Raw genomic sequence first — 144,179 nt, 5'->3', positions numbered from 1 at the left:
GTGCTGCAGGCACCTGCAGGAGCCACCAAAAGGCTTCTCCTGGTTTAATTCTATGAGTAGTGATGGGCGAGCTGAAATATCGTGGATGCAACAAATGCCATCTCCCAGCACAACTGTTGCTCTAATGTGCTGCGATTCTTCCTGATTGCATTCATTGTGCAAAGTAGACATTATACTTTTTTCTTTCTGCCTTCAGCTGTAATATAGACCATGATGTATATCTTGTATATATATAAAATATATCCTTCCAGAGCCCTTTGGGCAACTGCATTCAGCCTGGAGGCAGGGAAGTCCATGGTGCTGATGACCTTAGCATTAAGTGAGCAGCTCTGCGGAGAGAGCGAAGAGGGGAAAATTTGCACGCCCATCACTACAGCCATCCACAGCAGTGTAAGTTATACACAAATCAGTGCCAGGATCTCCTCTGCCACAGCACCCCCTCAGCATCAGATTCCCTATAGCCTATTTTACCCTTTGGTGTCTTTGTGCAAATTACGTAGTATTGATTTCAGAAGAGCGGTGTTTTGGAAGGGGCATGTGTAATCCTAAATGTGTAGAGGCACCTCGTGTAACTGATTGGTGCTGCCTCCCCCCCCACAGGCATGCCAACATGCCATTGACTTTAGCAAATTACATTTGTGTCAGGGTTGAATTCATCTGACTTCAACTCCTACCCACCGGCTCCTGTTATGCTCTTGTCTGCAACTTTATTTAGACTTATACTTTATAAAGAATACATGAAAGCATATATATGGATATGCCTCATATGTATGTTTAGGAACATCACCTCTCAGCTTCCTTCTTGGTTGAAAAACCAGTCGGCGTGCCTGTAGTCACACCTGGAAAGGCTCAGCCCCCAGCCAAGGCTCACTGACTGTCCTCCTGCAGACCATCCTCGATGCTTGCTCTCCCTCCCCAGTCTGCTTGTCCCTCTCCAGAAGTGGCCTTGCAGATGCTGAACAGAGGCAGGATGGCACGTTGCTCCTGTGTGAAGCACCTCTTCTATGCAGCTGGGGCTTTCCGCAGCCTTCCCTTGGGAAGTCATGTCGAGAAGGTTATTCATGACAGCTCTGACAGCCTTTCTCCTGGCCTTGTAGGTACTCCTTATATTTTCTAAGCCACAGTCTGCCTCTATTTTGGAAATATTTAAACCTGTTTTGAATGGTTATTATTTAATCAGACGTTATTCTTTCTCAGTAGTCTATCATTATCATCACAGTTTCGTCCACTGACTTTCCCACAGCACATTTAATTTTGCAGTATGGTTGAATGTAACATCCTACGATTTAAATATTCGATGAAAATTTCTGAGTAAACTTCCTGATTTTTATTTCACAGGCCTTCTTGGCAGGAATTAAACTTGAGTATTCTCTTCTTCAAATCCTTTTCTGGTGATGGCTTAGACTGGTAATGGCTGTGATTATGATGCTCCTGGCTCTTGTACTGTAAGCGACTGCTGATATCCCCAACAAAGGTGAATCCCAGCAGCTTATTTAGAAGAAATGCAGCTTCTAAAGTTAAAGTTTAACTACCAAAATATTTCAACATTTACTGGGTTAATTAGGACCAGCAAAATCTCATTCAGATGTAGTGGTTTCCTTATTTCCATTTAGACTTAGATCTATTTGGGCTTCAGTGGATTCCACTATGAAACCAAGTCAGCAAAAGTGCTGGCAGCCTTTTTTCTCCCCCTTCCCTTCCCTTCCCTTCCCTTCCCTTCCCTTCCCTTCCCTTCCCTTCCCTTCCCTTCCCTTCCCTTCCCTTCCCTTCCCTTCCCTTCCCTTCCCTTCCCTTCCCTTCCCTTCCCTTCCCTTCCCTTCCCTTCTCTCTCTCACTTGCTTCATTTTTTTCTCTTTTTCAATTTTTGTCAGTGTTGATTACACAGTGGTACTCTGCTTCACTCTAAATGCATAGTCTTATTTGAAACTCACTGAAGCTGATGAAAGCCCTTCCACAGGTCTCAGAAGGCATTACTTGATGCTCATATTCTATGCATTACCTCACTGTAAGCATCTGAGCTATGTAAAGAATATAATCTCTTTCTATCATGTCTTCTTTTTGTTCCTATTTTTTAAACATGCAATACAAGCTGTTAATGGAACAAATGACATGGAAACATAATCTGTACTCTTGCAGGTTTTGTGACTGTGCTTGCTGCTTATTTCTTATCACCAAAGTGATAAAGCCCTGTTGGTGATACCATAATTGAGTTTAGTGGAAGTGATTTATCAGATTGCTAACAAAGAATGAAAATATCAGGGAGGGGGAACAAGCAGCAGGAGAATATGAACCTTTCAGAAACAAGAGCCTTAGTTTTTATGTAAATGGCTGTGTTAACGAAAACCAAGTGGGAAAAGAAAATAGTCACAACAATTTTGCTTACAGAGCAGATAGCTTATCTAAGGAAACAGGATTTCAAAGTTCTTCCTGAAATGTCATGTAGGTTTCACTGTCTCTCTGATAACATCTAGTGTGTAGAATCTGTGCTTTACCCCTTGCTGTTAGCTCATTAGTAATAAATCTATAAATCTTCATTACGCAGAGAAAACATGAAAGAGGCCCTACTGTCTGAACACAGCACCAAAAAACACACTTTTAATTTTTCTTTCATGACAAAGTATAATTTTTCCAAAGAGCCAAACTGAAGTCCTCAAAAGAAAGCCCCACTGATTTCAACAGAGTTTGGACTGAGATTTGGTTAGTGTATTTTCCTATTCTTACTTTTAGGAATTATTATCCAATATTTGTGCTCTAGCAGCACTCAAAAGCCCCCAGCTCAGAATCTCACTGTGCTGAACTCAGGATAAATACACATGAAGCCATCAGGTTTTGTAAGCACATGTGTACCTACTGGCTGCTGGAAACTGACAGACATCAGGCATAGGGCTCTTCGCCAGCCGTGTATGGCTGTCCTGGTTGGCAAAGACTCACAGAGTCACAGAATGACAGACTAATCCTGATTTGGAAGGGACCTACAAAGACCACTGAGTCCAGCTCCCAGCTCCACACAGCATCGCTCAAAATTCAAGCCATGCCACTGCCCTATGGTGCTTTACTTCTGAGAACACCTTCCTTGCCATTAACAAAATAAATTCACTAACACAACAGTTTCAATCTTATTTGGCTGAGGAGTCATCTTTTTAGAGAAATTCTTTTCTTTTTTTTTTCTTAATTCATTTTTTTATTTTCCTCTCTACAGGTACAAGAAATGTGAAACAGCCCCATCAAAAACTTCTAATTTTGATAAATTAATCGTCTCCCTGTAGGGTGACCGATTACAGGAGATGCTGTGAAGCACACTTGCTCATTTCAGAATGCCCCAAATTCATTAGCTATTCCACTTGAGTTATGAGTTAGTGAGCCACACGAAGAAAATGTGTTTGGAATAACTCTTTGCAGCTCTAGTTTTTTAAATAGGCAACTAACAATGTACCATTCCCTCCTATTCAGTTGTTTGTTTTATTTTTCATGTGAAAAGAGAATGTAATCAGCTTTTCTATTATAGAAAAAGATGAGGATAAAGTGCCCATTGTTAAACCATGTCTGCTGGCATCTCCTTATTTTCACATAACAATGGTTATTTTCTAAATCTTCTATTTCCCGTTAACCTGTGTGTGTTTGGTTACTGCTTTTTCTATCATGATTTCTCTAAGGTAGCTCCCTAAAAGCACTGTGACAGCATTTGCTGTGTATATTCTTCTCTTGTTTTGTAGGCAGGGGTGGCTTTCTTGCTTGTAAATTATTCAAGAAGCTGAGCAGGGCTCTTACTATGGGACCAGAATGGATCTGTCTATCTCCCTTATATCTTCTATGGAAATTGTCTACTGTGAGAAGCTTGCACCACAGTTCCCTGTGCTTTCAGTGTCAGAAATGCTACAAGAACACATAGAGACACTGCAGTAGGTGAGTCTGCTCTACAGTGGTCAATGTTGCACTCAGCCCTTGTAGAGCATTGCGGATCCTGAGTACCTCTGCCTCAGCCCTGGCCTGTACCCAGATATTTTTGTTCCAGTTCCCATGCCAAGATAGAGACAGAGGTTAGACAGAATATTCTAGATTCTCCTACAGGCTCAGCCTCAGCAACTAGCATCAGTAAAGCAACTGGAAGAAGCCTGCTAAGTCAATAAACCCAGACTTTGGCAGTCACACCAACTACAGAACGGAAGGATCCACTCCTCTTTTGTCCTTTGACATAGAACATTCCATTAATCCAAGACAAACTTAAACTCTTTGGCGCAAAAATAAAACCTGCAACAGCCAATTTAGAGCAACACAGAAAGGTAGGAGGAGAGAGGGAAAGAAAGAGTCCTAGGACCATGCCAGAATAAGGAATCTGTCAGGGGAAAAAAAACCCAAGCATATGATCTTCAAAGGTGGATTACACCCTGTATTGCCTTTGGAAGCAACAGCCCCATTGGTTCCTCATTTGATTCTAATTTTCAAGGCCAGGTTGGATGAGGCCCTGGGCAGCCTGAGCTGGTGGGGGGCAGCCCTGCCCACAGCAGGGGATGGGGCTGGGTGGGCTTTGAGTTTCCTTCCAACTCAAACCATTCTGTCATTGTATGATTCTACGATTCTAAATATGTGATCATCTCAGTTCTTAGTCTGAAGGCCAAATAGATCACCCTGTAGAGAGGCTGCTTGCTACTGCATTGAGAATGTTTGGCTTTTGTCCACCTCATCCTCTCCTGTTGTAGCCAATCTCCGACCTCCAGAAAGAAAGGAAACATGGAACATGGCCTCTTGTCCAAAACTTTCCTATTCCCACCAGCTAAAATGAGCATCAAGGGAAGACACAAAGGACCAGCAGGAGCTGTGAATTAATTAATCTTTATTCCAACCTGGCAGGAGCCACATTCAAAGAAGAATTTTATCAGGGAATCTGTTCCTGAGGATCTACTTATGTTTGCATGGTTAATTTTGGTATGGAAGTTTAAGTCATGAGTTATTTCTGACCATTTCATACTGAACCATTGAAGTTTTGGGAAGTTAAACATGCCAGCAAGGGACGTGATAGCTAGCAGGCCTATTGGTCACCAAATTATCTTATTCAGGGAAAAACAGTTTACATCAAAACCTAAAATCAGGGCACCTTTGAAAGTTCTTCAGCTCTTGCTGCTATTTTCCTGACTGATGTAATATTCTTCTATTTTTGAGTTGACAAACATTCTCACAACAAAGATTTTGATGTCACAAACAGAAAATAATGATTCTAGGGGGAGAGAGAGAGAGATGAAGCAGGAGCAAATTCTCTTTAAAATTAATATAATGATAATAATAATATTTTCCAGTAAACATCTCTGATAAGAAAAAGTCTGAAGAAAAGTAGAGAAAGGAAGAGATACACAAGTCCCAGAACTGTCACTGAGCACTCTGTTTTAAAGCCTCCAAACAAGACATAAGTGGGTCTCTTACCCTGCAGCTATGGCTGCCCCAAAAAAACTCCAAGCCAAATCAATGAATGCTCCTCTTTCTTCTGCGGAGTTCTGTCCAGAACATGGTCTTAAATACTATATCAGTGCAATTGCCACAGAAGACAAGTTCAAGTTCTGACCCTTCGCTTTATTTTTAAATACACTTATATTATTTATTTATTTATTTATTTATTTATTTATTTATGGCATTTGCACATGTAAGAAGCAGTAGTTTAAAAGGGAAAAACAAGTCCAAATGCTTGATGAAATGGCAGCAGGGAATCAATTCTCTCTACTTCATCTTGATGCATTTTATGGCACAGAATCACAGAATGGCCAGGGTTGGAAAGGACCTCAAGGACCATGAGGGCCCACCCTCCCTGCCACAGGCAGGGCCACCAACCTCCCCATTTAATACTAGACCAGGCTGCCCAGGGCCACATCCAAGCTGGCCTTGAACACCTCCAGGGACGGGGCATCCACAACCTCTCTGGGCAGCTGTTCCAGCACCTCACCAATCTCTGTAAAGAACTTTCCTCTGACATCCAACCTAAATCTTCCCTCCCTCAACTTAAAACCATTTCCCCTTGTCCTGCTGTTATCTACCCTTTCAAAGAGTTGATTCCCCTCCTGTTTGTAGGCTCCCTTCAGGTACTGAAAAGCTGCAATGAGGTCACCCCACAGCCTTCTTTTCTCCAGGCTGAACAAGCCCAGCTCCCTCAGCCTGTCTTCGTAGGGGAGGTGCTCCAGCCCCTGATCATCTTTGTGGCTCTCCTCTGGACCTTCTGCAACAGCTCCCTGTCTTCTTTGTACTGGGGGCTCCAGATCTGGACACTGTACTCCAGATGGGGCCTCACAAGGGCAAAGTAGAGAGGGACAATCAGCTCCCTGTCCCTGCTGGCCACCCCTCTTCTGATGGAGTCCAGCCCATGTCCTTACTGTATCAGTGAGATACACTAGAGTTTGCTTTCAGAGGGCTGATTACACCAAGTATTTCATTAGTGTGAATATCTCAGAAAATGGCAGAATTGAAAGAAAAGAGAAAAGAACGCAAACTATGAAATTAGGACAGATTTATGACCTGCCTCTAGTCAAGAGAATACATAAGATAAATTAGGGAGAATAGAAAGATGCTATTTGTGGTTCTGAAGGTGGGCAAAAGAAGACATTCATTGAAGTGCCTTGATAGAAAAGGAGATTTTACAAAGAAAAGCTTCTTAAACATCAAAAGATAAAGGGCACAAATAAGGCTTAGCAAGCAAGTCTTTGAAATAGTACCAACCTCCAAGTCAGCAAAATATGCATAGATATAACAGCACAGTGTTCACTCATACTTCTGAAAAGTTACTTTCACAGATGAGACTGCATGCCACAATTAACAATTCTTTTTTTTCTTTTTTTTTTTTTCAGTGTGTGTTTTTAAAAATAAAGTATTAAAGCAGAAAATCCTAATTTTGAGAGAAAGCAATAGGACTGCCTCAAACACCTATCAAGAATCCAAGGTCAAAGATATCCGCTTGTTACATATATTGGTGCACACCCAGTCGCTGCAGATGACACTCTGATTCCAGCATGTAATTGAACGCATGTGCTATTTAGATGATTGATTCTCAGAAGTGGGTACTGTATGGAACTGTGCTGAGTGTATCAACCTGCAGCCTAGGTGAACTGTATGAGGCCAAAGTCAGGCCACCTTCCTTTCAGTGCCTGACAGGAGGGTGTGTCAGTGCTAGAAAGCAGAGCCTGACTAGACAGTAGGGGGAGGAGAGCTGCAGGGCAGGTTGTCTTGCTCAGCTGCTTTGGGAGCAAATGGCAACCAAAGAGGTAATACTTTTGAAACCACCACACCCAGCCAAGTGCATATAAATCTGCATCACTGGCTTCCAGGAGACAACAGGAGAGAAAGAAAAAACAGATTCATTTCCATCTTGCAAGGGACTTTGAGAACAGGTAGGCTTGGTGAAGTGATGAAGCGTGTTTTCCAGAGTGATCATAGAATCACAGAATCACAGCATGGTTTGGAAGGGACCTCAAAGCCCATCCAACCCCACCCCGTGCTGTGGGCAGGGCTGCCCCCCAGCAGCTCAGGCTGCCCAGGGCCCCATCCAGCCTGGCCTTGAGCGCCTCCAGGGATGGGGCACCACAGCTTCTCTGGGCAGCTGTGCCAGCGCCTCACCGCCCTCTGCATGGAAAATTTCCCTGACATCTAACCTAAATCTGCCCTCTTTTAGTTTAAAACTATTTCCCCTTCCTATCACTATGAGTGTAAGAAGTTGTTCACCACTCAAGCAGAACCCTGGGGTGGGAAGAGCACAGCCTCCTTTAAGGGTTCATGGAAACCTCCACAAACCCGAGGGGCTGGAGAGGGAGACTCATCGTCTTTCCTGTTTTAAAAAGAAAAAGTTATTATAATTCTTTTTTTGCTCCCTCTAATGAAGTCTGCATAAGAGAGGGACAGAAGGAAGATATTTGCCTATTAAAAATAAATGATTCAGATGTGAATTTTTGAGTCTTGCAACATATGGCTGGAAAACTTCTCAAGGAAAAAAATACCCTCCTGAGACCAGATTTCCTTTTGATAGGAATATAAGCAAGGGTGTGCTCACTGGGGGCCTCTTACACAGCCTTTGTCAAAACAGATGCCCAGCTGCCCACCATCAGCAGGGACAGCTGACTCTTCCTTTTATCATTGATTAGGTTTGGGCATTCAGGGTTGGGCAGGGAGAGCCTCTGCCTTCCAGTGGCATATTAGGGAACACGCAGCACACTGTGCAGAGGGTCCCTTTTAGAGCATCCTTTGGCTTGCTGAGGAAAGCACCAAGGTTTGAATCAGATTCATAGCACCCTTAATGATGCAGCCAAGTTCAGAATTAAAACTTCTGGATACCAAAAGAGATGAACTGAAAGGCTTGGGCATGGAGGGTTGCAGCAGGACACACCTGGAAGGACCAAAGCCTTAGTATGGATTTTGGCTTGGATGTTGGCCTGCCATTCTATCAGCTCTTAGTGGAAGTGGGGGAAGGTGGCAGCAGGACTCACCTGGGGAAGCAGATGCAGCCCTGCATTTCAGCAATGCAGGAGGGGATATGTGTTACCCCAGCAGCTGTAACAAGTTAATTATTTTCCAAACACAGCAAAGCACAGGGTAAGGAAGGGTGGCATAAAGCCCTCTGGCTGTATGAGCTAGTTACACGCTATTCTTTGAAAAGAAAAGATAGATGAGAGGTCTCATGCTGGGTCAAATTGCCCTAACGTGCTCTCTCAGGGATGACAATTAATCTGTTATTGGCACACATGCACAGACAAGAAAGTGAAAAAGGAAAAGAAAAATAAAAGGAAAAAGAATCAGGACACAGGGAGGAGGAAGATGGGAGGGGACCAAAGGCAGTTCTGTGCCACACTCCTCTGCTGTGTGATGCCCAGATGTGCTGGATGACAAGTAGTCCTACAATGGTTATGGGGATGTTTCAGTCCCAGGGATGCAGGGATGGAGGTCTGCTTGGTGTGAACAGAGTACAGATCCCAAGCAACTCTTTGTGCTGCAGAATCCATAACAAGGACATTTCTACTGACCCCTGCTATTACACCTGAACTTATGGACTATGCCGACCTATCACTGCTTTGTTTGTGCCAGCTCTCTCTTGTGTGAGCTTTCTGCCACAGCAGCCAAACCCTGAATTCCCACCCATGTCCTTGGGCATTCAGGTTTTCAGTAGGGGTATCTAGAAGCCAGAATCTCAATAGGAAACCCTTCTTCTCTGAGGCATCTGGTAAACATTATCAGCTAGAGGTCTCCAGGCTTTGATTCAGGTCAGCTGGCATTAAAGGGGAATCAGGAGTGTTTGCTTTCCATTCCAGTGCTGAACAAAATAATCTGTTTTAAAGCTCCAGCCTTCGCTTGCCCTTGATCAGAGGTCATTTCTCACAGGAGGAAACACAACAGAGAAGGAAAGTTGTGCTGAACAAAAGCTTCTGCTTTGTTCTAGTGTGTTATGGCTGGCACCAGTGGGCCTCCAGAAGAGGGAGTGACCACACCACCACTTGTTTAAATATTTTGAATAATAAAGATGTTAGCTCAATAAATCTCTGGCAGCAAGAGTAGCACGGGTTCAGCATCTTCCCCTTTGAACTTTGAGTGGCTGCGACTAATGGTTAGTGATCTCAGAGGGAGAGCAAGGGCAGATCAGCACCAAGGCTGAGCTTTTGTGAGAGGTTTGCTTTGGTTTGGCTTTTGCGTGTAACAGCCAATGCTGCCAGTTGTTTCCCAGCTGCTCCCTCCTCAAACCCAGGGTGGAGGCATGCTAAGATGAAAAATGGTTCATTCCCGATGCTGTCCCATCTCTACCTCTGTTTTAGCCCAAGCATTTACCTTCCCAATTAGGTAATTCTGCATCTCTGGGGAAATACATTCAGCCCTGTGCAAGGGCTGCGGAGCACAGTGACACTTTTCTGTAGCTTAGATGAAGGCAGCAAAACAAAAGGTGTGAGTGAGCTGGGACCATTCAGCCTGACAAGAGAAGGCTCTGGGAAGACCTCAGAGCTGCCTTTCAATATCTAAAGGGGAAGTATAAGAAGGAAGCAGACAGACTCTTAAGCAGGGTCTGTAGCAATAGGATAAGGAGAAATGGTTTCTAACTAAAGGAGGGGAGATTTAGATTGGACATGAGAAAGAAGTTTATTACAGTAAGGGTGGTGAGGCACTGGAATAGGTTGCCCATAGAGGTGGTGGATGCCTCATGCCTGGAGACATCCAAGGTCAGGCTGGACAGTGCCCCACCCCTTGGAGCAACCTGATGGAGCTGTAGGCGTCCTTGTTCATTGCAGGGGAGTTGGACTAGATGACATATAAGGGTTCCCTTCTAACTCAAACGATTCTGTGATCCTATGATAAGGTGTACCTTACATACTAGGTGAGCTTCCCTCATCACTTTATGAGCTTCCCAGCAACACAGCAGGACAACAGGACGCATAGGACCTCTGGACGTAAGCTGATTTCTGCACTGAGAATGGGCATGCTGTTTGCTGTGGGTATATAATCCATTAAATTCAGCTTCTTTCCTGTCCTATACAGAATGTTTCTCAGCTGATTTCATCCTGTGAGGAGGTTGTGATCTTTTGTGAACATTTGGGAATGCTGTTAACCAAAATGCATCACACCAACTATATAGAGGCTGTTACTCCTATTGCTGCTCTCTCCCCTGTGTGAACACTTACTCAGGTTTGTCAAGATCGTGAGCTTAGTGGCAATGCCAGCTGAGGCTTCCATCCCAGCACAGCCCCGTTCCCAGCAGTGGGGTCAGCACCACTGCAGAAATCAGTGCTTCACCAGGTTCTTGTTAATTTACTTATATCGCACACAGAAGTGCTTTGGCTGTGGTGAAAGGATCAGGAGTAAAAAATACATCTTGCTCCAAAGTGTTACTTCTATTAAAATGCAGTACATTTCAGGATGCGACCATTTGATGAATAACTCTTTCGTCATCGACCTAGCAAGCAAATGGAACAGCCGGCTGCAAGCTGGGGCTGAAGATTTACTGCTTTCCAATACCACACCAACTGCTTTATTCCATCACACGTTACTCTGCTCAGGGCCTTTCCTATCCTTGTCTCTCACAGCCAGCCCTCCAGAACCTCCAGCCTCTTCACATCCTCCACTGCACCCTACTCCTTTCCCACAGCATGGTAAACTGCACAACAGCCCAGTGGTGGGCATGGCTTTGGTGTGCTGACTTGATAATCCTCATGGATCCCTCTAACTCAGGATATTCCATGATTCTATGGTTCTATTTTACTGCCTTTGTCCCCTGCTGCTGCATGTGGATCGACATATCTCTCTGGTTTTCAGCTCCAAGGAGCTGGAAAGATAAAAATGCAGTGAAACAATAATTGCCTTTTCTCTTTTAAACTGAGACACATGGATTGTTTTGGTTTGCTTTTTTTGTTTCAGTGATTCATTACTTTTGGGTAGACATGCTGGTGTCATGGCAGCTGTGCAAGCCTTTGTGTGGTCGTAGCTATTTTGGTTTGGAGTCGTTCCTGTCCATGTATCTTTCTCTGCTAAGCACATGGGAATTAGGTCCAATCAGTGCAACTGCATCCATGCCAAGGGCTGTCCTGGCTTAATTAGAACAGTTGTATTTAAAGCACTACCCAAAACCATTTAGATAAGCCCCCCATGTGTCAAGTGAGAGCAAAGCAGGGCTGTCCCACTGAATGAGGATGCTCTCTTGTACTCTACTAATTTCCACCCCACAATAGCCCATGAGTGAGACCTGGCAGTTACTATTCATCAGCACCTGACCTGGTATTTTCCTACAGGAATCCTTAAAGCAGCAGTTTTCTTTCATGTCAGTGAATTCCTCCATTCTATGTCCATCTTTCAGATTCTTTTTCCCTTCCTATCTTCACACCCTTGATTGCACTCACTGTAGGCTTATCATGACCTCCATAGCATTGGCCTACATTCAGTTCTACAGCTTTGTGTAGTGATTAGAGACTCAGAGACTTAAACACAGCTCAAGAACCAAGTTTTGTTGTTCTGCTAAGGAGGTAAGAAGCTGTAGGAGATAATTTTCATTGAGTTATCTGAAATAATAATCAGCATAGGGCACATGAACAGAGCAAGTAGTTGTTCCATTCTCCAGGCGTGCTGCATTTGTTTTCCTGATATGAAATATTTCTCTTAATGCTTGCTTTCACCTTCTGACTACCAAACACTTTCTCCTTTATTCCCTTTTTTTGTTTGTTTGTTTGTTTTCAGAAAAATATGCATCTCACAGCCCTGGAATTTGATCCTGGGAACAGAAGACATGGCTTGCAGAAGTACATAAGATTTTGTGATTTTCTTGCAAGGGAGAGAAGATCTCTCTGGTTATGGTGGACGGACAGAAAGCAGCAGTCTCATTAGGTGACAGGGATCACAACTCAGAATTTGCCAACCAGAATGCTCCATCTCAAAAGGGACCAGGGACTTTTTCATAGCCCTGTTACTGACTGGCAGAATGGAGATTTTAGTATTTATTTGTCCCAGTCTTCCTGTGTGGCTAAGGTAGTTACCATCCCAAGGGCAAGTGGGGGCTGAGGTTTCAGTACAAGATATTGGGGTAGATGCCTCAGCTTTTCCAGTGTTAAAGCTCAATGGAGAAAATTGTGAGCTTAATCTAGAGGATCCCAGTTGGACTCCTGTGCCTTGAATGTGGAACATGTTGTCCCAGGAGCTACAAAAAGTAATTATCTCCAAATATGGGAACCTTCTTATTTTGTTATTATTATTTCCAGTGTGGGCACGCAGAGTTGAAGAGGGGAAAGGGAAACTGCTTTCAGGATATAGATGGCTGGGATCCATGGTTTGCTCCAGCTGATGAGTGGGAGACACTGTGCGTAAACAAATACACTGCCTTCCCTTTGGCTCTACCAATGGGAACAGCAAGTGCCAATGCAAAAGTACAGGCTGACAAGACTGTAGTTCACCAGATCATCCTTATGACACTTCCTGTAGGTGGGAATCACACTGACAAGTCTCCAATCCTCTCCAGTTGACCAGGAACTCTGATAGATGGTGGAAACTGGCTGGGCTATCACCTCCACCAGCTCCCTCAGGTGGATCCCACCTAGCCCCATGGACTTGTGGCATTCCAGGTAGAGTAGCAGGTCTCTAATGGTCTCTACCTGAAGTTGGCTGTACTTAGTCAATGCTAACAGCATTTCAGAGGAGGAAAACATCATTGATGTGAGGTAAATGCCATAAATAACATCATGGGTCTGACAGTTCTTGGCTACTCAAACCAGTGGATAGAGGCTACAAGCAGATTCTGGTCACAGCTTCAGTTGCAACCTCGGTTAGTTCATCAGTGTAAATTTCAACAAGTAAGTCCCACCTTGGACATAGCAAATTCAACAGTCTGTTGCCACAACAAACTCTTTTGTGCGAGGTCATATGTGTAAGACATTCGTTCAAACAGGCCACAGTATACTTGCTTGGGCAGGTCTTCTGGCCTCACATTGTTCTCTTTCATTGGAATGGCTCAATAGCCCTAAAACCTGAACAATATCTACTGCCAGTGTTCAAGGAGGGAGTGGAAGGAAGTAAAATAATTAATGGTGTGCTCTTACAGGCTGGTTCTGCCAAGAAGGTGGTGAGGAGGGGCAGGGCTCACTTTGAGGAGGTGTAGTTTGAGTATGGAAGAAATCCAGTTGAAGCTAAATAAATCCTCCCTGTCAGGAAAAAAAAAAAAAAAGAAAAAAGGATTAAGGAGAAATGAAAGAGCAGTAGGAAGGGTGAAATTATTAGGAAATTGGTAGTGGTGAAAGAAAAGGCCAAGGGCTTTTGTTTAGGAGAAGGATCAGTGATTAGAGTGCATATAGGACAGAGAAGACCCCTCAGAGTCACTGCTGCTTCTCACTGCATCTGCAGCAGGAAAAGGGATGAACAACAATGCTCTCAAGCTCATGGTGAAGAAGTGAGGAGCATGAGCAGGGAAGGATGCTCGTGTACTGGGATGCATGTCTGGCACTTACCGGGGAGGGATAGAGGCAGATTTGATTTCTCACATGGGTTTGAAGGTATTTAAGCCACTGGGAAACAACTGTGCAACATTTCCATGACAGACAACAGGTCTATGACTTCTTTATCTTGCATGCTCCAAGTATTTAAAATGCTGAGCACAACCACAGTTAAATGCATTCATGACCACGTAACTTCCTTTATCTTCACTATGCCACTGCAGTATGTCACATACTCACCTACATAAAGGCAGTAATGAGAAATAATGTGATTCATAGGAAATCCTGTGAAAATATACTCACCCTTCCCTGGCATTTCAAGGATGACACTTGTCAAGTCACCTCCATCCGTACCTGCCACTGGCAACCTCTACCATGTGGATCACTGATGGTGCAAGTGTCTCAAGTAGCCCTACATTATCAGCCAAACTGTGCTTGGGCAGCTGCAGCTGTGGGGCACTGAAATACAGGAATGGGCTTCTCTTATCATTTAGGAAAACTGCTCTCATAGATAAAGCTGAAGCGTCATGGGTAATTCCCAATCACTATAAGCATCTTCAGAGGTCAAAGAGAGCACTACAGGGACTTGCACCTTAAATTGGTGTTTCCTGGTTGGCCACAGGATGCTCACAGCCCAGCAATAATAGAGGCTGGGGTTGGCAGGGGCAGATGTGCGCAGGGGTTGTTTTGTAATTTCTTCTTCATTGAAAGTACGGCTTAACACACAGTAAGATATGCTGGAAGTATTTCCTTCTTGTGCTTGCACCTGTGAGCACTTAAACAGTTTGTTGGATGGAGGTTGCAAGGAAAATATTTACTGGGATGAAAGAGGAGAAGGAGTAAGAGCAGGTGATCAAAGCATGGCTTCAAGCAAGGGTTTGCATCAAGCATTTGTTCTGCAGCCAGGCTTTTCTAAAGAGTATACTGAAGGGGTGGAGCACTGCAGCCAGGCACAGCCTGCCCTGGGTTGTGCTGCAGCCACCTCAGCCACCTCACAGGCACCAAACAGAGCAGTGGGGCTGAGAAGCTTGAGTACAAAGCTAATGCAAGCTGAAGGCACGTCAGCTATGCCCTCACTCAAGATCACCACATGAAAATCCTATTCAGAGTTAACCCCATAATAATCAGGAAAATTTAATAGCTCATGTCAAAATTGGTCTCACTTCAGGAAAACTCCTGCCTTTGTAAACACAGCTGAGTCTCCTCTTTTCTCCTTCCTATTGGCAACATACTCTTCTTGCTATATGAAAAAAAAAAAGAAAAAAGATATCCAAACAATCTCTCTTTGTGCAATCATTTTTCTACTTTTCCCTTTGGTTTGTTTCAGTCACACTCCATTCAGCACACCACAAAGCAGTGTTCAGAGCATGCGTTAAAAGCACAGGGATTTTTGTTCAAGACACTTACAGGAAATACAAAATAGCATGCAATCTGGGGTAAGAGAAAGCCCCTCTTCCATCATGATCACAAAGAGATAAAATTCTGATACTATTTCCATGGCAAAAACCTCAACTTTCTAGATGAAACTGATGGCACAAATTCATTTTAACATAAAGTATTGCATTTGGAATCTTGCATAAAATATTGCATTGAACATCTTAAAACCATCATTGCTTGAAAAACTGTAGTTACTTCCACAACACAAAAACATTACCACTGAAGAAAGCTGAAGTCCCAAAAGCTGGGGACCAGAGATGCCCACGCTTGCAGAGAACTAGAACTTCCACTGCACACCGGGATAAGGTGGACATATGAGAAACTGTGGATGCCCCATCCCTGTGAAGGGGCTCAAGGCCAGGCTGACTGTGGCCCCAGGCAGCCTGATCCAACAACCCTGCCCACAGTAGGGGTTGGGGACTGGGTGGGCTTTGGAGTCCCCTCCAATCCAAACCACTCTGATTGACAGTGAAATTTGTTTTTGCCTTCCCTTGGGACCCTCTAGAACTAACTTCCATTCACCCTCACACCCAGAGGGGATCAGTCCCTGTCAGAAGCATCTACCCGAGGACAACTGAAGATGGACAGCTTTCTGCATCCCAATCTTCCAGGCTTTATATCAGTGAACAGAAATCCCTGTTCAGTTGACTACAGCTGACTTGAACAGGTTTTTGGATTAGGCCTTCACAGAGGACAATCCAGAAGCAAGTACTCAAAACGTTTCCACCCAGAAGCCTCTCTGAGGCAACATTGTCACATTTACCAGTGGCCAAGAGTCAACAGCAAGCTTCTGCTGACCTCCCACAAATGAGGAACAGAGCATCTGCTACTGTGTCACGTGAGAAATCCCCACTTCTAACAGTCAATGCAGCTTCTCCAAGGAACTGAGATGTCACATAAGCGCAGGCTCTATTCTGAGGTTTTGGAATGCCTCCATAATTCATACATGGAGGTGCTGGGATTTCAGAGGGCAGCTGAGGGGGCCAGTGCTACACATTTCTATTCATTGGAATGTTTTGCACTCAGTCTTTGCGTTTTAGCAGACTGAGGGGATGACACCTCTTGTATTTCCCTAGGCAGAATTGCATTTGGCATAGGTTCTTGGTACATCCAGCCTGAATTTCTCCCAGAGGCAGATCCTAAAAAGCAACAGCAGCAGTATTATCTTCAGTGGGTAGATGAGCTAGATTAGACTCTCGAACCAATCCAGCTTTAGTCTAGTAATTTCCCATGTGTTAGGCCAACCCCAGCTTTTTCCTAATTATCATCGCCAGATGAATAGAAACCTCTGTAAAACTAATTGTCATGCTGCCGGCATAACCCTGTCCCTATTAAAACAAAAAGGAGATGATGATGACATGGCACACACATTGCTAGGTCAAGGGACAAAAACTGTGTGCTTACCAAGGGTATTACCTGAACAGCAACGTGGGCTCTGAGAATGATATGTGACATTTTAGGCACGTGTGAGTCCCTGCATGCTACAGGGAAACAACAGATCCTCTGAGACTTGGGGAAAGGGATTTACTTGCCTCACCATGCTTCAGCTTACAATAGCACACCATTAATTCAGTTTTGAATGACTTTGAAGACAGCACACAGTTACTGCCCAATTTGATCAAGCACATTCTCTGGTTAAAAGAGCTGTAGTCATTCCCACTTGGGAGCAACGATGGGCATGGGGAGCAGCTAACCACCCTCAGGCTGTGGGGCTGAGACTGTACTGCTCTGTTCCAGCTGCCAGATTTCCTTAAAGGAGGTATTTTTTTCCCTTCTCTGGTTTAGACTGAGATTTGGCTCCTGTGCATGCATCCCAGTGCAGAAGCAGCCCTCCAGCCCCACACCTTGGTAAGACACGGAAGAGGGAGGAAGATAGCTGTGCAAGGAGGAACATCAATTTTTTCATCATGCTCAATTTCAAAAGAACAGTGGAAGGAATTTTTTCCCCCATGGGAAGATAAAAAGAGCCTAGAAATAAGTACTGATTATTGGCTCTATTTGCACTCATTGCTGGAAATAATTCTGAATTATAAACGTACTTAGAGCAGATTGTGCACGAATAGAAGCAGCACAGTCCGGGAAGGATTCTAAAGGAAAAGGTTTGGTTTGGCTTCCACATTACACTCACAGCTTAAATAGCCTCTCTGTTGGGATTCAACTTTTCTTTTTTTTCCTTTTTTTCTTTTTCTTTTTTAAATGCTAGCAACAAGAAAATGCATAAAATTCATGAGGCTTAAGAATTAAGACAGGTTTTTTCATAGTAAACGTTACTGAAGCCAGTCCAGAGAGCTGGAGAACAGCTCTGAGGAAGGGTTAAGGAGAGGTTTTTGTAGCCAGACGTAAGGACAGAGGTGGGACGAGAGCAATGCTGCCATTTAGTTCACTGCAGTCAGCTGCAACACTTGGCTTCATGGACATCCATGCTCACACTGAAAGCACAACTGCTAACATTCGTTGCTGACGTGCAGTTTTCTTTGGATCAGGGCAGAGGTGCTCAAGTGAAATTAAGCTGGCAGTTTAATTCTGCTGCTGTACCATGCCTGTGTTACAAGCCGACATGGTCTGGAACTGTCAATATGAAAACTTTAATTTACTTCAGAGCCAAAAGGAAAAAAAATGTATAAAAGAAAAAAATAACACAGCAGGAGGGGTGTAGAATAGCACACTGCAATGCCTTGCATTACAAGCACATATCTGCAAAATTTTAATAAGAATGCCTCACTCTCAATGCTGATTTTAAACAAAAGTAGAATGGCTCTAGAAATAAAAGAGAACCACGTGTGCTATTTTTCTGTCTCCCTTAGCTGCATTAGACATGCAAACTACATGCAAAATGTATCTGCTGTTTCACGCAAACACAGAGTAGACAACAAAGCAATCCTGCCTGCAGCAGAGACTGGGTGCTGATTTGAAACATTCCTGAGGCAGGAAGGAGAAGGACCCAGACTTCCCGCAGCACATGAGACACAAGACTGAGGAAAACAGAGGCAGCCACTCAAAAAACACCATACAGCATCTTTGCCAGCCAGTTCCAGGTAACACTGCTGCTGGTGTGCTCACCCATGGCTCGTGTTCACAAAATCACAGAATGGCCAGGGTTAGGAGGGACCTCAAGGATCATGAATCTCCAACCCCCCTGCCACATGCAGGGCCACCAACCTCCACACTGGAGGTTGGACTAGATGATTTTAAAGATCTTTTGCAGCACTAATGATTCTGTGACTCTGTGTTAGCTGACTGCTGGCATGATCTGGCTCTAGGGGGCTTCGCTGCTGTGTTGTACATCTTAAATTACACATACAGTGCTCTGCAACAGGAGAGGAGCGATCAAAGTGAGTTATTTCTGGGTGAGCAGAAAGCGTCCCTTTTGTCTCAGTGCAGTACTTACCACAGGCCACATTCCCCATCATCCTTAGGGAAGTAAGAAACGACCAGAATAGGGACCATTTGTGAGTAAAGTATTTCTCAACAAGTATGAGGATGTAGGTTTTCAGCCCACATCTTTAATTATTTTAATGCATCTTTAATCAAAATGCATAGCTACAGTGCCTTTCTCTTTGCTGATAGCTGCTCTCTTAGATACACAGAAAAGCAATTAATTAGTGCAAATTTTAGAACAGAAATAGTTACGCAGATATCTGAGAAGATGCTAAAAACGTCAGGAGAAAAGTAAGATAAATGTCAATGCTATTAAAAACAAATGTCTACTTAACGCAACATTTACCTAAATGCTGGCTGGGAAAACATTAAATGCAGAATGGTAAGTCCTGCTGCAGCACAATTACAGGCTCAAAGGGCAAACCCCACCCCTGCACTGAGAGGCAGACCAAGATGAAAATCTCACTCAAAACCTAGATGTTATCTGTGTTAGTCTGCTTCACAAAGATGGATCTTATCCAACAAACCATGGTTCTGCAAACAACCCATTTCCCTTCACCGGGGCTGAATTTAACTTTCTGATGGTCCTCTCCATATCTACAGCCGTGCTTCACCAAATCTTATGTGTTGGTGAAGTGTTGGGTTTGTGCTCCCTTCTCCGTCTGCCGGATCTCCCATTCACTCTTCCATGAGAACCAGCCCCCACAGACCTGCTGCCTTAATCTCTAAATATGAACCTGATGCTGGGCAGCAATAAATGAGCATTTCCCACATTCTCACAGTTTATCAGATAATCCAGATGGCTCCTCGGGTGAGCTGACTTACTCATTGCCTCAGCAGTCTCCAGTCTGTATGCACACCTGCAAGCATTATCAGTAATGATTTTATCTTTTCTAGCAAGCTATTGGTGCAAGCGTTTAACAGCAAAAAGGCAGCAAATGATCCCCAAGGAGTCCTGCTAAGCACTCTACCTCAGACAGGATTCCCTCAATCCACCTCCATGTGGAGATCCATCAGTGTCAAAGCCACTTTCTGTTGGATATTGCTCATTTCATCTCTTGATCAGGACATGAAGGGATTGCACTCAAATGACTACTGCATCTTTTATAGGCCAGGCTTATAATCTCAGTAAAGCACGTCAAGCCGTTTTGACAAGATCTATTCTCCTTAAGCTCAGGTAGATGGACCTGAGTCCATCTTAGGTTAACAAAGTGGCAGTCCTTTAATTCTTTATTAAAGAGTCTTATTTAAGTTGTTCCATTATTTAACTTTGGATCAATGTCAAGACTTGTGTTTAGCACCATCACTCCATCTTCACAACATGTTAACAACAAGCTTTCTTCCACTCACTAGCTAAAACATAAGACATAGAGGTCAAAAGAGCTTGCCCCCCCAGCTCTTTTATACACATTTATTGGATTTGATTCTAAAATGTCACTCTGCAGCTGTCATGCAACTTCTGGTTGCTCTGACAAAGGAAAATACCTCACTTTCTTCTTCTGTGATATATCTCCCATTTGCTAGAATATCACAGAATCATAGAATGGCCCGGGTTGAAAAGGACCACAATGATCATCTAGTTTCAACCCCCTGCTATGTGCAGGGTCACCAACCACCAGACCACGCTGCCCAGAGCCACATCCAGCCTGGCCTTGAATGCCTCCAGGGATGGGGCATCCACAGCCTCCTTGGGCAACCTGTTCCAGTGCGTCACCACCCCCTGTGTGAAAAACTTCCTCCTAATATCTAACCTAAACCTTCCTTCTTAGTTTAAAACCATTATGCAGTACAGAAGAGCATTATCTAGCATGCAAAATTCTGTGTTTAATGTGGGCTTGAATGCCAATCTCAAGAGAATCCAACATGGGTGAATCAGCTGACAGATCCAACACTCAGCATTTCCACCTGAGAAGTTGCTGGGAGATGGTTCCAGCACTGCCCAACCTCAGGAATAATGTCTGCTTTAGAACATCTGAAAGCATTTCTGGCTGAGCTTCTTTGACATTTGCATGATGGAGTAAAAAGGAGCCTGAAGGGCTTCATGCCTTTTTTCAATTACAATAATAGTTAAAAAAAAAAAGCTTTGCTTTTCTCAGTTTGAGTTACAAACAAGACCTGAGATCACTGATCGCTCCCTGATTTGAGCTGGCTGATTTACTCACCCAAAAAGCTGTGCTGGCAGGGATCACTGTGACACCAGATCATGCACATGACACCTGCTTCACACACATGGTGAGGAATCTGGCAGAAAGCAATGAGTGTCCCCACATGCACCAGCAGCTCTCCTAAGATCACAGTGGTTCTATACTCTGGCAGGACCCCGGCGCTGCTCACACTAATGAGCACATGCATGACTGATGTGAAGAGTAATTGCCATCTGCATTACTCACCTCTGCCATGTAAAAACAGTGGCAGCCCAATGATTCTGGAATAACAATAGAGGAAATTCAAGATGCTGATAAGTGCTGACCCCTGGGGGGTCAGGGTGCACAGCTCATTCTGGTTTTTCAACCCGACCCCTCTGTTGAACCCAACGCAACTTCTGACAAGGTAATGCAGCAACCTGATTATCTGTGAAGCAAGAAGTAAAACCTCATGTTCCTTATGGAGAGCAGGAGGAAATATTCATGCAGTGTAAAGGCTGCATTTGCGTAGCCAAGATATGATCAACTAATACCGAAACAGAATGCCTTCCCTTGGTATCCCAGCACCATCTAACCCGCCCTGATTTCCTGTTGTTCCTTGCAGCAGGCTGCAGCCAGCACCAAGCACACCCTTCAGTGCCTGGAAGAACTCCTGCCTTTCTCATTGTGCCTGATACGTGAACATAAAAATGTTCAGAAAGAGCTGAGGGAAAAGCGTGGTTCTGCTGAAGTTTGTGTGCTGAAGATAGGGCTGGCAAGGCACCCTCCTTCCCCCCCGGCATTTAGAACCCAGCGCAGGCTTTACTGGAACCACTCTCACTGTGACGGAAATCATGCTGTCAGTATAAAAGATGAAACTGCAATTTCACAACAAATGAATGCCTGCTTCTGTGCAAAAACACAATCCTAGAAAGCTACAAAAACACACTCTGAAACAAGAGCCCTTTCATTTGGCTGTGCTGCGGCCTGCTGCTCTGTCCCACTGCTCTGTCCTGCTAACAGCCCTGTGCCAGCAGAGAAGGGCTGAGGGAGGCAGCTCCCAGGAAGGCTTCTTGCAGGCTGATGCTGAGGTGTTTGCTCAGCACATTCCAGTGGCTCTGGGACATGGCCAGCAGCCCCGAGCCTCCTGAGAGCCCAGCAGATGAAGTCATGCTGGCCGGATGCTCCAGCAGGAAAATGGATGGCGTGCATGGGGGGGTGGGGAGGTTGGACACGTTCAGCATTACCGCATAGAAAAGGAGGGGAAAGATACTCAATTTTCAGCAATTCCGCACACGAACACCATAGCTGCTGTTGCCCATGATAGCATTTGAAGGGCCGAGCCATATCACATGAGGAGAATGTGGGCTCTCAGATCAGTGCAGCAGAGTCTCAGCAGCAAGACTTCAAAAGCAGGCCAGGGTGAGCTATCGATAACCGCACAGCAATCATGAAAGAGGCCAGGATTTTAAGACTCTTGGGTTTGGGAGCTCAGCTACTTACAGGAAATAGATTTGCAGCCCTTTCTAGAAAAACCTGCACCAGTCATCTGGTAACTGCAATCTTTGCATTGACCTGCCCCTGACCTCCCGTGCCATCCTTCTGCATTCGTCTCTGCTCTCCAGGGAGGGACCTGGGCCTGGCAGTGCCTCATGGTTCTGGGGCTCACATTGCAATTAGTGCAATGGACAGCTTTCTTCTCAGGCTGCGGGTGAAATCCCTTTCCATTCGCATGTGTTTTTAATCAGTTTCTTTACACACACGTCCTTCTCAAAAATACATCATTCCCCTGCCGACAGCACAGCAGATAGCACAGCTGGATGGGTACAGCTCATTTCTTTCTTCGAAGTTTCTTTTCCTCCAAATTTCTTATTTTTAACTCTTGCTTTGTTCTTTCTTCTGTGTATGGAATGAAAGCTGAATAACACTTACTGCATGCCAGTTATCTGCCGTGTCTTACATACAGCCACTTCTGGATGAAGGGGAAAACTGCAGAGGGAGCATTTTTGGATGCAAAGCCCCTATGAGGTAGCACTCCGGAGTTTCTCTCTGCACAAAATAAGCAGCTGTAGCAGTGAATAATTCACTCATACTTCCACTATCCCCATGCATCAGAGGATGTGGCAGGATGAAACTTCATCAGCGAAAATAGCCGAGGCTTAGGCACTCCAGTTGCAGATAAGACAACGAAGCATCTCTGTTGTTAAACATCCCGCTGCCTCGCGCTGCATTGATTTCACTTCATGCTGAGTGTAGCGGCAAAACTCCTGCGCTAATGAAGTTAATGGGAGTCTCACAATTGGATGCAACGGGCTGGGATTTCACTCAGGCTCTTCAGTTGTAAAATCATTTCTGCTCACCTCTGAGCTCAAGGACTGTGCCCGCTACGCCCAGCACGGAGGACCTGGGGCTGAGCCAATATCCTTTCCCATTAATGGAAAGCTCCCACTAACTTTAATGAGGATGGAGATGGATGGTTAGTGGATGAGGACGTTTTATTTGATAAAAGACAGCACAGCTCCTCAGCCTCTTACATTGCCTTTTTAACCCCTCATTCACTTTTTTCCTCATCTCGCACGTTGATCTCACTTGTTGCTTATCAGGATTTTACATGACTGGGGGAAAACAGCCTCCCAGCACCATTCCAGTCTTTACTCCTCCCTCTAATAATTTGCATTTAGTGTGATTTGAAACTGTTGAGGAAATCAGAATAGCAATACAAGTATTCAGCAGAGAAAAATAAAAATATGCAAAAATAGACTAGAAAAAGCCCTACCTTACTATAGTTGAGAATATGGCACAGCCTCAGTTATGAATGCTGCTTTGAGCACTCTCTCAGCTTTAAAGTAATGTCTTTATTAGAAGGAGACATTAGTAACAACAGCTGTCGCTGCAGAGTTGTGCGTAAGGTAAAAGGATTATTTTTGTACCAGCACCAATCAATAGATCTGATCTAAAGCTCTCTCTTTCTGTGCGAGTATCACTGCAGATTCATCCTTCCTCCTGATCTTTCTAATCACATCCCTGTCCTCCTCACTGCATCAAAAACCTCACCTTTTCCTTATTCTATTTACCTCATGCTCTGTTTTTCTTTTCTGGCTTTCCTGCCTTCAAGCCCCGACATCTCCATTATTTTAACTTCTTTATTTTTTGGAGATTCCAAGTGTGGTCTTGGTGCAATGTATTCAAATGGAAATGAATAATCACTAGCTTAACAGAAGTCATTAATCCCCTGTACATACACTCCCGCAAGAATCTTATTAATTCTCATTTCCAACTTTTCAGAGTTAAAGCATTTGATATAGTACACACTACCTATTCCTTTTAATTAAAAAATGCTCCCACTGTTGAAGTGGGTGAAATATTTCATCAGCCAGCATCACTCACAGTTGTCATGGAGAAAATTTCTGGGTTTGTCTAACACACACTAAAACAATGAACATCAGCTAAAGTTTCTCAATTCAGATTAAATGCCATTTGCGCCAAAAGCAGAATTCCCTTGCATCTTCACAATAGATACCTACAGAGAGAACTGCACAGTTCAGATTTATATTGAATACCCTCTGCATCCTTCTTCACCATCTGAAGTGAGACTGCAGTCAACAGTGAAAATAAATGATTAACAACAATGCTAATTATCTGCATGCCATCAAATCAGCCACCTATAGGAAACAATTTTGCAAGAAGTGCAACTTCAAGTGAACAGATGCACATTCACTATTGCATCTCATCACCTGGAAGGTAAGTCTTGCAATGAACTTGTGTGGCTGAGGAATACACCTCTGTGCAGTGCTGAAAGAGACCTGCTGTGGGATCTAGTAGCCTCACACAGTAAGCACATGGGTACAAGAGAAGGCCACGCTAGTAAAAAGATCCGGGATAGAGCACAGACACTTGAGGTCATCAAAAATAGGTGCCTATTTCACACAGATGAGGCAACCCGTCCAGAAGAGCTTGGTCATGGAGCAGCAGTGCTACAGCAACTCACATTTTGCAGCTCAGAACTGAAAGCTGATGATTGCTTTGAGACTTCTAAGCTTTTAGGTCACTTTGAACAAGCTTCTTTTCTGCGTGTGCAACTCAAGCCATTCCCCAGAGGCCTGATACCATCGCCTTGCTGGAATCAGATTGCAAAGGAAACTTGGGTCATCAAGGAACAACATCTAATAACAAAGTCATCTCCAACAGTCCCAGGGGACCTCAGTGTAGGAGGCTGTGAATCACTGAAGACGTGGGAAAATAGTAGCAAAAGGAAGGAAAAAAGACCAGTTTGCAAGAGAAAAAACAGGTATAAATGAGCTGATCCCTGCATGAAAATTCATTTAAGTAGCCACGCTCTGACACCACGCTTTTGATAGCAAAATTCCTACAATGAATTCTGAAGCAACTAATGCAATATTAAGGTGTGAATCCAGGCAGCTCCAGCCAGCAGAGAAGAAAGGAGCACCACTAAGCAGCAAGACTGAGAAGGTGAAACAAATATTCCAGGAGGAAACGCCCTGAAGCTGCCAACTTTGGCTAGGATCATAACAAAGATAAAATCATAATCCAGGAGATAAATCAAATAAAAAACATCATTCATAATATGTATATTTTAGTTTGTTTTCACATCAGTAACATTTTCACTATTCTAATTCAACTAGCAACTACTCTGAAGAAAAAGAAAAAAAAGAACACCAAGAAAATAAGAGTATTCTTTTCTTTTCCAATCTGAGGTCTGTATGTTCAGAATAAGTCTGATAATCTTTAAATTCTTGATAGTAAGATGTTTTTGTCTAATAATAACATTTATCTATCACTTGGAACACTCTCCTCTAGAGGATAAAATAGCATTAGGAAAGGGAACACTGGAGTTGGAGGGCTGAATTTTAATACCTAGAAAATCTGGAAGAAGCCATAGTGATTCTATAGCGTAAAGCCTAGCAAGTCAGATTCAGTTAAAGAATGCTGCAACAGTTTATGGCAAAGTAAGCACGAAATCCTCTTTTATATGACATTTTCTTTGCAGATTTGGCACTATCTCCACTTTTTATCCTTTCTGCCGAATTGGTGAATACACTTCATGTGTAACTGTTTAGAAAACATAAGCATGTGGCTCTGGGAGCTCCTCTGGCACAGATGTTTGTATTCTTGATCCCCTCTATCATCTGAAGTTAAGCCTCTTAAAAATCATAAAGGTAAGTACCCTGTTACTTTTTGATATCAAACAGAAGTCAGTAAGAAATTAACTATATTGGAGTTAGATCCCAAGCCAACTACTTTGATGTTTCCATTCAATTTCAACCTGTCTTGGTGTAAACCTTTGAAAAATCTGCAAATGAATGCTGATGCTTTCTTGCAGTTACTGCATAAGTGTTGTGAGGTTCTTTGCAAATTTTCTTTTTCCACATTATAGTTCACATCCACTGCCCATTAAAAAACTGAAACACTACCTAACAAAATTGAAGCATTACCAATCAGGCAAAGAACGTCAATCTGGATGAAGCAGTTTATGGAGAACAGCCACACTCAGGGTGGTTCAGCTAGAAATCTACAAAAACATGTCAAGAAAAGAAAATTATAGTCAATCGTGAAAAGAAAAAAAAAAAAATCCAACCTATTGAAGGCAAGGAGAAAATTCCTAACAACTACATTCTCCTGCTTTTATAAATCCACCATGGTGGATTATACTGGTAGGCACGCTCTTACAAAGGGATGGTAAGAGGAGGGCAAGCACAGCCATTAAAACCTCTGCACTGAGGAGAGCCAATTCAGAAGTGGCATACACTGTGTTTTACTTCTCACCAACTTCTACGCATCGTCTGCTTCCAATCCAACTCATATCCATGTGGGTCACAATTCTGCTCTCACACTGCCAGTAATCCTTCGTCTTCTGGATGCTTACGGCAGGCAACAAATCCATCCGGTTATGGCAGTGGAAAATCAGGTTCCCTGGCTGGGTATGACTACAGGTACAGTAGTTTTCCATGCCCAGTGTGAAAGGCTGGTGTAAGGAAAAGCAGGATCAAATTCTTCTTCTGTGTACCAGCTATAGAAGTTGGAATAAACTTGGACAAGCATCAGGGCTGTCATAGGGATCAGAGAAACTGAAGGGCTGTTCCTCCCCAAGCAGCAAAACGTGGGAAGGTGGAAGAACAGAGGACTTTTGATGAAATTACCAGCACAACTGCAACTGTTCCAGTGTTGGCTCTCTGCAGAAAGCATCTGAGCTCATTCAGGATTAGTCATTAGTGTGTAGTCTAGGGCAAGTCTGAACACAGGTTCAAATGTAATCAAACCTTTCCCCAGTGACCACAATGCTGCAGAAAGGTGTGTGTGGATTTTGTTCAAATTTGAAGAAATTCTCTAAATGGAGGAAAGCATGTGTGTGTACACATCTGGGACAATGGGGATTTCTTAGATGTCTTCATTTCCTTCTGCAGGAGCAGAGACTGATTGAATATTCAAGCCTACTGCTGTTTCTATCCCATCTGCATCTCAAGAGTAAAAGCATGAACTGCTTCCCAATGAAGCAGCCGTTCCTCCCGCATGAGCCTGCGTCGCCTGTGCTCTTAGCAAATGCCTGGTGCAACCACACTTGAGCATTCCCCCTGCATGCTGGTGCCAGCACACAGATCACTGCGTCCACGTGGGCTGGCGTGCTCCTAACAGCTTCATCTGTCACCAATCCTTTCATCATACTTCATTTCCGTGGCTCCTTGGTGTATGCTCTGTCTGCTCTCCGTCATTATTGCACAGAACACTGCAATTATTTGGGCTCCTCTCTTCAGTTTGAGCTGTTTCTTCCTTTTGTACGTGGGCTGAGGCAATTTTTTTTTTTTTTCCCTTCTTAATTAAAGGTTTTTGTTTACAGTATCAGTTTCCTGAATGAAGATTTATGGCAGACCCGATAATTATAATAGCCTCAATAAACTGCACAAACTGTCATTTACAGTTACAACACAGTGTTAAAAGTTATTTATACATCAGCATGGCATCTCTGCTATGTCAAACTATGCATCAGCGCGCTTGGAGAATATTAGATCTCACAAAAAGAGCTAATGCTGACCTGCAGCTCTCCTGGAGGACTCCCTCCCATTTCCTCTCTTCAGGACCAGCAAATAACCAGTAGGTTAAGGAGAGGAAACTCATGCAAGCAGAAAGAGAGGAGTGAGCTCTGAACTCTTAACATCTTTCTCCCCCAAAATACAAACAACTTTAAGAATTTAACAGCCCCTATTTTGGCAAGCAAGCTGAGAGACAATTGAAACAAACATGCAGAAATACTGACCATGTCCTCTTCTCCCTCCCCCTGTATCAGAACTGCAGCTTCTTCACCTGTTTGGGCACCAACAAGCATCCAACTGTGCCAACATATGCACATGCACTGAAACCCTCAAGTCAGGTTGAGGATTTGGGCTGGAATTCTAACGTTCAGTGAAGCACCTCTGTGAGTGATCAGAATAGGTCTGCTCTAGCAATTCAGCCTTGCTGTGCCCACAACACAAGCACGAGTCAGGGAAGTGGGCCTGCTTCCTAGCAGGGACAAGTGAGGACTTTCTGTCCATTATGTAAGCTCTAAATATTAATGATGAAAAAGGAGGGATTGTCCAGACTATCAAAAAAAGGAAGGAGGAGCTGAAGAACTTGGCAAACTTTCAGGAAGGAGATAAAATAGAGGGAAGGAGAAAAGGTGGACTGGGAGAGAAATGAGGCAGGAAGCTGGAACAGAAGAACAAGAGAAGCAGGATTACTGGAAGCTCAAACCTCAAATGGAAGCAATGCCAGACTAACCACATAAACTACATTAGAGAAAACAGAAAAAGTTATTCCTCTAACTCATCATAAAAATAAAATCATTGCAGAAACAGAAAAAAAAAATAAGAAAAAATATTAAGCTAGATGACTGCATGATGCCCTATCCTCAAAGGTTCAGAACTGCATTTATTATGCAAAGCTTGGTTTTGGATATGTTTCTGAAGGTGGTCAGTTGTATTTTTCAAAAGTTCTACTGCCTCTCAAGAATTAGCATTCTGTTAATGCTGAAGAAAGCAGACTTCCCCTTTCATTGGTAATTAGAACAGTTCCTGCCATGGCAGCATGTAACAAGCATCTCCATTCTTACAGTTTTAAAATGATTCACAAGCGTTTAAAAAGTGTTTTGATTTAAGCCAGAAGTGAACTTGTTCCCTTTTTTGTTTCCTTTCTGAAGAATGGCCAGAGTTCATCCCATTAGCATGAAGTGCTTCAAAGAACCAGCACTAAGTAGGAAAGCACTGTCAGCTCTTATTTACCTCCCTACAGGATCGCACCATTCATCACGAACGGCACTAGTTCTCATTAAGCCAACATCCAATGAAAACTCCATCGTTCCAGGCGGTCCACGAAGTTTCAAAGCAGCCAAGGAGACTTTCCAGGAAGCAAGAGGAACGTCAAAGACAGATGCGTGCGTACATTCGAAGAAAAGGGGAGGAATAAGAAAACAAAACAAACAAACCTAAATCTGATGTTAATTTAGGGATTCGAGAGTATCAAAGATGAGAATTTAAAGCATTTCACCACCAAGACTGGCACTCTGATAAACATTCATCACATTGCAAAGGACTGAGATTGGTAACTTTTGAAACGTGCTCAGACTTCTCCCTTTTGCACAAGAGTCTGCACCAAAGAGCACCCACAGGCTGGCAACATAGGTGCATAATATACTCATCAGAAATAACAGGTTAGAGGAATGATCGTTTTTAAAAACCATCTTGAACTTCACAGCATTATGATTTCCCGGAGAGAAGCCAGAGTACTGGCACATGTGATCAAAGCTGCCTATTAGCATAAGAAACAACTCCCTGCCTTGTTAACACAGCGCAGCCAAACACTGACAGTGTTGGCAGCCACTGCTGAGTTAGCCAGGGCAAAGGACTGCAAAGCAACCGGGTTAGAGGACTCCTCCGTGGTACCCACCTCATACTAGTAAGCGCTGGTTGCATTATGGCCATCTGCTCTAACATAAGCACAGTTAGTTCTGCAGCAGACAGGTTATGCCAGCAAGATCAGGCTGATGCTGGTGGTAAGGCAGGTAAACATTAAGCATCACACTTTTCACTGGGATGCAGACATAAAGAGATTTGCAGTAGGAAAACAGCCACAAATACCAGCGTTCTTTGCTTTAATTAGGACCTTAACATCCACCTTGTCTCCTGCAATGCTCATTTCTAATTCCTGGAATACTTCTGAACAGATCACACATTAAAAAAATAAAAATTAAAAAAAAAAAAAAAAAAGGATTAAAATTCACTTTCACAAATTAGCTGCCAGCATTCTAATTGGAAAGAAACATTCCTGAGAAACCTTCGGATCCTTGCCTTGTGATCCCAGGAACCTGTTCACACCAGCTGTCTGCTGCTGCGCTTACCCCTGACTTTTTCTTTGCTATATTATCATCTATAGACTTAGTATTCCAAACATACCAGTCGCCCACAACTGAAGAGCTTCTTTGCCTTAGAAATTATAATTGCACTGAATGCACTACTGGTTCTGCGACATAAGAAAAAATAAAAGAAAATAAAAATCATCAAGATTATTTTAACTTTTCAGAGTTGAACTCAGGTGAAAAGCTAAGTCAGTAACCCAAGGTACCCACTAATTAATTACAACACAGATGAATGCATCCTATCTGATGGAAATCAAAACTAAATAATAGTAATAACGTAGCCCATTATTCACCACTGCAGTTTCAATTACAGCTGGGAGACTAATTTCAGTTAAGGCACTATGTGGACTGGCTCACAACCAAAGAGATGCTTCTAAGTAAAAAGCTCAGAAGCAAATCCTGGCTTGAAAACTGAAGCAAAACATCTCTTTATAAGTGTTCCTTGTAAAAATAAAACACCTGCTCACCTTGCCCCCTAGTCAAAAAAGTCCCCAAACCATAGTCATCCCCTTGAAGATCACCACTGTTTTACAGAGTACAACACTGAGAGTAACAATTTTATCCTCGTATACATAGTGTTTTTTCAGTGGAATACTGATATTTTTTGCCTTGATTGTGACCAATACCTTCATGATGTTCAAGAATCACACTATGTTTTGCTTCATCAATAACAGATGTTTGAGCAGTAACAACAGATTGAACTTGTGACACATGAATATGTTAACCTTTCTAATACTTAATGCACAAGTGCCATCTGATGTCAAGCCAAATTCATTTCAGGAAAGAGAAAAAAACACTTCTTGCCTCTAACTTTCCCCTCATAACTGTGGACTCCCACTACTGAAGATAATCTGTCAATTTAAAGATTCTTTTTTTTCTTTTATCTCTTTAACCTCCCACTCCTAAACCATTTAAATATTACCACATACGAAAGAAAAAGCAAGGAAAAACTTGTCTAATATGAGAAGGGTTACATACCACTTCTTTTAGTCAGCTTCTGTATGAGATTGGGTAGATACCTCAAACAACAACAGAGGAGACAAAAAGCTATTTTATAACAGGAAAAGAAACATTAAGTAAACATGCAAGAAAAACTTGCATTTCAAAATACAAAAGTAGCATAGGGTTCCAGCATGATGGAAAGGACCAGAAAACATTATGGCTTAAAGCATGTCGTCTAGATGTCGTATTTCACTTTAAGTCATTTCAGGCCCATAAATGTTCTCTGTATATGTTACGTCCAATAACCATAGATATGAATATATAACTGAACAGACAACCTACTGCTTTTGCAAGACGACAGCACAAGAACATATAAAAATGCAAGGCGCTTCCACCATATACTAAAACTGGAGCACATTTGGGTTGAAACTGCAGTGTAAAATGTGCTTCCAGGGAGAGCAGGACTGGTCTCTTCTCACTGGTGACAGGACGAGGGGAAATGGCCACCCAATTTCCACCAGGGTAAGCTTAGGTTGGATATCAGGAAACACTTCTTTACAGAAAGGGTTGTTAAGCACTGGAATAGGCTCCCCAGGGAGGAGGTTGAGTCACCATCCCTGGATGTGTTTAAAAACCATTTGATGTGGTGCTCAGGGACATGATTTAGCCAAGGGCTGTTAGAGTTAGGGTAGTATGGTTAGGTTGTGGTTGGACTTGATCTTTAAGGTCTTTTTCAATCTGTGCAACTCTATGATTCTATGTTCTATGATTCTATATTTTCTACAACATTACTGCACAACTGATTTACTTGTTAGTGAAAAGCCTAATCCACCTAGGAGCAACTAGAGAAAGGAAAGGTAGCGTTTACCTGTGTCCTCCTTTTACCATGAGATCTTTTATTCACACAGTCCAGGTGATCTGTAGTACCATTAAGGACTGGGCACTCTGCACTCTTGCTGCTTTATGCTTTTCCACTTCTTAAAAAAGAAAAAGAAAGCACCTCATTTTGTTAGGATTGGAAAGGCTCACAGTTCCTACTGTAATTGTAAGGAGCTGAAAGTTACTTCTTCAATACACCTTTCACAGATTATTGGTATAAATATGTTAACAAGTTTCCATTTAAAAATGAGTCATCCTATGCTACTGGAGGAGGAATGCAGAACTCATCAGATTCTGGGGAGATTGCACATGTTTCCTTACTTCCAAACTACAGAATAGATCTGCTTAAGAGCAAGAAGAAACAAACGCCCTTCCAGTTACGTAGTAGCTTTTACCAAATAAAATGTCAGACTGAATCCAAAAGAAGCATGGTCCCTTTTCTAGATTTTTTTTTTTTTTAATGTTTTTGTTTGTAATTAAGGCAAGGTTTGGTTCATTCTTATAGGTAAAATTGTGAAATGGTTTTAAACGTTTCACCTTTGACGTAACAAAACTCATCACTATAAGCATAGATCTCTTATTTGCCCTTAGTGAAACCATTAAATTAGGACATTAGTTTTACACTACAGGAAAGCTACAGTAAAGGCTTGAAAGCATAGCTGTCAACTTGAAGACTGTTGCCTTAATTTCTAAGACAAAAAAAAAATTGATTAGAGAATACTAAATAGAATTATTCAAGACCATGACTTTTAGTCATTCATACAGCCCATATTACCCAACCACCTTTTCTCTCCTCTCCCCAAAAGCAAAGGCAAAGCAAAGCCTTTGCTTTTACAGCACAGCAGGACCACACAAGCTTACCCAACATGCTCTCTGTTTACTCATAGCTTAATCCTTCAGTAATCTGAAGCCTGCAACTAGTATGACTACTTTCAAAACTAAATTGGTCAGCTGTGGCTATCTGGAACCAAACTGTATCATATTTTGCTGACAGGCTCCTTAAATCAGCCTAAAGCTGCACTGCTTTATTTACAGTTTCTGTTGTACTTCTCTGCAAGACTTCCAGTTTAAGACTCAGTATCGTGCTACAAGTTTACGCTTTTTCCAATTTGGAGCTGGCAAGTAACTGTCTGGCTTGGGACCTAAGAAAAAGCTTGTGTGCATTCATCTGCAAAAGAGAGTAAATCCTAAAGCTCTCTATTATTTTTTTTCTTTTTTGCCAAATATCAGCATGGGTAACAGCAGCATGGCAGTGGAGGCACTGACAAACAGCATCAGCTCCCGGCTATATATAGTTGTGAAGTGGCTAAATAACAGTAGCAAAATGCCCCTCTAAATCTTCTCTCAAAAAATAAAATACTAGTGATAGCCAGGATCTCCTCCCTGCCTCTTTGGAAACTTTTCAGTCTGCAAGACTGAATAGCAAAAAAGCAAGGACCAAGAAGGACAGCAACCACAGCATCCTAAGTAAAACAGCCTTAGGAAAGGACTGGTACAGCCTAGAAGGATGTGCAAGTTCAGAAGTGACAGGATTTGACCATCTGTTTGTACTGCATGCTTGGTGATATCACAGTAGTCAAGATAATCTGAAGAGGGAGCTCACTGATGAAAACCTGGAGCTAAAAGTAAGAGCCTGGATCTCAAATTCCTGCTGCTACAAAGGAAGTACAGCAACTACTACAGATTCAGAAAACTCATTCACTGTCCTATAGAAAGAGTATCAAGGCAAGAAAACATTCAACAACTATACAAATGTAATACTTCAAAACAAAACAGATGCATCTATATGAACCAGCTAAATGACAGGAAAAGCCAGGCTAAATATCATTAAGAAAAATCACCATTTCATCAGACATTATTTGAGCTTTTAATGAAAACTGCAGGAGAAGAAACTCAGGTAACCACAATTCCTATAATCTCACAAGAAAACACACCCCCCAATTTCATATTTTGACAAAGAGGCGTTAAGTAGTCAAAAAAATAAAGACTTCAATTTTGTCAAAAGATAGGAAGCATAGGTACAAAATGAGAAAACAAAAACCCATGTAATACTGTCCTTTATTAAACTGTTATCACTGAAGGTTTTTAATGCTTAAGGCCCAGTCCAGAAAATGAGGTTAAAAAGGCAGTAAAACTTGCAGAAACCTATCTTAATTAGCAAAGACTGGGAACAACTGAAGACCTATTAATGAGCCTGCTGAATAGACTGCATGTTGATTAAATACACAGTGGGCAAAAACAAGATGAAGCTTGTTTAAAAAAAGAAAAAAAAATTCAAGCTAGGTGTTCATACTGCTGGGTCATAAATTAACTAACTGCTTCTAAACAAAATACTTCAATGGTTGGTGCCTCAATATTAAGAAGCTGCTCACAAGGCAAGAAGTGGAAGAAAAAAAAAAAAAGGATTGTAAACCCCTTAAAATATCAAACAAATGGTAAAAATTTCACTTAGAAGTAAATTTGATTTAGTTCGAATCTATCAAGACTGCAAAAGGAGTTAGAAACTTTCAGTGGAAAAAAAAAAAGCAAAATAGAAAATACACAGCAAGAGGCAAAGGAAGACTCTTGGAACAAGAAAAACAGTGAATGTGTCAGAAAAATGAACATGGAGCATGAAAGAGTAACTGTGATTGTTAGTTTACTGAAATTCTTAACATCTTTGCCATACTCAAGGTACATGCTTACATTTAGCTAAATAAAGAATTAGACATTAGACAGCAAAAGACCTATGGTCTCTGCAGAACTCACTTCAAAGCTTAAGAAGAAACCAACTGTGATGTCCTGGCAAGAAGACTGTAAACAAGGGGCACTTCTCAGCAACTCTGTAATGAAAACTTTCCTGCTTCCAGAACCTAGCCATGGGTATGTTCTTGCCAGGACGAAGAGTGATTGTTCCGGTCTGCCCTAAATCACTACTTTCCTTCATGAGGCTGGACCATGAAGAATTTTCAGTGCCCAATTTTTGTTTACCCACATACAGAAAAAAACAGCTGTTAATTCATACACAGTTCTAATCCAGATAATCTCACAGAAATAAGAAGAGTGGTGGGTGAATAACGCGTGTATAACTCACAAAGTCGTATGTTGGTTGCTCTGAAAGTAATGCCTCGATTTACTTCCATGGAAGCTACAACAGATACAAAGAGCACAATAACACTATTTGATAGAACAAATTGTCAGCTACAAAACACTTTTTCAACAGAGTCATCACCACCAGCTATGCATTTTTGCCAATGATGAACAGAAAGCATGCACGCCACAGTCACAAAAATCTGCATGGCCATCCAGAACATGGCTTGTCTTTGATGTCGTTGTCACCACTGCTGAAACGCACCATCCACTGCCTCACTGTGCTCACATCCACTGTCTGGTCTCCATAAAGTTCCAGTAAATGCTGATGAATGTCAATGGATGCCATTTTTTTTCTGCATGGAAGAATTCAATGAGACACCTTTGTTTCATACATACTTTCATGTCAGACACCATTGTGTCGGAGTGCCCCTTTGCTGCCATCTATCACACAGCAGCAAAATGTTACAGGATATTGGTGGGAAGGTTCAGCCTCTACTGCCATCCCACCTCTGACATCATAATAATAAATAGGAGGCATTACTTTCAGAGCGGCCCTCAGCTGATGCCCACTCTGCCTACTCTGGAGTTATGTATGTATCACCACTGGCTGAAATACAAAAACCTGTAAGGAAGACTTAATAGCAAAAAGGTACTATAAAAGAACTCCACCTTGCAGTTTTCATTAAAGCTATAAACAAATCACAGAGAGAATCAATGTGGAGCTCATATCAAACTGAACTCTGCAGTTGCAAATATTTTCTTTGTAGGCCACACACATTCCAAGACAGACAAATTCAGAATTTACTCTATTTGACCTTTCTAAAGCCACACCAGGACTACCACCCAAGGATAAACCCAGTACTCCATCATGACATAATACCTTTTTTATTACAATATCCAAAAAGCTGAGTACGCAAGATTTTGAGATCTCAAGATCCCTTCTTCAATCTCAGGAGTGTGCCATCTAAAGTCTGTATATTTAAACCATAAAGGAGTTTAAATGTAAAGAAAAGAGAAAAAAAGCATTTTCTTCATAAACATTCTGTGTGTCTCTTCCTACCAATCACACCATCCTCTGTAAAACCTGAAGATTCCTTTCTGTAAAGCAAATATATATATAGTGTTGGTAGCCCACCCCACCCTGTCCCCTGATCAGTTTTTATTAATCTTCTGTATTAGTGTCAACAATCAGCTACAGATACATATTACTTTGAGAATTAAATACATAATTGTTTAATTCAAACAAGCAGAAGGGCAAGAGGAAAAAAGCATTATGTGGATGGCACATTTGGTTGTAGATTACCAGAACATTCAGTCTTTACAATTCAGTGATTCTCTCTTTAGTAATCAACTTTCAAATAAAATTTCTCTTTGTTGCAATTACAGACCAAAATACACTAGATAGTTTTCTTTTACTACAATCTTACCATAGTAGTTTAAGAAGTACTATTACAAAACGCTTTAATTAGTGTACTCTTTGCAAAGAGTCAGAGAGGCAATGTAATAGCAGAGTACAGTGTAAAGAGTGCTTCTAGGAACTAGGAGTTTTTGTAATACACTACCTGGTAAGCAATATAGCTACAGAACTCACAGCCACAACTGTTATGTCTACTATATCTCACTTACTTAGCTGCAGCCTCAGTGCATTCAAACTGTGCCCGATGTCTCTTAATGAAGAGTTCTGTCTGTCTGCGTGAGCAATTTGAACAGGTTAACACTGGGTTGAATTGCAAACCCCCCTCCTTTATCCGAGCTAAGTATGTAAACGTACACAGAAGAGGGGAATTTAGAACTCGGACATGGAAGTGAGTGCTTACAATGGCCACAAAGGTGAACTTCTCAACCTGAAGGGAGGTGATCTGAGATTAACAGAACTGAAACACAAAAGTAGGCAAACGAAAAAGGACAAATAACAACCAACAGAGCAAACACGTTAGAAAGAGCCTACTCTTTAAGCCTGTTTCGGATATTGCTCTGCTCTATAAAAGTGATTTTAGGACCTAAGGCTTGGAAGTTAGAAGAGGCCTGGGTGGCCAAGTCCATCTTCATCGTCACTGAAGTGCTTTCACAAGATATAGCTTTTCCCCGTGTTCACTGGTGAAGATGGGAGCCTTTTTGTAGTGTTCCACCAACTCATCCATAGTATTAAAGCGACGCTGCCCAATACAATAGACATTGTCCACGAGCTGCACCTTGAAATGTTTGTTCTTCCCCGATGCCTTTAGAGATACTGAGAAGTCACTGGGCTGTTGAGAAGAATTCAAAGAGAAAAAAAAGAGTTACATAAAAGCGAACAAAAAGAAGGTACAGTATGGTGGTTTCAGGAACAAACTGAAACATAGTTGACAATGTAATTTGTGCTAGTCTTTGTTCCACAGCTCAGTGCCTTAGCTACTTAAGAAACCCAATAGTCTATTATTCAATAAATAATTGCCACTGTTATTAACGTGCACAGTTAAGTCATTTAAGTGAAGCTCCCCAGATGCATAGTCTGAAGCTGCCAATTACATGACTAAATTGCAAATATTATCTTAGCTCCTCCATGCAGAAGCACGAGAATGTCAAGGAGAAGAGAAAAACTTTCATCATTTTTGTTTCTTTGCTTGAGAGCCCTGGAGAAAGCTATTATTGCTGTACTGCTTGGGTGAGATGAAGCAAACTCCCTGTATCATTTCTCTAATTATTATTATTTTTTATTATTTTTTGAGCTGTGACCACTAGAGGGCCATTTTTGCATTGTATTGCAAAAGAAAAAAAAAAATCAGAAAAGATGTCTTTATCTTCATCCCCACATGTATGGGAAATATTGTCTTCTACCACACACACCTCTTTCTTAATAAGATAAAGCTACAGAACAAAAATACAGAACAAACCACACCATCAGACACCAGCCACGAAAGACAAATTTAAACACTAATTAAATTATCCAGAATAGAGCAATTTTGCATGATAAATCTTGATAAATCTTTTAGTCTTGGTGAGTGGCTGCTTTCAGAAGGCTGCAATCAGAACAGGCAGGACACGAGCCCACCATCCATCCTACACCAAACACAGCTGGCAGCATTGAGAACCAGATCACTGCTTTCAGTCAAAAAAGCAAAACCCATGAGGGAGCACTCGGTTCACAGTATGATGCACAAGCTCTACCCCAGCACAGCTGCAACACTGCGGGGGAGTGGGAACCTCCCAGTGTCAACACAGTCGCCAGCTCTGCTTTGGGAAGATGTGCTGGGTGCCTTGTACACACTGGAGTATCTATCCAAAGTGATCCGTTTTCTTTTCCTGGAGCAATGTGGGTCTCTGCCACACATATCCTCCACATCCTGTGCTGGCCCAAATCCTGTACCCTGAATCTCACCTGTTTTAATGTTGATACCTTCTCTTCCTTCTCCATCCTACTTCATTCACGCTGCTAAAAAACAATTAAAAACCTGGCAGCATCTAGCTGAACCTCCTGGATCTGCATAACCTCGGCATAGAGGGCTGTGCCAGTCAGCCCTGGCACAGAGCCTGTACTTCAGCAGACATCTTCCTACTCCTAATGAACAGTCAAAGGGTAATGAAAAATCTAGAAGCACAGGTCTGCACAAGAACAGCTCTGAACACATCCCAGGGTGCAGGACTTGCTGCAGGGAAGATCAAGGCATGAGTTCTGAGCTTGAGCCACCTTGCAGCTCCACAGAATCCTTCAAAGGGACAGCATGGGGACAAGTACTGCAGGACAGGCTGCTTGAGGTGCAGAAAACAAGATCAAGTCTTGTTGAGCAAATTCTGAGGCTTCTGACGATAAGCCTCTGTTGAGTGAAAATATCTTTTCCTATTTCTAAAAACAAAAGTCTTTATGACATGGGTTAAAAATGGAAATCATCACTTTGCGTTTCACAAAGTTTTAATGCTTTTCTGCTAAAGCACACTTGTTTACAGCACATCAATATAATGAGTTTTCAAAGTTCCTGGTACTTGCTAAGTATCATCACCTTCAGCAGGATTCAGTACTGACAGAGGTGCTGGTTCTGGACCTCTGTCCCAAGCACTGGCCATACTTAGTCATGAAGTGGTCTACACAACACCACAAATACGTTTCCCATCACTTTAGTTACGAGCTTTTGTGAATGGTCATTTTTCTGAACTACGGTCCATTTTTTCAGCCTCAGAGCTGCTCGTTAGATTCGTGCATAAAGAGGAGACATCAGTATTGCTTATCTTCTCCAGAATATATGTTACAAAGTTTACCCTTTTCATGATCTAATTCAGTTACAAAAATAGCGGAAAGGCTGATCTAAGTCTTTTGAGAGCCACCATCCGGTGCACGGAGATGGAAGAGCTTGAACAGCTGCTGCAGAAACCCTGAAACCCTTTATTGGCCTCAGATAAATAAATTCACCAGGAAGCAAGAACAAACAGCATGATCAACCAGACTTACAGCTACTTTTATTTTGGTATTTCCCCACTGTATCCAACATACAAGATGGTTAAAAAAAATCATTTTAAAAATATATCTGCAGATTAATTAGAGCTCTTAACATTACTGCTGGTTTGATGCAGCTTGAATTGGTTCCCTGCTGTCCTCCTTGGATTTGCTCCAACTCTGTTTATTTTATTTACTATTTAAGCTGTTCTATTTCAACTGCTGGCCTTTTTTTCCTCCCTTCTCCCTCTTAAATTAATTGCTGTATTTGTATGTTTGCACGCTAACTTTTCCAGGAATAAAAGCCTCACATGCCAGTAAGCAAAGGCACATCAGAAGTAAACTTTAATCTCAGAAACCTACAGAGTCGTTGATGACTCTGCCACAGAATCACAGAGCATAGCTTCATGGCAGGGAACCTTTGAATATTTCTGTGCTGCCATAATTGGGAAAGCCTCAATCTGAAGTCAAATCCATTCCTAAAAATGAAAATTGAAGATTGGCTGTTACACATTTGCAGTTCCTCGGTCCCCGTGTAAAATTCTTCAGAATCACTTCAGAAGCTTTTAATTCTTCCTTAATGACTAACACGACTGTGCCTACAGGTCATGGGAGACAACATGCAGGAATACATTCCTTCAGTTTTATTTCTTTCATCATTAAAACAGACCAAAAACTCTGTCATAAAGACAAGCTACGAAGGGATATGAGGGAAAATGAGGCAAATCAGGATAGAAAGTTCCCTCTTTAAAATCCCCATTTGACGATGGTGCAAGACCCTTTTACTTTAAGTGGCTTTGCTGGGAAAAATAATTCCCCTGAAAGCCTTTTACTGATCCCACAACTTAGTTTTTTATTTCAATCCAGTTTCACCCAGCACTGCCTTTCCTCTCTAGAAGATTTTGCCATTTTTCAGGTTATTCTGTGAGCCCAATCTAGGGCTTCCCAATTCCTTCAAGTTCCAAGCTCAGGTTTCCCCTAATCTTCCCTTCTGTTCAGCTACCTCAGCAACAGCAACAACAAAAACCCCAAAACACCACAACTCAAAGGTCTGCAAGTCAGGCTGGAAAGAACAATCTGGAAGGGTTAAAATTCCTTTATCTCATCCTATTTAGATACACACAAATATTCTATGTGACAACCAACATGCTCTCAAATCAACGTTAGGCAGGTCAGAAACATGAATTCTCTCCACTGGTCTTCAAGTACAGTCCTAATAAAATTTCTATTCTTCCATTTAAAATAACCCACTAGGCTATTTCCTGAAGCCTGTTCTCAAGGCTAAACTTACTCCTTCTCTCCACTGTAGCTGTCAATTACAGCATGTCACAGAATATGACGTTATGCAGTTTCTGAACAGTTGCCATATTTAATAGCTTCTATCCGAAGGATTAAAACTCAAGGAAAATATGGGACACCCTGAGAGCTACAGAATTACACCTCAAAAAGCATACAAGCTTTGCCTCCTTCCTCTGCTGGCACAATTTCTGGGCAAAGAACAGAGGAGCTAAATGAAGCCTCAGAGGACTGGCACAAGTCCAGCCACACCTACAATCCTCAATCACTGTAATGCACCTGCATTTCGTGGCAGCCCCCAATACCAACCCCTGCCACCCCAGGGAATGGTATTAAATTGATTGCCATGGGACTATTGGCATAACTTCCTAATGAATAACTGCTCTTGGAATGGTTCAAAGAAGTCACATCCCTTATTTTTGCTAATAAATGTGATTGGTTTGGGAAAAATAGCTGCCTCTCTGCTTCATGTGAGGACTGAACTTGTAAAGCAGTTTTTCTAACTAGATGCGCTCCACTTCAGTCTCCTCATTCACAGCTCCAAAATCTAAGGTTACATTATCTAGGTGCAATGGAGTTGGCAAAATCTATCAGTCAGTAACTGTGCCTGTTACATAAACTATGGGTTTAAATGGTTCAAACAGGTTTATGATGCTAAGAATAGTATTTCGTAATTAATGAAGCTAATCAGACGCTTAGCTACCCAACGGGGTTCATCTCAGGGTATTTCTCCATGTGGCAGCACCCATCCAACCTAAGTGTAACTGAGGATGGAATTCGTAGCTAAAGGAATCTAGCTGTGAGACCAACATTTGATAATCAAATTAAGAGAAATATCGTAAAATACTACATCTAGTACAGTTTTAAATGACAGTCTCCTCAATAAAGTGAATGCAGAATAACACAAAAACCCCTCACCTATGCAAATAGAGCTCTACGTAGCTCATTAATAAGCACAGATCTCAACGAAACGTAAGGAAAACTTTCCCAAGGGAGACTTCCCGTCATTCTAATGATAGAAGGCTACGAAAGCACCTAAAACTGCTCAGAGATGAAGCACGAGATTACCAGGACAACTCAATGTTTTATCTATGGGGCTTTTTTAGAATGGAATAACCCTTATACCTTCAGCTTTAACAGGTGGATTCATAACACAGTGCAAAGGCAAGTGCTGCCTAGTATAAAATTGAGCAAAACGAGAGAGCTAACAACTCTGCTCAGCCTGGTCTCTCCCATCAAGACCTTTGGCTCTCATGCTGCAGAGGCTCTTGATAACTTTTAGGCACAGCTTGAACAGCCTCTGCAGTTATGAGTGTGAAAAATGGCAACAGTCAAGAATTTAGGAGTTATTTCTAAAATCTCTGTTCTACCACAAGCTTGAAACATATCTTTGTTATTGCTTTCCTTTGATGCTATCGGGTATACTCACTAGCTTTTTAGATAATTCTTGGTACTTATGGAAAAAAAAAACAAACTAGGAATCCCCAGTGTTTTTATAATTAACGTGTATAAACAAATTACATGAGTATATGATATTTGAGTAAATTTTCTGGGATTCCAAAAAGTGTTAGATGCTGGAAGTAACTTAAAAACTGTACTTTGAATGAATCTTCTGCTTCAGAAGCAACGACTTCCTCAGTAACAACAGAGAGAATGAATTCGGAAATGCTTTGAATACAAGTGTGTTTAGTGTGATGATAACATATTAAAAGGTCCTTTCAAGCAAATTGGTTTTACTTAAGATTTAGACTCTTCAAGAGCAAGGAAACGAACTGTAACACAGTGGGCAGTGTGACACGGTATGCACTGAGAAATGGGTGCATACTCTTGTATTTTAAATAATGCAGTAAGTTTCAAACTGCCCTGTTGGCACCTTCCCAGGATGCAGAAGATGACTAATAAGTACCAGTCAGGATAACCCAAAATGCAGCATTCTGTTCAAAAAGCAAGCTTCCATCTGCTTAGACTGACCGCGGCTATGCTGCATCCAATATACTCTCCTGTCCCTGACAGATAGGATGCCAGGCTGAGGGGACATCTGCACAGTTAATTCAATGATTATCATCATCCTCTAGTAGCTCTCTGTATTTTGGAAAACTGTATGATCTACCTCAGTCTTGTCTCCTGTTGACCAAGCAACTTGATTTTGGCAGCCTCTGCTTATAAATCATGTTTTCTAACTACTTTTCTATTTTCTTCCGGTTTATTTTCATTAAATCTGTTTTCCTTCCTGGTCCCCTCTGGTTTATTTGCATTTGTCTTCCTTTTGTGATTATACTTAAATAGAAGCAGAAGTAGGAACTTAAAAATAGAGCTTTGAACAAAGTAGTCTGACAGTTTCATGTCTGCTGCACAGAAAAATCAATTGAGAAAAGATGCCTGAAACTTACTCAGAAAATTTTCTGTAACCACGAAAAATATTATGGAATATTACACAACCCTATTTTATCAATAAAATGTCAAAATTTCAGAGAATAAAGAGACATCAATCTAACTTCAACAATAATAACGCACTACCAATGCTTTTCAGAAATTAAAATGCAAGGTTTAATTTGTATTTAGAATATCCTGGAGACTTAACAACTCCCCTGTCTTTTTCTACTTGTTTTTCTACTGTCACTAAAAGCTTCTGTTCATCTCCCTCACTACGTGATAATGTGTCAGCCAACTCCAAATTTCAGGTATTATATTAAAAATGCCAACTTGTACTATTGACTAGTAAGTGAAATCACTCATGTAAGGAAGAGGACAGGGGAACAGTTTTTCCTCAGTTCCACAGGCAATTATGATGCAGGCTACCACGAGTTCTAAGCAGAAGTCATATATGCAACCAACACACTCTCTTGAGAACATGCTGGAGTCAAGAAGTTGACCCTCCTTTAAATTAAGTTTAAAGCAGTTCACACTGCTTTAATTTTTATTTGCAATCCACATTACAAATCAGCTTAATTCACAATACAGGAAAAATGTGAGACAAGTGATAGATGCCTGGAGCTGACTGTTTTTTAATAGTGCTGTACTTCTCAACTTAAAAGACTGAGCTGACATAACCATATGGATTTTGAATTTTTATACCTGAAGTAATAAAACTTGGATGGAAGTACGTACTAAACAATTTATCCTCATGGAATAATGGTCCTACTGTTGAAACAACAAATGCAGAAAAACTCTGATGAGAAATTAAGATTCACCTTTTTGTAATGTTTCAAAGGTGTATTGGGGAACTATTAAAACCTGCCACCTTTTAAAAATCACAGCAACGTGATAATTAAATTTGGAGCACCCTAACGATGCTTTCTCTGGCCTCAACATTTATGAAAGGCCTTTCAATGTAATTTCAAATTTGAACTTCCAGATTTATAATAATCCCTAATCAGCACTACTCATATCCCCTTTGACGTCACCAAGGCTCAATTTCTAAGTAATACGAGCCACTGACTTGATCTTTTTTGTTGTGCATTATAATCTTAACAGTTAGATATAATAATTTCATCCTATTACAACCTAAACAATCTAAGTAGAGCAGAAGTACATTAAATTAGAATTTTAATCAATAATTTAAATGATTTAATTTAAAGAATCTGTTATTAACCTATGTTAATTAAAGGCAAAACAAAACCGACCAATGCAAACATCCCACTTGAAATTGGCTTTAAATTAAAATTAATGTCTGAGCTTGTAATTCGCAAGAATTTTTTTTTTTTCCTTGTAGTGCAATAAACTTGAGAAGGATTGCATATGAGGATGAAATGTCAGACAGAAGCTTGAAATATCTAGTTACTTGTCTGCTAATTAAAAAACCCTGGATAATACAGTCCACAGTCGTTAAATTTCAGCGTAAATGTAAATGTCACTGCATTTCTGTAAGAGATTGATTCTCACGGAAGGTACATGGATCATTTTGCAGCACTGAAGCACTGCTTGTTTGTTTAGGGGTGAAAAGTCCTTCTCTGGGGTACCCCAATTATGAGCTTCCACACATGCTAGACCATACATCACGTTTTAATATAAAGACCATGGTGCTGAGCATCACTTACCGAAGATTCACTATCTCTAACAAGGAAGTCTCCTTCCACTCCCCTCTCGTTTAGGGCACATTCTGCTTGATGTCGGGTAACATTCCCATAATACCACTCTCTTCCAGCAAATCGTCCGGTAGAAGATGGTCCCGTGTAGCTTATCTGAGGTGGGTGGGAAGTGTTAATGGTAGGACCATCGCTAATGATTACTACATAGTTTTTAGGAACAAGACCAATTTGCCCTCTGGAATTTTTACATTTCCACCATTCTGGGTCATTTTCTGGCTTTTCAATGACTTCCATTGTTTCCCCCTTTTCAAAATTGAGCTCTTCTTCTGTGACGGAGCTGAATGGATACAGTGTCTGAACAACGTGGAGTACTTTGGTGCCCTGGCCGTTACTCATGGAAGCGCCTTTCCTCAAGCTCAGAAAGCTCGGTGAATCTGCTGTGGCCTCCTCAACTTCCTCCACCACATAGTTCGAAGGAAACCAGCCAATCTGTCCATTGTAGCTCCCTCTCCACCAGCCATCGCTGCATTTCTCCATGACAATGACCCGAGACCCTTTGACAAGGGACAGTTCATCCTCTCTCTCCGCCACATAGGCAAATTTGACGTAGGCAGGAATGTTGAGATCATAGATGCGGTCTGCACTGCTGCCATTGGAAGGGTACTCTGCATCTGTGCTGGGAGTGGGCGAGGCGTCTCGCGCGCTCGTCTTTCTTTTTGTTTTTCCTAAGCCTGTTAAATAAAGACAGAAGCGGAAAGTGGTCACTCAACATCCTCCCCACACTGCAGACACTTCATGTAGCAACGCATGCCTACGTCACTTCAAATCTCATCTCTCTATAATGGAGATCTCATCTCTAATGATGCAGACTGTCAGAAAACACAGCAACACCTTTAAGAGATGATCTTTGACATCTTGCTTAAACATCATTATGTATAGCACCATCAACACTCTCTTCCCTTCCCAATAGTATCAGAATCTTAACACACTTAAAAACACTTCACCAGGGAAACTTCCACGAATCTCAAGAAGGTTTGCACAGTTATATCTCTTAAAAAACCAGTTAACCTATCATGCTTTCTCATTTTACTTATGATTTTGACTCAAGTAAAACACGAGAAAGAAGTATGCAAAAATAAACCAGCAGAGGGATAAAACCTTAGTTTCTCTACAGATAACATTCTACTCTCTTCGTTCTTCATTTCATTCCCCAGGCAGCTACAGCTGCAATCGTTTCCAGCTGCAACCCCTCTTGTGAAATCTGCACCTCTTCCATCCAAGTTTTGCCATGTACCACAGAAGCGCTGACCTCACAATGAAGAGGACTATCGGAGTACAGTCCCCTAAAAGCCCCAAGTTCTGCTGTACTGTCATGGTTTCAATTACAGAATTAAATACAATATACTAAAGTAACAACAATACCATTACATTCTTTCCTGGGGTGTAATGTGGAGGAAAAACTGCACCGTTCACTTTCAAATTTCTGCAGCAAAAGCTGCTTAAAATTATATATAAACAAAAAGATAAAGTTAATAAGTAGCTGTCTATTCTAAAATTCAGCTATAAAAGTTCTGAAGATAACACAAAAGATGAAATCTCACAAGGTGAACAACACCCAGAATGTCGTGCATTGGACAGACAGAATGAAAAAAAGAAAAAAAGAAACAACGTAGAAATCACAGATTTTGCACTTTTCTCTCATCTAGATCCTTGGTGGGAGGAGAGAGATTCACTTCAGACACTATGAATACACACTGATTATGGGAAAATGAATGAAAAAAAATGAGGCTTTGTTCTTGTTTCTTTAAATAGTCCTATTAGAAACATGCTATTTCATTTTAACAATCCAGAACACTTTAGTTGGGCCATGGCAGCACTGAAAAATGTATTACAGTATATACTGTGTATATATATATAATATATGTAGTGTGTATATATATATACACACACACGTGCACACACACACACACACACACACACACGTACAAATGTATTAAATAGAATAACTCAGCTGAAAAGGGCCTACAGAGATCCAAGTCCAACTGCCTGACCACTTCAGGGCTAACATACAAGAATTCAAAACTGTGTTTAGTGCAGCTATCTGGCATACTTTGCAGGTTTAGCTGAACAGCACACAAACACTGCAGAGGTAACCACATCACAGGCAAGAAGTTAAAGACATTAATTTCTGCAGCCTTAACATCTCAGAAGACTGCAGAAAATTCCGATGATCCTAAGTGTTTCCTGACCTTCTCGAGCAGTTCCTTGCTTCCTGTTGGAGCCTGCTTACATCCTAATGTAATTCTAAGTACTTAATTTGAACTGAGAGCCTGTGGCTGCCCTTTCAGACAAAATGACAGAGACCAGCTTATTGTGCTGGGGGAGACAATTGCAGGAAAGCAGTGCTTTTATGCCAAGCAAGCTTTAATCAAAAGTTGGCCAGGGCTGATCTCTGCCAAGATTACTGGAATTTTTCATCAGGGTAGAGATCATTTTCAACAAAAATGCAAGCATGTATATAGTATAAGAATTAAGGAGCATTAAATTAGGATAATATAAACAAACACAACTTAAGGGTCATTTAGTTAGAAAATCCTCGTTACAACTTCATGCAGAACAAGCAACTACACCTCAGCGGATTCATCCTACAATAAGCCTTATACTAAAAAGGAACTTTCTCAATTAAAAGCCCAGGTTTTGTTATGCTTTGTTAGGGAGATATAAAGAGCTGTGCCTTGGATTACAGCAGAAGTAATAAGATTGAGAAAAGGAGCAGCTGATGAAGCATCTGGCCAGAATACAACTGGTTAAAAAGAGAACTGAGATAATGAAAAATAGAGGGATGTAATGTGATAAGAGAAATGTCATAAACAGAAGCATCGACAGAAAGAAAAAAAAGACAAAACTTGCCAACAAACCATCAAAAAAACACATTTGTAAAAACAAATTAAAAAACAACCACCTTCGGAAGTGTAATGAAGGTGATAAAGATTTAGGAAAAGGTTATCATGCAGGCACTTTCTTTTACTTGGAGTTTCACAGGCTGCATCTTTTCCCACAGACTTTCCAATGCTGTGCTTGACATTTCAAGCATTCCTTTCCATCCTCCCCATTCAAAACGAACCATGACAGTGCAGGAAAAGTCAGATATGTGGCTGGGTTTCTTTATTAGTAAAGGCAAATACACGGATTTCCTCACTTTGAGCTCTAATATTTAACGTAACTGAACTTTTTAAGGATGATACCAAGCTACCAATGAACCTTTCAGAATACCAGTGACATGCACCAAAGTTCTGGTTTCCAAACAGCTTAGGTAAGGAAGTACTCAGAGAGCCATCTGCAGCCAAGCTCAGTGAAGTGTATGCACAACATTATCTACCAGTCATTTTAATGTGAGGTTGTAAGATCTGTAACTGTATCTCTATGGGAGAAGAGGATACAAGTTGTTCCAAGAGCAGAACCAGGGAAATCTGTTCCTGTTTTTCTCCTTGTACCTCCTGCTGCACCATTCCTCCCTGCCTCTGCCAGCTCCTGCAGCACCCTCAGCTACAGCCGCCCCTTATCAGATGACTGCTTTTGCATCTCAGCTTCTTTTCACACCTGTGAAGCCTGTTCCATCTCCCACTACGTGCTGCCCTCCCCGGCCTTTGGCTGCCTGCCTGGCGATACTCATCTTGCTTGGGCTCCCACAAGGTAGGTATGCACTGGGATCCCTGGGGTTCCCCTCAAGTGGGGGAACATGACAGTGTCCCTCCTAGATCCTGAATTGCAGAGAAGTGGTTCCTTTACCTCCACTAGTCTGTCAGGTTTGCCTGAAATTGGCAGTTACCAAGGGTAGACAGATGGGTGGACAATGACAGCTGACTGTGACAGCATGACTAGTGCAAGCTTCATTTCCTTAAGAAAAAAAGTCTAAAAATATAATTTAGTAGGATGTCTGGTTATAGCTAAGGAACAATTAAGTGAGAATTGTGAAATTTATAACACATCTATAACAAAAATCACAACTCCATTAAAAAACCTACAATCTACAGAAGTTATATCTAAAAGAGTAAATACTGCACATTTCTACCTGCTACTATAAGAATTTTTCATTTATTACTATTTACAAGGGTACTGCCCTATTCCTACTGCCAAATCACATGAAGTCCACGTAAGGAATTTTGTAGGAAACAGAACATTTGGGCACACCTGAAGAGCTGAATACACTTGTGACTGTAGCTGTAATTTCAGCACTCTCACTGTCTCAGTTGCACTAGTAGGTATGTTTGCACTGAAAGGCATGTTCACAGTTCAACTCATTGGTTACAGTTCATCTAAAGCCATAATCCTTTGTTACACAACTAATCGTTGTGAAGAAAATTCCAAAACCATGGATTAGCTTTCAAGTGAGTGGAAAAAGAGTGGGAGCACATGGAATGCAAAGCAGCAGAAAGCCTCTTTCATCTTATGGTGCCTGGTAGGAAAGAACTCTGTTCATAACTTACACTTGGCCCATGCTAAATTATTTCATTTTTATCTCTTACCAAGTTGCCAAGTAATGTGAGTGGGTTTAATATTTGGTTGGATGTACTGCTGGAAAAAACATACAATACAAAAAAATCTCAGCCACTGGTTAGCATCATTTCCAGAGAACAAAAGCAATCTACTGCAAACCTTTCTTCTCTCTACAGAGAAAGAAATCCTTTGGCCGTGACAAAGTACCACCAGGGAGACCTAGAAACGTGCCTCTCAACTTACCTTCCCTCTTCCAATGTCTCAGTGGCAACTTTAAGCCCAGATTATATTCTAAGCAGCAGCACTAAGGAAGACCCGTTTCCTCTGAATTTGCTTCCTGTCTCCGAAATTCTCATTGTGAAAGCCCGGCCTTGCACCCTTTCACCCCTTTACTTCTAGCTTCCCCTTGTTGCAATACTGGGTCCTCCAGCCCCAGCCCACACTTTGCAACAGGGGAATTTCCTCCTGTTCACCCTTGTGGCTCAATGCTTTGACACTGCCACTACCCCAACTCTCCTCTGCTGCTCCTGGCCAAGCACCCTGCCCAAAGCCTTGCTGGATGGCAGAAAGCAGAGGTGCTCCGTACCTGAGCAGTCCAGCCTTCTCCTGTTAAAACTAACGAGAGGATTTCTCTCTCCTCCTGCTCCCACTGAAGGGGCTAAAACCAGGCTGCTTGGCTAGGAAAACTACTGGTGTTTGGGATAGAAAAGTTTAACTATGTTTAAAACTTAGTTCTACTTTATCAAATACTTAGAATACATAATACACTGGTATTATCATTGCAAAAAAAAAACAAAAAAAAAACAAAAACAAAAACAAACAAACAAAAAAACCAAAATAAAACCAAAAAAACCAAAACCTTTCTGAAAATGTATATTGTATTTGCTAATTGTGATTTTGGTTTTTCCCCATCTTTGCCAGACAAAAGCCCATTTACTAAGCAGATATATTTGCTTAGTTTCAGTAAGACTTATCTACTAACTTTCATGCCCTGCAAGCTGGACTCCTTGCCTGAAACTGATGAGTTTCAACTTTCTGCATTTAAACTGCTTTTCCTCATCCCCAGGGGTGAAAAGAGCAGATTCACTGATGTGGCTGTGTAATGGATCTCCACAGGCTTATCAATACTCCATATTATTTTGTTGAGTTCTTTTTAAGAATAACATGCATTTATGCATAGTAAAAATTTCAGTCAATTCCCAAAGCCCATTTCTGGAAAAAAATTAAAAAAAAAAAAAAAAAAATTGGCAAATGAAACTAGTGTCATCTACATTCTTACAACCAACTTTTTCTGAAACCTTTGCTGATGTCAATACATATATCATGGGCAAAAAATATATTCAGTAGCTTACTTATGATCAAATCAACTTCATGGGATTAAAAAAACCCCGCAGATCTAAATGGACGCCTTTAAGAAAAAAGCAGCAATACAGGAAAGTTGTATCAAGAAATTAGAGGCAACACTGAACTGTTTCCAAACGAAATTCCTCAATCCAGAACTCCTTGAAAGAGACATCACTAAATATGCTACATACGATTATTTAAGAAACCATCAGAAACTTATCATTAAAATACTGAAAGTAATAAAGGATGAATTTCTTTTTTCCAGTTCCGTCGCTGGTTCCACAGTAAGTTATTTCTAATCTACAAAAGAAAAAAAAATACACAAAACCAAAACAGAAACAAATTGAGAACGCACTGCCTCAAAACAACTGAGTTCTCAGAAACTACTTTCTCCACATGATTAGATTTCTACTAAATGTCAGTCTTCAAATATCTTGTACCAATCACAGACTGGCAGGACCCTCTGTGTCCCTCAGGACCACCCCATCCCCAGCAGGGCCACCCAGAGCAGGGTGCCCAGGGCCACGGCCAGGCTGCTGGAGATCCCCAAGGAGGAGACCCCACAGCCTCTGGACAGCAGTGCTCTGCCACCAAAGATTAAGTCATCACACGTGTACCCCAAAAAATCAACACGTTATGCAAGGCTCTGTCAAAAGCTGCTCATAAACAGGCATCATTTTAGCAGCAATACAATCCCCCCACTGATTTTGATGCATCAGCCAAATACCAAAATTCTCCTTGGCCCCCTGCTGTCATCAGTATTAGTGTTGAGATTCCAGAGCTGTGGTTTGCATGGCTGGGTGAGTTGGTGATTTCATGCGATTGGAGCTATTTCTCAACTTGCTAATTTGGACTTCATGACAACAACTTTTAGAAAGATGTTTAATTTCAACATTTTCACTCACAACTATTCAATATCAAACTGACTAAAACATAAAAAATAAAGTATGAAAAGAGAAGGAAAAAACAAGCCATTCTGGAAGACGGTCCTTCAACTACTGCCTTAAATCATACTCACTCCACCACAGCTCCCATGTAGGATATTAAAACACAGATTTTAAACATTAGGCAGGACAATCTGAAAATATGATGGCTGCACTGAAAGAAATGCTCCCTGTCTTATGATGGTGGCCCACAGTGTCAGAGGTGGATGTTGGTGGGATGGCAGTAGAGGTTGAACTTTCTCACCAATATTCCTTCGCGTGTTGTTGCCATGCGACAGATGGCAGCAAAGGTGCACTCTGACACAATGGTGTCTGATGTGGAAGTGCATATGAAGCAAAGGTGTGTTACTGAATTCCCCTATGCAGAAAAAAATGGCACTCACTGACATACATCAACGTTTCCTGAATATTTATGGAGATCAAACAGTGGATGTGAGCAGAGCAGTGGGTGGTGTATTTCAGCGGTGGTGACAGTGACATTGAAGACTAGCCACTGTCTGGATGGCTATGCAAGCTTTTGTGACCATGTCATGCAGACTTCTTGTTTAGTGCTGGCAAAAAGACATAGCTAATGGTGGTGACTGTGTTGAAAAAGTATGTTTCATAGCTGAGAATTTGTTCTATCAAATATTGTTACTGTGCTCTTTGTATCTGTTGTAGTTTCCACGGAAATAAATAGAAGGCATTACTATCAGAGCAACCTATGTATATTTAAGAGGAAAAGAAACAATTTAAGAAAGAATCTCTCATTGGCTTTCCAAATAATCAGTTACTGAAATTTCTACACATTGCCAGTAATTCTCTGAATTTAAAAATAATCTTGAAGTTTACAAGTAAAATTCTTCATACATCTTTAAAGGTATTTCAATTTGTGTGCCCTCCTTTTAGAATAAAATACTTTAAACAGAACTGCTTGCTTTATTGTTAAAAACTGATCACAGAAGCCACCATCAAAAAAATATGAGAACTGTACATGTTTTATGAAAGTATTTTCATTTTAATCCTTTTTTGTTTTTAATAACGCTTTTCTTGGAAAATAAACATATTATAACTCAAATTGAAACTGGGCCAGAAAGAGCTGAAAAATGTACTATTCAAGCAAAACGTGGATAAGGCTGAAAAATTCAACTAAGTCCAATGTGCAAACAGAACTCCTGGTATAAATACCTAGAACAACAGCTAACAAATTCTTCAATATACTGACAGAGTTAGTAAAATACTCTTGGAGAAGACATTTCAGTCAACTTCAGTAATTAAGAAGTTAAGAAATCAGTTTCAACTAAGATGGAAATAAGTCCTCTTTTACTCAAATATAAAACCAGGGCAGATCTTCCACTTAAATCCTTGAAGGTACCAGAGACTATCACTCAATTTACTAACTAAAATGTTAGATGTAGCAGAAGGGACCAAATTTATCAAACCCCTTTTTGTTTATTCAACATTTTAGCTTATTTTAGAGGTATTTAAAATGATTTTTGTGCATTTTAAGAGGACTGCAATTCCATGTGGTTTCACACATGTGGAGTAAAAACAATTGCCCTTTTTTGTTTACCAAATAATTTATTCATCTCCTTTGACTAAGGGCCTGAATAAGTACATATTAATACATAGAGTTAATAAGTATGCAAAATGTACACTGCCTTCCTTAAACAAAAAACAGATTATACTAAGAAAGATGTAATTTTCAGGAAAATTCTTAAGGAAAAAAAAAAAAAAGATTTAAATAAAATACTTAATTTATCCAAAACAGAAGTAACTATGTTACCTGGAATACGCAGATCACACATTTATGCAGCTTTATGTTAGCAGTTTTTATATAAAAATTTAAACTAAGTCAGTTTTGCATCAGTATTAAAAGGGCTTTCAGAAGACTGAAGTTTCTGATATTGCATGAAAAGAAAAAACAGAAGTCTGTGCATTTTCAGCCTGCAACCTCCCACCCCTTCTTTGCTGCCTCCACACCTCCACAACAGATTTCTGAAAGAACCCTCAAAGGCTGAGTGTCCACACAGAATACTTGGTTCTTCAGAAGATCTCCATTAACATCACACCTCTAAGGACACCGCTGTAAATTCCAGAAAAATTTCACCTGGATTTGTGATACAGAAATGAAGCCTTACAGTTATAATAGTGTTATAAGTTTGTTCATTTTCTTTTCTTTTCCTTTTTTTTTTTTTTTTTTTTTTTTTGCACGTTCATTAAGAAGCTCAATATGAAGAAAGGCCTCGCTAGGAAAAAAAAAAAAAATCAGAAAATGGAAACTCTTCTTTAAATGTCAAAGTAAAATTTTGACATTTCTAAAACCAGGCTGCTTTATCACTAGCTTTTTTTTTCCCCTCCAAATACAGGAAGAAGTACTGTCAAAGTTTCCCATATAGCAACCACTATTTGGTACAGAAACTTCCATAAGAAATGAACTCAACAACTGCATTAAAAACAACTACTACGCTAATTCCTGTAATTTAGATATTGTTAAACGTGCTTATCTCTTACCAGGAAAAGTACATTCAAATTTCACTGCCAGATAACGAATTTCCTGTACCAAGAGCATTTCAGTGCCAAGAGGTTTAGATGAAAGATGTTCTACATGGAGTTACATAGTTTTTCAAAGGCACCGAACACAGGAGGCAAAGGCTTCCGTCAATGGTCTCCTGCATTTTCCTACTCCAGTGCAAAAGCGAGGTACAAGAAGTCTCACCTGGCAAAATTGAAAGAGCCCTGGGATTTTAAATCCCATACAGAGTATAAAAGGCATGTAAAATGGATGGACTTTCCCAAAGTCATCTGGATCTGTGGTTCCAATTTCTGTCTACAAATTCAAAAGACAATACACTTTACATATAGTCTTCACTTTCAAACAGAAATAGTTTAAAAATGTTTCCACCCACATTGTAATCTTATTACCCCACTGAGTTTTGTAGCATGCCACGATAAGTAAAAATAACCCAAGGCAATCCTAACATTCTAAGAAAACATTAAAATAAGAGACATGTCTTCCCAAATCTAATTAAAAGCAAACAGTCATGTTTACTGTTGAAATGTACGTCAAGGAAAGCCATCTTTGCCACTAAGAATCCTATTCCTTAAAAAGTGGTGGACACTGCCTTTGCATAGCAGGTTTTTAAACCATTGGATGCCTGCATACATTGTCAGCATCAAGATTCCTGCTCAATGCCATACACCACAAAATGAAACATCTTTGAGACTCAGGGAAGGAATGGAAATCTCCTCTTGTACATGCTAAGACAAAACAAATTGATTTTTGGCATGAGTACTAATTGAGAAGTTTTGGTTGTGCGGTATGAAAATACATCACCGGCTGGCCACGTATCTTCTAAAAGTGGAGCTGTGGAAACTGATCAGAAACTGAGAGACCCTGGAAGATGAAATGCTCAACAGCCAGGTTGGGGGGGGGAGGGGAGTGGGGAGAGAATCACCGAAGAGATCCAGTGATACTGGAAGAGCTATCTGGGGATGCAACAGGAGGAAATACTTGCATCTGAATCAGAGGAAATCCTCCCACAATGCTTTCAGTAGAAAGAGCAGCCATTGCCATGTCAATACAGAAGAACAGTTCATCCTCTGAGTCACCATAATTCTTCAGAAGTGGTATCACCGAGAGCACTGTGTGTGAGAGCACTCTGTGTGTACCTCTTCTGCCAGCCATGTTACTTCAGTGCATGTGTGGGTCACAGCCATGCGCAGCAAGCCAAGTTCGGGCTGCAAGAGGGGTCAGGAAAACCAGTGGCAGTGGGATGACTCTCTTGAACAGGAAACTACAGAAGTACTTAGTACTGAAAATGAGACACCCGAGGCCAAACACAAATACATGTTAAAACATCAGAGGCTAATCAAGAAGCAAAACCAAGACCCTCAGACTGCAACAGCTGAGGGCAGTAATATCACCAAAAGAAAGCACCACAAGCATAGTTCAGGTAATTGTCATATCTTTGCAAAGTGTGGTTATGACTAAAACAAAGAACTGTTCTGCAGTACATAAGTGTCAAACTGCACCTCCAAGCACAAGCACATAGGCTGAGAAAGGGGGAGGGGAAGACCCCATTACACAAAGCCTCCAGTACAAAGAAAGCGTTCTTTCTAAACAAGCAAAGGTTTCTTTATACCCTCAGCCTTGCAACATTTCACTAGATAAGAAAAAATCTGCCAAAAGGTAGGACAAATCCTGACAAATCCTGGTTGTTTTTTTTTTTTTGTTTGTTTGTTTGTTTTTCTCCCCATGTTATTAAAGCAGCAAATCCTTTAAATATCCATCCCAATAAATAATTTGCATAGAAGAAACTTTCAACAGAATGTAATATGCGCAACTGAAAATTGAAATAACAGCCAAGGTGTGTTCCAGGTGCCAGCTGGAGCTCAGGGACACTGCAAGAAGCAGCAGGTTCTGCTTTCACGACCGCCGTTTCTGACTTCACACCTAGGATCAGATAAAAGGCCTACTGTACACATCCGGCACCGCAGGCCTTTATTGAGAACAAGCAGCAGCATTACCAAACAATGCTTGGTGTTTTTTTCCCCCACAGCCTGCTTTGCTATTTCAACTTTTTTTTTTCCTTTTTAGCACAAGTTCTTTTAGAAATTATAACATATATTTTTAAGAAGGTCTAGTTTTAGTTCCTCAGAACACAGACAATTTGTTTAATACTACTTTTACTGGACAAAGCTTACTAGGTATAAAAGTTACATAAATTTTAACAGGTATACAATATGCCCATAACCATAAGTGTGCAACTTTCTTTGACATATCCTGGGTTATTACTTTAGCATACATAATGTAACACCAATTCAGAATGATTAAATTCTTCTGCTATTATTTATTTGTATGTATGTATGTATATATATATATATATTATATATATATATATAAAATCAACGTTGAGATAAGCAGGCCCTACCTTGTCAACAGGATCTTCCTGTATCACTTTCCACAGACAGAAACACTGCTATTAAATATCTCTAGACCTTCAAAGATCATCAGTGGATTGCAGAAAGCAGATTAACTCAGATCTAGGTTATGATGATGATCATAAGGCAGACATATTTCCAGGAAGTAGAAAAGCAGTTGAATTCCTTGTTATACCACTCCAGTGGCATTAGCACCACTACTTACTAAACCTGAATGCTCTAGATGACAACAGAAGAAACATATTCCCAGTGTTATGAAATCCCTGAGAGCATATTCCCTTTCTGTCTTCTTGGCATCTAGTAACAGCAATCCACTATCAGACTGACTTCTTATTGCTCTGAAGACAGTAAAAAGGCAATTGTTCAACCACCCAAGAAATCACACCTAAGCAGTTATTATCAGCTTTTGTTACCACCATAAAAATCACATTCCTCAATTTCATCATCAGTGAAGAATGAAGACTTTTGCCATCTTATTTTGAGCAAGGCAAGTTAAAAACAGGATGTGGAACAGTGGAGAAGTGCTTTTGTTGATCAAATGCAACTATGAAATAAACTATATTAATACAAAGAGTCTGGAAAGCTTAGGATCAATTTGTACTGTATATGAGAACTTTGACTAATTCCTCTATATAAACATGAGCTAAATGTCAGTATAGATGTTGCTTACAAGTCCCAACACAAACTCATCCAAGTCTTCCAAGAGACATGACAGACATGTCACTATTGTCATACCTACAATTTTTGATAAACTGGAAAGCTTAGAAGAAACATGAAGCGATATAAGAAAAATATTTTAAGTTCTGTTGTATTCCTAGAGGAGGATTTTACTTTTAATTTCATCTAGAGATAATTCACAGAAATTATGGAATCATTTAAGTTGGAAAGGTCCCTTAGGATCATGAAGCCAGCTATCCACATAACGTTACCAAGTTCACTGCTAAGCCATGTCTCTTAGTGCCAAGTCCAAACCTCTCTTAAACGCTCCTAGGGTCTGGGACTTCACCACCTCCATGGGCAGTGTGTTCCAATGTCTGACCACCCATAACATGAAAAAATTATTCCTGGCATCCAATCCAAATCTCCCCTGGCATATCTTGAGGCCATTACCTCACATCCTATCACGTGTCACCTGAGATAAGACCAATACTCTCCTCACTACAATCTCCTCTCAGATAGTTGTGGAGAGATAAGGCCTCCCCTCAGCCTCCTCATCTTCAGATCCAACAACCCCAGTTCCCTCAGTCACTCCTCATAACTCATTTTCTAGACCCTTCACCAGCTTCACAACTCTTCTCCACACACACTTGAGCAATTCAATACTCTTCTTGTGGTGAATGGTCCAAAACTGGACACAGCACTTGAGATGCAGTCTCACTAGTGCTGAATACAGATGGAAAATCAATTTGGCCCTTCCGGCCATACTATTTTTGATGCATGTTCAGATGCCGCTGGCCTTCTTGGTCACCTGGGTACAGTGCTGACTTGTGTTCAGCCAGCTGCCAACCAGCATCCCCAGGTTCTTTTTTTGCCAGGCATCTTTCCAGCCGCTCTTCCCCAGGCCTATACCACTTTATGGGGTTGTTGTGACTCAAGGGCAGCAGCCAGCATTTATCCTTGCTGAATGCCACAGAACTGGATGCAACCCATCAGTCCAGCCCATGCATATCCCCCTGCAGAGCCTTCCTATGCTCAAACAGGTCAATGCTCCTGCCCATCTTAATGTTGTCCTCAAACTTAGTGAGGACGCAACTGACCCTCTCATCTAGATCACTGATAAGGAAGATAAACAAGACTGGCCCCAGTACCGAGCCCTAGGGAACACTGCTTGTGACTGCAGCAAATCTGATTTAATTCCATTCACAACAACTCTTTGTGCCCAGTCATCCAGCCGGTTCCCCACCTAGCAAGCAGTACATCCATGTGAGCCATGAGCAGCAGTTTCTCTGGCTGAAGGCTGTGGGAAATAGCACAAATACTTGGCTAAACAAAAGACTTCCTATCATTCTTTCTTTGAAATCTTTATATATGATTTAACACCATGAAAAGTAGCTACACACTGTAGAAAATTCAGAACATTCTTTTATGAAAAAAAAAAAAAAAGCCACAGAACCTAAACAGATTTAATAAATGACTATCATTTCTTACAGGTCTGCAATAAGGAAGTTCAACAACACTGGAAACTCAAAGTTCTAATATAATATAAAAATAATTCACATTGCCTTACAAGGCACGGTATTTTATTAAAATGCACTCCATAAGGTTTAAGAAATTGTGACATACATCAATGACTTTATTGTACAGTAAGAATGTATTTATTCTTACAGCCACTATTCTTTTATTCTGTAATAAATTTAACACCCAGAAAACACTGAATTTGACAACAACTAATTAAGAACAAATAAAAATATTTTCAAAATGGTACTTGATCATCCTGTCATATTACCAATTTAATGTGTTTTCTGCAATAGTAAAACTAATAGACCTATGACAGTTTGCAGATAAATGAACACAAATTTATTAAGCCAAGTTTATGGAAGACAATTTATAGCCAAAACTGTAACAGAAATACTATGCATATTTCTCATGATTACATTTTTTTAAAATAGTGCTGTAAAGAACTGGGAAAATTTCAGGTAAAAAATACAATAAGAGACAAAGTAAGCAAATTTCACCAGTGAAATATTTAAGTAGTAATCGAATTTCAGCACTCAGGAAAAGATTTAGGTGTGATGTTATCAATGTCAGAACAGCACTGTGAACAAAGAAGAGCTTTCTGTTAGTACACAGCTCTTAAATCTAGCAGAAAGAGTTACACAAAGTGACAGCCAGATGGAAGCTAGAACAAATCATGTAAGGCAACAAATTTTTACATCAGATCTAACTACAGATGGAGGAGATGTTTTCTGAAACCTTGTAGTCAAGGAGGGTCAAACTTCTGAAAGGTGTTTTGGCCTAAAACTCTGCAGCCTACCTGGCTGATCACAAAGAACAGACGATGGTTGTCAGAAGGTAGACATGGGAATAATCAAACACACACACAAAATGCATGTGCTCGCTGACAAAACGTTTGGCTGCTACTGGCATTTCTAAGAAGCTGGGTAGAAAAAAAAAAATAAGTGTGACATAACACAATAGAACTACCCGAGTTCTTTTTTTCAAATCCTCAAAGCCGAAACAAGAAATAAAGCTCACTAACCCACACACAATTTAAAGACTGATGACTTATTTGCAGAATGAATTTTCATGACTATATTATGCAGAGAAAGGATGGTAATGATTTAGCTTTGGAGTTGAAACGTATCAAAAAGGAGTAAGCAGAGCCTCTCAACCAACAGTGTTTTCCAATGCTGAAGAAACAATACATTAGAAATTCTCTATTTCAGCTTTTTATTAAAGCTAGTGTTTAAAGAAAAAAGAACCAGCTTTCCCTCCAGTTAACGGAAAGACAAGGTAAAAATGGTATTAATTTGCTCTCGCATGGGAAAATGTTAAGTATGAAAGTGGGAATAAAAGCTTTTCATATAAATATACATAAATATATGAAAGGAAAAATACATTGGAGAGAGGAAAGGTGTAAAACCAATGATTTCTGGAAACAATAACATACGAGCAGTCAGGAACCAATGCACGGATCTACAGATTGATCAAGGTAAACAACTCAGAGGTTCATAAACACAGGATATTGTTTCTCTACACTCAACACTTTGAAGTAACTCTAGAGGAACAATAATGCAAATAAGGACTGCTTTCTCTCCATCTCATTTGATAACATTTCCTTTCCATGTGAAATGTCCAGTGTAACAAGTGAACTGCATCTGAAAAAGTTACTGAAATATTTTGCTGATGTATAAAAGTTTAATAAAGAAGAAACGCAAGGAGTCTTGTACAGATTGAACACTTCTGTGACATCTCATCAAGTTATCTGCCATCACTATCAGCACTCATCTGTAGAGTGTTTCTTTTGTTCCCACATTGTTTGTGAGCATCTCTTGTACTTTTAGTGTCTGCTGATAAACTTGTTCTTTCTTTTGTTGGATATCTGCTAAAAAGTATCCAAAACTGAAGCGTCTTTAAAGGTGTTTTTTTTTTTTTAATGCAATTGTTTATTAAAGGGAGTAAGATGGGACACCTTTAAGAAACTACCAGCCCACAGTACTGGTTGAAAAGCAAAAGCGATTGTCAGAAAATCACAGACATAAATGAAGCATCAACCCAGCGCTTCAAGACCCCTCTCACCACTCACCGTTCACACACTGCTGTCTCAGGAGCCGTACTGGTGTAGGAAAATGACTTGTAAAGTAATGAAAAAAAATGTAGGGCTTTTATTTTTGTTACAGATACAAGCATATTCTTACATATTTTTGCTTTCTTTGGATAATATTTCTATGCACTAGGACAGAGATGAAGAAGCAGGCATACCACTGCTGCTGCAAAAGCAGGATCCTTCGGTCATGGATGCAGAGATCTCAGAGGCAGCTCTGGGGCAGTACTGGCAAGCATCCATTCAGATCCTGCCAGCACCAAGATCCCAACACGTAGGAATAACTATTACAGAAGATCTCTGCTTGGGAGATGTATGCTGGACGTCTTTCATTTAGCACTTAACTAAAATGTATAAAAAAATATCCTCCCCGCAAAAGAACCACTGTTCTGAGGAAACTATTTTAAACTTCATTATAATGAATGAAGATGAAATTTTAATCACAGGTCTGGAAAACTGGCTTTTGCCTAAAGAACAGTAATAATTACCAGATTTCATTCAATATGAGCAAACAGAAGATCGTAATTTAAAATGGCTAAATTGCCATTAGCTTTTTACTTTCAGTATCACTCAGTTAAGACAAAAAAAAGAGAATGAGAAGTTGAATCATTTAAAATACTTAATAGGTGGCCTAAACTCTAGATTTCCTTCATTAAAAACAGTCAGTTGTAGCTATGAGTCTAGGAGAGTTCAGTTGAGAAAAGAGATTTAAGAATACAGAAGTAGTATCAAACAGAAAGGTGATGAAACCAGACAGATATCAGCACAAAAATAACAAGTCTTCAAATCTCTCAAAGTCGCTTCAGGAAAGCAAGGAGTTTTGGAAAAATTCCCAGTTGAAAGGACTAAAAGAGGATAGAGAACAACAGAGTAAGCCCTTAGAAAGGAGAAAAGAAAGTTAACAGTGCAAAGAAGACTATTGTTTTGCAAAAAGAGTAAGACAATACAAGAGCATACTTCAGAAGTTAGTGGAGGTCATCTGGGACTTGAGGTGAGCTTGTTTTCAGTCCAGAAGTAACTGATTTAATGAACATATGCTAACAAGTGTTAATCAGCCTTTTAATTTGCATTCAATGCATTTAAAAGAGCTGGCTCTGAACATGTTTTATTTGCCAATTGTTTTTTTTTGAAAACTACAATGGAAATTTCAGAAGATCAACACTGTGCTGAAAATGGGCAACTATCTCGGAATAGCAAGCTGCGTGTTCCAGGTACATACAAGCTCATTAACCTCCCTTGAACCCCAAGCCAAACAACAGGAAAGCTGATGGGATTCAATTAAAAATTATTAAAGGTCTGAAATTCAATTAACGACAGTCAGCAGTTTTAGGAAATCAGCTTTCATCAAACAAGCACGAGTTCATCTTCTGATGAGATTAAAAATTTTCTTGATAGAGGCAACAGCAAATAGGTAATGAAGCTTCCAAGCATACTTGGTTTTTCTATATGACATGCCATCGTATTAACTGATACCATAAGCTTTCATTAGAACACACATCACATGGATGAAGAACTACTCAGCTGCCACATCTCAACGGCGAACTATGGCAACCATTAATTAAATAGTTACGGTATCGATTAAATAACAGACAGGGAGAAGCAGATCTCCATAGGATCAACAACTTACTGGAGTGCTGCAGTTCCAAAGGTGGATCCAGGCACAACTCTGATCACTCTCTTTAAAGACCATTACCCTTGCCACAGAAAGTAACAAAAGACCTGCAATTTCTCTCTGGCTATTCCATAGGATATTTGACTTATTATTAACTAACTCTTTTTCTTTCACCCCATCCCCCTGACCACTACTATTGTGGTGACAGCTTCAAATTTGAGATTTAAGGGCTAACACTCATGACCACCAATTCCCATCTGTGCTGGATTAGCGAGCTTTTAATTTTTTGTATGATCTTAGAAGAATTTTCTTATTTCTATAAGGAGAACACGAGTATCAGATAAATAAATGAATGAATAAATAAATAAATAAGATCACATTCTTGCTGCTCACTCAGCGCAAAGCATCCTCTAAGTTAGGACACATCCTCTCCTTGTTCTGACTGGGAAACTACTATATAAAACATGCAAAGCTTAAAGACAAAATTACACTGAGGAACTCTAACCCAGGACAGCTAAAAAGGAAAACTGTACATAGGTCTGATACACAGGACAAGCTTAAGCATCACCACACTGAGCAGTTCATATTACTTAAACCATAAAGAAAAAAATACTCAAGCATCTGCATTTTTGCATGTGAGAAGGTGTCAGACCTAACTTGAGCTGATCTTTGGGCTATCTATGGTTTTGGCAGTGCCTTATCACCACAGAAAGTAGGAGCATAAATGAGCACAAGAGATGCTTAACACTTAGCAGATAGTGGTCACTCCAAAAGAGAAACCTGGGTTTTGTCACATGCCTCAACAGAAGTATACACAGATAAAATTAGAAGATATACAGAAAACTGACACATTGCAGCTATTGTCCTTTAGAGCTGCGTGCAGTGTGTCGAGGTCCGAAAGACACAACAAGAGGGCAAGTTCATACACAAAACCACCACGCTTTCCTCATGCTTCGTGCTTTTTTTGGTCACCACTGTAGTGTAGTGAAAAACCCTACAGCACACAGCTTTTGTGAGGCTCAAGGAGGAACCCTGGAACATATGTGAGGACACCAGCTCCTTCCCTGTATTTCTGTTGGATGTGAAAAGTTGGTTTATTTAGATAAGTGCTTTCCACATTTTTACACAAACACTTGATGCATTATCACAACAGAAGTGCAATCTTTTCATAAAATAATTTTAGACTATGTACATATATATATATATATATATATAAAAAGAAAATCTATATAAAGGAGCTTAAAATTATAATTTGGATTTTGATCTTAACTAGTTAATTTATCTTGGAACTTATTCTTTGTACAGATCTTTGAAGAGGCATAATTATATTTTCTGGCATTCCAATCCAAGAACTGCAGAAAGGCCTATTATTTTAAACATTATCCCTTTACATTTGGTTATAACCTTGTTTGACTACCTGTCATTCTGCTATCCTCAATTTCCATGCTCTTTATTGCAGCTCAGCAGTGGGTAACATAGCAATGAGAAAGGGACAAAGAGCTCCGTTAGACACAACACTCACACAGAACACCTGAAATACAACTACATGAGCAATGACCATGACACTTCTAAGGGAACTTCCTTGTTTTCTAACAAGTTTAATCCCAAATTCTGATTTTTCTGTTGAGTTGGTATTTTCTACAGAAAACTGAAGCAGAATGAGTTTCCCCTACATAAGAGTTTGCAAATCATTGGTAAAAACTCAAACAAGTAAAAACACTCCCAAAACACCTCCACGCATATTGTTCTGTTCACTACATCCAAAAGCACCAACTAGCAGTTTTTTGGGCCTCTATAAGCAATCTGACCATTTATCACTACGTTTAACCTTAACCAACCATATGCAAAACCCTTTATTTTTCAATAACTTAGTAAGTCACTAAAATCACTGCAAAAATAAGAAAAAACCCTCATTTAATCTGACTTCCAAATACATTTCTTCCAGATGCACTCAAAGTTTTTCAAAGCTATGTTACTCGATGATACACTTGTGGAAAAAAAAAGAAAGCAAACATAAAACACAGAGCACATACTAAGCTTGTAAGCAGAAGTATCATCACATCAGACAACAGAAGCATAACCCCTTGACACTGCACACTGCCACACCACATAACCCCATTTATGAAGTGACTGAACTTTGCTATCATAGCAATGCTGAACAACCCATTTACACCCTCGTATTTGTAAGAGGATCTGGCATGAGAGGAGAGGACTCAGCAGTTCCTAACTCAGTGAAAACACTGATCTTCAACCACTGAAAATACATAACCTCTGACAATCTGGAACAAAAGTAAAACCTAACTTTCCTTTATATGATGTGACAAAAACAGGTTACACACCATCCTCCCCTACCCCCACACTCTCTCTCCTCTCCTCTCTCAGTCATTATTTAACACATCACCGAAAGAAAAAAAAAAAGCACACAGAAGTATTTATACGCATTCCCCATCTGAAGCACATCAAGCATATTAGACTTCAGAAAAAGAAAAGGACTTACCCAACGTGTCTTTTAGATTTTTAACCAGAGAACCTTTCTTCAAGCTGTTTTTTCGCTCCACATAATTTGATGGCACATATCCCGTTTTGTTGGCCGCGTTTCTTACCCTCCACCATGTCTTGGAATCATCTAATAGCCAAAGACGCTCATTTTTCTTGATGTCAAGTTCTTGGTCCTGCTGTGCAGTGTAATCCCACTTTGCAATAACAATAACTTCTTCTGTCATCTTTCATGGAGTCCTTCTGCAACAAAATATTAAAACACATTCACCAATCAATTATATCCTGTAAGTCTTGCTCAAATTTTTCAAACAGTTCTGAAATATGCAAAGGGGAAGAGAAAAATGAGGAAGTGCTATAAAGAAAATAAATCTCAGAATGGTATCCGTTCTTTAAAAATAAGGAAAGTCAGTGACCTTCGTTGCTTTTTCAGCCACTGAAGTATAAAAACATCTTGACAATAAAATCTAGTCATAAGATTGCCTCTGTATGTATATGAAATATTATTCAGATATACATTAATGCAGTAGAAGTTATAAAACCCATTTAGTTTTTTGCATATAGCATTATAAAACTATGCCAAAGTTAGCAAAGTTCTGATCTGAGAAAAAAAAAAAACAACAAAAAACAACAGTATTTCTTCCATCCTGGGTATGATACTTAATACATAAATCCTATACTCACACTCATATAGACAGATTACTTGCAAGTTTTCTGCATTTAAACAGTTATCCATCTACACTAGGAACTTAAAAATGCTTCAGTAAGTAACATAATTCAATGAGGAAATCTCCGCCATCAAGAGGGTACTGCTCCCATAAGCCTTGGTGGAGAATATACTGTAAGGGAGCACATAAGCATAGTTTTAGAAGAAGCATTTGCTTTGTCTTTGCTGCCAGGACAAGAGCAGCTTACTCCAGTCCTGTGCTGGGTGGAGAATAATACCCACTGCATTCTGGATTTTCCTCAATTTCTTCCCTTCACTGTACTTCTCCAGAGTGAAGATCCAGCAATCTTTTTTACTTATCCCTATAGCACCAGCAACCTTTTCAGAAGCTATCTGCCAGTTGCACGAAGACAACCGCATGCCTCCACATTTTTCTACACATCAGGTAATTACCAGAAACAACACAGCTCCGTGACAGCCAACGAATACAACAGCAAGCAATGTCAGTACCACTGACGTTCTAATATATTATAATGGCAAACAAAACAGAGTTAATTTTATCCTCTACATTAGAATCATAGAATCACATGGGGGAAAAAGAACCTGAAGATTATCAAGTTCAACAATCAGCCCGATCTACTGAGTCCCACGTCCTGTTAAAACACCTCCAGAATGGTGCCCCCGGAAGTGCAACTGAATCGATAGAAGACCTGCAGCGCCTCAGCTGAGGGAGCCGGGCCTGTTCAGCCTGAAGAGGAGGCCCAGGCCCATCAATGTCTATAAAAACCTGAAGGGAGGACACAGCTAGGATCGTTTCAGTGGTGCTCAGCGCCAGGACAAGAGGCCATAGGCACAACCTGGCACAAAAGGGAAGTTCCTTCTGAACACCAGGCACACCTCTGTACGGTGTGGGAGACACAACACTGTACAGGATGCCCAGAGGCTGCAGCGTCACCTTTCTGGGGATCTCTAGAAGCCACCTGGCCACAGCCTCGGGGCCAGAGGGATCCAGTATGCCATAACAGAGATCTTAAACACCATTACCTTTCTCAAAAATTGTTCTGTTCAGAATGCAAGCTATACATGCCACTTCATTCAGAAAGGGTTCCACCTGCAATCTGTAAGTACACATGCTTTCTCCATTTCCAACAAGAAAATGCAGAGGAACATAAAGTAGTTGAAAACTCAATTTGAATATAGGCGTACAAGGCTGACAGCCCCAAGATGAATTCAGAAAGTTGTGATGTTTTGCACAACAAAGAAGAATAAGAACTCTGACAGTTCAGAACGCCTGGGATATATACAGGTAGAATTGCTATTACAAGAAAAGTCATTATACCTTTAAAAAAAATTCCTCCCCTTAAAACAGCAATCCTGCCTGACACTGACAAAGAAATAGGAGAGCCTGAGCTTCGGAATGCAATCTCCAATAAACTGCCCCGCTTTCCAACTCACACGAAATGGGCAGATAGCCTACAAATCGATATGCTGATGTAGCCAGAGGGAGACTGCAAACAAGCATGTTCTGGATGCCAGTGTTGTCAATATAATCTCTCTTCAATTTAGATCGCTTCATTTTATGCCAGCAATTGTAAAACAGTCAATTCATGCTATTCCTGGGGATAGGAGAACATGAAGAAATAGGACACTATCAGTTAGTTGGCTGATAGTGTCACTATGTGCAGTTTCCAATTCTAAAAAGGTTTTTACAACACAAACAGGTTAAAATTATCTACTTGTTTTACAACCTGTTAATTGAAAAATCATAGAATCACAAGGCTGGAAAGAACCTACACGATCATCTAGGCCAACCGTCATCTATCACCATTACTACCACTAGGCTGCTAGTAAATAACACACTAGGCAAAACATTTGACTAATGACTGATAGAGAACCAATAAACTCTAAATCTAAGGGGAAAAAAAAGCAGTCCCTCATGGTAAGAGTCATCAAGCTTTTCTCCAAAGTGCTGTACAAGGACAGAGGCACAGGAAGAAAAGCATACAAACATAAGTCAGGGTTGATGACATCAACTGTGTGGTCCTTGGAAATTCCCTCAGGACAGGGAGCCCGAGCTACCTGATTTCCACAATTCCAACTTCTTGTTACATGAAATTGCCGCTCTGAATCAGAAATGGTGTCATGACACCAGGAGACCCTTGTGTTACAGTTTTTCCAAAAACATAGGGGATCCAAGGTTCTCAGATGGCAGGCTCATACAGAGCCCAATGCACTACCACACTACAGTGTTTGCAGTTTTGCTTAATGTCAATGGCACAAGCATTCCTACCCAACAGGAGATTCCTTTTTTATAAAGAGTTAAAATGTACCATACATCTGCAGTTAAACATCAGCCTACTTAAAGCTGTACAGAAGATTTTCTTTTTTTCTATTTTTTTTAATGTGAGGGATCAGGGTTGAACTTCTTAAAATTACTTCCTTATAGTTACTTCATTCAAGTGGCTCCATGAAGGACAATACAGTTCTTCCTGTGACATTTGCAGAGCTAACATTTCCTTGTATGTGAATAAGGACACATTTGTTCTCCAGGAGGGGGGCAGTAGAATTAAGTTTTGAAATGCTTCTGCCACATAGCAGAAAACAAGGGATTAGAAGCAATGACATAAATAGATCTGCAGAAAACATAAGGAATCAAAACCATTACAATTTTCCGGAGCATTCAAGCATTCCATATAAATTCCACATGCATTCAGATTGTGAAAATTCCTAAGCATATTGCTTTTAGACTGCACAATCAAAAATACTGCAGTTCCTGCAGCCTCTATGTTAACATGACTCTTCTGTATCAAGAAAACCCATTTCTGCTAACAGAGCACAAGCTTGTGACATGTTCTTGCTCATAAAGTTCCAAAGTCCTAACAGTGAAAGACCAAACTTCCTCACATCAGATATGAGAGTATCTCACAGTTTGAAAAGCACCAAGGAAAAGCTTTGAAAGAATTCTACAAGCTTTGGGATATATCCATACTTTCAGCCTCTCTTCTGCAAGCATTTCCTTCACTGCTAGCAGTGCCAGTAAGCTGATTTGTTCGAGCAGTATTGGATATGCAAAAATGTTGTAACTAAGCAGTTACAAACCACAAAAGTCATATGCTTTTACTGTGTGAATATTAACAGACTATAAGAGTTAAAGCCAAGCTTGTTTACCAGTCCAGGTCTTTTGGAGATTGTATCAGACCACATCTAATAATAAAAATGAGTGATAAATGGCAATGCTTCCAACTGGATGGAAACATACATAAGTTCAGGCTTACACTGTGAAACACGAGTGCCACCAGGCAAGCTTTTAGTTGTAATTCTCAACACAGCAAAAGTGTCCAAAAATAAAAGCTAGCTATTCTCCAAAACATAGGCAGTTTAAACTTGATTTCTCCAGAAAATATGTAAAGTTTCATAGAATCACAAAGGTTGGAAGAGACCTATGAGACCATCTAGTCCAATTCCTGCCTACCATCAATGTTTCCCCTCTAAACTACAACTCTTAGCAGAACATCTGAATGTTTTTCAAACATCTCTGGGGAGAGTAATTCAACTACCTCCCTGGGTAGCTTGTGCCAGTGCCTGACCATTCTCTCAGTGAAGAAATGTTTCCTAATGTCCAACCTGATATTTTCTTCTGGAGATTATAGCTAGAAGTTAAGTATGGAGAAAGTGAAAACAAAACTGAAAGCATTGCTCTGCAGGAGAAACTCAACATTAAGTACTGCATTAGAACGATAAGTGGTTTTATTATGGTGACCTCAAGCAACTCCACTGTGATGGCAGTCTCGTTAATGTTATCAGTACTACTATGGAAGTTCCGGGAATCTTTCTACTGCCTTCTGTATCTAAGGTTCACGGAGGCAGCAGTTAACTTGAAAGGTAATATCTGCACTGTGTTTCACCAGAACCACTAGCGGATAAAACCAAAGATAAAATAACTCAAAAGTGAAACACTAGAAGCACAGTGTCTTGTGATTCTAAAAGTGCTGCAAATCTTTAAATGAAGACAAGACTTGAAGTATAAATGTCACAGAAAATGCCTTTAGGTGGAAATTTATTTTGAAAGAGTTATTTAGCTAGAAGTAAAAGAGCAGCTTTTGGCTACATCAAAATACATGCCTCAGGGAGGAAAAACAAGAAAGGAGATGGAAAAAAACCGACTTAGAGTGAATTTCTCATTCATGCATAAAACAACAGTTACCAAAACTTTCACTCTGTTCCGAAATACAGGTTTTTAAAATCATTTTCCATAAAAACTGCACCAATACTAGGAACATCTGTGTGCAAGAACTGGATTGAGCTCAGATATTTCAGCCACTTTGCTCCTCCATCCAGCTGATGGTTCTCTGTTAGGAGACAAGTCCTATCTTTAGCGGGAGCTGCACTACTCCAGAAGCTCATGTGCAAATGTTCAAACACAAATACACCCTTTGGGGAGAGAAAATGGAAATCGTGCCAGGCTAGGATGGCAGTAAACAACAGCTCAGCGAAGGGAAGTCAGTTACAAACAGACTGCGCTGAAAAGCTGCTCAAACAGGTGAGGAACATTAGCTAACTCTTCGACAAAACAATGCAAGCAATATTTCAGAATATTTATGTAAGCTTAAACGTAGAAAAACTTTATTTGCTCCCACATACTTGTAAGACTGGTAGCGATTTTTCCATACACAATCAATTACTTGCTCAGTTGATAGTACCTACAATATAAAACTTCCCAATGTCGTTACACAGATCTCATTTTCTATCGAGATCACCAAGTCTCATCAGAAATGTTTCCTTCCAGAGATAACACGTTTCTTCCATAAATACAGATCTCTCCAGCATGCTGTTTGATCAGAGAGCTTCTCAGCTCACCAGCTGATACCAGCTCTACGTCCCACCAGCTGAATGCCCTGTCCCTACAAGCAGCAAAGCAGCAACTCCTCTTGCCTGCAGGAGTAAGGCTCACGGCCATGCCAAGGATGAGCTTAGAGCAGACAGTGCACAGCAGAAACAACGTTGAAGCTTTGAAGACTTTCTAAGCAAAGTACTTGCTCTCCCTATTCACCATTTATTTAGCAAAATGAAATGTTGCTGAAAAAATGACTGACAGTAATGCCTGAAGTTTAATCCCTCACCAAGGGAACAAGCAAAAATTCTATTAATAGGAGGTGACAGTGCATATAACAGACTTCTGGAATTGGATGTGTTCCTAAGACACACTGAAAGAAAGGTAATAACTTAATTGATATGGAGGTTTTTAAGTGACACTCATGTACATAAGATGTAATTACTATACAGTATTTAGTTTATTCTCTTGGGAGAACGAAAAGATAGCTAATGACACAGAAGAGCTTCCTCTAAGAACTGAGGGCTGAACACCTCTCCTTCTCCATACACCAAACTTCAAATCAAACTGGGCTTTGAGCTCTGCAGCCTGGGCTGCTGAAGGCCCTGCCACCTACCATTCCCTTACCTTACCTTTCACAGGCTACAGCAAATGGGAAACATGTGGCCTTCTACAACAACGCAGCTGTGGAAAACAAAAATAAAAAGTCTTTCTCCATCAGGGCCACTTTCATAGTAAGTGAATGGGATTACTGAATTCAGTGATTAATGAAATAACTTATTAGATCCCTTCATTTGAAATGCGCTTGAAGGTCTGAAACTTTTCTATTGATGAAAATGCAGTCTATGCTACTGCTTCGGTCTGATGGTTTGTTTCTACTTACAGATCCTTCTAATTGCTGCTTGTGCGTGGTTGCTTGTTTTGAATTGTTTTTACTATTATTTTTAAATGCACTTGGAAGAATAGTTTTGACAATGCAGAAAAGAAAATCTCTTTAAAAAGAATAAACAATTTTGCTTTATTTCTAGCTAACAGCAGCCCTTTGTTGTAACTGGTAAAAACCCTTCCATGCTCCACTGCAACAGCTCTTTGCTGAAGCTCAGACAAATGACAGTGGATCACATAAAGGTCACCTTTTCTAACTGCTTCTGCAGTTCAACACTTTAATATGGCAAATAATGTGTCAATCCATCTCAGGGGACATATTTATTTGGAAAGAGGTCACTACACCAAAAACTATAATACGAGTACTCCTCCCATCCCCACCTTTAAAGAAAGTATCAACTACATAACTGTAGTGACCAAAGATTCATTGTCTGGCTATGCAATTTTAAGGTGTCAAACAGATACCTATGTAGAAAAACCTGCAACAGGACAGTACAGTAATCATGATAAAGATTCAGTTCTGACACTCTGATAGAACTTGGCTCAGCAACCTTCAGTGTTAAGCTTTAAATTCAAGAACTGACACTGAGCATTGAACAACAGACACAACTGGAAATTTAAAATTGATGGATGCATTCTATTTATCAAAGGGAAAGTGTTCAAGCTGAGCCTTCCCTGCAAAGATCTCTTTTCTTTTTTTTAAATCAGTGACTGAGGAATAGAACACTTTTGAATGCTTATGGATCTATGTACTTAATGAAAGTATTATCATATAACCACACACAATAATATCTGTAATAAATATATGTATATAAATAATCTCATATGCATACATATATCCCTCACATGCATATATGCACACACATTTTGCTGGGAACCAGATACAGTGTTCCTAGAATACTATCTGAACACATAGTATACGAGAACAAAAAGTACATCCAAAATTTAAGGGGGCTTCAGACTGAGAATAGAAGACATATACACACACATACACACACACACACACACACACACACACACACACACACACTCAACATTGTACACTCTACTGGTATTAGAACTAAAACACATCTGGATGTCCTAAAATTGCTGACTTTTAATAGCAAGTGTGACAATTAATTTGGAGTACTTCAAAATAACTTCTCATTAGGATGCAGTGACTACTGAGCTAAAGGGAGTAATCACACTGTGCTATATCTAATTCAGTGTGCAAATTTTATCTAGTCACAAACAATAGAAGATGACACTGATATTAAAGAGGTCAGTTTTCAACAGCTGAAAACAGTGATGAATGAAAGCTGTGAGGAATATGTGTGAAAATGTAAATAAGTTATTAACTATGAAAGAAAAATGTTTAGGAAATGTAATAAAACTACTTTCACCATTTTGCATTTATGAAAGAAGCAGTATATGGTTAAAAGGATATCCTGTTTAAAAAAAAAAAGAAGAGCAAAGAGCAGTAGAGAATTGCTGCATTTCCTCCTCCCTCTGATTCTTCGCTTTTTCCTCTTTTTTTTTTTTTAAAAGAAAAACCTGATAGAAACAAGCACAAGTCAGAAAATGCAAACTGAAGTATCAAAAGATGCTAATTAAGAACTATAAAACACTATTAAAGTGTGTCTGACATAAATTAAACACTACCAATAGAATATGTATAGAATACAAAATTAATATTCTTGTAAGAAAAAGTGTTCAATCTCTATTTCTGCACTACAGGATTATCTTACAGTGACAACTATTTTCTGTTCTGTCATTAACTAGGGTAGTAAAAATAACGAGTATAATTAAACACTTAATCTTCAAATGCACCCTAAGATAGCAGAGTTGCCCACAAAGCTTTTACAGTTTTCAGTATTGATTCTGAGCAAAATTTGGAGCTATAAGGAAGCTTTGGAGAATTACAGCTGTGCCACTAATCTGAAAGTGTAAATGGAATGTCCTTGGTAACACTGCTAAGTAGTCAGCCTAGCTCTAACTCTAGAAAAATGAAGGAGAGACAAAGAACTCTCCATCCTCCCCTCCCCCCCAAAAAACCACATATATACACACACACACACACACACACACACACACAAAAAAAGAAAAAACCCAGACACAGCCTGCTAACAGATTATGGATGAGTAGTTGATAATTGATAAAAGGGTTTCCAAGAGGCACGATGATATAAACTATGTATATATATATATATATAGTTTTTTTAATAAATATTTTTCATTTCATCTCTTGGTAGATGTACAGACCCAAATCAAAGTCTGCATCCACGAAGAACGAATTAACCACTAGCTGAGTGGCAGATCCAAGGATCAACCTCCCAGGAAAGTTCAGCAGAGAACAGGAATGTTTCTAGCTGGTTCCAAGTCATTTGCTCTCAGGTACGATAGTTCAGTTTCCTCTTGAGTCACTTCGAAAACAAAGAGTAATTACAGATAAATATTTGAGGAAGAGCAATACAACCTGGTGGACTGGTTAATTACATTTGAGATTCTTTGGCCTGTGCACATCAAAGGTCCACTTCAGAGCAACTCTAAGGGCATTATGTGTACTTTTTCTTTTGTCCCCAATGACAGTTCCTACTGAAATAGAAGTGAGCTATGCAACTTCAAAACCAGTGAAGGATTAATCTTAATCAACCAGTAACTTAAAACTACACCAGCTATGTAATGTTATCTTGATCCTATCAAGAAGCCTGCTCCCACACATCTCAAACACTTTCTCATCGTCTTCTAAGTTTTAATGACACAATGTTGTGAGGTTTTGTTTTTTGTTTCTTCAGATGGATGCCTTTAACATATTGTTTGATTCTCTCTGCTCTATAATATATCTGGTATTTCAATCTCTAATACAACTGCAGCTACACTGTAGTGTCTTACATCTTCAGTTCCAAAGCTACAAACAGGAAACCTCAAGACTAGTTTGGTGGTAACGAATTTCTGCTTAGCTCCAATAGAGCACAAAAGTTAAGTTTGTTTTTTGTCTTATAAGTGGTTTAGAAGTCTTTAAAAAAAAAAAGTGCAAAGGACTAAAGAAGAATACAAACTAAAAACACACAAAATGTTCCTTCCTGCCAAGGAGTCAATAGTGTTGTGTTTTTTTTTTTTTACCATTAAAAAAAAAACTAACTCACATACATTCAAATAAAAACTTGCATAAAAACATATTTGTAAAAAGATTCCCACACAACATTTCCATGAAGGCTATCCCATGAATTAACCTGTTCAGGTCAAGTTAGTAGGGATGGATTCAAGTCATCTCTTAATAAGTGAACTCACTGTTTAGGAAAGAGAGCAGTTCTGATGTCAAAGCATGCATCATGTAAGCACGTACCTGTGACCCTAATGATACCTCTGATTCATTTAGCCACTACCGTGCTGGGTTGCAGCCCTCCAGGTCTCACCCAAGCACCAAGGTGTTACCAAATGTTTGCTGGGTTGGCTGAAAGACCAATGAGGAGCACGGTGGATACTGATGGGGTACACTCATTCATGCCTTGCCTCCTCTGTCCGTTCTTGTAGGCCAGTCACCTCAAGACCACACTGCCCACTTCTCACACTAACTCTGCTTTGCAGTTTGAAAAACATGGTGTCAGAAGTTGATGTCGGCAAGAAAAAGAAACAGTACTTCCACAACAGTAAGTCTCCAGGATGTATTATTAGGTAAGAGCAACATGGCTACCATTTATTTGAAAAAGCAGCAGATTAAAGTGTTGCTTTAGCCGCCATCCTCTCTAATGGTAGAATAATCCTCTGTAATGTTACAAGACAGGCTGCTACAGCAACAATGAACACACGCTTGAATTCTAGCCTCCTATTAATACATGCGATAATGCCCTAATTGTACGTGATGTTCACTCAGTTTCATGCTGTAACCTTCTTACCATCTTTACAATTTCAGGTTTTTTCTTCTCCAATTAGAGGTACTGCTATGACCCAAAATGCCCTGGTCTGAGGCATTTCAAGATAACCAATGTGATACTCTTACAAACGCACTGTCTTTCTTATTTACATAAGTACTCATCTGTTTAAGGAAGTTAAGTTTTTAAAAATCTTTTGATGTCTTACTTAAAAAGAAAGATATTTCTATACCTTTTCTGGAACAGCATGCCTATTATCAAGAAGGCAGTGTTCATTTTTAGCTTCTGACAGATGATTTAAATTTATAATTTCAAAGGACAAAAAGCTGATATTCTGCAGGAGCAAGCTGGTATTATATTAATGCATATTAAAGTTTAGCAGCACTAGTTCAGAGCCTTATAACTTACCTCAGCTTAAACTAAAATGATAAAAGTTATGGAGAAAGCATTCTCACAGGTCTTAGCTAAGCTGGAACAGAAAGTACAGAGGGTTTACGATAAAAATTGGTCTGAAGTGCTTTCCTACACATGGTATTACTATTAAGAAATTGCCCAAGGACAATCTTCAGGGATTTAAAACAAGCAAACCCCATACCAAACAAACAAACAAACAAAAAAAAACATATTTCAGCTTGGCGTTTTTGCATTTCTCCCCTTTTTTTCTTCAGAAATTTGTATTTACTTGTATTTTTAATGCATTTGGAAATCAAGACAAAGATTAACAAATAATACTGGCAACTGTCTAGAGGACAGAAAAATGCTGAGAGAATTTTGTAGTTAGATGGCTTGGCTTTATTAGTACTTCATCCAACACAGATGGTATTTTTGGAAGAAGGTATTTCTCCATATTTTGAACACTACACATAAATGCATCTTTTCCCGTCACTCTTATTATACACTTACCAGAAAACACAATGAGATTAAGTTATCTCTGGTCTTAGGCTGTTGCAAAAAGGAAAAAAATAAAACAATGTCTGATAATGAAGCACTTCCAAGAGCAGGTAGCCAGCTCACATCACTTCCTACCCATTGCTTCTGCTTGCTCCACCTGCATTCAGAGCCCAGTCCACCACCACCTCCTGTGAGGTCCGGATGCAGCAAGCTGTGGGGCCTCTACTCCCCAAAATGCTCTGTACAGATGCAACTGGTCTGTGGTGACTTTTTCCATGATTAGTTGAGAACTTGCACGCCTTATTTTACATGCACTGTCATCAACAACAATTTATTTTTTGCATTTTGGATAACAAAGATGAAACCCATAAACAACAGAGAAGACATCTTCAGACCTTTCTGCTTCAAGCAGCACAAGGTGGGCTTGGATGACAGATCTTCTTTGGCTGCAGAATAAACCAACCAGAACCCCGACCTCTGCCTTGCACCCAGGTAAACACAGCAAGAAAAAAAGAAAAAAAAAAAAAGCTTTTCCTGAATTATTTTAAAAGCACATTTAGAGAAGATGCTGAGTTAATAATCAGCTCAACTGCACTCAAAAAAATTTCCAGGGGAAAGAAAGAAAAAATTCAGGACTACATCTCTCGTCTACAACAGCTGCAGTGATGAATGGCCTGATCTCAGTGTTGCTTTGTGGTTGATTCTACTAAGTCAGAAATATGACAAGGCTTAATGACTAGCGGTGTTTCTTTGGACTGTTAACTCCCCATTCTTCCCAGCAGACCAGATTTAAGCCTATCTGCTTAAGCCATTTGGAGACGTAAGAAAACCAAAGTCAAGATAGAAAATGGGAAAATTCTAGAAGAACACCAACACCTACGAAGCGTACAGACAAGACAAAATGGCAAACCATTTCACACTGACCAGCAGGCTCTTACAAAAGCAGTGACAAGTGTCCAACACACAAAATCACAGAGAAACAAATGCCCTAAGTTGACATTTAGGTAGCATTATGCATATGATAGATGGATGAAACACACTCTGTGTAATAACAAAGCAAGCTTACTGCTACTCATTCACTGATGGTCTCACTTACACTTCAGCCATCCTTCTTGCCTTGAAATTAAAAGTCAGCCATTCATGACATGGTAAGCATCGTAAGATTTTATAAAGGAGGCATTCTTGAATTTCATGAACGTTTCAAAAAGCGTTTGCATAATCTGTTTTCATTGTATCTTTTCTTTCCCTAGCTCAAACATTCAGCAGTGTGTATGAATTATATTTCATTAGAAGTGCTAGTACATTTATGCACCATATAAGCAAAGAACAGTCCTCAAACCTAAGCAGCATAACCTTGATCTTACATGGAAGGACAAAGCTCAGAATCACGGTAGATTGCTACACTTTACAGCTAATCCCTTGAAACACTGCTACCTACTTTTCCAGAGATTTCACTTTAAACTGTCTATAAAGTGCTGAAAATAAAATTGAACTGTTGACCTTCTGTTCCCCAACAGAAAAATCATATATTCTTTTTTATATATTTTTTTTAAACTACAAAGAGGAAAAGATGCTTGGTCAGTTCAAAAATGCATTTATTCCCACCAATCAAGGCTGTTTAAGGAAAAAAAAAAAAAAAGAGGGCACTGTTTATTTCTAGACTATGTTCACTTGACACTTTACAGCAATTTATCCATCACATTACAAATTTAATTTACTGCATGACAGTAGGAAATTCCGAAAAATACGTATATTAAAAATTGTTTTAACTTTCTAGTTCACCGAGACCTAAGCACTTAAAGGCCCTGTTTAGACTCTGTTCCTATGAACTTTCCAATTTGCTGTTATTTCAAATACCAAATAAATTCTTACACTTATGGATTATTTACTAGGTCACTTGGAATAGAATTTATATTCTATATTGAAAGATGCATCTGCATAGAAAGGTGGGGGGGAAGAAACGCTCCTCTATTTAAAAATCTTTTAGAACAAAATGTCATGCAGAAGTTCACCCGAACTCAGGGTAACCCTAACAATTACTGACAAAATCTAGGAGAGGGTTTCGTGAGCAGAAAACCACCTTCCAGAAGTGGGGTCTTTGAATGCTACAGGTAAAAATAACCACCAGACTTAAGGTACCTTCATTCTTCATATCTTCAGTCTCTGTGCTTGTGTGTGTAATCAAAGAGGCAGCTTGAAAGATGCAGTGCTTGATTCGATTAGACGTAACTAAACTATTTCTATTTAAATTTATGCACCTTCCTGATGAAAATCACAGTGGAGATGGTCACTCAAAGCCACCTTTGTAGTTTTCCAATAGGACGCATGCCTAGAGGAGCTGCAATTCAAAATGAAGATATTTTCCAGCATCTTCAATTGATATGTCACAGCCTCACTTACTGGTGAAATCAATGACTGCTGCACTAATGCTACACAATTTAAAAAGCAGGAGCCAAGATAAGAAAGAGTCACCCGAGTCTCCCCCTTAAATTATCTGTTCCACTTCAATCTAACAAACTTCTCAGAGTCATACTGAGATCCCCTCTTAACACCCCCAAAACACAAATGCAGATGAAACTCTCTAAAGCTTCACCTTTCCCAATAAATGGGTCTCAAGCCAATCTATCCTACAGATCTTCAAAATCATTTACATGTAAGTCAAGGCTGTGCTCTTGGCCTGGAATGTTGGCAGTATTCATTTCTTTTAACAAAATATTTCTTACGTATCTTCCCCCAGCTTGAGTGAGTGCCTTTCAGAAAGAAGTAGCACTTGTGAATGCTCTACCACATGACTACAGCAGGAAGTCTCTGTTAATTCCCCTAAGGGGAGGGGTACGTGCCTACACCAAAAAGAAACGCCATTCAGAGAACAGGACAGAGAACAACAAGGATTTTATTTTTTCTAATTTATGAATGTTTCTGCAAAACACGCTCCATAGAATACAGATTTCCATAAGCGCACTAGGGAGATGCACTTCATTCTGAACTCTTACCTCGCAGTTCAGCTGCTCTAACACTGCTTACCCAGATAAGGGTAAGTGAGGAAGTCATTGCATGGCTGTTAGCCCTAACATGATTTTCCACTGCACTAGAGCTGCTGCTCCGGAAAGTACTTTTGAAAGTAAACCAGAGTTTTCCCACAGAAACTGTTACCCAAAACCAAGAAAAAGTAAACTACTCTCAACTCCAATGCTTCAACAAAAGTGATCTTTTCCCTAAATCCCCTTCTATCGTTTTATCTTCTGCCAGAAATTTCTCCACAGCCCACTTTTCTGCAAAAAAAATGTGTCTGCAATAAGCAAATCAGTTCAAAATGAAACATTTGGCTTCGGCTGCTACATCATATTCCCTTTCATCTAAAAACGTTACGTACTTTCACACTGATGGGATGTTCTATCCTCACTCATGGACATGTTTTCTTCTTTCCTCACACTAGATAACAATAAAATGCATCAACAACAGTGAAAGGGAAATAGTAGAGCCAAATAATTTCCAAACATGAAGAGAGACTGTGGGAATTAGTATCTGTACTTGAATCAAAATTAAATAGAAGAAAAACAAGTCACACAGGTCTGAAATTTGGAAGTTTAGCTACAAGTTTTAGTCCTTCTAGATGAATACAAATAAAATAATTTATATTGGTACCAAGTTTCAGTAAAAGTGACTATTGTTCCATATACAGTTTAGGCTGGGAGCAATACAAAAAATATTTAATGTTTCACAGCCTCTAATAGCACCTTATTATTGCTAGTATTAAAAACTCAAGAACAAAACACCATAGCTCTGTTTTAAGGAATATTAAAACAAAAGTAGACCATTTCTTCATTACCTATATGAGATCTTATAGAGAAGCCAGGAGTGTTATCTAATTTGCGCTGGGCTACACTGATTAGCTTTTCAAGAAAATTCATATGCTAACACTAGAACTGTGAATAAGTGGCTGAAAGAAGTGGCAAGAAATAATTCCCCTAGTTCACCAAAAAAGCTGTATTATGTGTATGAAGTTTATTCACAAATTATCTCAAGGTGGTGGAACAGAAAGGTGAGAGAAGATACAAATGTCTCCTGTCCACATAGAATCATACAATCCTTAGAGCTGGAAGGGACCTTCAAATGTCATCTGTTTCAGCTCCATTCCAACAAACAGAGACGTGCACAGCTTGATCAGGTTGCCTAGGACCTGATCTGGCCTTGCCTTGGAAGTCTCCAAGGACAAGGCATTCACCACATCTGGTGAACTTTGGGATGAACTGGAAAATAAGTTACCCTTTCCTGGGTCACAGAGCCTGTAAATGCTTCAAATGACTAATACCAAGCATTTCCAGTTTATTTGTTCTTGTGCTCCTTGTTGAGAATTAAGCTCTGAGGAATAGTTTTTGCACTGAAGTGCAGGATGTCATTAATTGATGCCATGTTCCTGCTTCTCCACTGTGTAATACATTTAGGTTCAAAAACTCTCAATCCTGAAAACAAGTTTTAGTTCCAGAAAGGTAAGTAGTCCCATGCATTGCACCCAATATTGTCTTCCTTGTTTTTACTCTTATTTTTTAAAGGACTATACAGAATGAGCCAAGATTCAGGAGGCAGAGATGCCCAGCCAGCACTTACGGGCCAGAATCTGTTCTGTAGCCTGTTTCATGCCATCATCTTCCTCTGCTGCTCCTAAACCACAGCCAGAGAGCAAGTTGCAGCAACCCACTGATAGCACTGCTTCCACTTTTCCCCCACCGCCACAAGAACAGCAGCAGCTGTTCCTCACACAAGCAGACATAAGCCCACCACATGTATGTGACCACCAGCACCTCCCCTGCCGTTTTGGTCACATGGCGAAGGTAATACATGGGAGAAAGGCACAACTTACAGATCTTGAGATTTCCCTACATTTCAGAAAGTATCTCAGAGCAACTGTGTATTCCAGCAGTGCTTGGAGCATGTCAGCATTTGGGAACATTATTTCACTGACGGTAAGGTTCAAGGTCTAAAGGGTACTACTATCAAAACCTTGCTCACAAAGTTGTTTAAAAAAAAAAAAACAACAGTTTTATAAATATATATACATATGTTATATAAATACATATATTATACACATATACTGTATATTATACACATATATATACACAAGAATAAATAAAAGACTTATTCTAGTGAAAACATCTGAGTAAATCTTACACAACTTTGTGTTTCGAGATATATGCTTTACAACATACCCCATCTTTATCACTATAACGCAGTACTTTCTCCAGCCATGATGCAAATCTTATCTAAATTCAGAGCTGGTATTAAATGCCTTTCAACAGTCTTCGGGGAGAATAAAGAGATGAAAACCAATGCTTGCTCTATCTGTTTAATCCTGAAAGACAAATTCAGGAATCAAACAAAGATGGTCTAACCCACACCTCAGAACCATTTTTTGGGATGGTATCTGGAATGGTATGAAACAACTCAGCTCATCAGGGGATGTTCTAAGCACCAACATTCATCATAAGATGAATGATTCTGGTGCAAGATGGATAAAGAATTCCAAATCAGCCTCTTGGGAAAATGCAGATCCCCCACCTACCAGTTGCTTCAGGCAAAGGATCTCTCTGACATCGCTTCCTGCACTCAACACTCAATGTGCATATAGGAACACATCAGGTAAGACGTTAGTATTTCCCATCACAAAATAATACCAGACTACAGGTAATTTTTTTTTTTTTTTTTTTTTTTTTTTTAAAGGTAGATGTGTTTAAGGAAGATGTGCAACAAATGACAAGAGGGAAAAGAAGTGCCAGGAAGAAATGCAAAGACTCAGACTAGCATGAAAAAAAAATAAAAAAAGTGAAAGTCACAAAGACAGCAGCAGCAGGCCTGCTGGGAGGGCCAAGCATGCAGCTGCTGTGTCCAAAATCAAGAGCAGGATAAAGTATAAGACATGAGGGTAGGAGAACAGGTTGCAAATGACCTGAACATAGGCTCTATTATGGGGAACTACTGAGAGCAGCTGATGTAGGAAACAGCCTCCAAATAAAGAAGGGATAAAACAAGAGCTGCAGGGGATCCCTGAAACAAAAGAGTGTGGAAAGAAAGGGCTCAAAGGAAAGGAGTGTAAAATCCAAGAGATGGCAAGGAGCTATGATGTCTTAAAAATCAGACTCACAAACTTAAGGTCAGAGAGAGAAAAAAAAACGAATTTAAAAGGTTTACTTCTGTATGCGTGGAATTCTATGCCTCATATTACTACAGGCTTAAACAAAATACACAACAGGACAAGCTCATTTTCCTCAGTTCACTCAGCTTAGCACAATTCAGGCTTTGTCAGCACAGTACTAATAGTAGTTGTAATCCAAGATTAATTAAGCAAGTTATCAGATACAGAATTCCATAGCAAATTTATGTCGGTGATTTTTTAAATATTTTGTTTTGTAAAATCTACCAATTTTAGCAGTTACCAAGAATGCTTCTTCAACACACAAATTACAAACAGTCTCATCCCATTCATCAAAAGGAGCCATTTAGCAAGTAAAGTTTTTTTAATATCATAATGCATTAAATGTAACATATACATTTAATACAATATTCAAATGATACGTATTTTCATATGGAATGTATTTCATATGGACATTTACAATTTTAGCTGCATTCTATTAACTTACACCCTGACTGTAACACGAACAATGGATCATTTTAAGTTCCCTCAGAACCTTCAAAACAGAAGAATTGTCTTCCAGCAATTATGAAATAGATAAACAATTCTGCAACTGATTTTATAACCAGGACCGATGCCAATGCTGGCCTTCACTCCTCATTCTGTGAAGCCCTAAGTCAAGCCCCCAAAGTACTGAGCTGTGAAACAAGCCTGGCATCCCTGAGAAAGATGAAGGGAGGGCATCTTCAGGAAAAGTTTGCAAGCAGAAGATAACAGCAGCTCCTTCCTGGGGCAGGACAGAGCTATTAGGGTAGCTAGCGCTTGGTAACGTCAGCCTTGGCTGCCTGGCTAATCTATTTCCTCCTCCAGGAGGGCAGTGGATTACTAAACTGCCCCTGTGCTGATACAGCCTTATCACACTGCACAATGTGCTGGCATAGGGGTTGCTTAAAATCCACACATCCCAAGCTCTCCAGCTGACTCTCCTGGATACATGCCTCCACATGCAACACTTACCTAACAAAGGTTTTTCAGCAAATCAGGTACTCTTCCATTAAGGCAGATTGACCACATGAACTATCATCAAGGGATTCTCAAGATGATATTCTGAACCACATCAGCTGTCCCTCAGAAAAGCTGCGTGTATTCCACTCTTCTAACTGAAACCAGCTTAACGCAGGAATATGTTCATTTAGTAACCCAGGAAATATGGGTTCAACTAGCTCAGTGACATTCCATTTAGCACTGGTCAAGACATAAGGTTTGGTCTCCAGGTCTTTTGTTATCATTTTATAAACAAAGAGGCACAAGCTTCATCTTGGCTTATTTGTACGTATACATATATACTCATACATATTCTTAATATGTAGTTTAATTCATAGCTATATTCAAGAGCTAAGAAATACACTAGATCCTTTTCAGCAGGCAAAGTCCTGTTTTGGCTTAGAAAATTGACACGTTGGATAAAAATACAGCTGAAGTCCATAAAGACTACCAAACCACAAAACAACTTCCACCAGGGAAGACGCTGTCATCTTTTTGTTTTCACTAAGCTGAGTGTACACATATTGATAAAAGCTGGGTTGTGCTCTCTGTGACACAGAAATCATACAGATAGCGGTTACAGCGAATCACAAATGTCATTTGTGGGCTATAATAGATTTGGTTTGTAGGTAGCAGCAGAACCTAATTGAACCTGAGGCAGTCAGGAAAAAAGAAGGAAAAAAAATTAGACAAACGATTCTTAATCTACTTTGATACTATTAGTAAAGAAAAGCATGCTTATGTTTTCATGTAAAGAATTACAACTTGATTACGACAAGAAACAAATTAGTCAAAAATTGGAAAAAGGTATTTAATTCAGTGAAAATCTATTGTGCACCGCATCAACATAAAAATATCTGGGGGGTATACTGCTGGTTGCGTGGACATGAGAGCAGAAGGGAAAGCATTTTTCTCTAATATTCATTACCATCATTTAGAAAGTATTGTATCACCAGCACAAGATAATCAGCAGTGTTCTATAAAATTGATAGCTATACTGCACTTCCATAAGTATTTTAAGAAACATTAAAAGCTATACTCAAAGGCTTAAAATTGACACTTTAGACACCTATGATAACTGACAAATACATGATTATTCTTCTTGGGAAAAGAATGTAGAAATCTACTCAGTCCATACTTTTCATTCATCTAATTATTATCAGAACAAAAACTCCCCATGAAACCACCTCAAATAATGTTAAGAATAGGAACTATTCTCCACGGTTTTCAACTCCTCAGAAATCCATTAACAACTGCAAACATGGTGAGCCACAAAAAACACCAAGTACTTTCATACAGCATTGCAGACAGTTGCATCAGGTTGCAATCAATGTGGTGCTTTTACCTCTTTAAATGAAGACGACTGCTCTTTCAGAAGCTGCCAGTGAGTCTCCTGCCTTGCAACACGTGTGCATTTGCACAGCAGCTGTCTGAATACCTCTGCAGACGAGGCTCTCCACGAAGTGTCCTAATACTGTAACCACTGACATCTGATCTCAGTTTGGCGAATCTACTGAGCACGAAAAGACTGTGACAACTGAGCTTCATCTGCTTACCTCTAATTTCTTCAGACTATCTACCTTCTCTGTACAGATGTATCCCTGCATAGCCAAACAGTACATTCCAGGAAGGTATATATGAAGGCAAGCTTATTCTCAAAAAAAAAAAAAAAAAAAATTATACTAGTAAAGAATATTTCCTAAAACAAATTATCTGGGCATTACCACTAGAAGGTACATGTTAATAGTGCAACCACTTTTCAAAGCGTTTTGTTGTAAAATACAATATGCAGCTTTTTCTTTATTTATTTATTTTACAAAGAAACTGTAAGTGAAGGAGTAACAAGTTCAAAAATCACAGAATAACATTAAATGCAATATCACATTCTATAATAGTTAAATGCTTTTAGGATCGTTTCAAGCTTACAGCAACTGAATGACTACAATAAATTGCCAGAATATTATACATTCTAGCTTCACACTACTGTAACTACAGAAATGACAGAAAGTTTTAGCAACAAAAAAGGTGCCTTTCTGTACAGCTCTTTTTTTTTTTTTTAAACAAAGAGAAACAAACAACTGAAAGCAGCAAGTGTGCAGTTAGATAAAAGACGACCATTTAACACACACAAGTTATGCCACAGTTGTCAGATTCAACAAAATCCTGGGAGGACCCAATACTGCCTGAAGTTTGGTGAGATACAAAGACCATTTTCAGTGTCATTTGTGAACATTTAACAACTGCATTTGCTTTTCTAAGAGCAAAATATTTACTAGGTTCTGATTCAATGAAGCACTTCAAGTACAAGCTTTACTGAACCTACATATCATATAAGTGTTAATTCCCTTTTTGGAAAGGCATTAGAATGCTCCACGTTCTGCAGAATCAGTTTTACCAAACTCAATACAGTCCATCAGAAACATGCACAATGGTATGCATGTGCACACAAGGGACAGAGATGTTAAATAATAATAAAGAAATGAGATTTAATTTTCTTACTGAAATCAAGTGTTGCCTGACTGGACAGAGCAAGTATTCTGTACACCTACACTTAAAAAAGTGGAGGAAGCAACTGAGATGTCCAAAGATGGAAAAGGCTGCTCTTCTCCTCCTCTTAGCAAGCTATTGTCTGTTTGAGAACTATATAAAACCTTCATCTGCAGTAAAAGTGGTTGCTTTGGGTGTTCCTGGTGTTTGTTTTTCTTTTTTAAGTTTTCATTTTATGGAGTAGAAGAAAAAAAGATTTCTGACTCAGAAACAGCTTGGATTAAAAGCACGCTAAAGCCAGACTCCAAATACCTATTTCTTTCAACAAAGTGATGAAGCTTTTGTTTTATTAATTTTTTTAATAGAAAATTTAAGTAAAAGCTACGATGAAAGAGGCCAAAAGACAGTAATTTTATATTACACATTTGAAACAAATACAAGGCCTGGGCCACAGTTAACAAGCTGACTTTTGAGCAGAAATTTCAATAGAAAAGCTATAATCATTTTACTAAGATTAAGTTCCTAGTTAGATGAATCGTTATCGTTTTGGGGGTTGCATATTTGCCTTCTATTTACATCAATGGCTATTTCAAGAGCTTTTTTTTTTTTTTTTTTTTTTTTACTTTATCTGCTACCTACATGAACAAAATATATATATATATATATATATATATATATATATATATATATATATATCAACAAACCAACCACTCTGCTCTTAAAATTTATTACAAAAGGTTTCTCACTGTTGTTCAAAAATAATTACAGAACGTTCAAGGATACACATTCTGACCTGCTGGGAAGGCCAGAGTTATAAAATCATCTTTGAATGTAGTGGATAGATATAAATTAACCTGAAAATGTAGTGCAAAAGTCAACTCACCTCAAAGCATTTCAGAATTTTCTTTTCTATTACCTTGAAGAAAACCCAATCATTTCCAAATATATTTCCAATAACATAGGTGATAAATTTAAGACTGGATTGAGCTCGTAATTCTAACTGATTAACCTCCATTTTATTGACATTAATTTGTTTAATGTCTGATAACACTTCACTGAACAGCCATTTAACACAACTCACAGCAAAAATCAAGACACATGAGGACTTAATGCATTGCTTTCCATCTAAGGACTACAAAATGTCAATAATGAGCCATCATAACTTCATTCTGAAGAAGGTAATTTTATTTTAATTTGTGAACAGAGAACCTGAACAAGAAATAGTAAATTTGTATGGTAAAGTTCCCTTGTCTGTGCTGTAGCCAGTACAATACTGAAAGGTCATTCAATGTTCTGCCTTCTTCCTTTTTTTTTTTTTTTTTTTTTTTAACAGTTATAATGAGGTTTCATTTCTTTAAAAGTTACTAAAAGAAAAGACAACAAGGTACATATACCAAGCATGTGGGCAGATGTGCCACAAGATAGAAACCATCAGCTCTATAATGTTAATTAAGTCTTCAGAGACAGTTCAGGAAGTTACTCTATATATACTGAATGCAATTCTGATCTACACTTCCAAAAAAATAAATAATAAAACAAAGAACCAATCACCACAAATATACAAACCTTCTTTCATTTCACTAATTAATAAATTATTAGTTAGTTTTTAGAAATCAAAGAATAACACTGAGGCTGCTAAACCAAAAGCTATGAATTACTACTATGCCTCCATACCTCCCATTGCAATACACTTCATCTACATCTTCTCTAGGATAAGTGTCCTAAGCTGAAGTAGTCGGTAGCAAACAGAAGGTAGGAGACAAAAAACAGCTACAGCAGTAGTTAGAACATAATTAATAACTTGATCCTATCTTTCTACCTTTTTAAGCAAGAGCTAGAACTAGTTTGTCTCACATCACAGAAAGAAAAAATCTGCTATTTAATAAATGATCCAGCAGTCTGCAGAAAATTACAGGCATCACACCACATGAAAGCACAACCAAGCAATATATCCAGCTAGCTCCTTATCTTTAGATATAAAAATAAGGCCTGAATCACTCACCTTTGGCACACTGTTAAGAGGATCCAGGCAGTGAAAGGCAGGACTCTCCAACAAAGTTACGTACACAACTGTCTGAAATAACAAACAACACAATTTTAGCACTAAAGTTAGACCTTTAGACAATTCGGTTTTCACTCTACTAAATCTCTTAAGAGATTATGAAGAGAAGGAAGAATGACTTCAGCTTGATCCACTTATCCAGTGTAAGTTGAGTTTGTATTTATATATTTTCTGGATGGATATCAGAGCGCTGCAGAACATCCAAATGACCCAGGGAACAAACCCAGCCACCACAATACAAAGAAAAACTAGTGCATAAAGCCAATCGAAAATTCAACGGTTCTAAAAACTGCATTTGAGCTGCTATAGTTATTGCTCCCTTCATTTTCATACTAGCAAGTTTAACTCACATCTTCTTAAAGGAAAACACAATCACACATGGAGAACTGAGCACGGAAGCAAAAACCCAGGTAGCAGTCTGAAATTATCTGACAGGTAATTTCCACCCAGTGGGAACTGGAAAGGTTACCCCTGGCCTATGATGTGTGATTCAGGGTCCTCCAACACAAGTCAGAGCAAACTCTGAAGCTGGCAAGGAGAACTCTCATTAGGGAGGTTCTGTTTGGACGTGAAGAAGGGTTCCCCTCAAGGCTGGCTGCGCACAGCAACATATTCCAAGAAATAAGGGGACCTTCTGCCTATGTGTGTCTCAAAGTTCACCTCAACAAGGTACCAGTTCTGGCCTTAGCCCTGCTCCAACCTTCAGAGGGCTCCTCCAACAAGACCTGCTGTGTTAAGTGTTACTAGCCATAAAGTAGTATTTCAGAAGAGACCTCAGATTATTTCAACAGTTTGTTTCTATTTTCTCATGAGATTTCCAACTCCAAAGTCAGTCTGACAAATTCAGGATGTGTAAATTTGTTAAGTTCCAAATCAAACTGAAGGAAAAAATGCCGAGTATCTTCCTGTACTGCAACCCCTAGCTAACAGCAACACATTAGTACAATCTTACTCATGCAAAGGCCATTCATACACAAATGTTTGTGTTCAAAATCTTCCCTGAAAGGATTCAAATCTGTTTCCACACTACAAATGTATCCTACAAAGAAATTCAATTGAAGAGAGCAATTCATCTAATTCATCTTAATGAAAGGGGAGGAAAAAAAAAAGTACTGAAGAAAGTATTGTAAATACGTTCCAAAGACATTTGAAAGCAATGTTTGGACTTACATGGTTTATAAGCAGAGAAAGGGAGCTGATGAACTCCTAAACTGATAAACTCTGAGGCTAGAAGAAATGGTTTCTACTCCCCAGCTACCCTGAAATTTCAAGGTAAGTGGGATGCTGCTCCTGACACACAAGGAAGGGGGAAAAAAAAAAAAAAAAAAAAAAAACAGAAGAGGCAAAATTATGATGAAGTATTGTTCACTGCATGAATGAAAATACATCTGTAACGGCAGAGAACTGATGCAACAGGAGAATGACCTACCACTTGCCATCCCTTCTTTTGTGCTCAAGCACAAGCCAAAATGCCCAGTACACTGCAGCCACGCTCTTTATATCATTAAGTTTTCAGTAGATAGACAGCTACATTTTGCTGAATCAATTCTCCTCTCCAGTTACTGTATCCTTAATCTCCACAAACCATTATTCTCCATAAGAACTGCTCCACATTCTAAATTACAGGACAGATCAAGATACATTGTAAAGGGAAACAATACTTTAATGAAGCAACATTAAAAACCCTAAGGCAAGGTAGATCCCTTTTCCTGGCAGCTAAACGTTTTCAAAGTCATAGTATCATTAGGCTTAAAAAAGACTTTAAGATCATCTAGTCCAACCATCATCCCATCATGCCCATTAAACCACGCCCCAAACTGCCACATCTACACATTTCTTGAACACCTGCAGGTATGGTGACTCCACCATCTCCCCAGGCAGCCTGTTCCAATGCTTGTCTACTCTTCCAGAGAAAGAATTTTTCCTAATATCCCACTTGAACTTTCCCCAGCGCAACTTGAGGCCATTACCTCTCTTCCTATCGCTAGCAACCCGGAGGATGAAATCAACTCCCACCTGCCCACAAAATCCTTTCAGGTTCTTGTGGACCAATTGTGGAGCAATAAGCCTCCTCTTCTCCAGATTAAACAATCCCCATTCCCTTTTGTAGGCCATGTTTCTCTCCTACAAGAACATTGTTAACCATGAAAGGAAAAAAAAAAAAAAGAAAGCAAGTTACTTTATTTTGTTGCAAGATCTTATAAATAGTACTCTTACACCCCTCTCACCTCACAAATCATTTACTGTCCATTAAAATCCACAAATAAAGTGGATTTTAATTTGACTCCGTCAAACTGCTGACATAGCTTCAGGGGATTTGGGGGTTTTGTTCTTTAAAGAAAAACTCAACACTCCAAGCGACTGCTCCCAACTTCACAAATGTGGATCAGTGTTTACAACTTGCCTTGGAAAGTGAGCAGAAATACAGGACTATTAATAATCAACACCTGAAAAATGAATGCAATATTTATCAGTTAACTGGAGAGAAAGTACAGCTGGGGAAAGTAAAAGTCCAAATTGTATCTAAATATGTAATAAAAATGAGTCATGAAAGTATTTTAATAAAACTGTTTTGTAGAGAAAGAAAGGCTTCATTTGCACAGCCCAATTAACGTATATTAGAAGCATCTCCAAACAAATGAAGAGTCAAAGGAGGAAAACATACAAGAAAATCTCATTCCTACCAACACTTTGCCTGAAACAAAGCTCAGATGCACAGACGCAACAGCACAAGATGCATTCAGGTCTTTCCTCTCTGGGCTCAATTCTTTTGCATTTTGACCTCTAATTCTATTTTTCTCCTGGTAGAAGTCTTCATTTTGCTACACAACAGCCAGAAAATATTTATGCTCTGTCTTTCATTAACAATCATTCCCCAAGAAGTACGAATCTATTTCTATCATACCTCCCCTGCCAAAAGCTTCACTGGCAACACTGCAACTTGCCGAGTGACTCAAACTCAGGATGGAAACCTGGGCCACAAAGAATTCACTTATGCATCAAATACATTCCTTGAAACAGTACTTCAGTTAGGCAATTCTGAGATCTTCCTTCTCACACATGGTAAATGGAAACAGAGGTTACGGTTTGAGATGGCATGCATCTGAACCACAGGCTTTGCATCACGAATGGGGTTTTTTTTGCCATGGTGTTCTAACAGCCAAACTCCAGAAGGCCGTATCTGATGAGAAAGCCAGGGTGGGTCATGAATATTTAGGCTCTGAGAATACAAAATCATTTCCTGTGACCTCCAAAAGGCTTCAAAAGCACATGGGCAAATAGTCACTGGGTGATACTCACAGTCCACCCACAAGACAAACTGCCACACTTGAGGAAACTCTGGAAATGAGTCTACATTTTCCAAAGGGCTCCAAGTAAGGCAGGCAGCCACTGTCATGGCTGTCCAGCAGTAGCACAGCACCCAAGGCATAATTAGTACTTCAGACTCAATACTTTTTGGTATTACAACCATATGCAGGTCATAATTCAATTCAGCTCCAGGCCACACCTGGAGGAATGTGTTCAGTTCTAGGACCACCAGTAGAGACCTGGATATATGGGAGAGAGACCAACATAGAGCCATTGAGATGATGAAGGGATCGGAGTATCCCTCCTATGAGGAGAGGCTTGGAAATCTGGGACTGTACAGCCTGGGGAAGAGGAGGCTCAAGGAAATCTCATCAGTGCCTATAAATACCTGAGGGGAAGGTGCACAGAGGACAGAACGCTCCTATTTTCTGTGAGTAACGGAGCACTGGCACAGACTGCTCAGAGAGGTTGTGCAGACTCTTCCTTGGAGACCTCCAGCAGCCGCTTGACCGTGGCCCTAAGCACCCAGCTCCAGGTAGCCTTGCTGGAGAGGAGGTGGGCCTGATGGACACAAGGGGCCTTGCCAGCCACAACCAGTCTGTGATTTTATAATACCAGACTACTTCAAGTGTCTCAATGCTTATATATGCAGAATGCAAAGGCCTCTTACAAGTCATGACCATCTTTACAACCTACAATTACCATTAGGTCCAGTCCAAAGGTATGGAAGATATCAATAAGGAACAGGAAACACAGAATACAGTATTTAGGTGAACAAGTGATTACAAACATGCAAGGTAGAAAGATAAGTCTGTGTATGTTTCAATTGCATTGGTCTGCTAGACCAAAAGCTCCCAAACATAAGAACTACTCAAGTCCCACAATGAAAAGCATTTCTGAGTTGTCAAAAATGGATTTGAATGTGGTGCTTCCAAACAAATACCTAAAGCCAAGGATCAGGAGCATCTAACAAAATGTGCACCTTAAATTTAACTGTGTCATCTTAAAAGATTACAACACTAAGAATAAACCAGTGCTCTTATAATGATTATCTGAAAAGTAACCTCCAAAGTTATTAACCATCTTCCCTTTCATTAATAGCTGTGATGTGCCCCAATTTTTTTTATCCCCATGACTGAAATCCAAATTCAGCCTTACAATGACTATTTGCAATGACAATTCTCTCAGGCTCCCTTCCCAATATCCAACCACTTTCTATTTAAATTCTGACAAGAAAGAGCTAAAATAATCTCTTTGATACTTAATATGCTAATACACAAAAATGACCTGACCATAAACCTGCACTGCACAGGCTGGGAATTTCAACTCAAATGATAAGTCATTCAAGTGACTCTGATAACTATGATAAAATTCAACAATTGACGTATTGCTGGTGACCTTCTGGAGAAGAAATGAAAAGCACCACATTAATACAAATTCTCCTGCTGAGAAGATCATACTGGCAATCTGCCAGTTCATTACACCATCTAGCTCCACTTCAACATTAAATATTGCCTTCCTTTGTAATTGACTGAAATACGCTAGAGCAATTGCAGGTAACCACTTTGGGCTATTAAAGTATTCCATTAAGACTTCTCCATTAGGCAGATATTTCAAATGAAGTTACATCAAAATATGCTACGCTCAAAATATTTTAACTGTACAGACAATTGGGCAAGCACAACCCAGTGCCATGCAGCAGCAGACAGATCAGCAAAAAGCACTCCGAAGCTCAGTGCCTGCCTGAATTTGCTCGAAACAAAAAGAAACCCAAAGTGTACTCAAAGTGCTAGTGTATCCTTAGTATTTTAACCTCCTAGCTGCATATCCTCACATAACTCATTTAATATTACTATATTCGAACCTAAGAAAATGGTAAACACATAACTATTGTGTAACTCAGATAAATCCATTCATTTCTTGAATACTACAAATGCAGCAAGGAGTAAAACACTTAGAGAAATCAGAAAGCAAGACTAGATTCACACTGCCTTTAAAGTTTCAGAAAGAGAAGCAAGTTGCCACTTTGCATTACAACATGTGTGAGATCCTCAAACAAATCTAATCTAAGCTTTTCTTCTTTAAGTTTGTTGTTTCTTAAATGCAACTAAGCAAGTGAAATAGGGCAAAAAAATAGGTTCACTGCCTTGCATGCAGGAAGATTTAAGCCTATAACGCCAGCTGCAAAAAATGAGACTAGCCTTTGAAGCAAAGGCAAACTTTGGTATTTAACTGGGCCTTTTTAATGGTCCAGATCTGGAGCCACCCAAGGCTGTAAGGGTGGTCTCCTCCAACCAGTGCCCAGGCAGGAGCTTGTGCACGTCTGTCCTCTGTGCTCCTACCTGATGTGCAAGTGTTGCAGTACACCTCCTATCTGTGTCAAGGAGGAACCAATTAGGCATGTAGTTATCACTGGTCACTCAAATAACTTTTTTTTTTTTCCCCTCCATATACACACAGTTTTTCTTCTTTATTTGGGGTGTGTCCAGGAGGAACACAATCAGCAAAAACATGCAGCGGGTCACACCTCACCCCACCACAATCAAAGAGGTTGGCTGGCTTAAATTCTCATTTAAATCCTGCAGTCAGATCCGTATCCTCTGCAGACAGGGTATGTTTCTAAAAAACAAAACAAAAAAAAAACCCAAGAACAATTTTTACATCTACCTGCACAACCATTAACTCCCAATCCATTACTGAAACATGAGGAGTTCATTTTCTAAATAGTACTGATGTTTATCTGAAATACCACACTCCTAAAAAACAACTTCCAATATCGGCTTCCTCTGTAGTTGCAAAATATGCATTAATAAAATGTTTTTAATTTTGCAGAAAACAATGAGGACTGTTGAATCTATCGATTAATGACTGCACCTGCTATGCCTACAATTTATTTTCTATAGAATCACATTCTGTTAAATGGAATTTGTACTTTTTTTTTTTTTAAATATTTTCTCAGCTAGAAAATTCCCTCATAATTTTAAGCTATCGAATAACCTGATGTTGATAATAAATTACTAACTGAACTCATGGTAATATGCAAAACATTTTTTAAATTCCCATCTTAAGCAGGAATTTCCATCTTAATACTTAACGATATTGACATAATAATTCAAATCTGATGCCACAAACTTTCAGGTAAAAGAAACACTGAAGTAGAGATGGGGAAACCATGAATGTAAGGACAGGAAGCATCATCCCAGCTAGGTGACAACTGCTTTGAGAAGACATCTAACATTCAACCCTCAAAATAATAAACCACACTCACTTGCCTTCGACACATAGCAAAGCATTAAAATAAATGCTACCCATGTCCTGTCCCTTGTTGTACGCCTTCTTCATTTTACAAGGGTACTATGCCTCTAAAACAGGACTCATTTTGCTCAGCATTCCCATTCAAAAGCAATCCCTGAAAGGAAGAGCAATCAGACTCCATTTTATCTTCATTCCACTGTTTTTTCTTTTCTATTTATAACATTAAATTGGAGCTCAGAACCATTCTAATTTTCCTTATTTAAGAATTTGCATTCTGACTACGTAAATGCACACATACACATCCCAAAAGACCACACAGAAAAAGCAACAGAGGCCTTGATTAATGCTTAGGGCAGCTCTATAGGCATCTCATGAACGCTTCCAAAGGCACGCTAAAGACCTGAATCATCAGTTATAATTGCAGATAAGCAAGCAGAAACTTAACCACACCTAAGGATGTTCTTGAACTCTGTATCATAGTATCTTTGAAGAAGGAAAGGATCAAACTTCAACCTTACACAGTATCTAACTTAGCAGGCTTCTCAGGCCACATTCATGAACACGAGGTAATTATTTTTCTTTCCTCAATAGCACACCTTAAAAATCAGATCTGTAGTCTGAATAGTAAGAAATATCTTAGTTATCTAACTTCCTTCAACACTTCAGAATCCAGAAAGTAGCATTTTAAACAAGCAGTGTAACAATTTGCTCCATTAAAACTTCAGCCTCTGATTTATATTTTTATTTCAAATTACTGTTTCTGAAAACCACACGGTCTTTTCCGTGAAGTAAAATTAGTTTTGAATTGTCCAGGACCAGCATGGCTATTAATAATTGATTAGTCCAAGCAGCTCCCCAGTAGATCTATTTCTCCTGTTACATATTTGCCATGTAATGTTCTGTGTGTCAAAATACATATAGAACCAACTGAATCATACCAATTCTTCCAGACGTCTCTAAGTCAGAGCTTTTAATTCAATACTTGGGGATTTCATGGTTGCAGAGGATGCCTACAAACAGCACGTCAATATAGTCATTAAAGCAACCTAGTGATCTGCACATCTAAGGAAAAATGCCTGCCTCTGCTGGAAAAAAGGCATTCACAGATGCCTTTTGGAGAAGCGAAAAACCACAGATTCCAATAAATTAGCTACCACACAGGATGCAACATTTAGTCACGGGCACATTATCAGAGCAACATGAAGCAGAGACTCCCGGTTACCACTCTTGGCTAGGAATACGTTTCAACTAAGCAAATAAATCTCCCATCTAGGCAAACAGACAAGATTTGTTCTCGGTAAGACATAACAGAAAATGGACTGTAACAAGAACTACAGAGAGCCTTCAGGTCACTATCATGGTAGAACAAAACAAGGCATGCTTAGCAATTCAAAGTTTTATGGATAAACTTATTAGAGCTCCTGTTCGGATAAATGATTCATTCTTTATTAATCCGAAGACAGTCTTTCCTATTTTCATATGTGTGTATTAAATAGTTGCTTGTCTGGCTGTAACAGTACTCTCTACCTTTGGAAGCAGTGCCACTAACAACATACGGACAAGGTGATGTTAATTCAGATATGGCAAGGTCAATGTTTGTGTTTGGCACTGGTAGGCAGACACAGGGAACTGGAAGATGTGCTCAGAGCAAATTCTGATCAACATCTTCACAGAAAACACTGTCAGAAACTTCTTGACAGCTCTCAAACAGCCCAGTGGCAGCTCAGTGCATTACGCTGATAGAATCACAGAATGGTTTGGGTTGGAAGCGACTTCAAAGCCCTCCCAGTCCAGGGCTGCCCCCCACCAGCTCAGGCCGCCCAGGGCCTCATCCAACCTGGTCTCTGAAAGCCTTCAGGGATGAGACACCACAGCTACTCTGGGCAGTCTGTGCTGGGGCCTCACCACTGTCAATGTGAAGAATATCTTATTAATATACCATCTCAATCTATCCTCTTTCAATTCAGAAGAAGGCCTGCCCTCAGCACTTCCTTGCTATAAAACATCCTGGAGGATGTTTTGGCTCCCTGCGTTCCTCCAGGTGTCGCCTGGATTAACCAAGAAACTTGCTTTAGGTGAACAGCAAGAACAGAAACTTTCACATAGCTTTGTTCCTACCAAAGTGTGCAGCAGCCATAGTTACAGACGCTTCTGTTGTTGCCATGTGAAGGATAATTACATATTCCAAGATCTCCTAATGCCCAAATAGAATTTGGCAACAATTTAGCTTCTGATGTTTCCAGCACTGATTTTCTCCCTTTGGCATCTTGCACACATTTGATGGTGTCTCATTCTACTGCTTTTAATCCCACCAGTTCAGTGAAAAAGACTACAAATGAAAATGCAATGGAAATATTGCAGGCCTTGCAACAATAGCCAAAAAACAAGATCTCCTATGGCAGCTGTCAAATTAATGACATCTCCAAAGCTATCTAAATACAGTATCTGGGCAGAAATCCAATTATGTGATTTCTGTCTGAACACCCCAAAAGAGAGTCCTACTGGGGTTAGAAGTGGAAATAATTGTAAGTGCAGATTAGCAACATAAGCAGCTTCACACTTGAAATCAGAACAAGGGAACAAAAACCTGAACACATGACATTTATCTGGACACAAGGGAGAGGAAAAAAGAACCGCCAGACATCTGGCAAAAGGTCAACGCCAATTACATTGTCCAAATTTGTCCCCCAAGGTACTAGCTCCCAGCTTTGCTTCTTAGAAATAAGGGGTATAAGCAGTAATTCAAAGATTTCTACTTACTTCCAGATCCTCCATTACTCCGTGTATTACTTTTTTTTTTTCCCCCAAAATTCTTCACATACTTCATATTCAGAATGTATATATCAGACGACAAATTAAGACTGCTAATACAAACCACAGTTACAAACAATTGTAAATAATTTCCACAGACTTTTAGTAAGCTACTGGTAGGCAGCACAACTGAGAGTTCTGCTATTACAGGACTGCATGTGCTATGACTAGTATGAGCATGAACTTCCTGAAAGTACAAACTAAATTTATCTCAAGTCTACATAACAAAAATAATAACAGTATTCCTCCTCTGCTTAAATACTGAAGCTTGGAATATCATTTGTCACGGTTGCTTTAATTCAAGGCTCTGATTTCTTTCTGCTGTTTTCGTTAACCTATTCTAGCTACCAATTTCCCTTTCACTGTGGAAGCCTCTGTTACTGCTTAGTTCTGTGGCATTTTCAGCTTGCTGAGCCTTACTACAGAATTCATTTTATTTGTGGTTTTATAACATGCAGCTATCAAACAGCCTTTTTAGTCAACAAAGTTAAAAAAAAAAAAGAACAGGAAGAGTTGTTTCTTTTTTTATATATATAGGTATATTAAAATAATTGCTTCTGAAAATATAGATAAGTACAGATTTATCTGTTTTTCAAATGAAACTGTTAAAGAGACTGGCTACTAAATTACTTAAAAAAAATGAAGGTGTCATATGACATGAATATGAATTGTTATTAACTAAATTCTAACTACAAACCATTATCTTTATTACAGACAGATAAATAAACTTTTAAATAAATAGAATGAATAATACTGAAAAATACCAGACTGATTTAGGCAGTTTCTAATCCTGATCAGCCTGGATACCAATGTGAACACTTTTAAAGGTAAGGCTATAATTCACCAAGTGCTTCTCAAATTCAGGACAAAGGAAAGCATTCATTACAGACAGCCTCTCCTATGAAGAAACACTGAAGGAACTGGGCTTGTTCAGCTTGGAGAAGAGAAAGCTCTCGGGAGACCTCACTGTGGCCTTCCAGTACTTGAGGAGAGCGTATGAACAGGAGGGGGAACGGCTGTTTACAAGGGTGGACAGTGATAGGACTAGGGGGAACAGTCTTAAACTGAAACAAGGGAGGTTTAGGTTAGATAGCAGGAGGAAGTTTTTCACACAGAAGGTGGTGACACACTGGAACAGGTTGCCCAAGGAGGTTGTGGATGCCCCATCCCTGCAGGCATTCAAGGCCAGGCTGGATGTGGCTCTGGGCAGCCTGGGCTGGTGGTTGGCGACCCCACACATAGCAGGGGGGTTGAAACTAGATGAACATTGTGGTCCTTTTCAACCCAGGCCATTCTGTGATTCTACAATCTTTAGGAATACACATTCCAGGATGTGCTCGTTACACCATGACTCAAACAACTAACCGAAGGTCGGTTTTGGTTTTGTTCTCCCCTAAGCATAGTCCTGAGATTTTCAGAAGTTTGAAAATATCAAGTTACTTCTGTCAGAATCTCCTAAATACCCGAGACCACAGCTAATTCAAAAAAGTAATTCAAAGAAATGGATAATGCATAAATATACTTCAATTATCTTGCAACTAAAAAATCTTATTCAAAAATAAATTCCAGTTGGATCATGGAGTCAATGAGACTGTCAAAAAACATTTTGGCAAAGCCCAGAGAACAAATTTCTCCAGCTCCAAAATTATTTGTTTATCCGAAGAGCTAGATATACTCAAGGAATCCATTTGTTGCCAGTTCTTTATTACAAGAGATTTAATTTTTGTGTTTGCTCTCTATTGCACACAGAGCAGCAGTATCACGAATCCTGCTCTGCCATATATGTACTGCAAATCCAATTACTACTCTATTAGGTCTCATTTAGGTCCCATACAGCGCGACAATAAACTGAACAAAATGAGTATCAGCATGCTTTCCAACCATCTTTACAGTATGATATAGGTGGCAATCACAGCTTAATAACATTTCATTTATTATAAAGGCAGCTCTGAATTTTCTCTATCTGCCACATGCTTCGGGGAGACTTTAGAAATACCTACAAACTGCCACCCAATGGATTCAACATCTCCTGCAAAGGCATCATGGTTTGGTTTTATTATTTGCTGTTGTGATGTGATTTTTAAGTAAGCTCTTATTGTATCTGTATATAAAAAATTCTCTTTGCTAGAACTCTCACATGCTCTGAATACTTCACCACTTCACTGGAGTTAATTTATGGATACATTGTGATCATGTACCCTTCCATTTTCATTGGTGTACTTGCCAAATTTGTCTCACCATCCAGCAACTCAACATTGACAGATGTCCAGACATTCTTTCTTCCAGGAATTCAGAAAGAAAAAAAAAAAAAAAAAACACAAAAGAAGTCCTCAGCGCCTTTTAGTAGTAAGCACTTGACTCAAAGTTCTCCCAAGGATGACTAAACATTTGTTGAACAGCTCGTTCTGTAGTGGCTGACTTGACTAAATCATCTTCCTTGTGCAGGCCAGAAATAAAAACGTCACCCTGACATTTACACACATGATCTGTTGTTAAAACACAAAAGCTAAGTAAACACATACTGTCCACTTTCAAAACTAGTCCCCGTATTTGGATATTTTGTTTCCAAAACTGAAAGGTTCGACCTTTCAAAAATGAGCTTTTAAATATTTCATTTTGTTGAACAATTTTAGTAGTAACTATTATGTTCTGTCTTTTACATGCCTACCACCAATACTGAGCAGCAGTAGGAGAAACTATTTCAGGTTGAGGGACAGGGAATCTTAAGGCATGTCGAGGCTTGTGCTCCAGTTCTGCAATTAGAATGAAAAGATTTGGGCTACAGCTTTTTCAATAGAGACTGTAAAGGCAGTGACGCTATTGATTCCCTTGTTCCACCCGCCTGCCTCCCCAACTAGAAATGGTCAAAATACATGGGGGGGGAAAAAAAAAAAAAAAGTCTTTGCATTTTATTCCATAACATTACTCAATTATGTGGTCTTTTCTATTGTATATTCATGCTTTTTTTTCCTATACATTCTTCAAAATGCCTTCCCCCTCCACTGTCTATCTCTCGTGCTCAAGCTGAATCTTTCCTATTTCCTTCCCTTGGACACCTAGAACTACAAGCAGACCACAACAGGCAATCTCCCTACAACAATGGAAGACCAGAGACCCCAAATTATCACTTTATTCCACTTGCAGCTTTGAGCAAATCATAAAATCCTTAGAGTTGGAAGGGACCTCTGAAGGCCGTCTAGTCCAACTCTCCTGCAATGAACAGGGACACCACAGCTAGATCAGGTTGCCCAGGCCTTACCCAACCTTGCCCTAAAAGACTCAAAGGACAGGGCATGAACCACATAACTGGGCAACCTGCTCCAGTGGAACAGACCTTAAGGAACACAGACTTCACCTACATAAACACAGAGTTGTTAACTTCATCACCCAAACATCTTCGCCTGAAAATGTAGCTAAGGGTATATCTGAGTTTTTAAATCTAAAGAAGCTGAAAACACTAAATTAAAAGTACTTCTATATTTAAACAATTTTGAAAACTCCGGTTTCCTTCTAAGTAGGTGGAAGGATTTCCCTCCCGTCTTCATTTTATCAGTCCTTCAGCAGCCTTCAAAGGTAAATGCTGATCCTGCACAAGAGCTCACTCTCTTGAGAAGTTACAACCTCAGATCATACAAGAGCACAAACATCTCCTCAATACCACAAAGCCTAAGAGCATCTAAGAGCAAATCTACAGAAATCCACTGCAGATTGCTAAAGCACACATGCACAATCCCGGGTTTCAAAAATCAATTATGGCAATTTTCCATTGAAATCTATAATATCACAGATGTCACAAGTACTTTCCTCCTGACAAAAACAAAGGAACAGTTCTCAGTAAATATCAAGAATGTTCCAAGACGGAGGTTAAATACAGATTACAGCGCTTAAATTACAGTCACTGTATTTTTGAAGCACTAAATACTTTAAGAAAGCAGTGAAACAATTACAAGTTCTTAAGCACATTTGACACGTAGTATTAAAAAATTATAGCAGATAACAGTTCGAGAACAGGCAGCTCATATAAAAAAAAGAATCAAAACTCTTGACAATGGTCCAACAATCAGAAGTAGAATTACTTCATTGTGGTAGGTTTAAGGACCAAAAGAACAATACATCATCTAACACTGGTTCTCCCTCCTTATGAAGTACGCGTTTATTCTTTCCTTTGCCAAAAACCAATACTCACTTTATCTTCTACTAATTCGTTGTACTACTTTTGCATGTGCAAACCTATTTGTTCAACAAAAGTTACCTTACTCTTCCTGCTGATGGGTACTGATAATCTCAAGAAGGCTAAAACAATATTCAGCATTTCAAAATACACCTGGAGCAAAGCAAATCAGGCTAACTATTTTTCTATCATCTCACTGTGTGAGATATAAAGGAAGTAGAACAGGAATAAAGCAACCCTCAAAAATGCACATCCACCAAAACTCCCTGACACAGACTTGGATGGCTGTTACTGATCAGTACTACACTTCTGAACAAGACAGTGCTACAATTATAAGCTAGACAGCAAGATGTTAAACACTTTGCATAATTTATGTTGCTGAAGCCAATTTTAGCTTTGCCACTTAAAAGAAAAGTAAGTTGATTGAAAATTCCTTCCGGTTGAATAAAGCTTCACATTCCTGAAGGAAGCCTCAAAGCAAGGCAGCATTGTTTCTTCATCAATCTTTTTAATATACCCACAGGCAGAAAAATTCTTCTTCCAATCAATGCTTTCCCAAAACTCCCAGAGGCAGCAGAACTGTTGGGCCTCCAACTGAAAGAACAGTTATGCTAGTGAGCAGCAGAGTACATCAGCTGACACACGATTTTAAGAAGTTCTTGGCACCTATTGCTCAAATTTATGCTGTCAACTTAAAGAATGAACCACATGACTACTGAACACACATCTGCAAACTCTGAAGGTATCCTGCAAACTCATTTGAAAGCATTACCAAAAACCAGAATGAGACCATAGGGGCCCCAAAAAAAATCAGTCCCCAAAAAAGTCAGACTTTCTGTAGCCCTCAGTAGGGTGGGAGTCGCCCCAGAGCTTGAAAGACTGACTCTAATTACCGCCAAGTGCTCAAAGCAACTATTTTTTAAACCTAAAAAAACCGAAACCCTGCATAACTACAGTTTCATAGAGAAGTTAGAGAACTAGAATTACTTGCACACTGAATGTCTCTTGGCAGTGGGATTTCTGCTTCAGTTCTACAGAGCTTTGCCAAACAGCACGAAAAGTGTAAACCAGAGTACAAAAATCTACAGCAGATATATTCTGGTTGCTAAACCATGCTATCACATTCTCATTACTGCCATTACCTGGAATGTCTAGATCAAAGCTTGAATGCGCATGCAATCACTTCTTAATTTTATTGCAGAAAGATCTGCCAAATTGCTTCTTGCTGATGTCTTCAAAACGAGTGCTTGGATAGCAGATTTAGTCTTGTAATAAGCAACTGGTAAAGATCCCACGCCTCGCATATGATAGAGTGGGAGACTGGTGTGAAAACTGAGATAGGAAGGTAAGAGTGACACAAAAACTGAGGGAGAAACAAGACAAGAGCAGCAAAATTTAAGATAAACACTGAAAAAGATGCAGATTTTACACAATTAACAACTCCTTGTACAGGCAGGCAAAGAAAATACATGAAGAAAAATACATAAAGAAACATTGCGTGGTTCAGTTTTATAAATTAAGCTGATAGACAAACTAATGTTGTTTATAAGCAATTTTAAAAATCTAACAGAACAATGTGACGGAAAGTAAGGTCTGGTAATAGTCTAAGCAAGGATTTCCTTTTTGATACACTGATACTTCAGAGCTAATAAATTTAAGGACATTTTATAGGAAATGCCAACCATCTACACAGAATATTGTGCCCAAATATCACAGATTTTAAACTTTTGTGTTTGACAGCTTGAAATTTAATCCTGAAAAACAAAGTAAAATACTAATGAATTCAAGACAGCTCTTGAATATAAAGAAGATAAAGAACTGTGGAGATTTTGCTGTTGTTAATTGTGATCCAAGTCAAAGGCACGAGATGAAAAAGTTCCACATACAGGATCTCTTCACACATCTGAGTAAATGAACACTTAGCAATTCTCAGAATTTCTTAGAAAGGTTATCATGCACAACATTTCTAGAAGAAGTGAGAGAAGAGTTTTCAAATTAAGATACAAAAGAATAAAATAAAGACTTCCTAACATCCCTGCAGCTTATAAGCAGTCCCCTTAAGCCATTTCACAGCCAGCATTTCCATCCAGGTGGAAATCTGAGAATGGCATCTCAAAGAAGGACCTACTTGCCATATCAGGAACACCATGCTGCATGTCAGTCCCCATTTTTTTCACACAGAGGATGGTGACGCACTGGAACAGGTTGCCCAAGGAGGCTGTGGATGCCCCATCCCTGGAGGCATTCAAGGCCAGGCTGGATGTGGCTCTGGGCAGCCTGGGCTGGTGGTTGGTGACCCTGCACACAGCAGGGGAGTTGAAACTAGATGATCATTGTGGTCCTTTTCAACCCAGGCCATTCCATGAGTCTATGATTTCTGAATAGGATTCGCTCAGCCAGGACAATGAGCTGTACATGGTGAGAGAATGCACAGCATATGCCTCCAAAGAGGCTCTCACTGTCCTGTGACAACTGCACCTTCCTGCTCCTCAACCCTCATCAAAGTGATGTATTAATTCACACAGGCTTAACGAATCAATTATGTTCCAGGAAAAGGAAAACGGTTTTCCTTCGGGACACTACCAGAGCTAGTAGCAGCAGAACTGCTGCTAGCTACGCATACATGCACAACTATTGCCTTACATCACTAACCACCAGCCCCTCACATCCCACATCCTCACTGCAGCCAGAATGCACTAAACGTGCTTTCATTCAAGGTCAGAAACAGCAATTACCTGGCACGCAGCACTGAGCTGTGGAGATGACTGAATGCACAACGGTAAACGTAGCATCAGAAGCCTTTGAGTTTTGTACAAATGGAAATACACAAAGGCTGCGGGCTGGAAACAGTTATGAACAGGTGTTGTATCAAGGTACAACAATTTAAAAAAAAAAAAAAAAAAAAAAAGAGTGGGGAGGATTTACCAGAATAACTTAATTTCCCCAGTGAACGCTCTCTTATTGAGGCAGGAAGACTGAATTAGTTTTTCACAAATTCTACCAGTTAAGCAACTTTTGAGGCAAAACACTGATCATTCAAATTATGTAGGTCACAATCCATTTTCTTCTTCCTCTTTTTATAGAAACAAAATCCTGAATTTCATTGTCTTCAATTCTGTAGAAGAGATGGCTAAGCAATCTTAATTATAAGCTACTTTATTTGCTTACTCTTCACAAGACTGAAATGCTTTTTCTAAGCAAAACCCAAACATCTTTTCTGCATTTAAAAAGTTTTCATAGAGTTTCTAAGATTAAAAAAAAAAAAAAAAAAAACAACCCTGAGACAGAATCTCCAGAAAAGCTCCCTAAGCTTTCAGTAACCAACGAGAGCTTAAGAAAGGTAGTCTTGAAATACAATCAATACAGAACCTTCTAAGGGGATGCATATAAGTGTTCGATAATAATAAGAATTAGGTTTGGTCATTAAGGTCTGAAAGAGAAGTTAACTCACAAAAATGGTTTAAAATGAATGACTGAATTCAGAAACACAATGCAAAAGGAAGCACAGGGCCCAGTTCCGTATCTCTTAGCATCTGCAAGAACAAACACAGCCACATTAAATTGACAGTCCTACTGAAATTAGTGTGCATTTTGGCACGTAAATGACATCTACACCTTGCTGCATTAGGGCAGCAGCTCAGACTTAAGCATGCAAAACTTCAAGCTGAATTTACTTCAAAGCCTCCCCCCTCATCTGCCTACAGAGCTCAGCAATAGACAAAATTGAGAATGTGGTTTTCATTCATTTCTTCCAGGCACTCTAAAATTCACACACGCACCTCAGAGTGGCTTGAAATCTGGCGTGCCATATGGCAGCACATTTGTCATTTCCAGAAATATGTTGAATATGGGTTCCAGAGATATAAAACCCCAATAAAAAAAAAAAAAAAAACAACTCCTGAAGCCAACAGACTCTATTCAAACGCCACCAACTTCGCATCGCGCACAATTGGAGAGCTCAGGCTTTGATCAGGCTTCAAAGAACCTCTCCATTCGCCCCAGAAAATAAATCTAACGCATTCGTTTGTGGAGGCTCATTTCCCTACTGTTTTACAACTATATGAAGCTATTTATACTTGCCTTAAGTGAGACCGAAGCTGAAATAATACATAAACATCGATACTCAGATTATACAGATGTGTCACACTTGTGGCACCAAGTCAGTGAGTTACAAGCTGCAAAATAGCAGAGGATCAGGGTGAAGAATTAATGGTTGGTATTTCCATTGGTTGGTAACCAGCACGAACCAACCGAAGGAGAAATAATTATTTCTTCCCACTCCTGCATACAAAGTTTAATGGTTCATGTTACGAAATAACACAGAAAAAATTGCAGAACAATTAGCAAACAGATTTTTTTTTAAACCTGAAAAAAGAAATAAGTGTCTCTTCCTGGCTGAAATAATCACACAGGCTCTAAACCAAGCAATTTAAGGTGAGCTTTCAAAAAAAAAAAAATTGATTGAGCTGAACTAAACATCTTGCTGTTGCTAAAGTGATCAAGTCCTGCGCCTTAGGTACAAAACAACTAATTCATCTTCCTACTACAACTGCTACTTCACAGGGATGTCTGTTTTCCACTGCTGGCACTCTGTGATGAAATTATCTTTTTTCTTAAAATAGATACAGATATAGATTTAGATACAGACAGAGATTGGCAAGCAGTCATTGAATTACACTCCATGACTGGAATGACTTTCTTCTTTCCTTTCTTCCATCAAGGTTAGTATCACAGATCATGGTATTTTTCAATATAGACTAAAAGATATAGAAAATCATTTAATTTTTTTCCCCGCTGGCACATTCAGTTTTCACTTTCTTCTTTCTCCGTATGTTGCCTCTTAAAAATAAGCTGCCTTAGCAAACACCTTTTTACCCCAAAGCTGGAAAGGAACAGTGAGGAATAACCACTGACAAGAAGCGCTAAGGGGACGGTACTTAGTTTTGAAATACCCAAATTAACACAAATCTTAGTGCAGACAGGTGGATCCTAGAGTCTTTGAAAAGCTTCCTGTTTGCATATTCCACAGTAAAATTTGTTTTGGGAACAGGGGATCTACATAATTTCTCCAAGATGTGGAAGTGCTGGAAAGACAAAGCAAGTACAAGTGATTCTGTAATCAGTCATTCAGACCTCCTGTAAGGTTTCTGTATGTAAGACAGAAGGGAAGGATGCTACCAAACAAAAGCACTTCCACTCCAAATGGGAGAAAACGCTTGTGAGCACCTGAAAAAATATACAGCAGCAGTAAGCAAGACATTTAATGCTGCACAGCCACTGTTTCTGTATACTCATCCATCATGTTCACCCAAACCAGGATCTGCTCAGCCACTCCAGCTGACAGGCGTTTCCAGCTTCCCAGAGACAAGGTTGCTGCGTACCTGCAACTGACATCTCCTAACAATGACAGTGTACATACTCCTTGCTGCTAGAGGCAGTGTGATTTGAGAACACTGGTGCTTTTCCCCAGGCATAATGAGCACACTGCTGCCAGCTGCTGATGTTGCCATCCCAGGAAACCGTTCCTAGAAAAGCACGAAAAGGTGTGGGCTGAGCTGCAAAGACAATAATGTAGAAACTAAAGCAGGCAGACAGGTCCTCTGTAAGAGAAGTGAAGAAAAAAATCACTGTGCCTGCTAAGGTTGATGAGTAGACCTCTCCCCTTCAACCAATATCTGGGCTTTTTAGGTATAGTGAGATTGTGGGTGGGATGAAAAGCAGCTTTCAGATGCTAAAGCACTGTTTTACCAGTAAGGCATGCTAGATTTCCTGAAATTTTTAAGGTTTATTCCAAGGCAGAACAAAAACAAACAAAACCTCTACACTTTACAGAACTGTCTATGTGTTTTGCGCGTTGCATGGAAACCACCTGCTGATGTTGCTAGAACAATTCAAGAACCCAAGACTGCATTTGACAGGTTTAGGCCTGCTGCAAAGAAAGGAAAATCCCACTTGGGAAGCGTAAATGAGAGAACGACTTCAGCCTGATATATGGAGGCATTCAGGATAATGCACAAGAAATTTCTTTAATTCTTCTTGCAGGCAAACGTGATAGCAAACGATTTGAAGTTCAGTTTGTATCGTGTTCTGAAATCTAGAGTACGAAGAACAGAGAAGAAGTCAGTGACTGAAGTCATAAACAAGCTGCCATCCTCCCAGTGCTATGCCCACACTGTCAGCAGCAATTGCTCCCAGTCCCACTGCTCGTGCAGGCACAGTCACACAGCTAGACCCAACTTGTTAACCTCACTGTCACCTAGGCTGGCTTCTGGCAGGTCTAGTAGTCAGTAGTGCCTATACTAAGGCACTCCAACAAAACTACATAAGGATTGCAAGACAAAGTCTTATAAAACAAGATGTAAGATAAAAGTCCTGAATCTAGTATTAACATGTAATGAATACGTTAGTATTTTACCCATCTGCAGCAGGCAGATTATTGCCTTCCTTTTACAGTGGGGTTCTAGTCTGTAGGAGCTCCCTCCTTTGAAGCAAAGCTAAAAGCCACTGTCAACGACATGATCAGAGTCATGGCCAACAATCTAGGATTCACCTGGGTCCAAACAACCCATCTTAGCCAGAAGTATCTAAAAAAGCAATTCTCACAAGATCGCAACTAAAATATCACAAAACAGAACTGTTTCTCAGCTGTGTGTATTCTTTTAATCACTATTTTCTTTCTCACATGTTTTTTCTCACCCAAGTCCCATCTCTAAGTCGCTTGAAAAGTGAACCAAATATATTCATGTGTAAGTGGTTTAAGTACCACAACTCAGTTTATTACATTTTTGGAAGAGTTCAACTGGTGGCTTTGAACTGAAGCAGAGAACCAAACCAGAGCTCTGCAAGTAATAATATACTCCTTAGGGATCTAAGATTAAAATGGTAACAATCCTTCAGCTGAAGTACAGCCAGAAGAGTCGAGATGGGAAACGAAGGCATAAACAATAAAAATGTACAAGTTCACTTCCTGGATCCAATGTTAGCAAACTATTAAAACTTCAAGGTACAAGCCAGTTAAGTTATTTTCCTTTCTTACTTACAGCTTTAGCCTCTGAGGTATTCTATGCAATTCTTTAAGCCCTCTGCATATTTTAATTTTATACTTAAAGATCTTCCTGCGTTCTGAGACAATTCCTATTTTTTGCTTTGATGCTTTTTTCCTTGGATATTTTACAGATCAAGCTCTAAAATGAAGTTCAGCAGAAAAACGATCAGAGCACTGCATTTCAATAACAGAAGCGTTGTAAACGTGGCCTTCAGTATATTAAACTCATTGCTGGAAGCTACATATGAAAATATATTACTCACCCCAGAAAACTCTCCATTGTTATAATTTGGTCATTTCACACACCAGTGATCAATCTCAGCTAGCACATTCTGTAAGTCCACACATAATGATAAAAAATTAGACCTAGTAAGGAAAAATTAAAGCCTTTCCTTCATGAACAAGTTTATTCACCTAGTAATTTTATTAAAAAAAAAAAATCACTTTTCTACTTTTTCTTGTTATGAAGCTAAACTAACAAGCAAGCTGTTGGTAACAAGGGTCAGCAGGTCAGCAACCTGTACTTGCCTGCCCTGCAGAGGAACCTGACAGACACCAAGAAACATCTTCCAAAAAAAAATAAAAAATCATTACCATCATCTTATAGGGGCACACCCAAAGGGAACTTCTTTATTTTTAAAAGCTGCAAAGACATTTAATGCTACCGAGTGCAAATCATGAATCCCTCTTTTCACTCTCTTTAAGCTCAGGATTTCTGCCCTCCTACTGCTTTTCTTTACCTATCCCTAGAAACAAAGTTGCAGATTGGTTTTGTATGTAAGAGCCTCAGAATCAGTATCTGTCGCCAAGCACGCTAAAGTGCATCTACAAGCTGAAAGCCCCAGGCTACATTTCAGTATAAAAGAACAAAGTTCTGGAGAAATATTACTAAGAAGAGACTATCTAGCCATTGGAAAACAAATACTTTGGAATGACCATGTCTGCCATTCCCCTTAATCCCTACCACCCTGAGATCCAGAGCCGACCTGGATACAAACTAGGACAGCCCCCACGACAAAGGGTGGGACGGCAGAGAGAGGCAAGTTTTATGATTCATTTTAGTCCAAAGCCATTTCACACTGCTAAGCCCCACTCCAAGCTGGGGATAAAAACAATGATTTACCAAATCATTCCCAAACTCCAGGCTGTGTGCACATACAGATGTAGGCAGAAAATGGAAGTGTGATACCCAGCAGAAGAAACTGTAAGACGCTGTGCGGTCACTCCCAGCCCAAACAGACAAAGCAAGCACAGGACAGCACTTCCATGGCTAGCACGACATGCTTAGAATAGCAAGCCAACATAGCAAGAACAAAAATATCCTCATCCAAACCCTCTCCGCAGCTGTTAATTTAAAGGAATGACACGAAGGATATATGAGCCTCCACACTAACTTTAGCAGGGACTGCGGGACACGGGGCTTCGTGACACACCAGCAGGATGCCACTCTGCTACTCAGACAGCGCATTCATCTGAGCACATGCATTTCTAAGGCAATGCCCAGCACCCACGTGGCACCGCGAAGGAAACAGGAGGGAGGTGAGGGCAGGAGGCACACACAGATGCTCTGAAAGAGGGGTCAGGGCAAGGGGCTGCAGGAGTTCTGCAGGGGACAGAAGTGAAGACAACATCCTACCACCATGCTTGCGCTGCAGAGCCACACAGGCTGCTCCCCAGGACTGCTCCAGAATGAAGTGTTCATTTCAGCTTTCTGCTAACGTACAGCACTTCAACGTAATTCATTGAAAACGATGCAAAACCAAGGTAAAACATTACGATTTTTCTCAGTGTGAAAATGCTTCTTTTTATTTGCAGAAAAGCATTTATTGACTGAAACATGCAGGGAACCCACTTTCCAGCTGAGCCCGACCCAATATCCTAGCGCGATGCCAGAACACATTAAAGAAAGAAGAGTTGAAAACAATTCTACAGAAGTGTTGTAACCAAGGGTTCAGAAGTGCAGATAAACTGTGCTCAGTTCAGAGACCTCGCCCACTGTATTTTTGTACATGATTTTCAACTGCAGTGCTTGAGACCAGTCTTGCTCATTTTAGACCTAAATGAGTGTAATTTTTTTTTTTTTAGTTTTATCTAAGACTTTTTTTTTTTTGAAATTGCTAAAACAGTACTATCCTATGAATAGATTACAGACAACCCAAAATACATCCACTCACTGTCAAGGCTGTTCCCATCAAAACAACACACAAAACCCAGCAAAACGGAAAAGAAAGAAGTAAAGAGTCACAAGACTGAAAGACAACATGAGATTTGCCATAAGATTCGCTCCCTGCTTCAGATGAGAGCTGGTGGGTGGCAGCTGAAGCTGCATGACAGTACATTTCACATTCTTAGGTTCTGAACGGCTCACAGTTTACAAGCCCTGCCCTGGGCTTTCACAGAACACCTCCTAGGTGAGCGCAGGAGACAGAGGTGTCACACAGCAGTCCTACAGTTACTCATTCCTAATTGCTCCTTTGTCAGAAACATCTCGTTTGTATAAAGAAAAACAATTTTTCAACTGCCAGCTGCACCTGGAACTAGAAATGCCAAGTAGCTCTTTACACAGCTAATAGCAAGAAAGGCTTTGCAATCACCAGCTGCTTGACAATTGTTTTACTGAAAAGGGTACACCTTCTCAGCCTGGTACGTGCATCTCAAAAATGTGTTTTCTACAATTAGCTCAAGACACAAGCAGAAAACGTGGGTAAAGATGAAAACATTTAAGTGTGCGAGCATGATTACAGTTAAGAACAAATGAGTTTCATCTAAAATGCATTTCAACTCCATTTTTAAATATTACTCTTTAAACACGGCATATAGGGTAACTGTGGAAATGTTTTACAATTGACTGGAAATTAGGATTTCAATTTTTTACAGAAGCTTAGAAACAACTACAGTATTACTGAACTAGCCTGTGATACTCACATTCTGACATACTATATGCACGTGTGTACAATACAAGTATCATCCAAGTGATTCTGTTTTGAAATCTCCAAGTATTTTGACCTGGACACAAAAAACAGAAACCATTTTGAATGAACACACCACAACACAACTCCCTCCTGGAGTTTTTTTATAACTGAAGTGACCTGATAATACAACAACAGGTGTTCTAGCTGAACTATCAGAAAAATTACCCTTGACTCACCTGCACCCACTGTTTGTTGACATCCAACTCAGCATTTCAATCTTCAAAGAATGTAACGCTGCAAATTACACTGCCTCCTTAGAAAGCACAGTATAATCTACTGAATACCAAGCTGCTTCTAATGTTGTGCACGCTTAGTCACAGTACATATGCCATTTCTGCAGAGTAAGACAATGTTCATTAATTCAGATACCACAATTTGCAGTCACACGCAGTATCACCTTTCAGCTAGGAGTACGTAGCCTGCATTATCCCAAAGGAATCCAACTGCCCAACCACGTGACCACTAAAATTATCCATCCAGAAGCAAGAAAATCAAAGATTAGACCAAAAATCACAAGAACAATCTGAGGATGTATTTATAACAGAAACTCAATCTAGTTACACCATTAGACACCGTATTATAGTTAAAACATAAGTAAAGAAGTTTAAAAACAGGTCATTACAATTACCTGCATTAACACACATCTTGTTTCTTTCGAAACAGACCATTATAATCCTCATTACATTTGAGGGCTTTTCTTGCATTGTATTTTTATATACAAAACTAATCTGTCCATTCTTGCCCATGAGGAACTTCTTACATCCATTCAGCAGGCATTCTATCAATTCCTGCTTGATCCATTTCCATTCTTTTGTACCTCAGTACTATCATTCATTAAAGAAGGCTAACCTACCAGCAGTCCCACTGATTTCACATGACTTCTTAGAGTAATGTCATACACAATGAATAGGTGTAAAGGCAGGAAAAATAAGCTGGCTATGTAACACTGCAGACAGAAGTTCTGCATGTAATTTAATATACTTGCCTGGACAAGTTGAGAAATGCATAGCTAAAAAATAGCTGACCAGCAGTCATTTTGATTCTTGTTTGAGACGACACACTTACAGACTTAGCTTTCTATTTGGTAGGTAGTGACATGCATTGCATTAGGACCAATAGCAACAGTTCAGCACATACCTGCACTTTCACAGGATCGCAGTAACAACAGGAAAGTTGAGATACAAAACCAAAGACAAAGAATCATAGAACGGCCTGGGTTGAAAAGGACCACAAAGATCATCCTGTTTCAACCCCCCAGCTATGTGCACGGTCAGCAACCACTAGACCACACTGCCCAGAACCACAGTCAGCCTGGCCTTGACAAAGCCGCAACAACCTGTCTTCCTATCATTCCAGCAGATGAAGGGAATATCTGAACTAAACAGACACACAGGGTCTCAGGTCAGCAAAAAAGGAAAAGACCGTAGTGGGACACAATTGTCAGTACAAAGCAGAGCTAACAGCAGAAGACACACAAAGCCCCCAATAACAACACTACTCAGACTGCAGCAGATCCCCATCACAGGAGGTCTGTAACATTTCAGTTCATTATGATTCCCTATGCATCCCTTAAGAGCCTCAGAGCTCATAAAAATGATGTGTCATATTTTGATACTCACGCTAAACACAAGCTTTATTATTACCTAAGTTTAAGCCCAATACAATCCACTCAGTCCTTACTGAGATATCTGATTAAATTTCTAATATTCATGAACTGGATTTTTAATATTGAATGCTCAAAATGATTTAAGTCTTTTGATGTAACAGAACATAAGTCATTCAGTGTCAAGTGGAAGGCAGATCCTTTATTATAGCATTAATTATTTGGGATATTAGCATTAACTTTTCTCTCTATTTGAATTAAATGGAATTCAAAACAGTGTGAATTTATGAATAGTCCACAATATAATTATTTCTGTTATCCTCGCAGCACTAGCAGAAACACAGCCAACAAACTTAAAGGCAGGATACCGATCATCATTTTTTTTTTCTTTCAATCTTTCCTCTGAAAGACAGAAAAGGTGAAGCTCAGTATGTTTATACTCTAAATGGCTTACATTCCCTTTTGATGTAAAAATCTACATATTTTTGTATTCAATGTGTAATGATTAAAGGAAAACAAATTTAAGCAAGATATACTGTAGCCAATTTCTTTTATGACGAACAAAAACATTCTTAATTAAAACCACAAACCTCCAAAAATAGCATAGACTTTCACAACATTTCAATACTCAAGTGGGAAAAATGCTATGTCTTAGCTTACAGGACCAAAAGCATTGCATCAACAGGATCCCACGGAGCTCTGGTAGGAAAGACTAAGGACATTTTCAGCAGCTAAATTGTGCTAATTTTTAATTAATTTGTGGTGCAGTTACAGTCAGTGATGCCGACAAAAATAAAGCACAGTTCAAAATAAAAAGACAATAATTAAAAAAGAAGAAATCCACCATTCATTAAATCTGCTGCTGGATACTAGCTGAGTCAGACAGTAATAGAATCTTAGGGATTATAACCCAATGCAACATTCTCATACAAAATACAGAAAATCAGTATTTACAGGTTTGTATTCAACCTTACAATACTTCTGGAGTCTGGCTAGACCGAAACCAGCTGTCCAACCGAAAGTGTAACTTTATGAATAAGCAGTAGCCAAGGCCAAAAATAGAACAAATAAAACATCTGTGCCACCACCCATGCTCCCAGTCCATCTCTACAGCTGCAAGCTCCCTGCCCTGCTCTCAAGTGCAGAACTAAGACAGAGGTGTTAGCACACTGCTGTTGGACAGCAGGAACAAAAACTGAAAAACCAGTAAATAAAGTACCTGTTCTTGACCTAGAAAATACTGGACACTTGTCCTTCTGGGTTTCCTGAAGCTCTCACTAAAAACACTGAAAGAATTCAAAACATAGGAATCTTAAAAGTGACTGCACAAAGGCTATGTCTGTCTTTTTCTTCTGTTCGTCTTGCAAACTCTGTCTGAAATTACCAAGAACTTTTCAAAAAACACCAAACCAAATTAAAAAAAAAAAAAAAAAAACACACAGAAACAAGAAACAAAGCCTGAAGGGGCATCTGTTTTTCTACCTGAACAAACCAGCAATAGGTTTTGTGAAGCCAGGCGCAACATTCATTCAGCCCAAGCCCCCGGGTTCCCGGCATGTCATCATTCCAGACCTGTCAAATTTGATAACACTCTTTGTATGTTTGGAGGCACACCATCCATTCAAGGAAATGAACATGTGATTTGTTGTCATGACAGCTATCACAACTCAGCACAAGAACATACCATACAGCCATGTATCTTTCCCTCCGCATTACAAGGTTCAAAAATACTTTCCTCGGCGGCATCCACAACAGCAGTAGGATGTCAAATCAGAAGTGACTTCGTCTGAAGCAGCCCACGATGGCACTGGAAGCCACGTTAGGACACACAATGGGTGTAAAAAAAAAAAAAACAACACAGATGTAATGAATACACTGCTATTATGAGAACAGGAAGGAAAAATACAGACACGGCATGCTACGCTGAAGGTGCTCCCAGTGCATTAAAACCAGGTCATGCCGATCAATACCTGGAATCCCTCTCCGTTGTTATCAGTGCCAGGCTTTGATAAACGGGAGGCTTAATTTATTGCTGTTCCTTAAAGCGTTTGATTAGTCCAGAATGCCCTGAAGAAATTCAGAGTAACACACCAATTTAACCCTCCGTGGGTAGAATAAGTACAAGTTGGATTTATTGTTTCTCTTCTGTCCTAAGCCTGCGAAGGGACCGTTTTACAATATAGTTAAGTAAAATGTAATCAGTACACACACACACACACACACACACACACAAAAAAGATTACTTTGTTCAAGTACTAAGATAATCAGAGGGCTGGAGCACCTCTCCTATGAGGAAAGATTCAGCAAACTGTGCTTGTTTAGCTTGGAGAAGAGAAGGCTCTGGGGAGACCTCATTGTGACCTTCCAGTACTTGAAGGGAGCGCAAGAACAGGAGGGGGAACGGCTGTTTACAAGGGTGGGTAGTGATAGGACAAAGGGGAATGGTTTTAAATGAGACAGGGGAGGTTTAGGTTAGATAGCAGGAGGAATTTTTTCCACACAGAAGGTGGTGACACACTGGAACAGGTTGCCCAAGGAGGCTGTGGATGCCCCATCCCTGGAGGCATTCAAGGCCAGGCTGGATGTGGCTCTGGGCAGCCTGCTCTGGTGGTTGGCGACCCTGCACATGGCAGAGCGTTGAAACTAGATGATCTTTGTGGTCCTTTTCAACCCAGGCTATTCTATGATTCTGTGATTCAACCTAAATTCGACAAGGATAAGTTAGAAAATTCTATATTTACACCCATACATTTAACTTACATTTTGAATACTTAATCAACTCCATTCCCTTCCAAAAGCTGCCCACCCTGCAGTCGTCTATTTTCATTCTGAAGGAGAATTTCTGTGCCCAATGACTACTCTTTAATATAAGAATTAAAAAGGAAAGAAAAAAAAAATCACATAAGAACTAAACTCATTTTTAACAGCTTACTCTCATTTTCTTTAAAACACAAAAAAGCACAAAAAAGAAAAACAAGATCCCACAAAGCATATTTTTTAAACACAGCACTGCAAGCAGCACACCCGCTCGCCCCAGCCAAAGCAGAAAGTCCCTTTTTGCTAACCCTCCTCCCACTGTCTTGCAGTTTGTCTGCTATCCCAGATTTGCATCGAGCTGATCCAGCGTAACCTGGACAAAGACAGCCAAGAGTGGCCTACAGCAGCTGCTGGCACCCTAGTAGGAAGGGACTCAGTGCACCTGCTTTGGGAAGAGAGGCACCAGCTGTAAGCAAACTGTGCTATCTGCTTTCACATCTCTGCAGTTTCTCCTTATTAAGGCCCCACAATGAACACACTTCTAGAACACAATAAAACTGTAAAAGAGGCAGAAAGCAAATCTCATCTTTCAACCAAAGAAATAATAATCACATAATACAACAATTATCTATAGTAATCTCCCTGCTCAATTATTTTTGATTATTGATCCATTTTGGTTAAAATGTACAAACATGATCTGCACACATCCAAACACGAGGCTTTAGGCATCTGCTGACTAGAGAGGAAGAGAACATCCTACCTGTCCAAACAGCACAACCTGCTGAAATATCACGGTAATGAGTTACCATCCACCTATACTTGGGTTCCAAAATCATTTTAAAAAATTATTTTAAAAAAACTTTTTTTTTTTTTTTAATAAAGGAGACTATCTGCTTTTGTAAATGCACTAAATATACCAGGTTTTCTACAATAAAGTTTCAGCTATCCTTTACCAGTGGCGTATCTCAACATCTGTTTTCACACCAATCAATAGAACTGCACATTCTCTGCAGACAATAACTTAAATTAGTTAAGAACAAGTAAACCTGGATTGAGTTTCTTCAGCTTAGACTAAAAACACACCTATATTGCACTCATTTTGCACTACTCTGTCATTGTTATAAGAGAGAAGCAACATTTATTTTATTTTATAATTCAGGTATCTATTGCAAGCCCAGTATGTTCACCCCACTGTCTGCTTCCCAAAGTAATCAATATTAGTTACAGGTCACCATATTAACACTCATTAATGAGATCAGGACCAAAAGCAGCACAACAAACCTATAGAGTGAGAAAGCCTCTAAGCCACACAGGCAGTTTCTACCACTTTGAACAAACCGTGGCTACACCAGCACGTCTCAACATCCTCTAACAGATGGTTTTTTCAACATTACTATTTCTGAAACTGTCCTACAAAACCTGCAATAATTTTAAATGCAACGGGTTACTATTCTCTAATTGAGATTTATTCCTTAGCATGTGAATTCCTAAAATTTACAATAAAAACATACCCTGCCAAGCCACCTCACTGCCCACAAAGCTATCTATGCTGGTTTTAAAACACGAATTCACTTTGTTAACAGTGAGAGACAAACTCATTCTTTGTGTCACATGTACTCAACAAAAATAAAAACGTGTATTTTATATCTCAGTGCACTTCCAATTTACTCATTTCATTAGCATTTATGAAATAATTAAGAATCCTTATGATGGGGAATAAAAGATTACTCTAGGAAAAAAAAAAACAACAACTTCACACTTGGAAGAATCACTGAACCCACCACTGAATAGAGCAACAGTTTAATTGGGCAGAACACAGATGACTAAGTCATGATTACTAATGGGTCTAATTGAATCTGCAAGAAAAAAACTCAATGCAACTACTTAAAATAGAAAAAAGCTAAGTACACCTGGGCCAATCTTCATAACTTTACAAAGCAAAACGAACAGAAAAGGCATTTATCAAAAGGAAGAAGTCACCAGGATCACATGCAGCGTCTTTTTCAGAGAACTATACAACAGCCTGCTGGTTAAATTAATCACATAGGCATCATTTGTATGCTTTAAGAGGAAGAAACAGTGCTATCTGCCACGGCACAAGCACCATCCCTACTTCCCGTGAAGGCCTTCCAATCCAGGAACTGTTAAGGATACCTGACTTTCAGGGGCTGAAGAAGTCTCACCACGCGGAAGCTACTGTTTAGCAACATTTCTGTATGCCTGGTAAACACAAGGATAAAGCATATTGTCCGAAAGTTTATTATTTCAGCAGAAACAGACAGCAGCTTGCCTGCAGAGAGCCTCAGCTCTCCACACAGCCTCTCCAGTGCACAAGCTGACCTACTTCATCTGAGCAGTGCGACCAGAACCTCACTGCACATCTTACCATGCCAACCCAGCAGCAACTCACTTTCATCCACACTTTCCTTCCACCATCCCTACTTCTGAGAGCGCGGGGGAGAAGAATGGGAAGGGAACAGCCATTGAGACACCCCAAGATCCCTTGCACAAACAGAAAGTATCTTCTAGAACATACGTAGCCTTCAGATTCAAAAGCCACTTGGGTTTGATTGTGAACCTGTCCCAGCTATAAAGTGAAGAGCATTTGCTTCTGTGAGTCTGGAGCAACTTTTATGCTCACGTAGTACAAAAAAGGAGATACCTGCAGGAGCTTTCTGCTGCTGCTCAAGGCAACAACCAGCAAACTGTACTATCCGAACATCTCTTTCCCAGCTGCTAATGTTACGGTTACTACTGAGGAAAGCCAGAGGCACTGTGAGCAAGGGAATAACGTGTCAGCAGCCACACACACACACACCAAAAAAAAAAAAAAAAAAAAAAAAAAAAAAAAAAAAAAAGCAAAGCCTGGAAACAAAGCAGATGCTGCTGACCTTGTCCCCTCTTCTTTAGCACACAGTAGATGTGAGGTGACATGTAAGAGCGCAAACACCTTTCCTTAACGCTACCACACAGCTAGGCAAGAAACTAGGGAGAAAGCAGAGGGAGAGGAAAAAAAGGATGAGCTCCCTTTTTAACACAAGCAAGGCAAAGGCTGGAGTTTTGAATTTATCATATATTTAACAGTAAGGACATAACATAAAGGACCATCCAGATAACCATGGACTAACTCTGCTTCTGTTTCTGGATAAACACAGCAAAAGAGATTTTGTAGATTGCTGTATTGTTACAGCAACTGGAAATACTATCTTGCAGAGGTAAAAGGCTCATACAGCAGCTAACTATGCACTGACAGAACAACTGCAAGGAGAGCTGACGGTATAACGAGCCCAGATCTGCTTCATGGCCTACATACAGATATTTGCTAATTACAACTGTAGTCTTAGCAGGTGCCTCCCATGTCTGCATTTATGCACTGCTCCCGAAAGCAACACGGTCTAGCTAAGTTTCAAGGAGAAAGTCAGATATGAGGACACAGCTGCTGAGGCCGACCAGGGTCTAATCTATGAGTTAAAAAGTGATTTCACTCCAGCTCTAGTCCTAGGAACACACACACACAGTACCACAAACATCTCCTCTGTGGTATTGATGCTGACAAGCAGGGGCAGAAACGCTTTCAGAAAGAAGCCTTGCACGAGCTCTGCCCTTTTGGATGCCTCCATATCCATGCCTGGCTCTAGATGACATAAGCCATGCACGGGATGGGCCATGGAGATTTGTTTTTATAAAGGGCACCGGCGTGTTCCATGTGAGGAACCCGCACAGAACGTGCGGCCGCAACACCACTTTCTCGGGAGCACACATCGCTTCACCGCACACAAAAGGAACGGAGTTCGCTCAAGTTTTGAGCTAACAAAAGAGCACGGCAGCGCTGAGTTAATTCACAGAATAACTCAGATGCGCACAGCGAGCCATAAAGCTGTAAAAACCCCGAGCTAGCGGAGCCAAGGAAGCAAACTCCACAGAGGACTGGCAGTTACCAGCGCTCGGGCAGCTTCCTACACAGGGCACGGCCAGGGGAGGAAGGGCCAATTCCCACCCCAACCCCCCGAGACGCGCTTCCTGGGCACGCAACGTGTCATTCCAACTTTTTTTTTTTTTTTTTGCCGTTCGGGCGGCACTGCTCGAGAAAAAAAACCCGGTTTTACCCCTCCGCAAGGGTTCGGCGGCCGCTTACCAGAATATTCCCCGCGGCCACCACCGCTGCAGCCCGGGCCCGCATCGCCGCGCCCCGCACACCGCCCCCACCGGAAAACTTTCCGGCCGTGCCCCGGCTGCGAGGGACCCCTCCGCCTCCCCGAGCCAACTTCTCCTTTGTGCCGCTTTCCCCGCGCCGACACAAAGCGGTGGCTGTCAGGCGCCCGCCGGGGCCCCTTCCCTCGCCACCCCCCCAGCCCTCGGCCGCCACCTGCCCCCTCCCCGGGGAACCCCCGCCCAGGTGCCCCCCGCCTCTCTCTTCCCTTCCCCCCCGTCGCCCTGCCCCCACCGGCAGCCCCCGACGGCCGCCACAAGTTTGCGGCGGCCCCGTCCCGCCCTCCCGCGGGGCGCGCTCACCTCAGCCCGGCCCGGCCGGTGGGAGCGGGGCGGGGCGGAGCGGAGCGGCGCGGGGAGGCTCCCAGCCCGGGCGGACTCCGCTTCTTTGTCTCCTCGGCGGCGGTACCCGCTCGCTCGCTCGCTCCCCCCCTCCGCTTCCCTCTTCCCTTCCACAGGCGGATGCGGGCTGCGTGCTCCGAGAGGGGCCGGCTCCCCCCCTTCCTCTTCCTCCTCCGGACGCGTCCAAGGCCCCGGCCCTCAGCGGCTCCGCTCCCTGCCTCCTACAGCCGGCGGCAGCCCCGGCCCCTCCTCCTCCGCCCGATCCACCGCCCGCCCACCCCCCCGCACAGCCCCCGCCCCCGCCCTGCCCTTCCTGCCGCTGCCGCTGCCGGGATCGCGCGGGAGGAGCTCCCCGGGCTCCCCCTCGCGCTCCGGGAGTGCCGCCGCTTCCTCCGCCCGCCCCCACCCTTCCTTCCCGTACCTCCCGCCGCAGGAAGGCCCGGCCCGGTCGGGGACTGGGGGTGCCTCGCAGATCTCCCGACCGCGAGAACCCGGGGAAAGTGCTCAGAGAAACGGGGAATGAGGACCGGTTTGTGGTGTTGCTGCTGGTGCTGGGACCGCTACCTGCTGTCCGCGTAGAGATGGCATGTGGTGCCGAAACTGCCCCCCTCAGCCCTTTCTAGCTAAATTGTGTGCCATGGGCAGGTGAGAGGCATGGCTGCATTTCAGCCCCCCTCAGCAGCCTTTGTGCTGAAGTTACGGAGCTGTTGGCTTTCTGCCCATAGGAAGAACCTTCTGCCACAAGATTGTGCCCTTCTGAAAAGCTGCTGTGTCTCCCTGTGCACAGAATCAGAATAGTTTGGGTTGGAAGGGACTTTTAAGATCACCCAGTTCTAACCCCCCTGCTAGGCAGGGACATCTCCCTCTAAACCAGGCTGCTGAAAGCTTTCAGGGAGAGGCTTCCCCAACCTTGCCTGTCATGAGTGATCAAAGCCAGCGTTTCCCACAAGGGCTTCAAGATGACCTGCTAAAAGCTGGTGTTGGGTGTGAAATCAGTGGTGGGATGAAGGACTGACTCAACCTGTGGCCTTGTAACATCACTGTGCAGGACCTGGTTTCAGCCAGGGCCCTGTGTCACAGAATAAGAGAATAACTTGGGTTGGAAGAGACCTCACAGCCCACCCAGCCCCAACCCCTTCCATAGGCAGGACTGCCCCTCACCAGCTCAGGCTGCCCAGGGCCCCATCCAACCTGGCCTTGAGTGCCTCTAGGGATGGGGCACCAGCTTCTCTGGACAGCTCTGCCAGCACCTCACTGCCCTCTGAGTAAAGAATTTCCTTCTAACATCTAACCTAAATCTCCCCTCTTCTAGTTTAAAGCCATTCCCACTTACCCAATCACTATTAAACTGTGTAAAAAGTTGATTTCCCTCCTGTTTGTAAGCTCCCTTCAAATCCTGGAAGGCTACAATGAAATCTCCCTGGAGCCTACTCCACACTGAACAAGCCCAGCTCCCTCAACCTTTCTTTGTAGGAGAGGTGCTCTAGCCCTCTGACCATCTTCATGTCCCTCAATGGACCCACTCCAACAGCTCCACATCCCTCCTGTGCTGAGGGTCCCAGACCTGGACACAGTACTCCAGATGAGGCCTCACAAGGGCAGAGTAGTTGTGCTAACCCACAGTGGGTCTTTGTGCCACTGGGAGATAGGGAACTGGAAGGGTTTGTCCTTGTGGAGGCAGTCAGGGAGTTCAAAAAGGAAAAATCAATGCTGCTAGAGGGAGTCACTTTGAGACGTTGTAAAACAATTGACTTTTCAACATAAACCTCTCTTAAAGAAGAGATTTGAGCTCTACCAGTGCTGGTTTAGGCTTTTACCAGCTCATTATTTGTTATTAAATGCACAAACCCAAAGTAAATTCAGCTGTATCAGCAAAATGCTGTCTTGTTTCCTGGGCTAATGTAGAACTTCACGGAGAGAACTTCATACTGATTTTCAACCAGTCACAAAAATACATACCCTGAGATTTTCCTGGTTTGAAATAGTTCAGAAATCTGTGAATAGTTCCCTCTTCTCCTTGTGAACTTCTGCTGGTTCTTTCAGCACTTAATTGATGGTTTTGGAAGCCTTGGTTGCCTTTTGCATGCCTGCTAGATAAAACTGAAAGGAAAATGTGGCCTTTTGTTTCTTCCAAGAAAGACTAAGTGCGCACCTCAGGGAGGAACAGAAAGCCCCTTTCTTTTCAACTCCCTTTGTGCATGCATTTGACTTTGATTTCGAGGAGTTGTAATCTCCCTTTCTGAACCATAACCTGACCCTGCTTTTTGAGAGCTGGGAAATATTTGGGGTCTCAGGAACAGAAATCTACATTCTGCTGCACAGCCTCTGCCTCACTTTAAGGTGAGGCCTTGCTCAAGCCTCCTTCTGGGCCTCGGCCTGCAGAGGCTTAGGCTGAATTTAGCTAAGTTTGCCTATTTAAGGACTTATAGATACGAGTCTCTTGTTCTTGGAATGAAATACACTGCAGGAGGAATAATGGAGAGGTGGTTTACTCCCATTTTACTCCCATCTTGTTTACATTCATAGCGCGCAATTCGTTTTCTAGGGTTTCTTTTTTTTTTCTTAGGTTCTGTCCCTTCTTGCCACACCCTGCAGATTTCATCACACAGAAATCTCCCATTTTGTCATTTGTTCTGCAGCACCACAAAGCTGAGGCAGTGCAGGCAGGACAACAGGACCACAGTGATGCTCTGGTCCACATGCAACCTTCAAAAGTGCTCAACAACATAACAAGTGGGCAGTAGGGCTCAGAGCTTTCCAGGTATCTGAAAAAAAAAAAAAAAGATGAAGCACACCTAGCTTTGGCAGATTAATGCTAATAGGATTTATGGAAGAAAAAACGTTTGAAAAGCTGGGATTTGAATGAATTCGTTGTCTTCTGACAAATGACCAATTTAAGGACTTAGAAGCATTCTGTTGTTAAATATATTTAATTGCATTAAGAAAGATCCATTAAAGCTGGTTTTGCCAAACTGTGGCTTACGGCAAACAGAAGATACTGTGGAAAGGGACTGGAGTGGTATGTTGAAGGGTGCTCTGATTGCCTGCTGAAAGTATCCTTTTGTTTCACCAGTAAAAGAGACCGTAATGTTGCTTTGAGTAGTATTTCAAAATGTTGAGCCTACTGAAATATTAATGTACACTTTTTGAAATATCATAATTAGCTGTTATCTCTGGAATAACTGTTATTAAAAAGATCTGACTGCTTGTGATTCGAATGAGAATTACGTTCTAAATATGAGAAGATGATAAATTTGGGGGGATATGCGCAGACGTGAAAGCAGTACATGATGTGGTGGGCACGCTATTTCATATAAAGAAAGTAAATATGCAAAGCATATACTTTTGCATATGCATAAGAGTGGTGCAGTCCTTAGAAACTATATACACAGGAGAGAACAGCATGAATATTTCTCCCAGCCTAAGGCTATAACTGTATAGTAAAAATAAAAGCAAAAATGGTTCAGAAATAGAAAGATGTTTCTTCATCTTGGTTAAAGAAACAGTGTACCTCACACCGCTTTTGGAATAGAGTTACATGCAAACGACGGGTCTAAAGTTTGTGTGACACTTATTTTGCAATGACTTAATAATAGCATTAATTTGCACAAGAGGCTGAAATAAAAAAAACAAGCTTTTTTTTTTTTTCCTCCATTTTGCTTTTATTCCTTTCTTTATCTTTCCTTTTTACATCCCCCATTTTCCATTCGCTAGGTCATGCTACCTATGCTGCTCAGCAGAGTGCTATGTTCTCCCTGACCAGAACTTGGCTGTAATCTCAACCACAGACTCCAATCTTACAGATTTAACACATGCTAATAAATTTACATCTTAGAGTGGCAAGGATGTGATTGCGGTCTCTGAGACGAGGCTTCCTCCATGTTCTGTGCAAGCAGCTCACTCTTTACCCAGACACTTCAGTTTTTCTAATTGGCTGTTCATTCTGGACTCTGAGTTGCTACGTGCTCCTGAAGACCAGTGTGAGGACATCAGAAGGAGAAATATTGTGTTAAAATCTGGAAAATGGTTGTTTAGTTCGGACATGGACAGCAAAGGCATTCTGCCTCTCTGTGTTAGTTCATTGCAGAGAAAATATATCTAAATGTAAATATAAACTTCTTAAAAATTACTACTCCTCTTTCCCCATACCTTCTTTTAAAGGAATCTGACTTAATAAACTCCATATATACAAGTGATGTTGTAATACGATGTCACTAAGAGATAGAGGTGTAAAGACACATGAGGTATTCCAGGAAAAAAACAAAGTGGCTTCTACTTCTAATCTTAAGAAAAGGTTCATTTTTATAACATCTTTCAGAAAAATTCCCAGCTTACAATTAAGTTAACTTACTGAAAGTCACTGTATTTTCTCTCTCTCTCTCTCTCTCAAATAAATGAATAAATGAATAAATAATCACCTACTTAAAAAAGGGTTTCTGTTGCTACATACTCTCTGCTTAAATCATATACTTGATTCCCCTGCACATGAAGGGAAATTACATGAACGCTACCAATGGGAGATGGATCCCAAATACTCAATTAGTTACTGCTGAGTCACTTAAGTATATATGCACAATGATTCTGATTCAGCCTGACAGTAACACAGCTGCTTTTCTCACTTGCAACATGACTGCTGCATCTTCAATGACATTTACAAAAAATCATTGAGGGGAAGAACGTGTCCTCAGAGCTGAAAATACATCCAAATTCTTCTATTGAATGGGCCAAAACTACCCAAAGGTGCTGTAAAACTGCAGCTAAATCTATCACCAGATTGTATTTTATTTGACAAATTCTATTGTTATCTTTTGTAGACAGTTGCTAAGAATCAGTGTATTTCTGCAAGGAAAACAATCCAGCGTTGCGGGCTTTGGAAATGTCAGGGCCCTTGATTCTCCTGTTTATTTAAAAGTAGAAGTGCGCTGAGGGATGTATTTTGAACTCTATTCAAAGGTTAAAACTGATCTTTCATGTAGTTCTGAAATTCAAAATATTGCTGCTGCTAAGTGGCTTGACTCTGCAGCGTAATCTCTGCTTTGCATTTAAATACCAAATCCTATCGGGGCTGGCTGCTAAGCAGGCTGTGGAGACATGGTCACTGCATTTCCTGTGCAACCCTGACGTGTGGCAGGGTGGTGTGAGATCTGAGTGAGTGCCGTGCAGGGCATGGAACGTGCTGCCAAGGTGGGTGATGTTGGCAGTTAAATTACCCGTGCTGGACTTTGCTCAGAGCTGTAAGCTGATAGTCCCTTCCTCAAGGGGAAAAGCACATGGGGAGAGGCAATAGAAGCGAAACAGAGCAGGTTACACCTTACTCAGAGAGCAGCGAGCTGCATGACTGTCTTACAGATTGCACAGCCGTTTGTTTCTTTGCAAGGAGCTTTTACCTCTCAGATGAATGAATCAGATGACCCTGATGAAGGGTGAGGCTTATCTTGGTGAGCCTTTGCTGAGCTCACACTGCAGCTTCCTCAGGAACCACTGGCCACAGCCTTGAAGGACCAACTCCAGGAGCAAGGGGTGACTTCACCACTGGAGCTCTAGCCAGTGTCAGAGTCTCACAAGTTCACAGTGCTCTCTTTGACTGCAGAGAAGGAAGCAAAATAGGTCCTTATCAGCCTTCTCACATCTTTTATAAACAATGATGGCTAATCATAGCCACTGCCTTTGAAAAATGTATGACCAGTTGCCATAGTACTGCCATCAACATACATAACACCTGGTATCTCCTAGAGCACCAAGAGGGATAAGGTTATGCAAGAAGCTCCACTTTCAGAAAGTTTTTTCACCCTCCATGGCTACAAGGGAAACCTGAAAATCTGATTCCTATCAACTTAGAAACTTGTCATTAAAAGAAAAATCAGTGTGCTTTTAAATCAGGACTTATTAGTTTTGTGGTTTGTGTCCTGGCTGAACTTTTGAATGCTTCAGCTGGCAATTCTGAATCAGGTGAGAAACTGAAAGGGGTTTTCTGCTATTGTATGCTGGAGCGAAGTTTAGCTTCGTGCAGCATTTCGGATTTGAACGTGTAATGCAGATTGGTAGCAGTCGGTACGTGAGATTCTAGTCTGTTGGCTATACAAGATCTACAGCCTACGCAGATCAAACATCACCTACAGCTTACACAGGTCATCACCATGTCTGCTTTGTGTGGTTCAGAAAATGTGAAGCTGCAGTCTGTATTTTACGTTTCAATCTAGAATTAAGACAAAAAGATGATCAGTGTAAAGTGATTGTGGAAAGTATGATTTTCCCTGCGTATACATGATCTGCAACAGAAGGAGCTAAAACATAATGGATGAACCAAGATGGCACCTGCTTCTGATGGAAAACTTCAGGATGTTTTTAAAATTCTTTCTTCATCTTACAAAATGTATGTTCTCCACGCTTAACAAATGAGGTCATCCTTATTTTCTGACAAGAAACGTATTTTAAAAGATCGGAGGAAGACAAAATAATAAAAATGTACCTCCTGCTACATCTTTTGTCAAGGATGTTTTTGAGCAGGGTTCGTTACACAGGGGAACGCTCAGGCTGAATGTAACTAGATGTGACTTTAAAGTCATCATCTGGGTATACAAGATGATATACCACTGTTTCCAGTAGAACTGGTAGGTAATTATTGTAAAATACTCTGCACTCCAGTATTTGGCTGTCACTCAGCAAATAACCCCAGTCACCACTGTGGAATTAATTGAATAGTAGTACATCAGTACAATCAATTGCTGCCACAACTAATTAAAATTAGAATTAGCTGAAAGAAAAATAGTATAAGGAGCTAACATGACTGAGAGAAAAATTGTCCTGTGACTCCATCAGTTATAATTTAAATTGTTGAACACTTATTCATAATAGAAGAACTGAATACAAGGCAGCAATGCAAAAAACACTGGTCAAATACAAATAATACAGAAAAGAAATCAGAAAACACTCAACTGTTAAGCTAATAAATGCAGTTTGTTAACTGAAATGAAGATAAAGTAAGATTTATTTTGAATTTTGATTGTATTTTAAATAGACCTTATTCTCTGTACAGTTCATTATTTTAAGGAAAGAAAAAGCTTATTTTTAGTTGTCACAGAAGAGCTGATAAGATAATCAGGTTGCAGGATATGGTTATAGGTTTCTTTTTGTTTGTTTGTTTGTTTTGTTGGTTTTTTTGTTTTTTTTTTTCCTTCTTTAGCTTTAAACCAACCAATTTTTCAACAACTACTGCAAAGACAGCAGCCTGGCAATAGCAAATGGTTGAGCATATCTAAGCTCAGATCTGCTCCACCTCCATTCTTTTAACTGATCTCTATTACATACAGGTATTGTCTAGAGACAAGGGAAATAATTCAGAAATCAGTGTTCTTGGCTTTGTTTTCTATCTGTCACTGTCACCAAAGGGCTCTATAGCTTTACCTTAGTTGGTAAAGCTCGGGCAATTTAGCACTCCTGTGTTTTATGTGATTATAGTTCACCAGGATGATGGAGAGCTAATTTGTAGATGTAAAGCATGGCGGGCGCTGCATACAGGTGGTACATTTCAGTGCTGTGAGTCAGTCATGGCTCAGTCAATTCTGATTTAGTTGAAAATTCCAGCACTCAGCTGATATGAATCAGGTGCCTTTTATTTATTTTTTTTTATATGGGGTGGATCTGTTGAATTTATAGTTTTGTCACTCATTGTGTCATGCTAATGTAAGTTAAGGCGTATTTATCTGCAGTGTGTGAACATACATGGGCATACGAAACAAAAAGAATCTGGATGTGCATCTGAGCTGATCATCTCCCAAACGAGGAAGAGAAGTTGACACCATTCTTTGGAACAAATCCTGCTGCTGGCAACAAGTAGGCAATGCCAAGCAAATGGTCCTCATAGTTCTGCAAATTCCTGGTTTGAAATGTCATCACTCTCACTGCAAAACCCCTCTTCAGCAGAGACTGTGGGATCTGCCGGCAGGCAGGAGAGTTGTGGAGGATGTGGCCAGACACTGTGCTGCTGCCATCCTCAGAAGACCAGAAAGAATCATCTGATCATAAAATGGCTTGGGTTGAAGGCACCTTTAAGATCATCTAGTTCCATCCTTCTGCTGTGGGCAGGGTGGCCACCCACTGGATCAGGCACTAGATCAGGTTGTGGTGGTCCAATGTGTTGAGGAGCTGTTTGACCTAGTACTGGCAGGTTCTATTCTGAGTTTTAAATTACCTACCCATTAACATTTAAACGCGTTTGAAATTAGACATTTCTCACAAACGTCCATGTGGTGTCTTCCTCTTGATCTGCTGGAAGGCTTTCTTCAGAGCTCGCCACTACAGCATCCTGCTGCTCTCCTGGGGCTTGGTCGGTGAGGTCCTTAGGGCACTGTTGCCTTGCAGGGCAAACAGTGGAGCAACTTAACTTGCAGTTCATCTGCTTTATGTCAACACCAGCAGGTTCTGACAGGTCAATCAGCCAACAGCCCGTGTACTCTCCCTTAACCCCACAAAGCAGTAGCTTCATTCACCCAGAGAGAAACCTGTAGAGAACCAGAGGTCCTTCTCTCCCTCAGTCTTACCACATCTCTGTCAGCATGGCTGTAGCCAGTTGCCAACTCCAGAGCTTCGTGGGAGGGTGGGTGGGATAAACACTAACGGGGAGTGGTTGCATTCTCCCCATTCCTGCCTCAAACTTCCCCGTCACCGGGCCTTTTCCACCAAAATACCCATAGGAGAGGAATTCCTGGGATTTAGCCAAGCCAGAGGGAATGTGTTGTGCCTTTGGGTCTGGATGACATTGTTCATGGAGACCTACAGATGTTACAGACCGGGTGGTGATTTGCTCAGTGCAGTATACTCCATGGTAGCACGGCCTGTATTAGTAACATCCTCTCCTACTGAGTGCCTAATACTGTGCTACCATGTACCTCAATGTCTGCAACTTTGAAACTGGTTACAGAAAATTGGCTTTCACTGATTTCATCTGCTCTTGCAGTTTTGCCATGAGTTACACAATATGGTGTGTACTTTTTGCTTTTTACTTAGAGACCAAACAGCCCAAATCCAAATCTTTAGTTAGGTTTTCTAGTCTTGACCTTCTTCAGAGAAAAAAAAGAAAAAAAGAAAAAAAAAAAGCAACAAATAAAGTTTCTTGCTCTCAAAGCTGAACATGCATACTCCTAGCTTTTTTTTTTTTAATTCCTTTCCTTTTTTTTTTCACTAGAAAATAAATAAAAATAATCACCACATTTTAACTGTGCTTATTTGGAGTCATGAGCTACAAATACTAGTGGCTGATGGCCTGGTATTTGTATCTCTGAACCTTCCAAGTGTCTCCATGTGGGCACCCAAAAACTGCATTACCTCTGCTCAGAAAAGCCATGGTGCTTCAGCTCCTCGCAGGTGCTTTGTGAGGCTTGATGATCTTGCTTTGAGATTCAAGAAGGGAAAGCACTGAAGTAATGTGATGCTGTATTTTCTCACATGCTTCTGAACACCTAGGACTGAAGAAGAAACACAAAGCAGGGCCAGAGGGGACTACTGTGGGAGGATTCTAAGATTTGGCTGCCTTCAAGCCTAGCATTTCACTTTCAGCCTTTGACCTGCTGCACAGAAATGAAGTCAACCTCACACTCTTCTGCCAAAACCAAGTCTGTTGAGAGCACCGATTACAGTGAAAAACCTCGAACACTTGCAGAGGGAACCCTTTTGCTTTTTGATACACTGGAGCCAGGAAGTCACTAAGTGAGTACAGCCCTCTGAGTGCTGACACTCTGAAAAGCAAAATCAGTCTTGTTTTTCAGAATAGCACACTCAGGTCCACAGGCCAGGCTAACGGAAGGGTAAGTTATTTTCCTCGCAGTTTGGCTAAAAGTGGCATAATTGTGACCATTCCTTTATCAGAGTTGTTACTTTTGCAGTTGTAAACAAGAAGGACTTGCCAATTTTCCACTCAATGGGAAAATTCTGTGTGTTTTGATAGCAATACACCAGAGACAGCACATAATGGAAATGCTATCGTGGAGTGCCAGCTCAAAAAGAGAGGAAAATGGCTGAAGAATTAACTGTCAAACGACTTCTCTTTTTTTCTTTTTCCTTTTTTTCTTTTCACTTCTTCATTTTCTTCTTCTTCTTTTTCATAAGTCTATTTAGCAACATTTATGGAAAATGATTTGTGTCTCAAATAGGCCTATGTGTCTTTTTTGCTATCATTTAAGGTTAGACCTAGCAAATTTACCTGACTTTTCACTGTAATCTCAAGATGCTTCCAGCTTATGTCTTTTATTTGTGTTAATTAAATATGTGAAAAGATAGACTTGTGTACATGCAAATATCACTGCATTAAAGGTACCATATCAGACTCAGCAGTTTGGGGAATATATGTGCCAGTGGATTTCTCTCAGATAAATGCGATGTTGTTTATGTGTATCTCTGCTTGTGTGTCCTGACCTGACAGCCCCTTGCCTTCTGGCAGGCAGGTATGCCGTAGACCAGTTAGCTCTCTGCTCCCTACGTATATTGTTACAAAAAAGGAAGCTGTGTGCTCCTTTTGGAGCTGTATTTTGTCCCAATTCTTTTCCTGCAACAGTGCAAAGCTGTGTGTGTTCAGCCTGTATAGCCTTCTTTACTAAAGAGACCTCTTTAGATCAGATTAATTATTTGCTGACCAGCAATTGATTATCTGCAACAAATGCAGACTTTACTCTAGACATTTGTGGTTTCTCTGGGGCTAATTCCTAGATTAAATCATAAATGTTTATACTCTGGTATGAAAAGTTTATTCAAAGCTAGGAGGGAATGCATCTAGTGTGGACATATCCCCCAGTAGCTGCTATCTAGGCCGTATGTCACTACTTGGACAGTTGCCTATGTTCAAGAAAATACTCATGCATCTTTTTTTTTAATAAAGTTGTGCCAACATTCTTCACTCCACAGAGCCTCAGACATTGCAGACGCTTGATGTTTCTTCATTAAATCCATTTCCTGCAACCTCAGAGGTTGCAGATGCAGCCACCAAAACAGTCAGCTCCAGAGCAAGAGGGGATGGCTCATGCCTCCATCCTCCTGTCCCAGCCCACGTTCTTCTCACAGCAACACAGGGCCCTCTCCAGTGACTCACTTGTGAGACCCAGACATGACATCAGGATTGGGGACGGTCCCAGGCACGTGCCATGTGTCCTGGAGTTAGACAGGAAGGTGTGGAGCTGCCATGTTGGGTTTTGGCGCTGTAACAGCACAAAGCCTGTTGTTAGTCACACTGGCCTTTCATCACGTCCAGCCCTAAGCAAGTCACTGAGCTCCATTCATGCAATCAGGAAGCCAAAGCAATGTCACATAGAGTCGCTGCCCCAACATTGTCCCTGCTGAATGTCCACGGGGGTGCGTGAGCCATCCTAGCCAACCTTTCAGGAACTTCCACAAACCATTGCATGGCAGCTGGCAGCAAGGTGTTCATCTGTGATCTATGACTGACTGGAGAACCAACCTTCCCATTCTCCCCAGTTTTCTGGAACATTTGCTGTGTTATCTGAGCAGCTATCTAATTTCTTTAGATTCAATTGACATTTATGTTTAGATAAGGAAAAACCTAGCACAAATGTCTTATTTTACAGATTCTCCTGTATTAGGAACAAATCCTGTATGTACTTTTGCAGAAAGTGGATTTAATGAAGAAACATCAAGCATCATCCTTTGGGAACAGCATTTTGTTGGTAAAAATGAAAAGTGAAAAGCAGGTGCAGAGAGGGAGGTAGAGTCTATATCTCCAAATTATTGGAAGATCACTTAGAGAAGAGGGAGCCTGGGGGCAGGATTAGCAAATGAATTTCCCTAAGTTCTCTGATACAAAGAAGTGGAAGGAACGTGACTGACCCCAAGTCTGTGTAGGGAAGGGAAGGATGGAGGAAGTAACCTTGCCCTGGGCTTGCTTAATGCTTGCTTTACTCCTTTTCCCTGACCCTGTCAAACAGGAATCCCAGGCTAACCCCACCTGCTCAGAAGACTCAGTGTGCCAGAGCATCACTGGAAGATTGGACTTCTCCTGCAAAGTTTGTTTTCTGCTGTTTCATGTTCTTCTTAGTGTTCATTTTACAGAGAATAGGACACGTCCCCATCCAAATGCTTTGACAAATGAATTTAATAACACTTCCATTCATTTACTGCTTGCTAAGTGAGCAGTGATAAGGTGGTCAAGGGAGTTGTTCACATGCAGGCAGACTTAGAAGAAATAGTTCATATGCAAGAAGAAATCTTGTTATTTTTTAGGCATTTTTCTTCCTATTCCACATGATGCAGTGCTGCCATTTAGAATATAAATGACTAATCAAATACAATTACAGATTTCTGTATTCACTTTTATTGAGTCTGAGGAAATAAAATGTATCTGCTATAAAGCAGAACCATAAACTACAGATAGATCTCTCACAGCTCAGGCAGGTAAAGAGAGGAGACATCTCTTCATTTGATATATGTCTTGGAAGTATGCATCTCTTATTCATACACAGAAAAATTGTGCTTCAGGTTTTTAGGTACTCACTAGTTCAGATATTAGGATGATGAACCACGTATAAAATGCTAAACTTATTGCTTAGGAGAAACACAGACGCATCGAAAACTTAGGGTTGGTAGAGAACCAGCTGAACTAGACTTGTGAGCTCTATATGTGAGAATATGAGCATGGCTCATATTGTTTACATGACTTTAAATTGCAGCCCCAGTCGAAGCCGTATTTTGTTATGCATTCCTATCAGAATCACCTATATTTACAGCAGCACATAAGCAATAATAATACAACTGTTGTTGTAAAAACTAAAGAACGACCATCTCCTCGTAAGAAAGTCCTCGTGGGAGGAAGAGCCACATCGATAGGCAGAATGCAGTGTCAGGTTTGGCACATTGGTTAGTGGATGTATTTGAGGCTGTGAAGAGGAAGGGCCAGTGAATACATCCTTACTCTAGTGCTCACATTGCAGTCTGAAACACACAGGTAGGAGGACCACAACAACCCTTAACTGTAGTGCCCATGTAACTCATCATTTTAGTCTGAAACACTCAGTCAAACCACAATATCTTGAGAAACAGAGGCTATTTATGTACCCATGTCCTTACAGCAGAGAAAAAAAAGTGCTCTAAAATAAATGCAGCACATGGCCATTCATAATGGACAAACATTCCTTTTTGGAAGAATTTCCCAAACCAACCATTACATTCAGTACATTTTTCCCTACTTGCTCTGGGCTCCTAGAGAAAAGATAGAGCTCAGGGGAGGACAGGGTAACTGAGGAAATGAGATACAAAAGCTGCAGAAATTGAATTTCCTCAGTTATTCTTCCATAAGCTGTATAAACTTTCCTTACTGAAAGAAATACTCTGAGGCCCACAAGTTCTTACATTTTCTGTGTGACTCTACTAGTAACCTTTGCCTATGTTGTGACCATCCAAAAGTCTCAGAGCTACACAAAAGATAGAAAATACAAAACCCTTCCAAACATTTCTTCAAACAAACAAACTAGTAAACTCTGGCTACAAATGATTTTAAATATATAAAGAAAAAGGACTTTGGTCTTTTGGGTGACTTTACTGTCTTTTTCAAAGCATTGCTTGAATCTGCCTGACTGGGCCACATTTAAATGGCAAAGAAAATAGTGAGGAAAGTGTTTTGGATATTTAAGCTAGAAAACATCAGCCTAAATATCAGTGATAGCAGCACTAATATAGTATTTTTTATACATACACTTCTGCTCATTTCTAGAGTTTCCCATGAGACAGGGGCAGTTTATATAGACCTACATTTAGGATAAAGAAATGATGGCATATAGCAGTTAGATCAGGAAGCAATTCATTACCAGAGATGAAATTCACCACAAAGCTCCTGATACCACTGCTCCCATCCACTGTCTCAACAGGAAGATAAACCATTTTCACATTCATAAAATAAGAATTAAAATTCTTTTGCTTCAAGTGCTTTTGACAGTTCGGATGTGGATAAAAAAATAAACTCAGCCTTCAATTTCTTATCTATAATCTAAATAATATCCATCCCTTAACTACTAACCCCACGTATGTGTTATACAGCAGCGAGGGGACTAACAGCATTAGATCTTGACAAGCAGAGATGGTTAATGTCTTAGCTCCTTGCTCCACCAGAGCCAGCCTTTGGAGAGTTCATTTTTAATCTCTTTCCTCTCTATTAAATGAACAGCTCAAATGAGATGAATTGCTTCGAAAGCATTAATTTATTTTTTCTCCATGAGACTCCTTTATAAAGATCTACTTTTCATGCCTGAAAGAAGGAGAAGGAAAAAAAACAAAAACCAAAACAAAACAAAAAAAACCCCATCCAAATAATAGCAAACAACAAACAGTAAAGCAGGAGCTGTGATTTATTCAGTCTGGTCCCTTTTGAGGGATACAACAGCTGCAGTCTGCCGGGAAAGCATCTCAGAGTGCTGGAGAATCAGTGCTGCACTCAAACTGAAGAAGCATGGAGAATTTAGAGCCAAGTTAGCTCTTTTCCTTCAAAGGAAAGACAATGAATCATCACTTGTTTACACACAGTCTGTCTTACCCTGCTCTGTGCAGAGGAAGTGCTCTCACCCACATATTGCTTCACCTGACCTGTTCTTGTTCAGATTTCATTTTCAGATGTCCTTATCAGCATCGACAATAACAGGAACAAAATATAGGTTTGTAGTATTTAAACTGATTCATCAAGAGTGTCAATTAAAAAAAAAAAAAGACACCTTACGGTTGACCTGCTAGAAGAAAGAGTATAAAACTTGTCATCCATATAGATTTTTCTCTTTGTTCATCCTATGCTTGTCAGCGTGGCCTTCAGCTCTACATCCCTGGAGTTAATTACCTTTAACAGAATTTTGCTGTCCCCTCACTTTTACTGTTAAGTGTAAACTCTTCCATCATAAATTATAACCACCATAAACTGAACCACAGAACTAAGACTATGATTATTGCTACCGCCGATAATGAAAAAGTTATCTACCATACTGGAACAAATCCCACAGCCTTTTAAGTTTCCTGCATGAATAATTTGTTATGTCCCCAGTTTAAACCTTTACTAACAATGTCTCCCAGTTTGGAGAGCCTTGAGAGTTTAGCAGGGTAGTTTTAATTTATTGCAGCCTGAAGATCTTTACAAGACCAGGAAAAAGAAGGCTCTTTGTCTAAACGGCAGGGAAGAGACAGCTGCAGGCCCATTACCTGCCATGTTAGCAATCGCTGCACTGGCTGATGATGGTCACAGGGGCTAAAGCTCTTTCCATGCTGCGGTTCTTTCTCTCCTTCCCTCACATTATCTCTTCTCAGTGATTGAAAACAATATTTGCAATAAAATGTTGCCATTGGAAATAAGTGATAAACAGTGGAACAAAAGGTGAAAGTGACTTGAAAAATAAAATAATTGATTCATTTACAGCGTGATGAGATTTCATAGAATCACAGAATCATTGCAGTTGGAAAAGACCTCTCACATCATCTATTTCAACCATCAGCCCACCCCCACCATGCCCACTGACCACATCCCTCAGTGCCACATCCACATGGTTTTGAGTACCTCCAGGGACGGTGACTGCACCACCTCCCTGGGCAGCCTGTGCCAATCTATATTACAGTCGTTGGCTGCTCGCATACTTCTTCAGTCTCCTCTACCAAGATTATAGCAATGCTTGAATGGCTTGGATTAGCATTGAGTTCTACAGTTAGAACAACATCATTCAGATACAAAAGCAGTTGTAGTAACTTTGTTATTATTATTATTATTAATCTATAATGAGGGATTACTTCTAGTGAAAACATTGGAGAGTGTGCTAGAAAAGGTGGGTATGCCTTCTACCTAAATTTCTTGGATCTCATATAAGGAGGGACAAAATTGATGGGAAAATAACTTTGGGAAATGTATGAATGAAAGTAATATTTGAATAATTCATTTCTCTAAAATGGCCTCTGAAGTCTTTTCCCCATTTTAGTGAAAAATGTACCATCTACTTGTGGCAGCTTATAGATGAGGACTGTATTAAAAGGTATTTAAATCAGAAAGTGATTCCAAAAATTTCCAACTTTCCATGCATCAGCGAGTATTTTTGACATAGCCTGATGCTATAGGATTTTAATAAATATTCAATTTATTCAAGAGCTTATGTTATTTTTAGACTACTTGCTACCTATTATCAGGACATCACCTTTGAAAGAATAGAGCTTCAAACAAGGAGAGACACCCAGCTCTCCCACAAGATTTCTATGTTTGCAGGGTCTGTGGAAAACAGAGCACTTTGCATCAACTAGTCTAAAATGCAGATGTAATGGAAACAGATTGGAACAGAACTCTGTTTTTAAATAGAGATGTCCCCAGAGAGGCATGGTGCTTGGGACTGCAGTATTCCAACATCTGTGCTTGAGGACAGGGATCAACAAACCTCAAAAGCTGCTCCTACAGATAGAGATTCACACATACACATTTGGGGTGGGGGTTCAGCAGTGATATCCATAGGGTAAGAGCTATTTCCCCAGTCGAGTGGCAAACGCCACACCAACAACTGCAGCATCATCATCATGGAAGAGAGGGACACCACTCTGTTCCTTCCCCACAGCTGTCCCCTAGCACGTAAGTGTCAAAAAATAAAGACCAGGTCTCCAAATGTGGTCTTACGCAAGAACTACGTTTCGAAAAATTTCTGAACAAACTCTATTAGAATTTCCCAAAGTAGAAGGACAACAGCGTTACAAAAATAAAGCAAGAAAGATGAATTGGAATAGAACATTTGGGTGGAAACGCTGAGTTGTTGCCATGACTAAAGGGAGTTAATTTATTTGCTTATACATTCTTTGTAATCTCATCTTCTCCCATGTGACTGCCAATGACTCATAGTTTGTTTACTGATGAAGAAAACATGCTTTCCCAAATCTGTGCATGAAGGCATCTTCTCTGGTCAGAGCACATTCCTCCCACGCATAGAAGCAGGGACAGCCTCACGGACACTGCTCAGCATCTCTGGGATCAGCAGGGTGGGGAGACATGGAGAAGGGGTACTGCACAGGTGCTGCCCATAGGGACCACTGGGGGTAGATAACACAGCTTGGGCTTGTTTGCTTCTCCCCTAGTGTTTCCCAGCCTCAGTGGTTTGGAGACTTTCTAGCCAGAAAAGTTGCATAGTAATGATGCTAGGAGAGCTGTAAGGCCAATAGCTCAAAGCCAGCTCTACTGTGCTTTGCTGTTCTAGGAGGATTCAACCTTCCTGTAGACCTTTATAGGCATGGATAGCTTCTGAGGATCAACTAGGCTGGACCATTTGCTGTTTTGTCTGGTTGCACCAACAACTCTGCATGGGGCTGAACCAGAGAGAGAACTGCCTGATTCAATGACACTGTAATGCACAAGGCAAACTACTTAACAATCCCAAAAGAAAACAAAACAAGGAAGTTCATAGTTTCTAGTTCACAGATTTCTATAAGCATGTTCCAGCTTCTATGCTCTATACTGAGACCAGTCCGCTGTACTTCTGGGCTTGATATATGCCAGCTCAGACACCACTATTGGAAAACACAGGTGGAGAGGTGTTTGCCCTCTCCTCTCCTCTCCTCTCCTCTCCTCTCCTCTCCTCTCCTCTCCTCTCCTCTCCTCTCCTCTCCCTCTCCTCTCCTCTCCTCTCCTCTCCTCTCCTCTCCTCTCCTCTCCTCTCCTCTCCTCTCCTCTCCATCCCAATAAAAATGAGCAGGAACTGAAAGGGAAGGGTGTTCCTGGGATGCTTCTTGAAGTTCGAAAAATCTCCATTGTTAAAGAAAAAAGAAATGTGTAATTTTTGACAGAAATCCAGTAAGAATCACTGTGATAATCTGCCAACATCTCTGGAATGAATGATGCTCTCTTGTAGGTGTGTCATGCAAGAAGCTGCTATTTGATTGTTTGTTTTTCAGAGGGTTTTGCTAGACCTGGCTCCAGGAGTTGCTGTTAGCCATGCATGTTGCCCACAGCACAGCTGAGCACATCCCTCTTCTGCCCCACGCCACAGCCCAGCCTGCCATTGGAGGAGACAAACAGACACAGCCATTAGATGCAGTGGCTTTGCATCACTTCAGGCCTGTACTTATTGAAAAGTAACAAAACTGCCTGTAGACAAACATATGAGATCATCAACCCACCCATTAATTAAAAAGGAGTGGCAATAGCTTAAGTGGATATGGAAGACAAGCTTCATGGTAGGACTAACTGCAACAAGGAAGCCAGAAGGTAATCACAAAGTCATAGCATCAACAAGGTTGGAAAAGACCTCCAAGATCACTCATCAACCTATCACCATTTTTTCCCCACTAAACCATGTCTCTTAGTACAACATCTAAACATCCCTTGAACACCTCCAGAGATTATGACTCCACCACCTCCCTGTGCAGCCCGTTCCAGCACATGACCACTCTACTGGAGAAGAAACTTTTCCTAATATCCAACCTGAACCTCCCCTGGCACAACTTCATGCCATTCCTTCTAGTCCTATCACTACTTATGTGGGAGAAGAGATTGATCCCTACCTTGCCACAAGCTCCCTTCAGGTTGGCATAGAGGGTGATACAAGTCAGGGTGCCATTGGCCTTCTTGGCCACCTGGGCACACTGCTGGCTTATGTTCAGCCAAGCACTGACCAATACCCCCAGGTCTATTTCCTCTACACAGTCTTCCAGCCACTCTGTCCCAAGCCTGTAGCATTGCATGGGGTTGTTGTGGCCAAAGGGCTTAGAATGTGAGGCCAGGCTGCTGTCTGGAAAACAAGTGATGTGTTTCAGGCTTAGTCACAGCAAGTGCCTGAGTCCGCACATTCTGTCTGTGGTAGAACCTCAGACTTTGGTGGCCCATTTCATAGTGTTGTCTCTTGTTTCCTTTGTAACATCATAGATAAAGAGAAATCTCCAGGTTCAGAAGGATTTTTATTTTTTTAAACTTTGAATGAGATGCCTAAGTGAAAAACCACAGCTTTGAAAGCCTCAGTCTTGGGCGCCAGAAAACTCCTTGGTGCCTCGCTTTTGTCAGTGAAGCCTCCCCAGGCAAATCTGTAGATGTAGCTCTTTCAGCGGTGATGCCACTGTTAACATTTGTTGTACTGCAGCACTTAAATAGATTATTAACAATATTTTTAGTTAGAATCTCAGCCCAGACTGACCTTATGGCTGCTTTTCTTTTTTTTTTTTTTTTTCCCACAGCTGCAAAAGCAGGAAGCGCCATTGAGCACAGCACTTCAGGAAGCACACACAGGGTACCAGTACATCCACTGCCTTGGAGAATGGCAACAGAGTGGTTTTATGACTATTCATCTCTAAAACTTTGCTTACATGAAGATTCAGATGGACATATAGCTTGTCTATCCCTAACCTAAAATTCTCCAGGGTGATTGTTCAGCTTCTAAAATATTTAGATGCACACACCCACACATGGCCCATTTTTTTTCAATAGATTTGTATAGTTGTGTCCCTCATTTGCTTGTGCAGATTCTGTCACTGAATATTCAGATAATAAATGGACATGCGAATATACAGATACATAAATACCAAACTCACTCTTTCCACATCTTTAAATGCAAACAAGAGAAATGTCAAATGCATTTTATCACACCGTGAGTAGACAACAGTCCATGCTTTTTAAAAGGAAAGTGGGCACAGGAGAGAAAAAAATCCAGTTACCCCACCACTAGATGCATTAGGCCAAAAATAAGTAGTTCTAAAAATATATGTACTGAAGTGTAAGTGGGAACTATTCATAGTGGATGGTCACATTCTTGACCCCAGTCTGTGCTGGTTATAAGATAACCACATGAATTCCCAAGTTGCATTGAAAAGTGCTGCACTGTACTGTAGAAACACTTGAAATTTAAGTCATGCTGATCATAAAGGAGTACTCCAGAATTTTATTTATTTGCTAATGCAAAAAAAAAAAAAAAAAAAAGTAACTGTCACGTTTCACGAGGATTAAGTTAGACTTTACCACGTTGTTAGCAGACACCTTACATAAACTTGAATTATAGGGACAGATGAAAATAATGTCATAATCAAGGTGCACACAGCGCCTATTTATGCATCTGCAACAGCTGCGACTCATGTTAAACTACAGTGTGAACATCTCACCACAGTTGTACCACCACAGGGGTACAATTGTTACCTGCAAGAGATCTCCTGCCTTACAGTGTGCTATTGCTCCCTCCATACACAAGAAGCAGGTTTTTCCAAATTCCTCCCTGTAATTTCACAGATGTCATCCTCATGGAATTCCTGCTCAGATGTTCACTTTCATCTCTTCATACTGACCATCTTCCAGTGGCACTCACATCTTTCTCAGAAAAATCCTCCCCCTCTCTTTGGCATTTTATTTACCTCACACCTCAGCAGAAGTGAAGTGCTGCTGATAGAGTTATGTTTCAGAGCTGTTGAAGGAGGCTTTTCTCTGCTTCCCCTCTGATTGAGCACCCTGTGTGTCCACCAGCCATCTCTCTCCCAGAGTACAATAAGGCCTTGCTCATGTCAGCCTGCTCCACACAGCCCCAGAGTGGAAGAAGCTGTGATTTGTTTCACACCAAGAAGGCAGCAAATAGAGGAGGTCACAGGCTGGGCCTGTTGTGCCCATGGGGCATTTAGATAATGATGTGGATTTGGCTTTTAAATAGAACCACCTCTCCCTAGCAAACCCCAATGCAGGACACAGAGGATAGGAGCAATCTGGCAGACTTAAAGGAAACAACCCATTGGGCTTTTTGTAGGGGTTTCTTACAAACTCATCATTTGCGGCCATGTGGTGTTTCTAACTGTTGTCTCTGAAAAGTGATTTCACCATGCCCAAATAAAAACTGGCTGACATCATTTTAGACATGATTTTTATCTGTCAGTAACTGTACTGATTTGTTTGACCAATGAGGGAATTCGGTAGGAACTTTAACATTAGCTGGTGTGAAGACAGACATTTGGAACTCTCCTTGGACGTAACTCCTGCTCCAGGCTCTCGGCTCAGTTGGTTAATTGGAGATACTTGGAGCACTCTGAGATACTTGAGACAGGTCCCATCCTGTCTGGCCTCCAGCTCTGTGCTCCAGAGGGACATGGGCTCCCTGTACTTTCTGTGGCACATCCGTTAGTCCTCGGCATGCATCTCCCTGGGGCCGTCAGGCCATGTCTGTATGTGAGAGATGAATGAAGTCTTACACTGCTGCTGATTATAATGGGACGTTCAATACCTACATCACGCCTCCCTGATTAAACTGGCAAGCTGGATCTTCCCCATCTTAGTGTACTTTCCCCTTTCTCCGAGACATAAGAAATAATAGGCAATTCAATAAAATTTCCTTCAATATTATGGATGAATTTAGTCAGGGTAGTTAATTTAACAAATATTTTTTTTGCACGCTTTTTCATCAACACCTACAATGTTACCAATACTTCTTAATTGCCAGCACTCCATCTTCATTTTTCTTTGTACAAACAAAGAAGTTTGAAAATAGTTCGGTATTATTCTTATTTTGTAACAATTTATTTCCCATCCCTTTTTAGAAAGAGGTCTGTTTCCTCTTTGGTACAGTATTCATTTTATCTGGTGCCCCTTTGGCTATCCTTAACTCATTCTGTTTTCTTGCTGTTTTTGTATTTTCCTGCGGACTTTAATCGAGTCTGACAGGCAGTCTTTCTAAAGCACACAGGCAGTTTCTTTCTCCATTTTGTTTTCTCTGTCAGAAGGATTGCAGATAGATATGCTGCAAATGAGGTTTCTTTTAGAGTCTCCAACTTTCTTATAAACTCATATTCGTTTGATCATTCAAGTGCTCCATTGCACAGTGGTCACCGGTTTTATTAATAGCTTTCCAGTTTGATTCCACACCTCTTTCCTCTCGTGCTAACCATCTAATCTAAAACCTCCGGCTATCAGTGGCCGTCTCCTGTATAGATCTTTTTTGTTTTGGCTATTTGAATTTGACTCACTGTAAGTAACAGCATTAAATTGCCCTAGTACTCTCACATACCTAATTTGCTTCCATTGGACAGAAATAACTCAAGGCTGATATCTTTGAAAGAATTTCAGCTGCATCAAACCCAAAAACACTAGGAACTCTAGATCAGCTTTTCTGTATACAACTATGTGATACTGTGTAAAAAGGGTGCACAGGAGGTCAAGGAAGCATGGAAGTTAGTTTTCATTTCTAATTGGGTCCTCTGAGAATGCAGACCATCCTTTTATGCTTTTCACAGCATTGGGGTGAAAAAGAGATAAGAAGATGGAGGAAAGAGGGAGAGAGAAAAAGGAGGAGACAGGAAGGAAGGAAGGGATGGAGGGAGGAAGAGAGGGACTGAAGAAGGAAGAGGAAGGAAGGAAGGAAGGAAGGAAGGAAGGAAGGAAGGAAGGAAGGAAGGAAGGAAGGAAGGAAGGAAGGAAGGAAGGAATTTTTGTGTATCAGGACAACTCTAATAGTGAGGTTTTAAGAACTATTATGAAGCTCACATTAAAGTTAAAATGGCTGGCAGCACTGGTGCTCTTTATTGTCTGAATCATGATGCAGCTGTGCCACAGCTAAGCAATGCCTTATATTTGCAGTAGCTGTAGGTGTCATGCCAAAGATGTCCCTCTGGGGTGAGGTGCCCTCTGGACCCAGTATTCCCAAGCTCTAAGGTTGTAAGCCCTAGGATTTCTCAGACTCCTTTTCCTCCAGCCAGGCTCTTGCCTTTCTTCCACATGACCACCATACCTATTCTTTTCTTCCCCTGTTAAAAACAGCCACATACCCCACTAGTTGCTTTTCTTATCTGACTGCATCCTACTCTATCAGTATCACTGATCCTTTCTGTGCCTGCCGAGGTATCCGTGCTGCAGGTGGCCTGATGCAAGTAGCTCACATGTTGGAAAAGAAGAAAATTAGGGGTTTGGTAGCTATGAAAACTAATAGCAGCTTTGTGCTGGGAGCCCTGGATAGTGGCAGTATGAAGATGAAAAGATAGGAAAACACCACCTTCTCACAGTAAATCAATATTGTTAATATAACTAAGATCTTCTCTAAGGGCGAGGGCACAAATTTCCGACATTAGCTGTTGTCATAACAAGTGGTCCCTACTATTCTCATTTTTAAAATTGACCTTTTCATCTTTTCTTACTGCCATGGAGATCAATAATCTCATGCATGAGGAGAGTTACCGGTATCTGCAGGATGTCCAGAGGATAAAAAATAACACTGCGATACTTACTGTACTGTCTGCCTGAGCACCTGCCTGCAAGTGTCCCAGAGCAACCTGGCTCAAGTTTTTTCTACAGTGCAGAGACAGAAGATAAGAAGAGAACTCATCGTCGTTCATTCTACATAATTAATCAGCTATGATAAAAGCTTGATGAAGCAACATTTGCAGTAATGCGGGCTTTAAAAATAGATTGTATAATTCCCTCCATGTTTTCAGTTTCAGTCTACATTCATGTGGAATGGTATGCAAATACATAATCACATCCCTTACTCCCACACGCATGCACTTATAGGAAGGCTCGTCGGTACATACAGGAATAAAACACGCATACCCATGCAAAAAACATGCTTGAGTTGAGGTATTTAAGTATGATAAGAAATATTTACATTATTTTCATCATTGTTTTCAACTGCATATATTGTGCCTTCATAAGATATCATGTAAGCGCAGTGATGTCCTTGTATTAAAGTGCAGAGATGTGAGATGAACACTGCTGGTGAGAGGCACAATGTACATGTTCAGGTGCTTCTCCATTACGTACAAACATTCAAAAGATTTTTATCGTCCTTTTGCATATATCACCGAATAATTGGTTCCAAGGCAATTGCAGTCTCTATTTATTAGATGATACATTTAAAAAAGGAGAAATGGGAAAGGAAGGGAAGGAACAATACATAAAAACTAAAATGGGAGAAAAGAGGAAGTGTTTTCAGTGAAGCTTTTCATAATAAAA

At 40.5% G+C, this 144,179-nt stretch overlaps 1 protein-coding gene and 1 long non-coding RNA gene across 6 annotated transcripts; one reads left to right on the top strand and one right to left on the bottom strand.

Annotated features, from left to right (window-relative positions):
* Positions 1 to 36,022: 36,022 nt before the first annotated feature.
* Positions 36,023 to 120,555, bottom strand: NCK2 (NCK adaptor protein 2). 5 transcript variants are annotated; one of them, XM_085214655.1, is made up of 5 exons: positions 120,245 to 120,555; positions 87,750 to 87,821; positions 64,967 to 65,208; positions 44,895 to 45,616; positions 36,023 to 37,399 (listed from the first exon to the last, which is right to left on the bottom strand). In XM_085214655.1, the coding sequence occupies exons 3-5, from the start codon at positions 65,190 to 65,192 to the stop codon at positions 37,205 to 37,207; spliced, it is 1,143 nt and encodes a 380-aa protein (XP_085070781.1). In that variant the 5' UTR covers positions 65,193 to 65,208; positions 87,750 to 87,821; positions 120,245 to 120,555; the 3' UTR covers positions 36,023 to 37,204. The 5 variants fall into 5 exon arrangements, with proteins under 5 accessions (XP_085070781.1, XP_085070802.1, XP_003203224.1 ...); XM_085214676.1 differs by having other exon boundaries at positions 64,967 to 65,205; XM_003203176.5 differs by lacking the exon at positions 120,245 to 120,555 and adding an exon at positions 119,868 to 119,891.
* A 9,317-nt stretch (positions 120,556 to 129,872) lies between these two features.
* Positions 129,873 to 141,550, top strand: LOC146545625 (uncharacterized). Its single transcript, XR_014881267.1, has 3 exons — positions 129,873 to 130,086; positions 138,170 to 138,482; positions 139,445 to 141,550. It is a non-coding gene; the product is annotated as an uncharacterized LOC146545625 (long non-coding RNA).
* The last annotated feature ends 2,629 nt before the right edge of the window (positions 141,551 to 144,179 follow it).

The sequence above is a fragment of the Meleagris gallopavo genome, chromosome 1 (assembly GCF_905368555.1).
Source record: "Meleagris gallopavo chromosome 1, MGAL_WU_HG_1.1, whole genome shotgun sequence".
Classification (NCBI taxonomy): Eukaryota; Metazoa; Chordata; class Aves; order Galliformes; family Phasianidae; genus Meleagris; species Meleagris gallopavo.
Note: the sequence above shows the minus strand (reverse complement) of the source record. Positions and strands in the feature narration are given on the sequence as shown.

What these genes read in the sequence shown, in the direction of transcription:
- NCK2 (XM_085214655.1), bottom strand. Translation starts at nt 65,192, where the DNA reads ATGACAGAAGAAGTTATTGTTATTGCAAAGTGGGATTACACTGCACAG. An exon ending in AAATCTAAAAGACACGTTGG is followed by an intron (nt 45,617 to 64,966) that starts GTAAGTCCTTTT and finishes TTTATTTAACAG; the next exon opens with GCTTAGGAAAAACAAAAAGA. An exon ending in TTAGAGATAGTGAATCTTCG is followed by an intron (nt 37,400 to 44,894) that starts GTAAGTGATGCT and finishes TCTTCTCAACAG; the next exon opens with CCCAGTGACTTCTCAGTATC.